Here is a 144,179-nt window from a genome sequence, read left to right on the forward strand (position 1 = left end):
TCACTAGCTGTAAGCCATAATTGTCAAAATTAAAAGAAAGAAATGCTTGAAACATATCACTCTGTGTGTAACGCACCTATATAAAAATATGAGTTTCACTTTTTGAATTGAATTACTGAAATAAATTAACTTTTTGAAAAGTGCTAATTTTAAAGGATAATATGCAAGTTATTGTCCTAAAAAGGGTTTGGGGACCTGGGTCCTGACCCAGGGGACATGTATCAATGCAAAAAAAAGTTTTAAAAACTGCATTTTTTTCGGGAGCAGTGATTTTAATGATGCTTAAAGTGAAAAAAAAAAGGTGAAATATTCCTTTAAATATCGTACCTGCTGGGTGTCTATAGTATGCCTGTGAAGTGGCATGTGTTTCCCGTGTTAAGAGCTGTTCCTGCACAAAATGACATTTCTATAGGAAAAAAGTCATTTAAAACTGCTTGCAGCTTTAATGTAATGTCTGGTCCTATGCAAAGGACACTAAATCAAAATACTGGAGGTCCCTGCCTGTATTTGTATGAGAACACCAGCAATTGTATTCAGGTAAGCTTTAGGACAGGACAAAGTACACTATGTGAAAATACTGCACCTAGCACAATCACCTGTCTGCCTGTCAGTATATTATGAAGAGAATAACAGGAACGCATCTAGCTAAACATAATACAGTGTATAAATATATATACAACACCTGGGATGCATATATATACTCTACACACTGTAACTGAAGCTAACTGACTCACCTGCCTGCTCTATCTAACTCAAATTAAATGACACTGTCTCTCTCCCTCTGTCTTTAGCCACTGCCGCAACACACTACACAAGGCAGCCTTATATAGTGTGGGGTGTGTACTAAATCCCCTGAGACATAATTGGCCAAAGCTGTGATTAGCCAAAGCATGCAGGTCATAGTGCATGCTTGGCCAATCATCAGCCAGCAATGCACTGTGATGCCGCAGTGAATTATGGGCCGTGACGTGCCACTCGAATTTGGTGCGAACGGCCCATAATGTTGGAAATTCAGCGAATGGTCGAACAGCCGATGTTCGAGTCGGAAATAGGTTTGACTCGAACTCAAAGCTCATCCCTAGTCAGAAGATCGTTTCTCCCCTCAATTCCTGGTCTCTCTGGCTTTGCTGGGGCACGGGGAGCCATTGGCTCCCAGTGCTGTCAATCAAAGCCAGTGATGATGGAGTGGGGGCGGGGACTCAGGTGCGAGCATTCATGAGTGCCCCCATAGGAAGCGGCTTCCCATGGGGGCACTAGGCAGAGAGGAGGGGCCAGGAGTGCCAACGGGGCACCCAAAAAGATACAGTTCCTTGCTGCTCTATGCTATTGCATTTCACAGAGTAGGTAAGTATAGACATGTTATTTTTTTATTTATTTTTTATTTACCTTTACAAACCCTTTAATTCATCAACTAAAATATTTTCGTTGACTAAATTAATACTATTTTAGTCAACTAAAATATGACTGAAACCTTAAACAATTGAGATTACTAAAATACCACTAAGCCCTGGTTCACACTGGGTACGATTTGGAACGATTTGAGATGCGATTTGACATGTCAAATCGCATCTCAAATCGGCGGCAATTGTCGGCAATGGCACTGTCCTAATCAGTGCGACGCCGCATCTGCGATTTCAAAAAGTAGTTCCTGTACTACTTTTTGCGATTTCGGGCCGCGATTTACATTAAATTGCGTCCGAAATCGCGGCAAAATCGCGGTAAAATCGCGCATTTTACCACGATTTTGAATTTGCAGCAGTGTGAACCTAGGCTAAAACAGCATTTTAGTCAAAAGACTAAAACTAAAATGGAAATTTGACATCAAAATTTACACTGCACTAACACATAGGAATATATAGGGGGCATATACTAAGCTACTAAAAGAAAAAGGCTTTTCTTATTTTTTTCTTGATATTTAATGTTGGTAATATATTCAGGTAATATGTGCAATGATACACAAAGTTCCTTAAAGGGGTTGTAAACCTTCCTGGTTTTTCACCTTAATGCATCCTATGAAAAAACATCCGATTAATACAGGCCAACCCAGCCCCCACAGTTTTCTTACCTGAGCCCTCGAACATCCCGCGTCAAGAACGCACTGGATCCCGGCCCAGTCTTCTCGGCTCTTCATTGGATAGATTGATAGCAGCGCAGCTATTGGCTCCCGCTGCTGTCAATCAAATCCAATGTTGTGGGCGCCGGGGGCAGGGCTGAGTTTGGCATTTGTGTCTATGGATGCAAATGCAGGACTCTGGAGCACGCCCGCAAGGTAACCCCCTTGGGAAAGCGCTTCCCAGAGGGGGTTAGCTGAGGTGCGGAGGAGCGAGACAGCCGCCGAGGGACCCCAGAAGATGAGGATCGGGGACACTCTGTGCAAAACAAGCTGCACAGTGGAGGTAAGTATGACATTTTTTTTTTTTTTTTTTAACCAATCACTTTAGGAGCTAAAACCTGTCAGCCGTATATGTGGGTATACCAACCCTGGAAGATATAAAGTAGGCTAAAACCCCATGCAGCTGCCAACCACTGGAGGGATGGATAACAAGAGACAAAAACAAAGAAGCAGCGCTCTATGGGTAAATCATTGATACTTGTAGTCCTTTAACTAAGTAAAAAGAAAATGTATTGCACTTTTATATGTCACAGTATTACTGTTCTTTTCAAATAACATTTTTTTATATTAGTATCTATATTAGCCATATGCTTCTATGACTGCCTTTACAACCTCTGCAAGATTTTATTATTAGCAGTTGCTTAAAAGTGCAATAAATTAACTTTTTACATAGTTAAAGGACTACAACTATCAATGCTTTACCCATCGAGCGCTGCTTCTTTGTTTTTGTCTATGTGTATGGACATTAGAGTCAACAGACCCCTGCCCTGCCCCACCCCTAAACATGCCCTCCTAAACTATCTCATGAAATGACACTGTTAAATTATAAGTTTAGTTACAAGAGTTAAGTTACAAAAATAAATATTAACAACAACTTTAACAAAATTAACATAAAGCATATCAGTACCCATCAGTTCAGCTTATCAGTGGCCATGATTGCCACCCCATCAGCGGCCATCATTGCTGCCTCATCATCAGTACCCATCAGTGCAGCCTCATCAGTACCCATTAGTGCAGCCTCATCAGTGCCCATCAGTTCAGCTTATCGGTGGCCATCATTGCTGCCCCATCAGTGCCTTCTCATCAGTACCCATCAGTGCAGCCTCATCAGTACCCATCAATGCAGCCTCATCAGTGAAGCCTTATTAGTGCCTATCAGTTCAGCTTATCAGTGCCCATCATTGCTGCCCCATCATTGCTGCCTCATCAGTGGCCATCAGTGCCTTCTCATCAGTACCCATCAGTGCAGCCTCATCAGTTCAGCTTATTAGTGGCCCACATTTCCACCCCATCAGTGGCCATCATTTCTGCCTCATCAATGGCCATCATTGCTGCCTCATCAGCGGCCATCAGTCCAAACTAGGTCCCGCCTCCTGGACAGGTGTGCTATCATAGGAGCTGGGACTTTGTTTGACAGTGGCCAGCGTTTCATATCCAAGCTGTGTCACAGTGGGAGATCCCTGCTCTGTGTGATCCAGCCGCCTCTCCTCCTGACAATTTCCTGGCTGATCACTTCTGGCAGAAGTGGTGCAGCTTTTTTTACAGGGCATTAGAGTGGTCCGGGGGGTGGGCATGGAGGGAATTGCCCCCTGGGCTGCTCTGATGACCTGTAAAAAAGGCCACACTGTCAGAAGCGATCAGCCAGAAAACTGTTGGCCCAGTCCACCCCTGCTCCACACTCACCCTCAGCTAATGTCCAATTGCCAAGTGTGGAAATTTTAAGGGCTAATGAAACATGTTCAGAAAAGTAGAGTAAGCTCTTAAAGTCTAAGTTTGGTTAAAAAAATATAAAATAATATCAGCACAATGGACAGTGCTTATGTTTACTTAAAGAGAAGTAAACCCTTGAAAAAATGAAAAAAAAAAAACCCTGCAAGACAAAGACATAGCATACTAGCTCAATATGTATTACTTACCTCAAATTGAAGCCCCTGCAGCGGTCCACGTCTCCCCCTCCGGCCGCCGCATTTCTCCCGGCGCTTACTTCCGGGTATCGACACTGTGATTGGTCGGAGCCACGATGACTGCCGGTAACGACACACGAACTGAAGCAACGGCACACAGGTGCCCTTGCTTCAGTTTTCCCCAGTGTGCATGTGCCAATGACATTAGCACATGCAGTGGACAGGGGATATCTCCTAAACCGTGCAGGTTTAGGAGATATCCTGGGTAGCTACAGGTAAGCCTTAATTTAGAATAAAGATATGGTGCAAGAAACCAGGCCTATAATGCACTTCCGGCGCCAGAGAACAAAGTATCAACGGATCCCAAGTGAAAAAACCTGTGTGTGGGTCTCAAAAGAGTGAAGAGGGAAATATCAATAAATAAATCACTAGGATTGATAGTAATCCCAAAAGCAGCTATTTAAATAAATGGGAACCCATTTAAAAGTATAAAACAAAGTATCAAATATTAAAAGAACCAAAGCTCAAATGATAAAACAGCGCTAAAATAGTGGTAAAAGGAAGCTCCAAAAAAGAGCTTAAAAAAGGAGTGTGAAATGATGTGTTGGATGATCATATAAAAGGTGTTAGTGCACCCCACACCAATCAAATAAGTGCACCCAAAAACTGTGGAATACTCCCCCCTCTGGGGTGCAGGCTTACCACAGACAGGAAAAATGAACAGCTATTAATCCTTTGGACACATCACTCACAATCCTCCAAATCACTGTCACGGTTGATCTCAAGGGGGACACATGAAATTAAAGCAAATAAACACAGACACAAATGATAGTGTAGTAGTCTAAATAAATAATCCCAAATGTGTCAGCAAGTAATCTCCATTAATAATGCCCGTACAGGAACAAACACTTGTGAATAAGCAAAAGAAAGCAAAGATATCACCGCTGTCACCGCCGTCTTTTGTACACCAGAGGCCGCAAGAGTATTGTGGAGCTTGGTATCGATGGTTAGATCCGGCTGGTTAGCTGTGGAACGCACTTCTGCTTCCTTGTTGCGCCGCTGTAGCCACGCCCTGACGCGTTTTGTCACTTCCGACTTCGACAGAGTCAGCTACTTGCTGACACATTTGGGGTTATTTATTTAGACTACTACACTATCATTTGTGTCTGTGTTTATTTGCTTTTATTTCATGTGTCCCCCCTTGAGATCAACCGTGACAGTGATTTGGAGGATTGTGAGTGATGTGTCCAAAGGATTAATAGCTGTTAATTTTTCCTGTCTGTGGTAAGCCTGCACCCCAGAGGGGGGAGTATTCCAGTTTTTGGGTGCACTCATTTGATTGGTGTGGGGTGCACTAACACCTTTTATATGATCATCCAACACATCATTTCACACTCCTTTTTTAAGCTCTTTTTTGGAGCTTCCTTTTACCACTATTTTAGCGCTTTTTTATCATTTGAACTTTGGTTCTTTTAATATTTGATACTTTGTTTTAAGCCTTAATTTAGGCTTACCTGTAGCATAAAGTGGTTGTAAAGGGTTTACAACCACTTTAAAGTTTCCACTGTGCTGGTTGTCATCCTCTTGAAGTCTTCTTCCACCTTCCATACCCCACAGTGGTAATATTCCTATGCTTTCACAAGCTGAGGGACCTGTCATATGCACTCATCAAGATTGCTGACTCTGCCCTTTCTTCTGTTCATACAAACACTACTATAGCATCCATCAGTGAAAAGACCTCACTCATCCGCCTGCCTTCCATTTATAGAGGTTATAGCACAGCATCTATGAATGGAGTAGGTACAAGGAAAGGACATAGGAAAATAGTATGAGAGCCGCTCAGGCTTTGAAGGGGCACCAGTTCTCAGTCCAGTGCTGTGAGTGCCAGCTGGGGAAGGAGCCTAATCTGAGGGGCAGAGCATAACGCGTTGGTGACATGGCCTGGTTAGAGCCCAGGCTGAGATTGCCATACACCATAACTAGTGGGTCTGCATTGATGTGCAGCTACAGGGACATCTACTCCACTACACATTGAAAGGATGGGCATAATTGGCATTCTTTGTGAGTGCATATGACAGGTACAGCAGCTCATATTAGGTCCAAAAGAACTGGAAGATTATGGCTGCAAGGTATGGGGGGGGGGGGGGGTGGGCGAGGATGTCCGCTATTTAGAATTTCAAGATTACCCTTACTACTCTTAATGCTGCCCACTCCTGATACCTAACGGAGTTCCTGCACTTTTTTCACAGCAGGAACACAGTTCCCTTTGCAGGACTAGAGCAGCCAAGAGCAGTCGAGCCGCCCGAGCCAATCCTTTACTAAGCGGCGATGCCCAGCTCGAGTCACTGTCAGAGGCAGGCGAACCTTAGTAATCCTTTATGTTACTGGCCGCTTCCTGTATATGGATTCATCAGGTAGTGTGCGGGTATTCCGTCCCTTCCTCAATGCCGCAATGTCTCCTGGGAGCTTTTGTCATTGTTCCCAGGAGACTTTGCGGAGATCTGCCACGAGTTATCAGGGGATTTAAAAAGAACTTGCTTTAAAAAAAAACATGTGTTTTAGTAATTATGCATATGAGGATATAATTTTTTATTATTTTTTGGTGGGGGAGTGGATCTTGGGTGGGAGTTCCCACACTTTTCTCCCCAGGACTTGACCCCTGCTATGCTTACTAACCTGTATAAAGTAAGAAAGATCTGTACAGTAAAACCTTGGTTTGCGAGCACAATTCGTTACAGAAACATGCTTGTAATCCAAAGCACTTTTATATCAAAGCATTTTTTTTACAAGGTATAAAAGAGAAGAGATGCACCTCTAAGGCCGCGTACACACGATCGGTCAAAACCGATAAAAACGGACTGAAGGACAGTTTTCATCGGTCCAAACAGATCGTGTGTGGGCCCCATCGGTCAGTTAACCTTTAACCTATGATGTGTAGGCACATCAGACCATCAGTCAGCTTCATCGGTTAACCGATGACAACGGTCCTTAGGACCGTTCTCATCGGATGGACTGATCGTGTGTACGCGGCCTAAGAGCCAGTTCACACAGGGGCGACCTGGGATACGACTTGAAGTTGCCCCAAGTCGTGTGGTTGGGAAAATCAATGGAAGTAAATGGAGCCCTCCGCCGATTCACACTGGTGCGACTCGTCAGGCGACTTAGCCGCCTTACAAGTCGCGTCCCATTCTATTCAATAGAACCGTTCTAATAGAAGCGACGCAAGTCGCTCCGACTTAGAAAAAGGTTCTTGTACGACTTTGGGGGCGACTTGCATTGACTTCTATACAGAAGTCATTTTGCAAGTCGCTTCTGAAGTCGTCTTCAGGACGCCCCCGAAGTTGTGCCGCCCCAGTGTGAACCGGCTCTTAATGTACACTACTGAAGTCGCTCCGACTTCAGAAAAGGTTCTTGTACTACTTCAATCCGACTTCTAGGCAACTTGTACCCATTGATTTCAATGGAAGTCGCCTCAGAAGTCGGATCACTGTCTTAACTGAAGCAACAATACAGGAAGATAACATACATTGCTCAGGCAAACCCCTCCCTCCCCCAGAGCTGATTGTTGTTTGATTGGCCACTGGAAAGCCTCCTGTCCTGAAGGCGACTTAAAGCGGTTCTCCACCCTAAAGTGGAGTCCCGCTGATCGGAAGCCTCCCCCCCTCCGGTGTCACATTTGACACCTTTCAGGGGGGAGGGGGGTGCAGATACCTGTCTAAAGACAGGTATTTGCACCCACTTCCGGCCCGGCATTCACAGGCAAAAGACGGGGCATTCCGTCATATCCCGTCGCCCCCCCGTTGTGTGCTGGGAACACTCGGCTCCCAGCACACAGCGGGAGCCAATCGGCGGGCGCGGCGCGACTCGCGCATGCGCCGTAGGGAACCGGGCAGTGAAGCCGCAGCGCTTCACTTCCTGGTTCCCTCAGCGTGGATGGCGGGGGGAGCAGCAGAGTGACGAGCGATCGCTCGTCATCTGCTGCGATCGGCGCTGGACTCCAGGACAGGTAAGTGTCCTAATATTAAAAGTCAGCAGCTGCAGTATTTGTAGCTGCTGGCTTTTAATATATTTTTCCGTGGCACATCCGCTTTAAAAGTTGCCTTGTAAGTTGCCTGATGATTCATACTCACGTCGTGTCCAAGTTGCCTCCCAAAGTCGTGCTGGAAGTCGTGTTTTCCCTGTGTGAACCGGCTCTAAGTGTAGCAATAAGTTGCTAAATTGTGTACCTTCATTAAATGTAACCATATTGCTACACTTAGAGGCTCCACTCTTCTGTTTTACACTTAGTTGTAACATGACGTTACTCTTATATCAAGACATCGCTTGTATATCAAGGCAAAATGTATTAAAACATTTTGCTTGTCTTGCAAAACGCTCTCAAACCAAGTTACTCGCAATTTTCAGGACGCTGCAATCATATGATCCGGCTTTCCTGTATGAATTAGTGAGGCTTCAAGTGAGAGAGGAAGAAACACTGACAACTGATGGGCCATTCAAGCATAAGACTCCATTCCCACTGAGGAGCTTTTCAGACACTTTAGCGCTAAAAATAGCGCCTCTGATGACTCCCCAGTGTGAAAGCCCGAGATAGGAAAAAAGTCCTGCAAGCAGCATCTTTGGGGTGCTTTGGCAGCACCACGATTTTAACCCCTTCTTTGGGGTAAAAGTGCCATGTGCAAAGCTCTTAGGCATGTGCATTTCGTTTCGTTCCGAATCGAAATTCGGACGAATTTTTCATTATTCGGACATTCGGATGCATACGAATTCCCGAATTGCAATATTAATGAATTTACCGAATCCGAACGAACGTTTTCGATTCCGAATCGAAAACCCGCGGACGACATTCGATCGGAATTCAAATTTTTTTTTTTTTGAAATTCCGATCGAATTTCGTCCGCGGGTTTTCGATTTGGAATTCGAAAAAAAAAAATTTTTTTTTTTTTTTTTTGGAATTCCGATCGAATTTCGTCCGCGGGTTTTCGATTTGGAATTCGAATTTTTTTTTTTTTTTTTTTTTTTTCGAATTCCGATCGAATTTCGAAATTATATTCGAAGAGAGAATTTTCGAATTCGACCGGATTTTTCGAAATTCGGTCGAAAACGAACGAGTTCCGAAAACGAATTTAACACATGTAACGAACCTAACTTAACGAAATTAATTAAATAACGAATTAAAACGAAACGAAACGAAACGAAATTTTCCCTTTTGCACATGCCTAAAAGCTCTGCAGAGAAGCTAAAGCGGGCGGCGCTTTACCGCAAGGCGGTCTAGGTGAGAAAAGGGGTCTAAAGCCTTTTGTTCACAGGGCATTGGCCGTGAACTTAGTATGCATACACACGGCAGGACTTTTTCAGCCAACAAACATGAACGTAGTGACGTAATAGATGTACTATGTGTTTTTTTTTTTGCTCTTTGCCACCCTTTGGGCAACTTCTGCTATTGCTGGTTGATCTTTTGCATTGGTTTTTGGCATGCCTGTTTGTACTTATGACTTAAGTCCGATGGATTTCTGTACACACGATCGGACTTTGCACCATTTTGTTGCCGAAAGGTTTGTCTGTTTGCAGAGCGAACATTTGGTCCGATGAAAACTGAAAAAGTTTGTCCGATGGAACGTACACACGGTCGGATTTTCTGAAAAACCAGCTAATTTTGAAGTCTGATCGTGTGTATGGGCCTTAAGGGTGACATCACCACTCCAGACTTTACTAGCCGTTGTGATTGCTCATTCTTCTCCCGTGTAGCCACTGCTGTCTGACGGAGGGGGGGGGGGGGGCATGTGACTGGACTGGTCCTCATTTCTCACTCCCTACTGTCAATGGCTTTGCTGAGGCAGTGGGAACCATTGGCTCCTGCGGCGGTCAATCAAAGCCAGTGACGAGAGGGGGGGTATAGTCCTAATGTCTGTGTTTATAGATGCGGGCAGGGTGGCTCGGGATCAAGCCTGCACAAGTGCCCCCAGAGGAAGTGGCTTTCTACGGGGCACACGCTGGAGAGGAGGAACCAGAAGCACAAAATTGCAGCTGCTATGTACAATTGCATCAAGTATAAACCCATTTGTTGATGTAAATGCAAACATACTTTTGTAGTGAGGGGCCCCTGCAGGTAAGTACCTATGTTCCCCCACAGATGTAGCATTGGAGTTCAGCAATTGTTTAGTCCAGGCACAGCTGATTAAATATGGAATAGATGCACCCTCTCCCCCCTGTTTAATGCTCTCGCCCATACACCTGCAGGGTACCTTGTCCCCCCTCAGCCCTGACTGAGCTGTGCACGTGTTGAAGCCACAAAGCCGACTGTGTGTGATGTCAGGTGACCCGGCTACAGGCAGGAAGGGCGCACTGGCGCGCTCTTTATAGGGGGGACTTTGTGCACAGAGCGCGGTGCTCCCCCCCCAGCCTGGACATGGAGCGGTCACTGTGAGATTTATCTGTAAGCCGACGCGGTAAAGCCCCCGGCGGCAGTCCCCTGTTCGGGCGCCGCTTGATGACGCGCTGTCTCCTCCTCCCGCGGCTGCCCTGGGCTCAATAGTCGGGCCGGGTGGCTGGCGGGGCGTTGCGCACGGTGAGAGCGCGTCGTTGGGTGTCGGTGTGAGCCATGTTCCGGAGCTGGTGTGCCGAGGCTGAGGTAATTCCCCCCCGCCATAAGAGGAGGAGTGTGCCGTGTGTGCTCTCTGCGCTCTTCCTTCACTGATGCGCCCCAGCGCGCTCGCCGTGCCTGGCCTTTCCTGGGTGCCATGTCTCAGGAGTACCCCCTGTGAGCCCCAGGCTCCTCTCCTGTGTGTGAGCCATAGAGGGGCTCCCCGCCCGCCTCACCTCCACTCACCCCGGTGCTCGGAGAGGTGCCCGCCAATGGTGGCACCATGGTGGATGTGGCACTTGTCAGGGAGCGGGGCCTCCAGGACGGCGCACGGCGCGGTGCTCGGTACTAGGCTGGGGCTGTGCTGTACACCGGGCACCGGCTGGGGCTGTACTGAGCCCGGGAGGATGTGCGGAGCTGTGTGCGCAATGTGCCGAGGGCTGCTGGGAGCGCATGAGCCGGGCTGTGTGTGTGTGTGCATGGCCAGCCAATGCTTCTCACATGTCTTTTGTTTACTCCTCACATACTCTCTATATTATGTGTATGGATATGATGGAGTCCCTGGGAATTCCTCCAGGGTCATCAGGCCACTCAGGACATATGATTGTCCCCCTTCACCTCCTACAGTCAGGGATTCAGATATCCAATGACAACCATATGTGTGGCTTAGATTTCTGTATTCTGCTTCAACACCCCCAGGGAGAACAAACCAAATTTAAGGACCACTTCACACCGGAAAGCATGCATCCCTGTGCACTCTGATTTTTGACAGCTCCTTCTATTAAAGCGGAGCTCCACACTAAAGTTGAACTCCCGCTAATCGGAACCCTCCCCCCTCCGGTGTCACATTTGACTACTTTCAGGGGGAGGCGGGGGTGCAAATACCTGTCTAAAGACAGGTATTTGCACCCACTTCCGGCCACACAGTCTCGGGCAGACTGTGGGCATGACATCACCTCCTGTCGCCCACCCCCCTGTTGTGTTCTGGGAACACTCGGCTCCCAGTACACAGCGGGAGCCAATTGTCAGGCGTAGAGCGACTCGCGCATGCGCCGTAGGGAACCAGGCAGTGAAGCCGGAGAGCTTCACTTCCTGGTTCCCTCACCGAGGATGGCGGGGGGAGCAGCAGAGTGACGAGCGATCGCTCGTCCTCTGCTGCGGACGGAGCTGGACTCCAGGACAGGTACGTGTCCTAATATTAAAAGTCAGCAGCTGCAGTATTTGTAGTTGCTGGCTTTTAATTTTTTTTCAGCGGACATCCGCTTTAAATGGGCTTCACTGCTTTTCCAGATTGCACAGCATCCTGTGCCATTTAGTTTTCACACGTGATGCATTTGGCCTGCTGTAAACAATTGATCGCAAAGGCAGCGCACTTTACGTGTGATACAGGAAATGCACATGGGACGCACCATTCCTGAACTGCGTTCTAGTGTGAACTGGTCCTGAGCCTATTGAAGGTGTGGATTTAGCTGGACTCGCACAATTTCAAACCTGCATTTCATTGCGAGTTCAGGGTTGATCTGAAAGACGTCTGTGGGATCACGCACAGATGTCTATTGAAATGGCCCCTGAAGTGCAGGAACTACTTTTGGAAGCCGGTGCAGTGATGCAATTGGGACGGTGCTGTTGCCCACCATGGGCTGCGATTTGGCTTGTCAAATTGCCCTGATGTGAACGGGGGCTTAGGGCTCGTTTGCACAGTCAGCTAGGGGCCTGCTCACCTGCCTGTGGGAATAAAGGCAGGTACTCGGGGCTTTACATATTCCATATGCCGCGGCTGCAATGCTAATCTGCTGCGCTGCTTACTTGAACTGCATGTCACAATGGCACTGAGTGCAACCCATTTAAAGCAGAACTAAACCCTCTTAAAGCAGAGTGCCACCCAAAAGGGAAGCTCCACTTGTCCCCTGCAGCTGTGACAGTTATTGGTCACAACACGCTTTAAATGTAATTGTTTCTGGAAACTGTTAAATCCATGTGTTTCGTTTCGCGTTAAGGCTCCGTTCACATTTCCGCAATTCAAATTCCCTGTCGGTCTCAATAGCACCCCAAACGCAGTGCGATTATTCGTCCGACACGCGCCAAGATGTGAATGGAGCCTAAAGCAGAGCTTAAAGCGGAGGTTCACCCATACCTTACACATTTTCCCCTTCGCTTTATGCTCGTTTTGTCTAGGCGAATTGGCTATTTGTATTAAAATATGATCCGTACTTACCCGTTTTCGAGATGCATCTTCTTCCGCCACTTCCGGGTATGGGCTGCGGGAATGGGCGTTCCTTCTTGATTGACAGTCTTCCGAGAGGCTTCCGACGGTCGCATCCATCGCGTCACGATTTTCCGAAAGAAGCCAAACGTCGGTGCGCAGTATAGAGCCGCACCGACGTTCGGCTTCTTTCGGCTACGAGTGACGCGATGGATGCGACCATCGGAAGACTGTCAATCAAGAAGGAACGCCCGCTCCCGAAGACCCATACCCGGAAGCGACGGAAGAAGATGCATCTCGAAAACGGGTAAGTACGGATCATATTTTAATACAAATAGCCGATTCCCCTAGACCGAACGAGCAGGAAGCTAAGGGAAAAAAAAAAAGGAATTGGTTGAACTCCCGCTTTAACCACTTGATAGAAAAATAATGTTCTTTAGCAAGAAACATGCATTCCACATTAATAATTATGCTACCAAAGCTAGTGTGTGTTTGAAATTGGCCCCGGTATGGTTCCTGTTTCTTCTTGCTTGAAGCTCCCATTTTTCTGAAGCTCGGAGCCCCTGAACAGCAGTAAACCATAAAGTGCAACTAAACCTGTCGGTTTAATGGTTTCAAAAAAGTTACATTCCTAGAATGCCAGGATCGCTAACTGTCACCTTTTGCTTCTGTCCTCAAACTGACAAACCATCAAATGGCTGGTGTTAAAACTGATCAGCACCATGGCAGTTGCAGATCAAACTGAAGCAGCATACGTACTTATTTTTTTTATATTTTAAATGGCTTTACATGCAAAAGAAGCCATCCTGAAGTTTATTTAGCAGAACTTAATTTTTTGACTTAAGTTCCAATTTAAAGAGTAAACAGTTTGAGTAAACGGTTTAGAAAAAAGTTAACAGAGGTTCACACTTGTGCAGTGTGGGACACCACATGCGATTTGGATAGGCATCAGATCCCTATTTAACTTGCATGCGATTCAAGCCCTTTCATTTTTGTATGAGCTCAACTCGCACTACACAAAGTACAGGCATCCTATTTTCATAACTGATCACATGTGCAGCACCATGGCAGTTGAAGATAAGAGGCCAGAATGGTAGCTTCTTTGGCTGAAAATAATAGGAAGGTTTAGTTCTGCTTTAAGTGCATAGAGCCACGCTTTAACCAGGTGCATTGCTTGTGGCAAGGTGGTTCAGCCTTTTAAAGCGGATGTGCCACTAAAAAACTATATTAAAAGCAAGCAGCTACAAATACTGCAGCTGCTGACTTTTAATATAAGGACACTTGCCTGTCCTGGAGTCCAGCGGTGATCGCAGCAGATGACGAGCCGATCGCTCGTCACCCTGCTGCTCCCCCCTCCATCCACGGTGAGGGAACCAGGAAGTGAAGCGCTCCGGCTTCACTGCCCGGTTCCCTACGGCGCATGCGCGAGTCGCGCTGCGCCCGCCGATTGGCTCCCGCTGTGTGCTGGGAGCCGAGTGTTCCCAGCATACAACGGGGGGGCGACGGGAAGCGGAGAAAAAACCCGTCCTTTGCCCGTATCGTAGGGCCGGAAGTGGGTGCAGATACCTGTCTGTAGACAGGTATCTGCACCCCCCTCCCCCCTGAAAGGTGTCAAATGTGACACCGGAGGGGGGGAGGGTTCCGATCAGCGGGACTCCACTTTAGAGTGGAGATCCGCTTTAAGGATTAATCCAGGAAGTGGGGCAACCCTATCTCCTGCTTGCCACTGGTCAAATTCCATCTGAAAATGTAGCCAAAATAGAGAATTGGTGCTAATTAGGCGATCATATTAATAGCTGTGCTCAGGTTTTGCGCTTCTGCTTGCATAAACTGGCATATGGGTAAAGCCAGGTGGCACAGGATATCTGCTACCCAAAACCACCCCCTCGCAAAGTGTCAAATGTGGCACCGGAGGGGGTGAGGAATCAGATGAGTGGAAGTTCCACTTTTGGGTGGAACTCTGCTTTAACCACTTGCTTACTGGGCACATAAACCCCCTTCGTGCCCAGGCAAAATTTCAGCTTCCGGCACTGCGTCGCTTTAACTGACATTTGCGCGGTCGTGCGACATGCCTCCCAAACAAAATTGACGTCCTTTTTTCCCCACAAATAGAGCTTTATTTTGGTGGTATTTGATCACCTCTGCGGTTATTATTTTTTGCGCTATAAACAAAAGAGCGACAATTTAAAAAAAAAATATATATTTTTTACTTGTTGCTATAATAAATATCCCAATTTTTTTTCTCAGTTAAGGCCGATACGTATTTTTCGACGTATTTTTGTAAAAAAAAAAAAAATCGCAATAAGCGACTGGTTTGCGCAAACGTTATAGCGCCTACAAAACAGATTTATGATGTTTTTTTTTTTTTGGGACTGCGATATTGCGGCGGACATATCGGACACTTTTGACACAAATTTGGGACCATTCACATTTATACAGCGATCAGTGCTATAAAATGCACTAATTACTGTATAAATGTGACTGTCAGGGAAGGGGTTAACACTAGGGGGTGAGGAAGGGGTTAAATGTGTATCCTGGGTGTATTCTAACTGTGTGGGGGGAGGGGGGTGACTGGGGGAGGTGACCGATGCTGCATCTCTATGTACAAGGGACACAGATCGGTCTCCTCTCCTCTGACAGCACGTGGAGCTCTGTGTTTACACACAGAGCTCCACGTCCCTGCTGTGTTCCCGCTGATCGCGTGTACCCGGCGAACATCGCGGTCGCCAGGTACACGCATCGGCTCTTCAGCGATGCGCCGGGACAGTGTTTACCCGCTGCGCGCCCCCCAGTGGCGCGCGCTGGTAATGCATTTTAAAAGACGTCCAAAGACGTCCACTTGGCACTTGAGAGCCGCGCTGTGGACGTCTTTTGTCTATAGCGCGGGTCTCAAGTGGTTAAACTGATACTTTGTTGAGGCACCTTTTTGATTTTTATTTCAGCACTCAGTCTTTTTGGGTATGAGTCTATCAGCATGGCACATCTTAACTTGGAAATATTTACCCACTCTTTGCAAAAACACTCCAAATCTGTCAGATTGCGAGGCCATATCCTGTGCACAGTGCTTTTCATATCGCCCCACAGATTTTCAATTGAGCATTCCAAAACGTTAATCTTCTGGAGAAGCCATTTGTTGATTTTTGGTTGTATGCTTTGGGTTGTTGTTGTCGTGCTTAAAGAAAAGGGTGGATAGAAATCAGATTTTTAATTTCTTTGTTTATTTTTTATTAAAATGTTTTTGGATTAGAATTCTAAAGATGTTTTTTTGTACTGAAGATGCATTCATTTGGTTTATTCAGCATGAAATGGAGCTTAGTTGTGTAGTATGAGACTGTATATTCTGCAATATTTAAATTTTTGGCAAACTCATTCAATGAATGAAAGATGAAATGCCATGCACTGCATTGATGCATTCACACAATGGCACAGTAACCATGAGATAAAGCAGAGTTCAGGAATATTCCTTTATCCTTTTTTGCAAATCTATGTGTACTACAAACTGAATGAATCTATTCTGATATCGTGGTTTTACTAACCTGGCTGCTTATTATTCTAAATGGGGAAACCTTAATTTTGTTTGCAAAGATTCTAACTACCAGCAATAAGTCCTTGCCTTTTTAAAGAGCACCTGTCATTTCAGATTTATCATGACAGAGCCTGCTAGCAGGCATCTATTCACCTGCTGCTATGTCCCTCACCTTGTGTCACTGCCACGTCACCAGCTGTCCCATTAAAGTGAATAGGACTGCCTGTGAGTCAGCAGCGGGTCAGAGGAGGAGCCGCTGCTGGATAAAGATTACAATTGTGTGAAATGTGTCACGGCCCAAAAAAAATTAATGGTGTCATGTATGTCTTTGGATAGGGAATCTGCTGCGGTCATAGAATTCCCACCAAGAGTATGGGGTAAGCAATATTGCAGTATAAAGGATAACTGCGTTGACCCTAAAATACATGTCTTGCCACATATCTCAAACAGTGAATATACACTGCTCAAAAAAATTAAAAGAATACTTTTGAATCGGAACTCCTGGGATATTGGTCTGGTCAGTTAAGTAGCAGAGGGGGAGGGGTGTATACAGAGGGGGTTGTTAATCAGTTTCAGCTGCTTTGCTGTTAATTGAAATTAACAGGTGCACTAGATAGGCAACAATGAGACGACCTCCAAAACAGGAATGTTTTTTCAGGTGGAGGTGTCTGACATTTTTTTTCCCCTACTCATCTTTTCTGACTGTTTTTTACTAGTTTTGCATTTGGCTAGGGTCAGTGTCACTACTGGTAGCACGAGGTGATACTTGGACCCTATAAAGGTTGCACAGGCAGTCCAACTCCTCCAGGATGGCACATCAATACTTGTCATTGCCAGAAGGTTTGCCGTGTCTCCCAGCACAGTCTCAAGAGCATGGAGGAGATTCCAGGAGACAGGCAGTTACTCTAGGAGAGCTGGACAGAGCCGTAGAAGGTCCTTAACCCAGGGCTCGACGAATCCCGGTCGCCATGACGACTAGGAATGGCGTCCTGGCGACTTGGCTTGGCAGGTGGGCAAAAAATAAAATACATTTTTTGTTCCATAGGACCGGCGCTCCGCGGACTAGGCCGAAGCCACGGCCTTTTCCCAGGATCGCTGCGGGCAGGATGTTTAAGGTGAGGCCGCGGCTTTGGCCTAGTCCGCGGGAGCGCCTTTTCCCCAGGATCGCGGCGGCCTAGGCCCCCACCTCCCCTGCTGCTCGATCGCGGGGGACCAGTGATGTCCGGTAATTGAGGCCGTGGCTTTGTGAAGTCCCCAGCTCTTCCTTGTGTGAGCTGGCGCCATCTGGTGGTGGCCGTTGGTATTACAAGTTAAGCATTACAAGTTAAGCAGCAATTCTAATGTAATTTTTCACTATTTTCACTGCCATCTTCTTCCCTCTAATTAGAACCCCCAAACATTATATATATTTTTTATCCTAACACCCTAGAGAATAAAATGGCGATCGTTGCAATACTTTCTGTCACGCCGTATTTGCGCAGCGGTTTTACTAGCGCACTTTTTTGGGAAAAAATTACTTTTTTTAATAAAAAAAATAAGACCACAGTAAAGTTATCCCCATTTTTTTTTTTAAATATTATGAAAGATAATGTTGCGCCGAGTAAATTCATACCCAACATGTCATGCTTCAAAATTGCGTCCGCTCGTGGAATGACGACAAACTTTTACCCTTTTTACCGTTTAAAAAAAATCTACAGGTTGCATGTTTTGAGTTACAGAGGAGGTCTAGGGCTAGAATTATTGCTCTCGCTCTACCAATTGCGGCGATGCCTCACATGTGTGGTTTGAACACCGTTTACATATGCGGGCGCTGCTCACGTATGTGTTCGCTTCTGCGTGCAAGCTCGGCAGGACGGGGTGCGTTTTCTGGCTCCTAACTTTTTTAGCTGGCTCCTAGATTCCAAGCAAATTTGTCAAACCCTGGGTCAACCCATCGACAGGACCGGTATCTGCTTATTTGTGCATGGAGGAACAGGATTGGCACTACCAGAGCCCTACAAAATGACCTCCAGTAGGCGACTGGTGTGAATGACTCTGACCAAACAATCGAACAGACTTCATGGGGGTGGCTTGAGGGCCCAACGACCTCTAGTGTGCTCTGTGTTCACTGCCAGACACTGTGGAGCTCGATTGGCATTTTCTATTGAACACCAGAATTGGCAGGTCCTCCACTGGTGCCCCATGCATTTCACAGATGGGAGCAGGTTCACCCTGAGCACATGTGACAGACGTGAAATGGTCTTGAGAAGCCGCGGAGAAATTTATGCTGCCTGTAACATCTTTCAGCATGACCGATTTGGTGGTGGGTCAGTGATGGTCTGGGGAGGCATATCTATGGAGGGACGCACAGACCTCTACAGGCTACACAATGGCACCCTGACTGCTATTAGGTATCGGGATGAAATCCTTGGACCCATTGTCGGACCCTACGAGAGCATACAGCCAGTTCCTGGAGGATGAAGAAATTGATACCATTGAATGCCCCCCACGCTCACCTGACCTAAATCCAAAAGAACACCTCTGGGACAATATGGGGGTTATTTACAAAAGGAAAATCCACTTTGCACTGCACTTGGAAGTGCAGTCACTGTAGATCCAAGGGGGACATGCAAGGAAAAAAAAAAAAACTTAATTTTTTGCTTGCACATGATTGAGGATAAAATCGTCAGAGCTTCCCCTCATTTCAGATCTACCCCTCCGATTTACAGCGACTACACTTCCAAGTGCACTTGTAGTGCAAAGTGGATTTGCCTTTCGTAAATAACCCCCTATGTTTCGGTCCATCCGGTGCCGCCAGGTTGCACCTCAGTCTGTTCAGGCGCTCAGTGATGCTCTGGTCCAGATCTGGGAGGAAATGCCCCAGGACACCATCCGTCTCAGGAGCATGCCGTGATGTTGTCAGGCATGCATACAAGCACTTGGAGGCCATACAAACTGAGGACCTTTTTTAGTTGTTGCAATGAAATTTCAGCAAAATGGACTAGCTTGCGGCATAATTTTTTCACTTTGATTTTCAGGGTGGCTTTGAATTTGGCCCTCTGTAGGTGGATAATTTTAATTTCCATCAGATAATGTGCCATCTTTTCATTCCTAACACATTACCCAGTCCATATCAGTATAGATATCCAGCATGAGATTTTTGCCCATTGAGATCTGATGTTTTCAAAGTGTTCCTTTAATTTTTTTGAGCAGTGTATATTCTTCAATGATCCATCAATAATTTAATATTAACCATGTATAACAGGTGCATGGTATACTGATATAGGGAAAATTGCATACGTGAAACAAATAGTAGTGTGTATTTTAGCAAAGAGAAGTCCCAGTATTTCTCTTCAGAATACAGTAAAACCTTGGTTTGAGAGCGTTTTGCAAGACAAGCAAAATGTTTTAATACATTTTGCCTTGATATACAAGCAATGTCTTGATATGGGTAGCGTCATCACACAACTATCAAAGAGAAGAGAGGAGGCTCTAAGGCCTAAAAATAGCGGCGCTATACCGTCGGAATTGCCGCTAGCGGTGCGGTATTAACCCCCGCTAGCGGCCGGTAAAGGGTTAATACGTTTATGGTCATTGAAGTGACCATAAGCTTATGGGAGAGGGAGAAAGGAGGTCCATACGCCGTACTGACTTGGCCACTTGCGGGCACTTCTGTATGTCCGTACGGACCTGGCAGCAAAAGGACATTACTACTATTTGTTTCACTTACCGTATTTATCGCGGTATAACGCGCTCTCGCGTATACCGCACACCCCTAATGTTGCCCCCGAAATTCCTGTAAAAATAAGTTATATGATTTTATTACTTACAGTTTTGGTGTCTTCCCAGCGTCCATCGTCCGGTCCCGCGTCCGTCTGCGGCCTCGATGGTGTCCTCCCGGCTTCTCCAGTGCGCGCCTCACGTCGAGTCACCGCACTCAGTTCGAACGCCTCCGCCGACATATACCGAGTGCAGTACACTCGGGTACATTCGGCAAGGCTCGGCGTCGCTCGCGCTCATGCTCTGTGACGTTTATGCGTGAGCACGAGCGAAGCCGAGCCTGGCCAAATGTACCCGAGTGTACTGCACTCGGTATATGTCGGCGCAGGATTTCAAACTAAGCGCGGGAAGCGGCTATCGGCGTATATCGCGCACCCACGATTTCCCCCGTATTTTAAGGGAAAAATAGTGCGCGATATACGCCGATAAATACGGTATGTAACTTTCCCTAAATTCTGAAGATAAATACTGTGACCTTTCTTTGCTAAAATAAACACTATTTAACTTATGCAATTTTCCCTATATCGGTACATGCACCTGTTATAATATATAGTTAATATTAATTATTGATGGCTCATTAAAGAATATATATTCACAGTTTAAGATGTGTGTGTGTGTGTGTGTGTGTGTGTTTTTTTTTTTTTGGGGGGGGGGGGGGGGGGTCAGTGCAGTTATCCTTTAATCCAGTGGTCCCCAACCTTTTTGGCCCCAGGGACCGGCTGCATGGAAGAAAATGTTGCCATGGGGAGGTTGCTCACACTCACCCTGTCACTGGTAGTGTTGTCATACTCTGGGCTCCCCCATTAACAGTACTGTCGTCTGCCCCATTTTATATCATAACCCCACATTACAGTCAGTCCCCCCTACACATTACAGTCCTCAGCCCCCCCCCCCCCCCACACATTAGTCCTCAGCCTCCCCCCTCCCCCACACATTACAGTCCTCAGCCTTCCCCCCCCCCCCACACATTAGTCCTCAGCCTCCCCCCCTCCACATATTACAGTCCTCAGTTCCGTCCCCCACACATTACAGTCCTCAGTTCCGCCCCCTACACTCAGACAGATCGGAGGGCGGCACAGCATGAGAAAATTTGCAGGGAGGGAGGCGGGACAGTTCTGGATGAAGGGCCGAGGTAGCAAACAGGTGATTGGCTGCTAGGATGAAGGACAGTCCTAGCAGCCAATCGCCTGTTTGATAACCTCGGGCAGCTCCGCCCTCCACCCGGAATTGTTCCGCCTCCCGCTGTCGGCTCTGAGGATTACAGAGCGACGCAGGAGGAAGAAAAGTCTCCTCGTGGTCCGAATGGCAGAGTGCTGCGGTCCGCATGTGGGGCTCTCTCATGCCGCCTGCTCGCGGCCCGGCTGCAGAAGTGCCGCGGCCCGGTAGTGGGCTGCGGACCGGCGGTTGACGACCCCTGCTTTAATCTGTAAAGATTACAGTTGCTCTTTGAAAATTATGATTTAAATCGAGTTGATTTAAATTAAGCCTTTTTGCTAGTGATTTTTAAATGAAATCCAATGCATTGTACAGTTTATAGGTCACGTTAAAGATGGGGGGGGGGAAGTTCTGAAATCATTTATCTTTCCCCAGTCGTCTTCCAAGTTCAGCCCTTGAGAGATGGAGGTCCTCCTTACAATCAAGAAACACATTGCCACTAATTTTCCTCCGTTTAGAGGCGGTCCCTCAGGTCCCTGGTCAGTCTTCGTGTTTCCTCCATCCGGAGGAGACATGTTGCCAGAGGACCTGGGAGGGCTCCATCTCTCAGAGGCTGGGCAGGGGTCCGGTCGGGATAGCCGTTTGTTGTGCATAGGCTGCAGGCGGCAGCAGCGCACAAGAGGATCGGTGGAGCTGCAGGGGGTCAGTGGACTCACCGGCGCTGTCGGATGCGGTGGAGGAGGTCTGTTTTTCATGGCTACGGGCAACCCACTGGTGGCAGGTGGCGTCCCGGGTTTGGATTATTCCCCTGTGTCCAGGCGTTGAGAGGCGGCGATGCAGCATCCCCTTGGTGGCTTCGGCGAGGGGGCGTGTACCCTTAGCTGAACGCCGCTTGACCGGGAAGATGTGCTGCATCACTTCCGGGGCGGGGTGACGTCATCGGCGTGCACCGGGGAAGCTGGTCCAATCCCCTTAAAGGCGCGGGAATTTCGAACGGCCGGCTGTTGCGATTACACACGTGGATGCGGCTGCAGGTGACAGCACAGGACGCCACAGTGTAACAGGATGCTGGAGGAGGATGTTATCCCGTCGGGCCAGGCTCCTGGAGGCAAGAGCACCAGCAGGATACAGGTAGGCACCAGTGGGTGACCTTTGTATTCATTTTAAGGGGGACAGCAGCTAGATGGTGGTCATTAGCTTAGCTGGGGCTTGCAGGGGTACTAGTGTCACTGGGTGTGCACTGTATGGTGGAGTGTGTTGTAGTCCCACCGCCATGGGGCCCCTGTGTTTTTTTTTTTTGGCAGGTGAAACCACCTAAAGAGCCAAAGCCCATTCCCAGAAAGCAGTGTGCAAAGTGTAATACCAAGATGCCTTTGGAATACACAGAGCTGCTATGCCAAATTTGCATTGACAAACTGGTGCAAAAACAGTCTGACGCAGTTTATGCAAAGATTTTTGGATCCGTGAGGGATGATATGGCTAACACCTTTAAGGATCTCAAACAGTTCAGTACAGAGGTTAAACTTCCAGCAGTTCCTTCTGGAAGTCCCTCTCCCATGGCCTCACCCAGATCGGAAGTCGCATGAGTCAGTGAGGGAGTGAGCAGGCATCGGTGCAGCTAGGGTTATGGCCAGCGATGACTCGGAACAGGAAGAGGGGAGAGAAGAAAAAAGAAAGGGACCCACTTACAAATTATCGATAGAGGATGTGGATGATTTGCTTGGGGCATTTATGAAACTTTGGAGATTGAACATGAAAAAGAACAACCTTCCAAACATGACCTAATTTACCAGGGTCTGAGGAAGAAGAATTCTAAGGTGTTCCCAGTTCATCAGGTGATGTCCGATACCGTGAAAAACAAATGGGACAGATCCAGAGAAGAAGCCATTTTTTTTGCGGCTAGTCACAAAAAGCGGTTTCCTTTTTAGTGACAATCCAAAGGAAGTGTGGAACAAAAATCCGAAATTGGATGCACCACTTTCCAAAATCTCCAAAAATTCTTCATTAGCGTTTGAAGACATGGGGCACTTAAGACGCCATGGATAAGAAGGGTGATATCCTAAAAAGAGCCTGGGAGACAAGTCTCACCAGCCTAAAGCCAGCACTAGCTACCACCTGTGTAGCAAGAAATCTGGAATTCTGGTTAACCCAGTTACAAGATCATATCAAAAATGGGACACCTAGAGAGGAGATTCTGAAGACTCTTCCAGTGCTCTCCAAAGCAGTAGGTTACATTGCGGATGCTTCCGCAGAGTCCGTTAAACTGGCAGCAAGGTCAGGTGGACTAGCTGTCGCAGCAAGACGTGTGATTTGGATGAAAACCTGGACAGGTGATGCTGCATTCAAAACAAGATTGTGCAATCTATCATTCACAGGATATTTGCTTTTTGGTTCTGGCCTAGACGAGGCCTTAGAGAGAACAGCAGATAAGACCTTTCCTGCTAAAAAACAAACATTTCCACAAAAAAGATTTTTTCGTGGACAAAGATCATCCCCAAGAGGGAAAGAAAGGGTACCCTAATAAAAACTGGACGGGGAAAAAAAGAAAACCAAAGAGTAATCCACTCTTTGGTGCTACTAACCAGGCCACCAAAAAGTGACAACCAAGTGCCAGTAGGGGGAAGATTGGCTACCTTCCTACCTCAGTGGCAGAAGACAACAGCCAATCAGTTTATTCTAGAAATAATTGCAAAGGGCTACTCTCTGGAATTCAATTGCCATCCTCCAGAGAGATTCCTATTAACGAAACTCCCCAGAGATTCAGAAAAAGCAAAAGCTCTTCCTCTGTTGCTAGGGGAGATGGTGGATCAAAATGTCCTTATCCCAGTTCCCGAGAAGGAAAAAAAAAGGGTTTTTACTCATGTATTCGTCATCAAGAAACCCTCCGGGAAGTTTCGATTGATACTGAATCTCAAGCCCTTGAATCAAACGATTCAATACAAAAAATTCTGCATGGAGTCCATTTTTTCAGTCAAGAACATTCTGCAACCAGAAACATTCATGGCGACCATGGATCTCAGGGACGCATATCTTCACATTCCCATCAGAGAAGAATCCCAGAGATACCTAAGGTTAGCGGAAGGAAAGGAATACCACTTCCAGAGCGGAGCTCTTCCGTTCGGGTTGTTCTCATCACCGAGGATATTTACCAAGGTGTTGGCAGAGGTTCTGGCCCCTCTAAGGTTGAAGATGACCGTATTACCATGTCTAGATGATCTACTGTTCGCAGCACCATCAGAAGTGCAGCTGGTAAGGGACCTCAACGAAGCGCAACTGTGGTTGAAATCACTGGGGTGGATCCTAAACTTAAAAAGATTAAAACTTTTGTCCCAACAATAACATTCAGTTCCTGGGGTATCTACTCGGCTCCAGGCAGCAGAAAACATCGCTTCCAGAGGATAAGATCCAAAATCTCATCAAGAGGGTGAGTTCTATACAGAACAACCTACCGATAACCATCAGAGAGCTGATGTTGGTTCTGGGTCTGATGACATCAATACCAGCAGTCCAGTGGGCAAAGTTTCATCTAAGGCCGCTTCAAGTTTTTCTCTTAAAAATCCAAAGAGGAGATCTGGACAAGTCGGTATTGCTCCCAACATCGGTAAAGAAGTCACTATGGTGGTGGAGGGTCCACACAAACCTAAATCGGGGTCTGGCTTGGTCATTTACGATCTCTCAGAAATTGACCAGATGCAAGCAGTTGGGGGAACTCGCCTAGCAGGGCAACCTGCTCAGGGGAGAGTGTCCCCGGAGGAAGCCAAAGCATCCTCAAACTGGAGAGAACTCATGGTGATGGCCAAAGCCATAGAATTTTTTCAGGACCAACTGAGAAGTCGTCACATCCTGGTACTCTCAGACAACGTCACAGCAGTGGCTTATGTAAACAAACAAGGGGGCACAAGAAGCCCATCTCTAAGCCACATCTCCAATCAGATATGCCGGTGGGCAGAAGAGAATCTGCTGTCACTAGGAGCAGTCCATCTAAAAGGAGAAGACAACCAAGTGGCATACTTTCTCAGCCACCAGGAGATCTCCCAAGAGGAATGGGTACTACACCCGGTGGTGTTCAAGGAAATTAAAGCATAGATCTGTTTGCCTCTCGGAAGAATGATCAGGTGAAGTGTTTCTTCTCGCTAAACCAACAAGGCCAACCATTTGGGATAGACGCTCTCCAGAACCCTTGGAACTTCAAAATGTGCTATGCCTTCCCTCCGGTTCATCTGATTCCACGGGTGGTAAAGAAGTTTCTACAGAAACAGACGAAACTCATACTAATCACACCATACTAGCCCAAGAGCCTGGTTCTCTCAACTCCTCAGTCTCTCGGCAGAAGAGCCGTGGCGTCTACCTCACAGGACAGACCTGATGTGTCAGGGTCCACTAACGGGCCTAAAACAGGAACATTTCAAATGGGCGGCCTTGTTACTGAGGAGGACCTCTTGAGATCAAAAGGACTCTCAGAGAAGGTAGTGGCAACGTTTCTGAGCGCCAGGAAGTCAAATACCGGAGCCATTTACAAAAAAATCTGAAAAAAATGTAACAGTTGGTGCACTGAAAACCAAAGACAGAAAATGGATACACCGACCATCCTTGAGTTTTCATTCTACAAGGGCTTCAGCAGCCTTCTGGGCAGAAAAGGCAGGAGCCACTCCAGAACAAATATGCAGGGCTGCAACCTGGTCAAGATTCTCGACCTTTGTTCAGCATTACAGACTGGATCTGATTTCCAGCCAGGACCAGGCTTTTGGTAGGAGAGTCCTCCAAGCCGTTGTCCCACCCTAGATCTGGTGAGTTCTTGGTTATCCTCTCAAGGGCTGACTTGGAAGACTGGGGAAAAAGCAGAGTTAGATTCTTACTGGTAACTCTGTTTCCAGTAGTCTTCCAAGGCAGCATGATCCCACCCTAAAATGTCTAACTTTGTGGGGTTCTGTTTGTGTATTCTATATCGTTTCAGATTCTGGCCTTCGGTTCTCGGGGATGACTGACCAGGGACCTGAGAGACCGCCTCTTAAAGTGGAAGTAAACCCACCTATCATTTTCAGCCAAGGAAGCTGCCATCTTGGCCTATGTTTTATCTTCAACTGCCATGGTGCTGCACAGGTGATCAGTTATGACACCAGCCATTGGATGGTTTGACAGTTTGGTTGAGAGCACAACCAATGGGACAGTTAGCAATCCTGGCATGCCGGAAATGTAACTGCTTTTTGAAACTGTTAAATCGATGGGTTTACTTCCGCTTTAAAGGGAGGAAAATTGGTGGCAATGTGTTTCCTGATTGTGAGGAGGTGGTCCATCTCTCAAGGGCTGCCTTGGAAGACTACTGGAAACAGAGTTGCTGGTAAGAATCTAACTCTGCGTGTGTGTGTGTGGGTTTTTTTTTTTTAACACAGAAACCTGACCTTTTTAACAGGGGGTGTGTAGAGACTTTTCATATCCACTGTATATAGCCATTTATTACACACGTATACAGCCCTGGGTAGGACAATGCGCTCAAAATTTACATTGTATAGCAAAAGCACCTGTGTGCATGAGCCCTTATGCTTCCCAGACTCGGTGATCTTGTGTTTTTAAATCTGTTTTTACATGCGTTCAGAGTATCTAATCTGCTCCTTGACACGGAATTTACTACAACTGGAGCGAACCGAATCGAACAGCTGTACGTGGTGACTATTCAGCTTAGATTAAAGCGGAGTTCCACCCATTTTTTTGGTTTAAGTCTGCAGCCTCAAAAAGTATACCTGCTGACTTTTAATAAACAGATACTCACCTGTCCAATGATGTGGCCACCTGGAGCCTCACTCCACTTTGCTGGCGCCATCATAGCAGCTATGGCCACCCGGCCGTGACAGCTTTTGGCTTCACGGCTGGGTGCGCACTGAGCATGTGAGAGTCACTCTGCCAGTGGCCAGGCAATCTTCTATTACCTGTGACGTGTCCCAGAAGATTGGAGGGGAGGGGTCATGTAGGGGGAGAGGAGGAAGTCGCCTAGACGACCAAGAGCAGGAAGGAGAAAGTGGGGGCAGGAAATCCCACTATAAACTACCCACTCCACCCCCCCAAAAAAATTTGCATGCCAAATGTGGCACGTCGGGAAGGGGGGGGGTATGGGGCGAGGAGTGCTTAAAGGAGTTCTCTGACCTAAAACTTTTAACCCCCGCTGTGCCCGGGCTGTAAAACTATACAAAATAAACTTTCACTTACCTGCCTACGATCCCCCCGTTGTTCCGATATCTCCGTCCCGTTCTCCGGTCCCGGTCTCTTCCGCTTCCTGCGTGTCGGTGACTCATAGTGCGCTCAGCCTATCAGCGGCCGCGACGGGACCGGAGAACGGGACGGAGATATCGGAACAACGGGGGATCGAAGGCAGGTAAGTGAAAGTTTATTTTGTATAGTTTTACAGCCCGGGCACAGCGGGGGTTAAAAGTTTTAGGTCAGAGAACTCCTTTAAGACCCCTTTCAGACGTACGGACGAACGGTCCGTTTATAACAAGTCCGTTTACGGACTTGTAATGAATCCCTATGGGATTGCAGACGTTGGCGGATGATGCATCCGCTAACGTCCGCAACCATCCACGTCCGCAAAGATCAGCTTTTGCGGACGGAAGAAAACCCTATTTTTCTTCCGTCCGGCGGAACGGATCGGACGAATACGGACACACGGTCCGTATTCATCCAATTCCCCATAGGGGAGAGCGGAGGAGACACAGGGCGGTCTCTGCACAGCGGGGATTACGGAGGAATCCCCGCTGAGCCAAATGGGCTAAAGGAGCGGATCAATTACGGACCCGCTCCGTGTGAAAGAGCCCTAAAGCAGAAGTTCCACTTTTTGGGTGGAACTCCACTTTAAGGGTTCATTTTACAAAGAAGGGCCTGCTACCATCCACCTGTAATAGAAATGTACAATTTGGGTACAAAAAAAGATTCCTCTATGGGACTTTGACAGGCAGAAACTCCTTAGTAATTGCACAGTATTGAAAACATTCATATTTTATTTGTAAAGTTAAAAACATGAAATGGAGCGTGATAAAATCAAAATTGAATGCATATACAGCTGTGGTGCAATATCAAAACATTATACAAACTACTGGATTCTTGGGCATTCTCTGTCTCATCTACATACCAACAGAATCCAGTGGTTGGTTGTATGTTTTGATATTGCACCGCAGCTGTATATGCATCCAATTTACAAATAAAATATGAATATGTTTTCAATACTGTGTAATTACTAAGGAGTTTCTGCCTCTCAAAGTCCCATAGAGGAATCCTTCCCCTTTTCCTTGTACTTTATCAAATTAGGGATGTGGGCAGCAACTCCCACTCTACAGATCTTTGGCACAACCGTAATATAATTTGGGTATAGTAGTCTTTTGGCTTGGCTGCTATTTCAGATTGCAGTGCATCAATTGTGGGGTCATTGCTTGGGTATTGAAGGCACCTGAGGCACCAAGAGTAGCATTGACACCAGTCCAAGAGCACGCACTGTATCCACAACCTGATGCCAGGATAGAACCTCCTTTTGGCAACTTGTAGGAACTTCAGATATGCAAACATTTTCTACAGCCATATACAGGTTATTGCTTAAATTTTTTATATATTTTTTTGCAAATCCCATGTACACTACAACTATGATTAAATCCGTTCTGATATCAGTGTTTTAATAACCTGACAGCTTATTATTCTAAATGGGGGAAACCTTAATTTTGTTTGAAAAATTCTAACTACCAGCAAGAATATGTCCTTGCATTCAAAGAGCACCTGTTAGCAGACATCCACTCACCTGCTGCTACGTCCCTTACCTTGTTCTCACTGCTGCATTGCCAGCTGTCCCATTACTAGGGGTGCAACGGATCAAAAAACTCACGGTTCGGATCGTTCCTCGGATCAGGAGTCACGGATCGGATCATTTTTCGGATCGGCAAAAAAAAACACTCCCCCACTGTAATATCCACATGTGCCCCCCCCCCCCCCACCAACTATAGTACCCCCTCAGTGCAGACACCCCCCCTCCTCTCAGTACAGTGACCCCCTCAGTGACCCCCCCCCTCCTCACAGTGACCCCCCCTCCGTACAGTGACCCCCCTCAGCTAGTACCGACAGGCACTCCCCGAGCGGTGTGTCCGAGTGCGGGCTCCTCCTCTGTGGGTGTAAACAGAGGAGGGCCGCCGCTGGGTGTACCAAGATGGCCGCGGCTCCGGAGCTAGGCCGAAGCCGCGGCCTTTCCTAGCGTTATGGTCGTGGCTCCGGAGGTAGGCCGAAGCCGCGGCCATAACATTAGGAAAGGCTGCGGCTTCGGCCTAGCTCCGGAGCCGCCGCCGTAACATTAGGAAAGGCCGCGGCTTCGGCCTAGCTCCGGAGCCGTGGCAATCCGCGGATCACAGTGTGATCCGAAGGGGGTGACCCGTTCGGATCACGGATCAACTGTGATCCGTTGCACCCCTACCCATTACAGTGAATGCAACTGTTGGTGAGTCAACAGCTGGTCAGAAGAGGAGCCGCTGTGGGACAGATGACAGTTGCTCTTTAAAATTTATTTAAATCGAGTTGCTTTAAATCAAATCGAAGCTGAAAGCGCTTACCGTATTTATCGGCGTATACCGTGCACTATTTTGCCCTGAAAATCAGGGCAAAATCGTGGGTGCGCGGTATACGCCGATACCCGCTTTCCCGCCACGAGTTTGAATACTGCCCCGGCATATACCGAGCGCAGTACACTCGTGTATCTTCGGGCAGTCTCGGCACTTCTCGCGCTGATGTCCTGAGCGTACAGGATGTCAGCGCGAGAGTTGGAAGCCACAGAAGGACCCGTACCCGACGAAGAGGACACCCGAAGCCACAGACGGACCCGACGATGGACGCCGCGCAAGACACCAAAACTGTAAGTACAAAAAAAACATTTTTTCCACAGGATTCGGGGCAACATTAGGGGTGCGCGGTATACGCGGGAGCGCGTTATACCGCGATAAATACGGTATTTTAAACGGCAATCTTTTAGGCCATATTTGTCCCATTATAAAGAATCACTAATTTGTAATTTGGCAGGACAAATTGGTATAAATTATTATGAATGTATGCATGGAGCCTTATAGAACTTTGCAGTTAGAGTGTTTTTAACCACTTGATGACCAGCGGTACATTGCTGTATTTTAAGTGGTTATAATGGTATAATAATTGCAGCTGCGGGCATCTTGCTGGTATATTTATTTTTATTTTTTTATCCCAACGGTTGTCTTTCTTTGTATGAGCAACTCTAGTGGCTATTTAGCACAGTGCAAGGCTACTATTTTAGTAGGCAGACATTTTTTATATGGACAACCTCTCTTAAATCTGGAGGGCTAGCTGGGGTGATCAAATTGTTAGTAGTCTGTGCCACATACAGTCTGAACTGTCATCTTCCAGGTGGTGCTGCAGCAACTTTCTGCTTTTACAGGCATATGAGCTTGTATTTCTCTGCACAAAAGCCTGAAGAAGCTTGTACTTTTTTTATTTTATTTTTTTAGCTTTTTTAATTGAGCTTAAAAGTGCCCATACCCCCCCCCCCCCCCAAATTATACTTGCCTAGGTGGATGCAGCATCTGGCGCCTCTACACTGAGAACCGAGCGATCGAACATCGCTGATGGCTTTCTCACAGCTCCCCGAGAAAAGAGCTTGCTGACTGTCAATCGGCATCTCTCCTCCACGCTCACTGGAGTGCTGAGCTGTGGAGGGGCTGGTTGGGGAGCGGGCCTCTCAGCGGATCACTGAGTGCCTAAAACTGGCATCAGTCTAGGCACCTGGTGGATCTTGACTTCTATTGTCACAATGACATGGTACCTGGACTGATCCATGTGACGTCAGCAGAGAGTGGACTTCAAGGATTCATAGGAGCCCAGCCAAATGAGCATAGGCTGGACTTCTCTTTTATTTATTTTTATAAAAAACAAATAAAAATTCTTGCAAGTTTTTTTGGGCACTTGGGTGTCTTTTCTGCTTGAAAACTCCTCCTAAATTTATATTTCTCTTATCGTCCATGGACGGACACAGCTCCTTAAATCTTGACAAGTGGGTTATGTTCCCTGTTTACAGGAGAGGACTAGGCAGAAACATGTTAAATAGTTAAATACATGTTACATTAACAGAGTTGAACAGCCCCGCCCAGGGGGCGGTCCCTCCAGACATAACCCTCCTCACTGCAGCTTGCAGCCTCAGTTTCGTTCTGCCTAGCAAAGGAGAAGGACGTATGGCTCCCTTTGGGCCCAGCGCCCTGAGGAGAAATTTTATTTTATTTTACTTTACTTTTTCTTGAAGAATCTTCTTTCAACTGTTGGCTGAGAGACAGGCTGGATAATATAGATCCTTGTAGTCTACTCAGTCCGACCAGCAAGCGTGGGCACACCTTTGCAAAGAGGCTTGGTCTGCCACGCCATACCTCATGACTCCTGAGGTGGCCGGTGAGCTTTGCTCCGAGGTCCACATATGACTGGGCTGTGGTGTTGTCTCACTCACAGTGGACCGGGCCGACAGCTACCTCCATTTCGGTTGTAGTTCTGTCAGGAATGCGTCGGCGAGTCCTCGCTTGGACGGGTAAGTACAGTCCCTCCTGCTTCGGTGGGTTGGTACGGCTGGGCATTCCTGGGGTTCGGGGGTCCCTTCCCCTTACTTCCCTGCTCCTTTCCTTTGCTGCATTGCTAACATTGCCGCTGTCAGGGGGGAGGGGGCCTTCCTGAGGGGACTGTGTTATCTGGCCTGTGTTTTTTCTTTTTTGTATTGGGCTTTCCTGTGAGGTAAAAAGCCCTGTGATGAGCACAGATGTTTATGATTATACTTCAGCAGACGCTGACTGATTGTTGACACTAGGGTTGTCCAGATACCGATACTAGTATCGGTATCGGGACCGATACCGAGTATTTGCGGGAGTACTCGTACTCGCGCAAATGCTCCCGATACCTAAATGGAATACTTTTTTTGTATTTATCAACATGTTCTATGAAAATTCTTTGAGTTTTTTACTACTGCGTGACAAGCAAATAAAACATTTTTATTCATTTTTACTCATTTTTATTCTTTTATAATGTCTTGAGTTAGAGTTCTTCATAATTCTAAAGAAAATATCCTTAGTCTGTATTGTGGTTTGAAAACTGTCACATGACATTTAAAAAAAGTATCGGTATTCGGTATCGGCGACTACATGAAAAAAAAGTATCGGTACTTGTACTCGGTCCTAAAAAAGTGGTATCGGGACAACCCTAGTTGACACCTGTAACGGTTTTGCTTTTTATGCTGTATCTGTGTCTTATCCTTAAATAAAACAGCCCAAGGAGGCTTTTCCTGTTTAAACACAGGTCCCTGCAAAAGTTACCTCACAGTTCTTTTCCTCACAGGCAGCGCTGGGCAGTCTCCTCCTGAGGGAGTCCCCTGGTTACCCCTGGTCAGCGCAGCAAATGGGTGAGAGGCCCTGAATAGGGCTCTAGGAGCTTTTGTCTATTTGTATGGACAGGTGTGCATATTATAATACACACTATATGTAAATATTGGAGTCAGTATCTGGGTCCTTCCCCACATGCTGGTGGTGGCAGCAGGTGTTGGCACCTGGGATTCCCACAGAGTTTTTATTGTTAGTCCTGGACACAGTTTGTGCCAGGGTGGGGGTGGACTGCGGGCGGGCGGTAAAAGAGTGCCCCCTTCCCCCGTTATCCCCTGGGGAATGCTCTGTTATGGAGCCATGGACTAGGTACCTAGTTTAAAAAAAAAAAAGGCAGAATAAGGCATTTATGGGTGCGCTTTTTACTGCTGCAAGGGACTCTCCTAAGCTGCATAGTGCAGCTGGGTTTCCGCCGAGGGCTCGGTCTTTTTTGGATCACACAAATCAGACCGCTGTGTAGGTTTTTTCCTTCTGTGCCCTTCTTTGATAATTTCTGAGATGCGGAATGAGAAAAGCCACTGAGGGCTTTTGTAGTCCCTCACCGCCGGGCGGGAACCCCCGCTTGTATGGAACTGACTGATAGAAGATCTGAAGTACTGACCCGTTCCATGTTTACCATGCTGGGGTCTGGCTTGCGGCCTATTGTGGCCACTACACTGGGGTCTCAGTGGTCGCTGGCGCTATTTTTTGGGAGGTTTTTCAATTACATTGAAAATTCCCATTGGCGCCCATTTTGTCGTAGCCACGCTATGGCGCAGCTTACATTGTGCTGGCCATTTTCCTGTGGCCGCGTTCTGAACGCTCGGCGGCCATCTTGGAGTAGTCCTGACCCCTAGTGCTGTATACAACTCACAGAGTGAGCATTTTGCACCAGACAGTGGAGGAGCACCGACTCTCTCCTGAGGTTATTAGCCTAGTGGACCAGCTGGTCCAGGGCCTCATATAGGTCTGTGATGCTTCATTGAATGCTGCGCCCTTGTTATCCAGGGCGTCTGTTTCAGAATGGTTTTATGCACACGGTGGTGTAGTGCTTAACTCCATTACTTGGCAGCAAAAGAGTCATTGGTTCGAATCTGCACACTGACGCCAATCTGCCTGGAGCTTGCATTGTCGCTCCCTGTGTCTGCGTGGGTTTCCACCGGGTACTCCCGTTTCCTCCAAAGATATGTGTGCATACACCTACATAATATACATACACACTATGTGTGTGTGTATTATTTAGGGGCAACCCTCCCAGGCCGTCAAAGGCCCAGCTGGGGGACTAATCTGTCCCTGGGTGCATAAGCCGATCACGCCGGCACCCAAATCCTGCCAATGTATATAGCCTTCCCTCCCTGTCTCTAGGTGGGAGGGGCGGCTTGCAGGTTCACAATTCAGTGAAACCTCCCTGCTCTCCGACTAGTGGGTCTGCGAGGTGGTCTCTTCGGAGTACTAGATAGGGTTTCCTCCTATCCACAGAACAAAGTTCTGTCCTTGTGTCTTCCCCTCCCGGCCCGTCGGTCTGCCTTGGGCAGTGTGGGATTTGCTAAGCTGCAAGGTAATTTTACCTTTCCTGCAGGACGAGAGTTTTGGGGTTTTCTATGGGCCTCAGGCCCTAAATACCTTTGAACGTCGGGTAGTTCCGCATGGAATCCATTTGTTCGGTGGTAGCTGCGCTTCATCCGGGGGATGTCCTGACGTCCTCGGACATCAGGGACGCATACATGCATGTCCCGTTTTGCACATGTCAGTGTTTTTTTCTGTGCTTCGTGATGAGAGAAGGGTCTCTGTCAGCCTGTGGCCCTCCCTTTTGATCTGGCGTCAGCACCATGGGTTTTCAGCTAGGAGCTCGCACTTATTTGAATTTTGTTGGGACAGCGAGGCTTTTCCTCATTCGCTACTTTGACGAGCTTCTGTCTCCGACCTAGTGGATGGGTTATTCCCATTCAGACCCTCCGAAGATTCGGGTGGATGTTAAACGTTTAGGCCAGAAAGTGTAGCTCAGTGGCAGCAAGCCTGCCCTCCAGGGTTCAAATTATGGGCATGCTAGGTTCCGACTCAGCGTTGGAGTATCTAGTGTTGATCCAGACTCCTCGGTGGCAAAGGTCCTTCTTCCCCTGGAGAAATTGCAGACTCTTCAGTCTGCGGAGAAGGTATTGGCATCACGCAATCGGTCTTCTCTCCGGGCGCCTGCTGGTTCGGGGTCTGTGGGTAGCCTCCTTCAAGGTGGTACTGTATGCCCAGTTCCACACCCTGGTTTTCCAGTGGAACTACTGTCCAGGTGGTAAAAATCTCTTGTCTCTGAAATCATTAGATTCCTGTGCGCCACCTAGTCAGTCTCTCTGAGTTGGTGACAGAGTTTCCCGACTCTTTGGTCCGGGAAGTTGTTCCTTCCTTCCAGTGGTCGGTGTTTACGACGCATGCCAGCTCACGGGTTGTGAACCTGGAGGTTCACAAAACTGGGGGGTCCAGTCGGCCCTGAGTCGCTAGACTTGCGTGGACCTATGACCACACCTCCTTGAATGTGTCTGGTCTCGGTAGCTACCCAGGGTCGGGCCTGGCTAGTGCCTGGTGGGAGACCGCCTGGGAATACCAGGTGCTGTCTACTGTTCATTGTCCTACTATTTTAGGCGATCAGGCTATGCTTCTCCTTGTGGTCGACCGATCTGGTTTCAGCCGGACAACGCCACGGCCGTGGCTTCAGTCTACCATCAGGTATGCCGGCAGGCGGACTACTGGAGTCGCCAGATGCTGGACCAGGGTGACTGGTCTTTGTGCTTGGGGTGTTTCGGCTCCCTTGCAGGAGGTGAGCCTCACATGGCATGGATCTCCTGGCAGCTTGTCTCCGCCGCAAGGGTGTCAGTTAGTGGCCAGGTCTAGTGATCTTGTACAGACGCGTCAGTCGCGCTGGTGGCCCTGTGTTGTCTGTATCGGTGATTTTTTGCCATTCCTCCATGGTAGTTGCTTCCTCGGCCGCTCCACAGAGTGGATGCTGAGGAGATCCCGATGATTCTAATCGCTCCAGATTAATCTCGGCGTCCTTGGTACGCTGATATCGGGCGCCTGGTAGCGGAGGCACCCTGGCGATTGCCAGGGCAGGAGGTTCCTGTCTCAAGGTCCCATACTTCCTCCTGTTGTACAGTCACTGACTTGCTTAACATGGTTATTGGAAGCCAGACTTTAGGTGACCAGGGTCTGTCTGACTCGGTCATCTCAACAGGGCACCGTAGTCTTCTTCCGGAGGATCTACCGTCGCACCTCTCTTGGTGCGAAGGGATGGAGTGACGTCCACGGGCGTACTCTCGGTGTCCAGGGTCCTGCTGTTTTTAAAGCTTGGATTGGATCTAAAAATTGCTTAAAGCACCGTTTGGGGGCAGATTTCAGCCTTGGCTGTGTTCTTTTAGTGGCCTTTTTGCGGCCTGTTCCCTGGTGGGTCCCCTTTTTTTTGTGTGCAAGGGGTTTGTCATATACTTTCCCCTCTTGGCCCATCTCTTCCCCCATGAGTTTTGACTCTGGTGCTCTCGGTTCTTCAGGAACCTTCCTTTTGGAAACATCAGAGAGATTTTCTCTTGACACTATCTCAGAAGGTGGCCCCTTTAGTGGCCTTTACCTCTGTTAGAGGGGTTTCTGAGTTGGCGGTCTTGTCTTGCAAGCCGCCATGCTTGATCCCCCATAAGGATTAGGTGATGGTGCGCCCGCGACCTTCCCTTCTTCCGAAGGAGGTTTCGGCCTTTCATACTTTAGGCGTGGTACGCGCTTTGCGGGTATACCAGCCTACTACGGCTCCATTTCGGAGCTTCTGACTCTCTTTTGTGTCGGTGTCTGGTCCACAAAAGGGCCTGGCGGTCTCGTCGACCACCATTTCTCGGTGGATCGGGCAGGCCGTCATACAGGCCTATGCTCCTAAGGGCGGGCCCCCCTTTCCGGTCACGGCACTTTCGACCAGGGCAATTGGTGCTTCCTGGGTTTTTTTTTTTTTTTTTTTTTCGACATCATGCGTCGGTCTCGCAGGTGTGCGAGGCGGCGATTTGCTCGTCCGTTCACGCCTTTTCCAGAATTTACATGGTTGCTGTGAGTGCATCTTATGATGTTTTTTTCAGCCGCTAGTTTTTGTCGGCGGCTGTTTAAAGTTGCACCTCCTCCGTTGAGGAGCTCTGCTTGTTTTGGGGTGAAGTTAAAATTGTTTTTACTGATATATTTCCCACCCCTTGTTTTTTGACACTGCTTGGGGACGTCCCACTTGTCAAGATTTAAGGAGCTGTGTCCGTCCATGGACGATAAGAGAAAATAGGATTTTTTGTACTCACCGTAAAATCCTTTTCTCTGAAGTCCATGGACGGACACAGCTCCCACCCCTCCTTTTTAGGTTTGTACTGCTTGTTACGAACTGAGGCTGCAAGCTGCAGTGAGGAGGGTTATGTCTGGAGGGACCGCCCCCTGGGCGGGGCTGTTCAACTCTGTTAATGTAACATGTATTTAACTATTTAACATGTTTCTGCCTAGTCCTCTCCTGTAAACAGGGAACATAACCCACTTGTCAAGATTTAAGGAGCTGTGTCCGTCCATGGACTTCAGAGAAAAGGATTTTACGGTGAGTACAAAAAATCCTATTTTTCTGCCTGCCTATAAACTATAAAAGCCATAGTGTGCATGGACACATTTGCTAACATGGAGGGGAGTTTCCAGACAGTAAAAATGAAAGCTCAAAGGCCTGTTGGAGAACCATTTAGGGTTTAAGCTGCTTTTACAGGCATTTGAGCTTTTATCTGGCAAGAAGCTTGTGCTTTTTCGCTTTGAGTATAAGTGTTTTTTTTTTCACAAACCCACCCCCTTCACCCACTGGGTGAAGACATGCTGACAGGTTACACACACATGCACACGGCAGTGTTCAAGGTGTGGATGGGGGTTTGAATTGCTAGGATTCTTCTTGAATGTGAATGAGATTTTATTTATTTAGCCTTTGGCCCTGTTCAAACTTTGTATCTGATGTGACACAATTCTGCACTTGATTTCAGATTGCACTAAAATCGCAGCAAAGCCCCTAGAGCAGTGATGGCGAACCTTGGTACCCCAGATGTTTTGGAACTACATTTTGCATGATGCTTGGGCACTCTGCAGTGTAGTTGAGCATTATAGGAAATGTAGTTCCAAAACATCTGGGATGCCGAGGTTCGCCATCGCTGCCCTAGAAAATAAAATGGCGGTGGTTGCAATATTTTATGTCACACTGCTTTGTGCAGCAGTCTTTCAAACGCAATTTTTGGGGGGGAGGGGGGGGGAAATACACTTCAATGATCAACAGCCACCAAAAACTCCATAAGGACAACCCTGATCACAAATGCATGCTCAGCAGCTTACAGAGCAAACCTCTGCAGTGTAGGCATTGACATATTAAATCTCCTGTCAATTGGCAAAATGTATCCCCTGCTTTCCTGCCCCACACCCTTGATTCTATCAAGGAGCCCCCTTTTTAGGAAGGTACAATTTTTACATGGGACTCTTTTGGGGGCTCCATGCGTAAGACGGAACTGTATGTTGTAGTGCGTATGTTGGAGTTTGTCCTTTTTGTAGTAGGAATGCTTTAAATGAGCTTTACCTTAATATGACAATTGTACTTCATTTTTATTTTATTTTTTATATGCACATTTCAAGATTTAACCACTTGCCGCCCGCCCTATTGCAAAATGACGGTGGCAAAGTGGTTTCAATATCATGCGTGGACGTCATATGACGTCCTCAGGATATTGAGCCGCTGCGTGCTCCCGGGGGAGCGCATTGCGGCGACCGTTGTTGACAGGGGTCAGTCTGACACCCCGCAACACCAATCTAGTCTCCGTCAGAGACTCTTTACCATGTGATCAGCTGATTACAATGTAAACAAGAGCAGCCGTGATCGGCTTTTCCTCACTCGCGTCTGTCAGATGCGGGTAGAGGAGAGCCGATCGGCTGCTCCTCTGACGGGGCGTTTGTGCTGATCGATTATCAGCGCAGCCCCCCCGAGGATACCCGCCCTAGACCACCAGGCATCACTGATTGGCAGGCCACCAGTACAAAATATTACAGTACATCCGTGCTTCCCATCTCTGCCCAACCATGAAGGATAAAACGTACTTATTTACAAAGTTTTGTAACGGAAACAAAAAAAAGCATTTGTTTTTCTACATTTTTGGTCTTTTTTATTTTTTTTTATTTTTTTTTGCAGAAAATAAAAATCCCAGAGGCGATCAAATGCCACCAAAAGAAAGCTATATTTGTGGGAACAAAATTATAAAAATTTAGTTTGGGTACAGTGTAGCAGGACCGCGTAATTGTCATTCAAAATGCAACAGCGCTGAAAGCTGAAAATTGGTCTGGGCAGGAAGGTGTATAAGTACCCAGTATGGAAGTGGTTAAAGTAATCGTACGAAAAACCCAAATGGTGTGTTTTCTATTCTTTAACTAAAAATCTTCTCTGGCAGAAATCTTGCTGCAACCCAAGTTACAATGGAACATCTTTTTGCAATCATTTTATAATAAGCCTCACATTTCTTCTTGCTTACTGCATAAAATATACTTTTCTCTTACAGTCTGTCGCAGCAAGTTTAATAATTCTCCCTTTGCCTTAAATTAAACCATGGGAAAAAATAACATTACTTCTCAGAAGATGCACTATTTGCGCAGAAAGGTATTCCACAAATTTATCCTTGTTTAACTGCATCCTTGCATGTTACTTGAAAAACGCATGTGTATTTGAGTTGTGCATTGTGCTGTGTTGGCAAAATTAAAAAAAAAAAAAAAAAGATTGCTTTATAGTTTCTAATGTAATGTTTTAATTTTACAGCAGAGCAGAAATGCAATGGATACAGAAGAAACTAGATTATCTCCTCAAAAAGTGACAGTGAGGGATAAGTATTGCCAGACTGATCATCGCCACCATGGCTGCTGTAATCAAGGTACCCTTTTTAATGTATGCATGCAATGATTTCATTAATTTGTAGAGTACTTTCACATGCCTGCCAAAAGACTGTGTGGTGTAATCTTGGCTCTCTGTTTTTGTGAGGGGGAGTTTGTTTTTAAAAACGTAGTTCCCCCCTCTTCTGATATTACCATTTTAAATAGAACCTAGTTGCATATGTGTGGATAATTTTATCACAAATTGGTAAAGTTAGAAATAAAGCTTAAAGGATCACTAAAGGAAAATATTTTTTTATCTAAATAGCTTCCTTTACCTTACTGCAGTACTGGTTTCATGTCCTCATTGTTCGTTTTTGCTTTGAAGTAGCTGTAATCTGCTCTGATCTCCACACTTCCTACTTGTCTGGCTCATTATGAAAAATCTCATGGCAGCTTCTCACTGTGGTCCAAGCTGTGTGTCTAAAACTCATCAGAACCAATCAGATTCATTTTAAAAACAAAACACTGCCCTGGATTTGTTTGTTTTTGTTCTGTGTCTCTCTCTCTACTTCACAGAAACATGAAACCAGTTTTAAAGTGAAAGTGAAACTAGAGGCACATTATATGATTGATTTGTATCTGTTTTTAATCATTTTTAAAAGGAATTGGGTAACCTTTATGTCTATACCCTGTAAACAGTCATTTCAGCAAAAAAAATTTTTTCCTTTAGTGACCCTTTAAGTTTCACAAGAAAATTATCTTTTTTTTTTGTTGTATGACCTGAAGCTGTGTCTTGGCTTATCAAGTGTTAATCATATTTGATGATATTGCTTGATTTTATTAGAGTGCAGAAAATGCAGGCTTTAAGATTTTTAGCATTTCCACTCCAAGTAGTTGATGTGTTATTTTAATCAGAGGACTTGTTTGATAGCCCATGGATTATACGCAGGCTACCTTGGTTGTAGACTTTTGTATGGCTCTACTCACTCTGTGAGACTCCTTGTTGGTGTCTTTAGGTGATGTACCAGCTCTATGCTCCTGAAGTATTTTGACTTCTAAACAATTTCCTTTTTTTTTTTTTTGTCAAGATGCTTATTACCCTGAGCCATTTGGCAGATTCCGAATCCGTACTCTTTGGTCTGTATATAGACCCAGCTGTGTGGTTCTGGCCTGTAATGTTCACTTTAGCCAGCGGATCCTGAATTAGGCGCTCATCTTGACACAAAGTGAAACTTGTGTAGTTGGCAGGCTGACTAACATTTCTATGGTTCCCAAAGATCCTTAGGACCCCCTCAGGGGATTATGCCCACTGTGACAGATGAAGCCTGGGCCTGTAGTAGGTCCAGCGTCATGGATGAGCGAAGTTTTCCTGTGTCATGACACCGTTCCTGGCATTTATTTAGATAAACTGGGCAGCTCACTGCAGTTTTGTAGGCAGAACAATTCACTTTGATGTGGTGTCCCATTATACTGATTTCTAAAATCTTTTCTCAGCAGGAGCAATTATAATTTTCTAGATATTACTCATATCTAGACTTCAGCACGCCTTCTGAAAGAAGCATTCCTGCCCAACTTTTGTGCCAAAAATGTAGACAATGCACTCCTGCTGCCATCTACTGCGAGACAGGAACACAGTTTCCCGGTTTTTTAGAGGCTCCTGTACCTGACATGCAAAACCCCATCCAGTTGACTGCTGTTTTGCGATTACCCCACTGGTGATAGCTTCACTTGGCAATGGTGGATCCCAGGTGCATGACAGCTGGGATAAAAGGGTCAATTAACATGTACAGGCAGCTTATAGTAAATTCAAAACACTGTTTTGGGCCACATCGGTCCCCTTTTCTTGGGGCAATATCTTATGACACCACTCCCCTGCTCTGACTCTAGCACTGTTTTTGGCATGCAGCCTTTCTGACAAAAGTAGTTTTACTTATGTGTGAGTTCTTGGAAAACTTACATTCATTTTTCCTAGAACCTTTGGTTTCCAGAGGCCAGAAACTCTACACCCCCTGTATTCCCCCTCCCCCACCCTGTTCAGAAATCTCATTGGAACCTTCTCCTTTTTTATGGAGGAACATTTTGGCGACCCTGAGATAAGAAAATACTTTGTTGCATACCAAAAACTTTATCAAGATACGCTTTCATGCAACTGTCCTAGAAGGAGGATGACTTTGGAGAGAGATGGTCCTCCCCCCTACAGGTAATATAAGCACAGAAGTTAAACACTCCCCTCCCAATACTGCCCTTCAGTTCTGCACTCATGCAGGCCCATGCACAGCAACTCTTTTTGTTGTGCTTTTTATTTATTTTTTGATTACCCTTTCATTCCTAGGAGGTGCAAGGGAATGCCTCTCCATACCTTTCTAGTGTCAACAGACGAGGTGACTTTATACCAAGAGTGGGGAGAGGATAGGGGAGGATCTTTCCACAGAGCTTTATGCTACATCCTTCCTTCCCAATTTTATGATCTTCTTTTCTCCTTATCCCCTACCTTTCCTGCTGAGGCTTACAGAGGGGGTGAGGGGATCCATCTGGGGAGCTCTGGTGGGTAGGTGAGGTGCCTTTACAGGGGCCCCTTGGAAAACACTGGTAGTATGTGAGGAGTCGCGCATGCCTACTGGGGTCCAAATGGTCTACTGGCGGAATGGGATGGACCACCCTTCCTTTGGTCCTCAGAGGTGCGCTGTTGGTGATGTCACTGGGGGCTGCCTTCCACTTCTTAAGGATGTTGTATTGCAGTCATTTTCTCCAGGTCCGACCTATCCCTCCAGGGTGGGAGAACCCAGCAAAGGTGGCAACTCTAGACACAAGCCTTTCTACGGTAAGACCTGGGGTAAGTCTGGAGTGTATAATAGGTCCAGCCCCTTAAGGATGTGTACTTCCACGTTATTGGAGATAGACATGTATGCAGCCCTCAAAATTTCCACTCGCCTGGTCGCATTTGGCGAGTAGATTAAAGCTGGGGGCGAGTGATGACAGGGCTGCATGACCAACAGTCCAATCTGTGCCTACACTTAGACCCCCCCTGCGATTGGCGGCCGAAGAGGAAAGACCGAGCAGTACACAAGTGCTCTCCTTACAATTCATGGGACATGACCTCTCTGAGCCTGCCCCCCGACCAATGTAGCTGGAGACTGAGAGCAGGAAGTAATGAGTGCACTGTGCAGGCAGGGGGGCGGGTGCAGTGCTACGATCTACATGAGTGAGGTGGAGGATTTCGATGATTATCACTCCGGCTGTCCCAGGTAGGCAGTGCTCACTGAACGTTGCCCAGACAAGAGAGGGGCAGCCTTCCAGTTTGTGCAGTTTTCTTCTCCTTGTGCTCTATGTAAGTGTTCAGCCTGAGCACTGCGAGCAGACTGGTCTCAATGTGTGCTGTGCGGTTTCAGTGTGCGCTGTGGATCTTGGCGCTGGATTGTACTCTTCCCCCCCGGTTCTAGTGCCCTGTCCCTCTGGTCTTTTCCCCCAGTGCCCTGTCCCTCTGGTCTTTTCCCCCAGTGCCCTGTCCCATTTTGTTAAAGTTGTAGATGCTAATATTTAATTGTGTAACTTGATTCTGCATAAAACATTCAACCGTGTCATTCCATGAGACAATCTATAAAGGCATGTTTAGGGGTGCAATTTGGTGCGGGGGATTGTATGGATTAGGTGGGGCAACTGGTGGCGAGTAACTCTTGAGGCCTGGCTAGTAGCTCAGGGCTTGAAATTTGAGCCCTGATGTATGTATCAAAAGAGGCCTAGATATTGTGCAAGGTGAGGGGATAACCCATGTGGTCAGGCAAGACTGCTAGTCCTAGTGGTAGGGTATCCGCATTGCTTAGCCAGCACTAGCCCTACCAGCTATGTTCAGGGGCAGGGTGACTCCCAATCTCTACACCTTGTGAGTATTGGAGGCCTTCCTTTTATTCAGTGAGACCATTTTTATATAAAAAAGTGTGCTGGATTGAGAAGAGGTCCCAGGTAGGAATAGAAGAATTGGGAGGGGGGGCTAGTGACCACTCCCAAACTGTCCAAATCCCCCCCCAAGGAGTCAAAACTCTCCACTTAACACCTGGAACTGGGAGCCATCTGATTTATCTCTACAACACTGGACATCCTTACTGCAAAGTCACCCAGTCATGGTAGAGTTGGATAGTGCCACATTCCTGCTCTCAAAAGAAAACCTAATTGCAATACAAGTGCGAGCTGGCCATCTGCATCAAAGCGATCCCTCTCTGGCTATTACATACACGCTATCTTGCAGATTGCCAACCTCTTATTTGCCGCAATGGCATATTCTTAAAGTGGTAAACTTCGGTACACAAATCCTCCAGCAATTGTAAGGCCACAAAGCTAAATATTTTCTTGCATGCCTCAATACTAGTTATCCCCATAGCATGTGGGTGTTTTTTTTTTTTTTTTCCCCTCCTGCTTTTGTTTCTTGTGTTCTGGCCGAAGCCAATGCCATATTTGCAGTGGCTTCCAATTCCATGTGGTGCTATGCATTAATAGTAATGGGTCCAAACTCTTGCAGGATGCTTGTGTAATGCCATGGGGCACTATGACCGAGGTACGTCCTACTTATAAGTCATTTCACAATGCTTTACATTGCACAGAGTAGGGTCAAGAGACACTACAACCACTTTAGGAGCATGGACAGTTAGTGCCAATATGGGACAGACACCGCACTGAATGTGAGCTACAGACCCTGATCCAGCAATGCATGTCCACAATGGGAGAGAGCACAAAGTTAAGTGAGTGAACAGCACCAATAGGTTAACCAAGCAGGTAACCAAGCATTTAAAAAAAAAATAAAAAATTGCCAAAATTAAACAAATACAGTGGGGAAAATAATAACTTAATCCCCTGCATATTTTGTAAGTTTGCCCACTTACTAAGAAGTGAAGAGTCTATAAAATTGTTATAGGTATTTGTTAAATGATCGAGACAGAATATCAACCAAAAATACAGGGGAAAAAAAAGAACCTGATGCAAATATTTTACTCACTGAACTGCAACTCAATTTATAAAACAAGTATTTGATCCCCCTACTAACCAACTATAATTGTGGCTACAGTATGTGCTTGTGTGGTACATAGATTAGTCCAATTTAGAAAGGTGCCCCTGACAACTCATGTGTTATAAAAAAAAAAAAAAAAATGTCCACAGGTTATCTTTCATTCTAACATCACTATCATGGGCAAGACCAAAGGGCTGTCAATGGATGTCGGAGAAAAGATTGTAGACCTACACAAGGCTGGAATGGGCTACAAGACCATCTTCAAGAAGCTTGAAGGAGACCACTTTTGGAGTGATTATTCTCAAATGGAAGAAATACAAAATAACCATCAACCTCGTTCTGGAACCCCATGCAAGATTTCGCCCCGTTGGGTAAATATGATCATGAGAAAGTGAGGGATGATCGCAGAACTACACGGGAGGAGCTTGTGAATGATCTCAAGGCAGTTGGGCCCACAGTCACCAGACAAACCTTTGGTAACACAATACGCTGCCATGGATTGAAATTCTGCAGTGCCCGCAAGGTTCTCCTCAAGCATGCACATGTACAGGTCTGTCTGAAGCTTGCCAAAGGACAACTAAATGATTCAAAGAAGGATTGTGAGAAAGTGTTGTGGTCAGATGAGATCAAAATTTAGGGCTTTGGCATTACTTTGACTCACCGTGTTTGGAGGAAGAAACGCTGACTAACCCCAAGAACACCAATTCTACAGTCAAGCATGGAGGTCGAAACATGAGTTGACGCTGTTTCTGGTAAAGGTACAGGCCAACATTGCCACATTGAGGGACCAATGGACAGGGCCATGTATTGTAAATTCTTGGTTCAGAACCTTCTTCCCTCAGCCAGAACACCGAATATGGGTAGTGGATGGGTCTTTCAGCATGGACATGACCCAAAGCAACAAAGGAGTAGCTCAAGAAGAGGCACATTAAGGTCATGAAGTGATCCAGACGTTGATCCTATAGAAAATTTATGGAGGTAGCTGAAACTTCGAGTTGCTAAGCGACCGCCAAGAAACCATGGCGCCCTCCCAGCACAGAGACCAGGGTCTCACCAAGAGCCCCATTTTAATGATCAGGAATCGGCGCGTCTGATTCTGTGTCACCTGATCGCTGTGAAAAGCCCACCCATGTGTCTTCTGTCTCTGTGAATGGACTAGACAGATGCAGTACATCTTTCTCTGTCCTCGCAGAGAGAAAAAAATTATAAAAAAATACTTGGATCAAGGCTTGATCTACGTCTGCCCCATGGTTAGTGTTTGGGTCAATGTCGGTAATTCCTCTTCTAAGTTGCAAAATTTGGCCATTAAGACTTGTTTACGCTTAAGCATGGGTTAAACATGGAACTCTGTTTGCCTATATTATAATTTTTTTTTTTTTTTTTTTTTTTTTTTTAACCTCCTGGGCGGTGTTCCCGAGTCTGACTCGGGGTGAGATTTTTGGGCTAGGATCGGTAACCCCGAGTCAGACTCGGGCTCGCCTCGCTGGATGTACAGGGAGTTTTACTTACCTTGTCCCTGGATCCAGCGATGCCACCGCGCTGTGTGAGCGAGCAGGTCCTCGCTCGATTCACACAGTGCCTCCGTGTGACGCCGATCTCCGTTCCCTGCGACGTTACGACGCACGGGGACGGAGAACGGCGCCAAATTCAAAAAAGTAAACAAACACTATACATACAGTATACTGTAATCTTATAGATTACAGTACTGTATGTAAAAAAAACACACCCCCCTTGTCCCTAGTGGTCTGTCCTGTGTCATGCATGTCATTTTGTATAATAAAAACGTTTCTTTCTCCCTGCAAACTGTAGATTGTCCATAGCAACCAAAAGTGTCCCTTTATGTCAAAAATAGTTTTAGATCAGCTAAAAACCAGCGATAATAAATTATAATCACTTGCAGAATTGTGCGATAGCGATTTGTAGGGAAATTCGTCATAAAAAAAAAAAAATAATGACAGCAACAATTCTGCAACTGAGCAAATTTCAGTGATTTTGATTTGATTACATTATTGAATATTTTTTATTATAATTATATTATTATTTGTTATAATTATTTATAATTATTTATTATATTATTTATAATTTTGTTTTTAAAAAAATGTCATACCCGGGATGCCTATTAGAAGCTTGTTTGGTCAGATTTAAGTGAGTTATTTCTAAAAATGACAGACCTACAATATAAAACGCCAAATTTCCTTGCAAATAATGGTACCGCTTTCAGCATGTTTTTTCTGAAAGAATCATACCGCCAGGGAGGTTAATATATTGAGCTAGCGTCTCCCCGCAAGGATGTAGTCCCAAGGGAGGGGGTGAGCATGCCGACTAACCCCCAGCTAGAACGGCTCGGATGATCGGGGGCAAGCTGAGAAGCAGGAAGTGAGAAATTCAAAGGGAAAGGCAAGTGAACCAACAATCCACCAGCTTAACCCCCTGAGCGATATTCCCGAGTCTGGCGCGGGGTGGAATTTCAGCACCAAAAGCGATAACCCCGAGCCAGACTCGGGATCACTCGCAGTGTGATCGAGCTGTGTCCTCGCTCGATTCATAATGCCCGTGTGCCACCGAGCTCCGTTCCCTGCGACGTTGCGACGCACGGGGGCGGAGATCGGCGCCAAATTCAAAAAAGTAAATGCACACAATACATACAGTAATCTTATAGATTACAGTACTGTATGAAATACACACCCCTTTGTCCCTAGTGGTCTGCCCAGTGTCCTACATGCACTTTTTTTTATAGTTTCTGCCTGGAAACTTGAGATTGTCCATAGCAACCAAAAAGTGTCCCTTTACATCAAAAGTGGTTTTAGACCAGTTAGAAAACAGTGATTAATAAATTGGAATCACTTGCAGAATTAAGCGATAGTGATTTGTGGGGAAATTTGTCAACAAACAAAAGTAATGACAGCGACAATTCTGTAAGGCCCCATTTACACGAGGCAGATCTCTGCTGAGCTGGCAGATGACAAGCTCTTCTCTGCTCACTCAGCGGGGAGGGGCTTGTGCAGCGGCGCTGATTCCTATGGAGCGATCTGATGAAAACTGACAGCATGTCCGTTTTCATCAGATCTCATCCGATCCGCCATGGATGGATATGGACGTATCGCCATGTGTCTGATTTTGGCGGATCGGATCAGGTCGGATGTCAGCGAACATGTCTCCGCTGACATCCGACGCTCCATAGGACTGCATTGAGCGGCCGTTCAGGTCCGCTGTCAACTGACAGGCGGACCTGAACGGTCCGTCTGTGTGAATGGGGCCTAACTGAGCAAATTTCAGTTTTTTTTTTTTTTTTTTTTATTATAATTACATTATTTGTTTATAGTTATTATATTTATGATTTTTGTTTTTCAAACTTTATCATACCCGGGATGTCTACTAGACTCTTGTTTGGACAGATTTAAGTGTGTTATTCCTAGGAATTGCAGACCTACAATATAAAACGCCAAATTTCCATGCAAAATAATGGTGCTGTTTCAGCACCTAATATCTGAAAGAATCATACCGCCAGGGAGGTTAAAGGAACCCATTTATAAAATAAAATGAACCTTTACAACCCCTTTAAATTCTGACCCCCTCCCTCTAATTATTCTGTTTAAAAAACAGCAGTGTAAATACCCAATGGCTGTATATTTGGGTGACATGACGGCTTTGGGAATTCACAGCTGTTGTGGCATGTATCTTTGCACAGGGTAGCGAGAGCTTACCACACTGATTAAAATTGGTATTTACACAGTTCTGTTCTCTGCAGGATAGGTAGAAGGAGGGAGGCAGCATTTTTAAGATGCGTTGTTCTTGGCCATTACTGTCACTTTACATACAGGGGTTGTTGTTTTTTTTTTTTTTTTTTTTCTCCCCATATTGCCGTATCAATCAGTCACTATAGTTGCTGTGCATTAAAAAGGAATATATTCCGAATTAAAGAACAAATAAGTAAATACTGTACCTTTCCAAAAAGACAGGGGACTTTAACCACTTCCCACCCGGTGAATAGTAAATTGACGTCCGGGAAGTGGTTCTGTAATCCTGACTGGACGTCTATTGACGTCCTGTAGGATTACATGCCGGCACGCGCGGCGATCGGTGATGCGGGGTGTCAGTCTGACACCCTGCATCTCCGATCTCTGTAAAGAGCCTCTGGCGGAGGCTCTTTACCACGTGATCAGCTGATCACTATATAAACAGGAAGAGCAGTTGATCGGCTCTTCCTCACTCGCGTCTGACAGACGCGAGTAGAGGGGAGCTGATCGGCGGCTCTTCTGACGGGGGGTTCGCGCTGATTATCAGCGCAGCCCCTCCTCGGATGCCCACACTGGACCACCAGGGAAGCCCACACTGGACCACCAGGGAAGGGGGCAATAACAAAAAAAATAGATGACTGGCAACATGGGCACTGACCGGCCATAATATGGGATTAAAAGTGATGCCCAGCAGTGCCCACCTATCAGTGCCCATCAGTGTCACCGATGAGTGCTTATCAGTGCCACCCATCGGTGCCCATCAGTGCTGCCATATCAGTGCCCGTAATCAAAGAAAAAAACATGCTTATTTTTAGTCGTAGCACAAAAAAAAAAAAAATCGCAGAGGTGATCAACTACCACCAAAATAAAGCTCTATTTGTGGGAACAAAATGATAAAAAAAATTGTTTGGGTACAGTGTAGCATGACCACGCAATTGTCATTCAAAATGTGACAACGCTGAAAGCTAAAAATTGGCTTGGGCAGGAAGGTGCGTAAGTGCCTGGTATGGAAGTGGTTAAAATGCATGACTTAATGTAATCTTTGTTTTTATGACAGTCACCACATAAAAAATACATAGAAGATCAAAACTTGTACAAATGCATAAATTAGATGTTAACATTTCCAGTTTGTCTGTGGTGACGCATTTAGCAGTCAAGAACTGTTTTATCAGGTGTGCCGCTGAAGCATCTGAAAGGTTAAACATTTTGACAGTACAAGAAAAGTATGTGTATCATTTTTTTATTTAGTTTTTAATTAAAGTATATAGTGTCACTATACAAATCACAGGGCTTACCACAGCATTTGTCACCTATATAGTATCAGCTGACTTTCCAAGGGATGCCACAACCAGGGTCTAAACGCCATACCTCAAAAAAAAAACGAAAGGGTTGGAGGGTGGGACACTGGACCACTCACAGGGCAGACACAGGCCACAGCCAAGCTGCAAGAAACAACCATGACATTCCTCTCGCTGTCAAAGAAACAGATTGAAGACCACGTTTGACCACCATAGGATCTGGATAGGAGCTGCAGGTGATTAATGCTGAGCCACTTCTAAAGAAAGAAACGATGTTCCGAGCATGTTTGACCCTTTTAGGGTCTATAAAGAAAGTGAGCTGCGATTTGAATCTGGTGAAGGGAGCACAAATCGGATTGGAATCTGTTGTGAGGCACATCTTTTACAGCGAAGTGTGGTGTGCACTGTTTAACAGGAAGACTTCTTCATATTTGTATATTTCTATATGGACTTTCCACGAATTTGTGTATAATAATCACATATGACTGGCACTTTTACTTATTGACACTTTTTTTTTTTTTGGCACAAATGGTATATTGGTCATAAGCAGCGCTTTAACATATCTTGAGCATTCCTCTCTGTGTATTTTATGCACAATCTAAACAATATCTAAGGGAGGAGGCCCAGCCACATATACATATGCACATACTCTTGCACACAAGCATGACCCCTCAAACCATCCTGCCTCCAAACTAGGGTTGTCCCGATACCACTTTTTTAAGACCGAGTATAAGTATGGATACCTTTTTTCAAGTACTCGCCGATACCGAATACCGATACTTTTTTTTTTTTTAATCTCATGTGACAGTGGCACACGTGTCAGTATTTTTTTTTCTTATCTTTAACAATTTGTTTTTAATTTTTTACAAATTTTTTTTAAGGGCGGTGTCAGTGTTTTTTTTTTTTTTCTTGATTTTTTTTTATTTTCTACAATGTTTTTTATTCTTTATTTTTTTATTTATTTTTTCAGCCCTGTTGGGGGCTTTGGTGAGATATCAGGGGTCTTAACAGACCTCTGACATCTCCCCTCTGAGGCAGAGAAAGGGACTAGGGACACATGTTCCCCAGTCCCTTTCTCAGCAGCATCAGCTGCGCTAAAAATGAAAGAAGACGGCGTCTTCTCTTCATTCATAAACTGAAACAATGTTTCAGTTGCGTGAATGGACAGTCAGTGATTACTGACTCTGTCCATTCGGAGCAGTAAGGAGCCGGATTTACCGGCTCCTACTCCGCTCTCCATCCTGACATTTCCAGGGGGTGGCGGAGGAGCACGGAAGGGGAGAGAAACATGGAGGGAGGGAGACTGCAGCAACACGGAGGGGGGCTGGAGGAAGGACACGGGACAGTCAGCGGTGATCGTGTGTGGGGGAGTTACAAGCACCGATCACCGCTGATTTTAAAACGGCTGAAAGCCGCTCAGGGGGGGGAGGGGTGTAGAGAGAAGCAGAGAAATTAATTTTAAATCTATACAGCGGTTATCGGTGCTTGTAACTTTTCCACGCACTGATCACCGCCGACAGTACAAGTATCGGGTGAAGCATTTGCCCGAGTACAAGTACTCGGGCAAATGCTTGGTATCGGTCCCAATACCGATACTAGTATTGGGACAACCCTACTCCAAACCAGTCACCACCCCTAGCAAATCTATTACACACACACTCTTCTGGAAGTGTTTTTTTTTATATATGGAACTCCTGGGGATGACCTCCCAGAAATGTAATAGTGTTCATTGGCAAAGACAGCAAGAAAGTATTTACCACTTTCTTTGACAGGAAGAGCTTACTTTGGGAACTTGCCACAGGGTTATTTTAGGGGTGCATGTAGGGGGCTTACTTGTCCAAGTCTTCTTCCTGGGAGTGTACTGAATACTCATTCTAAAAATGGTAATTACTTGACTTGTGTGTTTTTTTTCAGGTACAGTACTTTTTTTTTTTTTTTTTTTTTGTCAATTCACGCAGTGCTTTACATATGTGTTTTATACATTCACTCATTGCCCTTAAGGAGCTTACAATCGAAGGTCCCTAACAGTGCTGTGGAGTAGGAGGAGATTTTGGGTACCTGGAGTCGGAGTTGGCAAACAATGCTCCGACTCCTACTAAATTTAGATTGGAATTAAAAAAGCAAGTTTAAATTTCCCTATTCACAAAGTTATAATTAATGACTTCTCTACTGTAAGAATAAAGACCAATGCATGCAGTGCCTCACGTAACCGCAAAACGAACTCGTTAAGTGACCGTGAAGAAGCATGCTTTTCATGTGCTTCACTATATGGCACGCAACGCACAATTAGGAGCGGCAATACTTATACTTTCTATAGTGTTGTGTTCTGCTGTTACAGGGAACGCAGCGCCCATGGGTAACTTAGCCTCTCACTGATAAGGGATTAAGTAAATGTAAATGTTTTTTTGCAGGACTAGAGACACTTGTATAAGTGAAGGGAATGGAGGGTCAATAGTTCAAGACTGAAGCTGTAAACCATTGGAAAAACTGCTGTCATTCAGCTAAGGCTATAAAAACTCCTGTGGTAATGACATGTATGTTGCCTTTCTTTCCTTCAAGGAATGTATAAAATACATTTGCATATTAATACAGAGGAGTCGGAGTCTAAGTACAAAAAACTGAGGAGTCGGAACATTTATCTACCGACTCCACAGCCCTGGTCTCTAACTCGCATTAATGCATACTGGGGCCAATTTAGACACAAGCCAATTAATCTACCAGCATGCAAAATCCAAATGGACAGAAGAAGATTTTCTCCGCTCCAGGTGAGCCCTATAGACAATCAGGGACGGTCGGATTACCAAGGTGCTGGCAATGCACGTAGCAGTAGCAATAGGAGGAAGGAGATGGACAGCCGCACTCCGAAATAACTTTTCAAAAAAGTTGTCTTTTATTTTTCTTGCTAGTGCTTAATCATGGCTAATGATTATGAGCCATGATTAAGCACTAGCAAGAGTGCGAAACTAGTCGGCTGTCCTGGTTTATGGTTGTGGTGATTATGCATGTTCCTGCTTGAAAAATAAAAGACAACTTTTTTGAAAAGTTATTTCGTAGTGCGGCTGTCCATCTCCTTCCTCCTATTGCTAATCTACCAGCATATCTTTGGAGAGTGCAAGAAAACTGGAGTAACCAGAGGAAATTTACACATGTGCAGGGAGAACATTCAAACTCTATGCTGGTAGTGCTGTGGCTGGGATTTTTTTAACCCATGGCTTGAAACACTATGCAAATTAACCCTGATTTTTTCCAAAACTTTTTTTTATATTCAGTTTTGGAAAGGGAGGGTTTTGAAATGTAGTCTGTGTCCTAGAAAAAAATATTCCTCCTCACTTTTTCTGTTCTATGCAATGTATATTACTTGTACAGACAATGAGGGGCAGTTTCCTTATTGGGAGATACAGGCAGCAGAACAGTCTTAACCAATGTTTTAAACCTTTTTCACTTGACTAGTAGTTTTTTTTATTGTAGTCTTCTATTAGATACTTTCACCTCACTTACCTGTTCTGTCTGACCCATAGACCTGAAGTAGAATTATCCCAAACGGTAGCATAAGGTCTCTTGCACATGGCCACCAAGGGGACTACAGCATGCAAGAACCTACAGAACCTGTTGAAAATCATCCATTGGGATGGGCTGTGTGTACAGCTGACCATAGAACACAATAAAAGGATGCAGCTCAACACAGATATACAAAAGTACTGGCATAAATATGTATATGGCTGTACAACATTCTGGAGGTTATTTACGAAAGGCAAGTCCACTTTGCACTACAAGTGCACTTTCAAGTGCAGTCGCTGTAAATCTGAGGGGTAGATCTGAAGTCTAGCTATCTGTGGTTTGGTTTCAACAGAACCCCTAATTTTCCTCTTCTTGATTAGAGTTTGAACACTGCTGATTAGCATTCTCGATTCCTTGGATATTTATTAATTCCTTTCCTGTTATACAGTTCAACTACCTTTTCCCGCAGAACCCTTTGACAATTATTTTGCTTTCCCCATGACTCAGAATCGTCGGTGCAGCACTGGATGAAAGATGCAAGGGTCTATCAGGAGTCCAGAACCTCATTGACCTTTACACACACACACACACACACACACACACATCACAGGGGAGGATGGTTACCTTTTTTAATAGCCATTCAAACCCCTTTTGTGTTAACGTGTGTGCATGTTATCGGGCCAAAAATGTAAACTTTTGATCAACGTCCGTTTTGGGTAGTTTCTGTTGAGATTTATGATTTAAAAAGTAAACACAGTTGATAGTAATAAATGGCTTCATCCAAACACTAACCATGAGTGAAAATGTTTTTGTGTTATTCATATTCTCTGAAAACTGGCCAAGAAATCATAAACTGTGTGTGTGTGTGTGTGTGTGTGTGTGTGTGTGTGTGTGTGTGTATGTATGTATATATGTATGTATATATGTATATATATATATGTATATATATATATATATATATATATATATATATATATATATATATATTGCTTGGAATAAAAATCATGATTCTCGCGGTGTAACATCTTTTACATGATACAAAAAAAAATTGGCTATCTTTACTGTTTTTTTTTTTTTTATTCATTGAAGTGTATTTTTCCCCCCAATAAATTGCGTTTGAAAGCCCGCTGTGCAAATACAGTGATATAAAATGTTGCAACAACTGCCATTTTATTCTCTACGGTCTCTGCTAAAAAATGATTTAATACCTCGGATTGCTAGTATCGCGGTTAACGAGCGTTGTCTCACAAAACAAGCGGTATTCAAGCCTCTCGGTTGTGCAGTACCGCATTTGGCCAGGGGTGCAGGAGGGCGCTGGTGACACTCGGAGCCGCTCGGAAACACTCTGCTCCCGAGTGTCTCAGAGTGCATCTGAGTGGTCTCCGAGTGTTTCCGGCGCCCCCCCCCCCACACCTCTGGCCACATGCGCGATACTGTATATAATAGATGTCACTGTGTTATTTTTTTTTTCCAAAATTATTTTTTAAGTTTTTTCCAAGACGATACAATAAATATGACATAAAAAACAACATACAGACTAACAACATACATGGTCTCAGTAAGTACCTCTTACACTAAGAAGAAAAAAGAGAAGGAGACATCTTCTACCAATACTACTCCTGGATTTCTCCCTCCCATTTTGCCCACAGGACTAATTTTCCCTTTATATTTTCTATGGGAGACTTCAAGGGACAGGGCCATACTACCCATGATGGAGGGCAGACAAAGGGGGAGGGGGGGTAAGAGAGAGGAAAAAAAAGGGAAGTTGTGAAAAGACTGAAAAAATTATTCTGGGGGGAGTTAATTCCCCTTTTTATGTACTTAAGTGTGAGGGGGGAAAAAAAGGGAGAAAGTCGTAAAAAAGTGAAAAGACAGAAAAAATTATTCTGGGGGGAATTAATTCCCCTTGTTGTGTTTATACTAAGTGTGAGAGAAGAAGAGAGAAAAAAAAAAAAAGAAAGTCGTGAAAAAGACAGAAAAAATTATTCTGGGGGGAGTTGATTCCCCTTGTGTAAATACTTAAACCGGGGGTTCACCCTTAGAGGGCACTTTTCCCCCTTAGATTCCTGCTCGTTATTACTAGGGGAATCGGCTATTTATTTTAAAATATGTGCAGTACTTACCCGTTTACGAGACGCATCCTCTCCGTCGCTTCCGGGTATGGGCTTCGGGAATGGGCGTTCCTTCTTGATTGACAGGTTTCCGAGAGGCTTCCGACGGTCGCATCCATCGCGTCACGATTTTCCGAAAGAAGCCGAACGTCGGTGCGCAGGCGCAGTATAGAGCCGCACCGACGTTCGGCTTCTTTCGGCTACGAGTGACGCGATGGATGCGACCGTCGGAAGCCTCTCGGAAGAATGTCAATCAAGAAGGAACGCCCGCTCCCGAAGACCCATACCCGGAAGCGACGGAAGAAGATGCAGCTCGAAAACGGGTAAGTACTGCACATATTTTAATATAAATAGCCGATTCCCCTAGACCGAACGAGCAGGAAGCTAAGGGGAGATTTTTTTTTTTTTTTTTAAATGGGTGAACTCCCGCTTTAAGTGTGAAGAAAGAGAAAAAAATATATATATTTTTATAGGGGGAGAAGATCCCTCCTATAGTGTAGATACTACAGTGTTAATAAAAAAATAAGAATAAGGGGAATAAAAAGAAAAACAATTCCCCTATATTGTGGAAAATAACCGGAAAAAAATAATAATAAAAAAAATGACTACATGGGGGATAATTCCCCTTATTGTGTATATACTTAAAAAAAAAAAAAAGAGGGGAAACAAAAAAATAAAAAAGGAAAGGGGGGGGGAGCACACAGGAAGGAGTCCAGACTACCGATCTCCTCTATTCCCCTACATTCCCTCCCCCCTCATACGAAAGGACCATAGTTCCTCCATTTTTTATTTTATCAATTTCTTAAAAACCATTCCCCCATCGAGGGTACTTCTTTTTTTCCTCCAGTTCCTAGGTATTAGTGCCTTGGCTCCATTCAATAGGAACGGGACCAGGGAACCTCTATACTTTTTCCTAGATAAACTCGTAGTATGGAACATACATTCCCATGGATCATATTTTATCTCATATCCACTTATTTTTTTTAACAGCACCAATATCTCCCTCCAATATACCTGTATGGGGGGACACTGCCACTATATGTGGGCATGGGTACCTTCCATCCCACACTCTCTCCAGCATAGGGGGGGATGCCTCACTATTCATTCTATGTCATTTCATTGGGACATAATACCATTTAGTAAGTAGCTTATAGTTCGTTTCTTTTACTTTTGCATCCATCGATGTAGCCTGAACGTAGTCCAATACCTGTCTCTTCTTTTCATTGGATATAGTTTGATTGAGTTCTACTTCCCAGCTTTCTATTATTTTCCCTCCCCTATCTTAGTTGTCAACATTTTGTAAATACTTGATATTCCCTGTCTTCCCAGTCCCCCTTGGGTCATATATTTTCCCCATTGATTTAATTCATTCATAGCTCGCAGGGGTTTTGGCAAAGTGCTTACAAAATGTTGAACTTGTCTGTGCCTCCATCTGTCCCCTGGATACAGCCCATATTTTTCCTGGAGTTCTACCACCGAACATAGTTCACTACCCTTCATTACGTCCTTTAATTTCAGAGTGTCAGAGGTTGCCCATCTCAGGTACATACCCCCTCCCTTGCCCGGAGGGAAGAAGTCTGTCCCCGTAAGTGGCAATAGCGGACTATTATAAAGCCATTTTTTGTTCCTACAAACCTTATCCCATATTCTGAAAGTTTCTTTTGTTATTACAGGAATATCCCGAGGCATTCCTCTATATTGCCTCGGTACCCATATTGCATTTCCCAGCTCTTTTTTACTTAAACTTTCTTCAATTTCCACCCCCTTTTTTTTACTTCCTCCCTCACCCTGAATCCAGTCTATAGTCCTTAATACCGACGCCTCATAGTACCTTTTAAAGTCCGGCAACTGTACTCCTCCTTCCTCTTTAGGTCTAATCAGGGTCTCTGCTGCTATACGGGGCTTCCCCCCCCCCCATATAAAGCCCCCTATTATCCTTTCCAGGACCTTAAAGTACATTTCTGGAATTTTTATCGGAAGTGTTTGGAAAATATATAGAACTTTAGGCAAAATCATCATCTTTATAGTATTGATCCTTCCCCACCATGATACTCTATCTACATTATATCCTTTTAATTCTGATTATACTTTATTCAATAATAGTATGTAATTATCTTCATATAAGTATCTTTCTGTGCTGGACAAGAAAATACCTAGATATTTCATCCCCCTCTGCTTCCATTTAAATGGATAGAGGACCTCCAGTTCCCTACGGTCTTGTGGGCTTAACGATATGCTCAGTATCTCCGGTTTCTCTTTATTGATGTTAAGATTCGAGATCTCCCCATATTGTTCATATTCCGACATTATCTTAGGCAGTGTCACCCTAGGATTAGATACATATAGCATCATGTCATCCGCAAATGCAGATATCTTGTACTCCCTTCTCTCCAGTTTTATCCCTTCTATTTCCTGATTCATTCGTATTGTTTCCAATAATGGCTCCAATGATAGGACGAATAAGAGGGGCGATAGCGGACATCCTTGCCGGGTCCCATTAAAAAGTGAAAAGCTGTCTGACAGGGTGCCATTTACCCTTACCTGGGCCGAGGGGTTTGAATACAGAGCCCCTATCCACCTAAGCATACTTGGGCCAAGTCCTATATGGGATAGGTTTGCTAACATGAATTCCCAGTCCAGCATATCAAACGCCTTTTCGGCATCTAAGGACAGGAATAGATGTCACTGTGGAATGAATTATCTGAGTTTCCATTGACTCCTATGGGGGAAACTCGCTTTGATATACGAGTGTTTTGGATTAGAAGCATTCTTCTGGAACGAATTATGCTTGTAATCCAAGGTACCACTGTGTATATATGTTTGAAGGTTCTAAGTAATTTTCTAGCAAAAAAATACAGATTTTAACTTGTAAGCAACAAGTGTCAAAAAAAGGTTTAGCCTTTTAAGTGGTTAAACTGACCTCATTTACAGACCGAAGTTTATTCCTTTGATCTAAAAGAACTAAATGTTACTTTGTTTATAGTTTTTATAGTTCTCTCCCAGCACTGACAATGTTGATAATAAATCAAGTCAGCAAATGTTTAACAGCTCTGAGTGGTCCTGATCACTGCTCTACAATCCTGGAAGGTGCTCAGACATTCTCTGCCAATGATTACATAAAGAAGAGTGGACTCTTATAGGGTAATAAAGTTTTTTTTTAAAAAGTCCAATTTCCAATGCAGTGTGGGTGATGTTGCACCTGCTATCCCTGTTCAACGCATTTCATTGTAGGGGATGCCATTAGCGCATATGGCCTGATGACGTCTACTATGATGAAACATACGTTGGCTGTGACATCATCATGCACACCGTACCAGAAGTTGGAACAGAAGGAGAGTCTTTGCTGCGTGGATGTTAAGTGTCACCACTAGTGTTCACAAATCTTCAATAAAATAAACTTCCACCTGTGCTTGAATTCATGATCACCACTTCCAAAATGTGTGGTGAATCTCTCACCAGTCAAATTTGCCTCACATCAAAGTGACAAATTTCATCCAATGAACTTCCTCATGGAGCCTAACTGCACCTCTATGCTTGCCGATTTTATATAGGGCAATTTCCCGATCAATGTGCCAAACATAAATCAGCTGGTTTGTTACTATACATCCACTAATACAAGTCCTCATTTAACAGCATATAACATTAATCAAAAAATATTTCAATAAATGCCTAGAGTGACAAAAGCGCTATGTTGTACAGAACGGTCAGCGCATGAATTTAAACCTTCCAAGCACTGATGGTACAGAACTCCATCCAGGTTAAATTTTAATAACAAAATAAATCCACAATAAAAAATGTAAAACCCTTTGAAACTAAAAACAAAACTTACAAATGTGCACTGCCTAACTGGATATACTAATATAATTATAAACCCCTTACCACTGTAGACTATTAATCCACCATCAATTTAATATAAAAAATATATATAGAATCTAAATAGCACACACCATCTCCTTTTAACTCCTAGCTCATAGCAATTAAAGCTGAACTTCCGTATTTTTTTCATCTTTCCATCTATTAAATCTTCTGCCCTTGTTCTTTTAACTTTGGATAGTAAAACATTTTTTCTTCTGCCAGTAAATATCCTATACAGTAAAACCTTGGTTTGAGAGTGTTTTGCAAGACATTTTGACTTGATATACAAGTGATTTCTTGATATAAGAGTAGCGTCATGTCACAACTGAGTATAAAAGAGAAGAGAGGCGCCTGTAAGTGTAGCAATATGGTTACATTTAATGAAGATACAACATTTAGAAACATATGGTTGATGATTAAAACAGGCACATCTAAGTATGCAGGAATCCGGGGGAAAAGATGTCCACATAGACCATTCTCCTCACCGCCATTGATGTCGTCCCTTCCACGTTGTGCTCCACAAGTGGTTCAAGCCTCACTTTCAGATCGCTCTACTGCAGGGTAGTCTTCCTGATTGCAGACTGATAGTGATGAGAGCCTGCGGGGAGGACTGTCTTTGTGGATCGCTTTAACCCGGATGCCTGCATACTTGGATGTGCCTCTTTTAATCATCAACCATGTGATGGTGGCTTCACATGTGGACTCTCTGATCAGAAGTGCATTCTTTGATCAAAAGTGCGAGTTAAAAACCAGGAGTTTGAAACAGGAGGTAAGACAGGAGTCTTCATTATTTTTTTCAATCACTGATCCAGAACAAGCTTGCAGCTAATAAAGTTGGAACTCTTGCTATATAGATTCAGCGGTGCAGCAGACGCTCTCATCTTAGTCTGCTCACCCCAGGGATAGTGAGAGCAGGACGCTCTCAAACGAGTCGGCTCTCCCCAGGGATAGTGCAGCCAGGCAGGGTCCACCACACCCCCCTAGCCAATTGATCCAGGGTTGCACCGATCGCCGTTAAGGGGTCAGGAAGGAATTTTTTCCCCCGATCGCTGCAGATTGGCACAGCACGCCTGGGGTTTTTCGCCTTCCTCTGGACCAATCGGGGAGAGAAGACTCAACGAGTGACGGCTCACTTGGACAGTCTTCCACCCATCACGTCCGGCGGCTCTTCCCGCATCCGCGCCAGACCAGGCCTCATTCGCGGCTGCCGCAATTAGGAAAGACTGATGACAATGTGACTGGCGACAATGGCTAATCTGCGATACTCTGCGCACTCTATTCGGGGTCTGAGACAATTCGCAACAGCATTACCAGCCGTCACCAAAAAGGCCTTAAAAATAGAGCAACTTTTGAGATTCGATCGACGATCGACCATCAAAAATTTTAACTATTTAACCCAGCTCGAGCACATATCATGTGCTTTGATCAACACAAGATCGGCAGTAAAACACCGATTAGAAATCCACGATTTCTTACTACAAAACGATCTAGACTGCCTCTTTATTACAGAAAGCTGGCTCTCAGACGACTGCAACACCATTCTCGGAGAATTGGTGCCAGAAAACTATCGCATTATAACGGAAAACAGAATAGGGCAAAGAGGAGGAGGCCTGGCGGTGATCCACAAGAATCGCATTACAATCACTAAGCCAGCCCTTCAAAATCCTCTTCCATTCATGGAAACCCTTACTCTTCAACTTCAAACTTCCCCCCAGGAGACTGTTCACATTCTCCTCTGCTATAGGCCACCTGGGCCAAAATCGCAGTTTTTGCCATCATTAACGGAGTTTATATCCACTTATACCCTTAACAGCAAACACCTTTTGCTGCTCGGGGACTTTAATCTGTGGGCCAACTCCGCACAGGATCCCATTGCGGACGCCTGCATTGATCACCTGGAGGGATTAGGGCTACAGCAACTTATATGCGGGCCAACACATGCTTCAGGTCACACACTCGACCTAATTTTCAGACAAAATCTGAAAATAAGCATTTTAGAAAATGAACCATTGCCATGGACAGACCACCATGCAATTAATTTCATAATCTCCAAAATTCCCCCAGTGATAAAAGCACCCAAGCCGGTGACAATACACTGGGCTAGATCTCAGAAGAAGCTCCATTCGGAACTCTTCAAATCTACCTTTGGAAACAGAATCAAAACAATCCATCCACATCAAACAGCCGCAGATACACTGGATGCCATAAACGCAGCCCTGCTACAGTCAGCCGATTTAGTAGCACCGAAACGCAAAGCCTGCATCCGAAAAAGAAAGTCCGGCTGGTTCAACAACCAGCTGTCGCTTCTGAAGCAAGAGCGCAGAAGGGCGGAAGCCGCCTGGAAAAGAAGTCCTGCAGAGGATAACCTCATCATCTACAAGGCAATAACAACACGATATCATAAAGAAATCTTCAAAGCCAAGAAACATCATTTTTCTATGGCGATTAACAGCGCCCTAAACCGCCCCCGCGAACTCTTCAAGATGGTCACCCAGACCATGAACCCAGGATGTCTTGAAGTCCCCAACTCAGACACCCAAGAGTTCTGCAATGAACTATCGGATTTCTTCATCAACAAAATTGAAAGAATCCGGGAAAGCATCATGCAAAACAATACCCCCCTCAACCCCACCGTCAATCAACCACAAAACACCCACAGAAACGCTCTACAATCAACAAAGTTCACTCTGGAACCGATCTCCATCGATACCACAAAAAATATCATTGGTGCTTTGCGGAACAGCACATCGCCCAATGATATCATCCCCACCAAACTGCTGAAGGAATGTGCCGACATCCTGGCACCACCCATCACACAGCTTATAAACCAGTCATTTAAGGAAGGCACAGTGCCATCCCTGTTGAAAGAGGGCACAATCCAGCCCATCTTGAAAAAACCTAACCTGGATCCCAAGGACCCAACTCGCCGCCGTCCCATAACAGGCCTAAATGTTCTCTCCAAGATAATGGAGAAAGTAGTGGTACAACAGCTGCAACAGCATCTAGATACCCACAATCTACTGGATCCATTACAATCAGGCTTCCGTCCCGGACACGGGACAGAAACGGCCTTACTCAAAATATGGGACGATGCCCTCGAGGCCGCAGACGAAGGAGAATCTTGTCTCCTGGTTCTGCTGGACCTAAGCGCAGCCTTTGACACGGTAGACCACAAACTGTTACTGATGCGACTAGCCAAGGTAGCAGAAGTCGCAGAAGGTGATTTACCATGGTTTTCTTCCTTTCTTGAAAACCGATCACAAACAGTTAAATTGGGTTGTTTCACGTCGGAAAAGCGCACGGTGTCATGTGGAGTCCCCCAAGGATCCCCCCTGTCACCGGTGCTTTTCAACATCTATCTTCGCCCTCTCTTTGATATTATCAGTAGCCAAAAACTACTCTATCACTCTTATGCAGACGATACGCAACTGTATTTTCGCATCTGCAACAAAAAGGATCATCATCTCAGTTTAGAGAAATGTCTCTCTTTGATAGAAAACTGGATGACTAAGAGTTATCTTAAACTCAACAGTTCAAAAACAGAACTCCTTATGTTTCACGCCAGCCGAAAGAGTCAACTGGCAACAACCTGGACACCCCCGCCCATTCTGGGCCAAATCATCACCCCTAGCTCCAAAGTCAAAAGTCTCGGGGTCATCTTCGACACCTTCATGACAATGGACGCACAAATAGGGTCAGTAGTCAGCGGAGCGCACCATCTGTTGCGCCTACTATGCAGACTTATTCAATTTATCCCCAAAGAAGACGTAGCAGTCGTGGTGGGAACAATCGTGAATTCCAGACTGGACTATGCTAACGCCCTGTACCTCGGACTCCCAAATTACCAAATCTCCCGTCTGCAAGTCGTTCAGAATACGGCCGCCAGACTGGTCACTGGGAAAAAAAAATGGGAATCAATCTCACCTTCGTTGAGAACCCTTCACTGGCTGCCAGTAAAAGACAGAATTGCATTTAAAGCACTCTGCCTGACACATAAGTGCATCCATGGGAAGGCTCCGCAATATCTTTGCGACAAGATAGAACCTCACAATTCGAATCGCGTTCTGCGATCCACCGACCAAAATCTGGTCAGGGTACCAAAAACCAAATACAAGTCCAAAGGAGAAAGAAGGTTTGCTTTTCAGGGTCCTAGACTATGGAACGCTTTACCAACCAGCATTCGGTTGGAGGAAAACCACCTGACTTTCAGAAGACGAATCAAAACTCTGCTCTTTTGATGTCATGAGACACGAACAACTAGCGCCCAGAAGCGATTCAGTTCGCATGCGCCGCGCTTTATAAGTTTTTCATTCATTCATTCATTCATGTGAGTTGCTAAATGTTGTACCTTCATTAAATGTAACCATATTGCCACACTTGGAGGCGCCTCTCTTCTCTTTTTATACTCCTGTAGCTCTTTCTGGATTTTTCTTCTTATCCCCCTGTGGATTGACATTTTATGGTTACACAACTTATCACATTGCTATAATCTTTTTATATGGACTATAAACTGAAGGACCTATGAATAGATGGTTGTGGAACAAATCATTTGAGTTTCCATTATTTCTTATAGGAAAATTAACATTGATATACAAGTGCTTTGGATTACAATCATGCTTCCGGAACTAATTATGCTCGCAATCCAAGATTTTACTGTACAGTCCACTTGTTTTTCTTGTCTGATAAAAAGGCCTAGGTGTATGACATCATGCACAGCTCTCTCTCTCACTTTCGTGAGAGTTTGCCAGGAAGGGAGGGGGTGAGTCATAAAAAGGCCAATGAGAGCACAAGTAGAGAATCACAGTATACATAAAATAATATGCAAAGTGGTTGGAGGGAAGCTTCAGAAATTATTTGAGAAGACTGCAGTTCCTCTTTAAGTTCTTTAGCCAGGAATCAAACCAAGATCCACTGCTTAGAAGACTGCTAAACTTACCCCTACACCGGAGGAGGAGGAGAAGAGGATCTGCCATCAATTATGTAGTGCAAGGGCCTGCCTGATGCAGAGTGATTGGCTGTTTCCTCCTGTTATATAAATTGGTAAATCCTAAAGGAGTGCAATCAGATTGCACCTTATATGCCTAAAATTACTAGTTTCGCTTTCAGTGCCATTAATTGTTAACGGCACACCAAACACAGAGGCAAACAAACATTTTGACATGTGAACAACAAAAAAAAAAGAGTGGCAAATTCTGCAAAGTAAAAAATAAGCAACCCACAAAACTTCAAAATGTAGATTTAATGGAAAGCTTTGATATTGTGCAAAATAAGTACATTAATGCTATATTGGTATATGGGGGGGGGGGCTAGGGTTTAGAAGAAAAAAAAAACGTGAACAAAGATAAACATATCGTTTAAGGGATCATGCACACTGCATCTCTAATGCCGCGTACAGACGGTCGTTTTTTGTGATGAAAAATAAACGACGTTTTAAATCGTGAAATAAAACGACGTTTTTGAAACATCATTTTCAAAAACGACGTTGCCTACACACCATCGTTTTTTCACAATGCTCTAGCAAAGCGAGGTTACGTTTCACCACTTTTTTCCATTGAAACTAGCTTCTGGGCATGCGCGGGTTTAAAAACGTCGTTTTAAACGTCGTTTTTTGCTACACACGGTCAATTTCTGTGAAACAAAAAACGACGTTTTGAAAAACGAGACAATAAATTCAAGCATGTTCGAATTTTTTTTTGTCGTTTTTCAGAAGACATAAAACAACGTTTTCCCCCACACACGATCATTTTAAATGACGTTTTCAAAAACTTCATTTTTTTTCATCACAAAAAACGACCGTCTGTACGCGGCATTAGAAGCTTCTTCTACAGGCTTTTGAGCTTTTTTGAAGCTCTTCTTGTTTTCTGCCTAGAAACTCCCCTCCATGTTAGCCAATGTGTTCCTGCACGCTATGGCCTTTTCAGGTTTTTTCAGGCATATGCTCTTACAGGTTAAAAAAAAAGTCCCCCATCAAACTCGCGTTTTTGAGAGGAGCTTTCGAGCAGAAAAAAATAAACATGCAAGCTAAATAAAAAGGCACAAATTGGCACAAAAAAAAGCACAAGCTTCTTCAGGCTTTTAGGCAGACAAAATAAAAGCTCAAATGCCGTAAAAGCACCGTGCAGAGACCGACCTGTCAGAGCGCTGCTCTCCTCTATGGGGGATCGGATGAAGATGGACCGTAGAGTCCGTTTTCATCCGATCAGCCAGATGGATGGAAAATGGGGTTTCCATCCATCACACTTTTTGTCGGATGTCAACGGACATTTCACCGCTGACATCTGTCGTTCCATAGAGGTACACGAGGCGTCCGTTGAGGTCCGCCTAAAAAAAACTGACCGTGTGAAAGGGGCCTAAGGCCCCTTTCACATGTGCGGACCGTATGTCCGCATTTTCATCCATCCGTTTGCGGAGTAAAATGGGACATACATTGTTCCCCCGCCTCTGCAAAGATCCGATTTTGCGGACGAGAGAAAACCCTATTTTTTCTTCCATGTGCGGATCGGATGAACACGGACACACGGTACGTGTTCATCCGATCCCCCATAGGGGAGAGCAGAGAAAAGACAGGGTGGTCCCTGCACAGTGTGCGGGGACCGCCCTGTCAGCCGCCGGCTCAGCGGGGATATACGGAGCGATCCCCGCTGAGCTTGCCGACACACGGAAGGGGATCATTACTGATCCGCATCGTGTGAAAGGGCCCTAATAGTCTTCCAAACGTTGCTATAAGCTAGAGAAAAAGTTAAAAGGAGATAGTGTATGCTATGTATTGAAATTTCTATATCTTTTTTTTTTTTTTTTATTATTAAATTGGTGGTGGATTAATCTACAGTAGTAATGTGTATCAACAACTAGGACCGAAACAACTAATCAATTAATCGACAACTAATCGATTATTAAATTAATCGATTACAATTTTCATAATCGATTAATCGTCAGGAACATAATGGGGTTAAAAAAACTAAAATGAGCCCTTTTATAGTACAAAAAAAGCAAATCCCTACTGTAAATATTACTTTCCCTGTCGCACAGTAAAAAAAATGAACCCCTTACAGTAGCGATTATTTGCTCTTTTTGTACTTATGTTTGTTATTTTAACCCCTATTATGTTACTAAACGTCTCAGGCCTGGGTTCACACTAGGGATGCACCGATATATCGGTGCCGATACATATCGGCCGAAAACAGCTGTTATGCCGGATGGCTTCGGGCTCGGGAAAGCTCGTATCCGCTCGGCCGGGCGGCGTATGGACAGATACGTAATGGTGCCACCCGGCGCCATTTTTGAATAGCCGATTGAGTCAGGAGGGACACTTTGGCAGTGACACTCGCCATAGGCAGAGGCAGGAGCCGTGACAGCACAGCCCAGAGTCCAGCCCAGCTTCAAGGTAATAAAGAAGATGGTGGCAGGAGGTTGTGGGGCAGGAGGTGATGGTGGAACTGTGGCAGGAGGTTGTGGGACAGGAGGGTGATGGTGGCAGGAGGTGGGGGTGGTGTTTTAACATACAATTATAACAGAAAAGTAATTTTCGGTTTCGGACTGACATTTTTTTTTTATTTCGGTTTCGTTTCGGTTCTGAAATTTCCATTTTGGTGCACCTCTAGTTCACACCTAACTAGTTGTTTTTTGGTGCTTTTTGCAGAAACGCGCTACAGTTCATTTACATGTTTTCCTATGGGACACGTTCACATCCATGATTTTTTTTCAGCTGCTGCGTATTTGGAAAGGGCAAGGACTTTTTAATGCAAAACGGTGCAATTTTTTTTTTGTACAATATACTTCAATGGAGAAGCTGCAGAAAAGTATGTAATGTGTTTTTGCGGGAATTTGTGTTTTGTAATCTGCCCAACAACAAATTGGCCCAAAGAAAATTAAAAATGCAATTTTTTTTTTTTTTTTTAAGGCTATTATCTGATTGATCGAAACAATAATCGGCCAACTAATCGATTATGAAAATAATCGTTAGTTGCAGCCCAATCAACAACTATAGTTAACCAGTTTAAGGAGTGACACATCTGTTATTTTATTTTTAGTTTTTAATGTGGATTTTTTTATTAATTTGAATTTTAATTTATGATGTACAAATCTATGAATTGAGATTTTTATATGTGTGTGTGTGTCTGTGTCTGTGTGTGTGTGTGGGGGGGGGGGGGGGGGTTTGGTACAGTCAGTGTTTGGAGAGTTTAAATTTGCTGACCGTTCTGTACTTCATAGTTCTTTTGTCCCTCTATGCTTTTATTTAATTTTTTTTTCAGCCTGTGGATTCATTTTCATATTTTGTTATGAGGGCTTATATTAGTGCATGTATCGAATAATGCCCACCTGGATCTGCGTATGCGCTGCGCTTGCGCAGTACAGAGCCGCCGAAAGCTTCCGAACATCGGAATTTAGGATCAGCTGTAGATGGCGCCCGCGCACAATAGCCGACATTGTGCCACACGCTCCCGATGCTAGTGCAAGGGGCGGATTTCTTCGTGAGGGGCGTAATTTGTAATGATGGCCAGTGCTGTTAAGATGGGGGCATAATTTTTCCACGAAAGTCAAACACATGTCCTAAACAAATATATCTCTGCAATTCTTCCTAGACGTGTATGCAGGGCCTTTTTAGGACATGTGCCCACCATGAAGAAATCCGCCCTTAGCAAACTTGCACCAGCATCGGGAGCGTGTGGCACAATGTCGGCTATTGTGCACAGGTGATCGTAAATTCCGATGTTCGGAGGGCGGGCATTATTCAACGGGGTATTTCTCGACAAAACATCGGCACACTAATTGGTGGTCACTGCGATACTGCACTGCTGTGAGCTTTTCTTTTTCTTTTTTTTTTTTTTTTTTTTTTTTTTTGCACTACAAGCGCACTTGTAAGTGCAGTCGCTGTAGATCTAAGGGGAAACTTTGTAATTAGGTGAAGCTCTATTAATTTTATCATCCAATTATGTGAAAGCAAAAATGCTGTTTTTTTTATTTTACTTGCATGTCCCCCTCAGATCTACAGCGACTGAACCTTCCTTTCAATAGATTTTTATTTTTCCAAATATAGAATACAATTACAGTATGACCAAAGGCCGTGTCTACAACATCAAAACATTCAACAAATAAGGCAAAATGTCAGCAACAAGGCCTCAACCGACTTCATATTGCCCGATTGTAGGCTGATTAAAGGAAATATACGAGCTTGCTAACAGGGGAAGGGGAGGAAAAAAATGAATATAGTAGTCACTCGCTCAGGGGAGTCCTACCTGTCCCGGGCACCCCTAATGGGATCATTCTGTGCCCCGGCCAGGCCCCCCCCCCCAATCCACCCCCTCCAATAAAAGCATACGTAAGAAAATTAGTGGGTTCGAATTTGACTTCAGTGCACTTCTAGCTCGTACTTACGAATTCAATTAGGCCTATAGTGTTGCCAAATTGTTTTTTATAAAAAAACGAATATAAAACATTACCCTTAAGTCAAACAACTATCTTAAAAGGATAAGAGGTAGGAAAGAGAAAGAGAAGTGGGGGGAAGAGAAAAGGAAAGGGAAGGGAGCATGTGCCTAACTAGAGCTGGAGGATGCAGGTTGCCCAGGGTGTACCCCAGTATCTAGAGATAAACCACAGTGGGACGCCCATGGTTCCCATACAGCTTCAAATTTTTGTTTCGTGTTAGATAGGATGCTGGCCAGCTTTTCCTGCATCATGATCCACAAAATCTTGCGGTTTACCGCTTTAATGAAAACCCTGGGTTGTTTCCAAGCCCTAGCGATGGTAATTTTAGCCCCGAGGAGCATAAATCGGATCAGCTTCTGATTGGGCTTGGATATACCCGGAATCCGAGCGTTTAGGAGAGCAACAGATGCTGACCTGGGGACCGAGCATTTAGTGACTGTGTAGATGAGGTTAAAAATCTTCTTCCAGACTGGTCTAATTCGGGGGCATTCCCACCAGACATGCACCATCGAACCCAGGAGTTGGCATCCTCTAAAACAACTGGGATCTGATGATGGGTAGATGGCCGCAAGTCTGGCGGGAGTCATATACCACCTCATGAGAACTTTTAAGTTTGCTTCCATCAAGGAAGTATTTAAAATACCCTGAAATGAATCAAAGCAAGCCGCTTGCCAGGTCTCCAGGTCCCATTCAAGTTGGAGGTCGGCCTCCCATGCCATCATGTAGGAAGACTTCTCGGTCGGGCGAGTGAGAGAAGAGTAGATGACAGATATCCCTCCCCTTTGTCCCATGGCCTGCCCGCACCAGAGCTCGTAGTCTGTGAATTTGGGAGGTAGAGGTCTCTCCGTCCATAGAGTGTGTAGGAATTGTGATATCTGTCTGAATCTGAATTTTTCAGTGTCAGGGAGATCCAACTTGGTTAAACACTGGTCTAGGGTAAGAGGGCCCTTGGTTGTGAAATAGTGTCCTATGCGGTACAGGCCCTTGTCCAACCACCAACTGAAGGCCTTATTGTCCATTCCAGGTGGAAAATTTGGGTTTTGAAATATATTGGCTAGTGGTTGCGCTTTCGAAACCAGGGCTGGAAGGTGACGGATTCTATCCCAAAGGGCGTAAGATTGAGAGAGGGAGGGGGACAAAATGGGTGGTCTTCTCTTTTGGGGGCACCAAAGTAAGTAGTCTAGGGAAAGATGGGGGACAGCCTGTTTCTCTATGTGGACCCAGTCCGGTTTATCAAATTTGGAGTAAACTACTGATAGTTGAGCCAGCCTGGCGGCTAAGAAGTACTTATATAGATGCGGTAATCCCAGCCCCCCTCTTTTCCTATGGTTATATGGGGTGTTTTGGGGGATTCTGTAACCTGACTTGCCACAGATGAATTTGAGTATTTTGCTTTGTAAAGACTGCAACTGGTCTTTTCTGATGGGGATGGGAAGGGAGCGAAATAGATATAAGATTCTAGGAAGCAAGGTCATCTTTATAGAGTTAATTCTGCCTAGCCAGGAAAGTTCATATTTGGCCCAGTTATTCATGTCTGCTGTAAGTTTTCGGTATAGGGGAGGATAATTGTTTGTGTATAGGGATTCTGTACGCGCTGTTAAGGAAATCCCTAGATATTTGATGGATGAGGGACACCATTCAAATTTGAATGACTGTTGGAGGAGGGATACTGTGGAAGGTGGGAGGGACACATTCAAGGCTTGTGATTTGGCATAATTAACCTGAAGCCCAGAGATTTTAGAGAATTCTGAAATTTCCCTGTAGAGGTTTGGTAAGGAAGTAATGGGAGAGGTTAGAAATAATAGTAAATCATCGGCAAAGTGCCCACATTTATGAGTTTGATCTCCGCATGATACACCCAAAATGTCAGGGTTCTGTCGGATAGCTATTGCCAGGGTTTCAATTGCCATTGCAAAAATGATTGGGGAGAGAGGGCATCCCTGTCTGGTACCCCTAGCTATGTCTATTGGGGAAGAATAGTACCCTTGGATTCGGATTAGGGCCTTGGGGTTGGAATAGAGAGCTTGTATCACCCCCAGGAATCTCGGGCCAAAGCCCCATCGCTCTAGTAGGGGGAGGAGATATTGCCAGGACACAGAATCAAAGGCCTTCTGCAGATCAAGTGCTAGGAGAAAGCCTTGTTGTTTCGGACCTCTGTCCCAGTTGGATTGCAAGATTGAGACAATGTCTACTGCCCTTCTCACTTGATCTGGGCCTTGTCGACCTGGGATAAACCCAACTTGGTCCTTGTGAATATATTTACCAATGAAAGAGGAGATGCGGACAGCTAAAATTTTTTGTAAGAATTTTTAGGTCATTATTTATCAGGGATATGGGGCGGTAATTACAAACTTCTTCTAGATTTTTCTCCGGTTTTGGAATAACCGTAATGTATGCAGTATTCAGTTGTGTACCCAAGGGGGAGCCTTGAGTCTTGAAATTAAAAAAGTTTGTCATATGTGGGACTAGGGTATCTGCAAATGTTTTATAATAGGGGACTGATAGACCATCTGGGCCTGGGGCTGAACCCTTACGGAGGCCCTTGATTACTGTCGCCACCTCCTCAACGAAAAAGGTGCTTCCAACCTGTCTCTATGTTCTGTGTCTAAGGATGGGATGGATAGGCTGTCCAGGAAATCGTCGATCGAGTCCCTGGGAAGCTGTGGAGGAGCACTATACAGGTTAGAATAGAATGTTTGAAATGCTTCCAGAATCTTTTTTGGATTGGCCGTAGGTTCTTGACCCGCTATGCGTATCTTGGGCAAGGAATGAAACCTTGTTTTAGGGGACAATTTGGTCGCTAACATCTGACCTATCTTTTCTTTTTGGGTGTAAAACTTATTGCCACTCCAGCGGAGAGATCTCTCCGCTTTTGTTGTGAGAACTAAATTAAGTTCTAGTCTCAGCTTGTCAATATTCTCTAGTAAGGCTAAAGACGGTTTCTTTTTGTGTTGTGCCCTTAGGGTCCTGTATGACCTCTCCAATCGCACAACGTCCGCTTCGTGTTCTCTTTTGATTCGTGTGGAGATCTGAATAATTTTACCTCTAATACAAGCTTTATGGGCTGCCCATAGGGTCTCTGCGGAGATATCCTCAATATTGTTAATTGTGAAATATTCTTGAAGAGCTTTATTGATTTCTGTTGTTGTGGTTGGATTAGAGAGAATGGACTCGTTTAGCCGCCAATGTCCACTCTTTGCCATACCGGCTATAGTGCGTATGGACATGATGACCATGGAGTGGTCAGACAGGACCGTGTCTCTGATTTGGGCCTTGATCACTGCCGGAAGGACAAATGAAGGAATTAAAATATGGTCAATCCTGGCATAGGTATTATGCGGGTGAGAGTAATGGGTGTAGTCTCTCTTTGAAGCATTAGACTCCCGCCAGACATCCGTCATCCCCCCTGTCATGGAATAATTTGGCAATTTTCAGGCTGACCCTAGTGGGTCTAGTAAGTTGGGCAGATGGAGGTTTGGATTTGTCCAAACCTTGGTCAAAAGCCACATTGGAATCCCCCCCCCCAAATGACTGTGCCTTCCATAAGGGGGGTTACAGTATCCAAGATTAGTTGGAAAAACTTGTCTTGCCCTTTGTTGGGAGAATAGTATGAGACCAGGGAGTAAAGATGACCCTCAATTTTGCCCTTAACCAATATAAACCTTCCCTCTGGGTCTTTGAAGTCAGAGAGATATTCAAAGTTACAGGATTTGGAGAGAAAGATTGCAACCCCTTTAGTTTTATTCTCAGCATTAGCCAAATAGAAAAGGGGAAAATGAGAGTGGACTAATTTGGGACTGTACCGCCCAGGAAAGTGGGTCTCTTGTATCATGAGGATGTCAAGTCCGAGTGCTTTGTAACTATCAAATATCTTTCGCCTTTTGACGGGGGAGTTCAGGCCCTGAACATTATGTGTGGCTATTTTGAGGGAGCTCTGTACGTGATCAGCCATGGGGATCCGAAAAGTCACTGTGTCTGTCTCCACCTCCACTCACCCTTAGATGTCTTCCGCTCTCCCAAACCTGCCAGCTGTCAGGATGGACATCAGGCAGCCAGGTGAACACCCTTTGTTCGTAGGTAATGCAAGCTGTAAAATATTGAAAGGTTAGGCACATGTGGGAAAGGCAAGGAACAGAAAAGGAAAGAACAGAATCGAAAGAGAAAAAGAGATGAAAGGAAGGTCTCCCAATCCAACTAAAGGAGAATAGGTAAAAAAAGCGAAAATACATTCTCGGGGGGGGGGGGGGGGTTGTGAGACGCCCCTCGAGAACTTCTACCATTGTAGAATAAGTCAAGCTTGCTCCAGGAGGGAACAAGCGACCTCGCCCCCAGAGACCTTCTGGAGTCTGAGGGAAAGGCGGAGGTACATGGGGCCCACCCCAGCCAGGGCGCCCCTGAAAAAATGCATGAAACAATTTTCAAAAACAGTAACTGGAAGGAATCAAGTAAGTCAAGACCCAGTTCGGTCGGATCTAGGTCCGACCCGAAAGTCCCCCCGTCCTCCCCTCTGAGGGAATCGAGGAGGGAGGGACCCCAAAATCAAGGTGGGGACATCCCCCTGCAAAAAAAAAAAAAGGGGGGGCCGATCTTTTAAGGAAGTGAAGTAACGGTGTAATAGCAAGTGTCCAAGAAATTGTTAAGCTGATCAGAGAAAGTCTAATCCTCAGGCTTAGGTCCATCCGAGATCCTCCAAAGTTCAAGGTGAATATGACCAATGTGTCAACCAAGGTCAGATGGGTCCGCCGTCTCTAGCCTTCTTGGACTTTGACCTGGTCCAGAGTAGGGATTGAGGACTGGTGGGGGTCGGTCTCTTGGAAGTATTTGGAATACTATGAGAAGTATCCATGGCGGGTTCTTGCGAAATGAGCTTAAGGCGTAGAAGTAATCTTTCACCATCAGGGAAAGTGGAGAAGGAGTAATTCTTCCCTTTTTCTGAGAACTTGACCGCAAAGGGGAATGCCCATTTATATTTTATATCCTTTTGGGCCTGGACTAGAAGTAGCGGTTTCAATGACCGTCTTCGCTGCATTGTGGAGGGAGAAAGGTCTGCGTATATTTGGACGGGATGACCTTGACACAAAACATTGGGCACAGAACGTGCTAGTCTCATGACTTCATCCTTTACTGCGTAAAAGTGAGGTTTGGCGATGATGTCCCGCGGTAAGCCGTCCTTTCTGGGTGGCCCCAGTGCTCTGTGGGCTCTGTCAAGCTCTAGGCGGTTTTGCAGACCTCTGATCCGGATATTATACCTCCTGGATCTGTTCTCCAATTCGTCAATCCTGGAAAGGGCCACATCCAATTGCTCCTGTACTGTTTGGATATGCTCTGAGTTCTGGTTTGTTGCTGCCACAGTTTGATCAAGCTTGTTTTCTATAGCTTCAATTCTGGTGCCCAAATTCTGAAAATCTGCTTTTAATTCTCCTGTTATCTTGGTAGCAGTTTGAGAAAGTCCCCTATCCAGAAGTTCAGCCAGTGCCTGATATAAATCAGTCACTGAGAATGCAGAGGCTGCAGTCAGGGGGCTGACAGAGAATTGAGCAGCCTGATTTCCTATGTTAGGTCCCATGAGGGGAATTGCAAAGTCCTCCATATTACAGCCTACCAGGGGTTCTGCAGAATTTATTGAGGGGGGGTATATCTTGCTGATTATTCACTTGAACCAGGGGGTTAAAAAGTAGGGGAGCCGCTTCTGAAAGATTCCTTCCCTCAGGCATCTCCTCAGCTCTGCTCTTGTGAGGTGCAGCAGCAGCAGCCATCTTGGATTTCTGCCGTTTTTTGCAGTGTTTTTAAACAGCAAAATAACAGCTTTAATGTGTCCCTTTAATTAATCCAAGTATATAGAGGGGTGCCCTGGTGTCTGGGGGTGCTGTGTGTAGCGGTGGCACGACTTCCAGACTGTTTTTGGCTTACTTACAGGCACCGCTGGACTGGGGTGGTGAGGAGCTCCCGGCTCAAGCAGCCATCCTCTGGGCTCCTCACATGCGCCTCGAGCTTTTCTTTTTCATGGATTACTGAGAGATGGAAAGCTAGTAGTTGGTGCATGGTGATCGATTGAATACTTGGAGTTAACTACATTATTAAACCTATTTTTGATGTGGGGCATATTTTGTCTGGTAAGATTTATACTTTTTTAGGAGTGGTGATCACAAATTCAGGCACAAGTGAAAGTTATTTTATTGAAGATTTGCTAGTGGTGATCCTTTCTACACCTCTTTAAAGTGGTGGAATATACTATATTGGAACTGCTTGAAGCTTCATCTAGTTTATACAGATTTTGTGTATTTAGTCTGCATTTATATATGCGTGTGTGCATTGTTATACTCTTATTATGAGATGATGACTTTTCTAAGTTTGCACCACCTAAGGTCTGTATATCTGTATTGCTTCAGACACTAGTTTGGATACTATTGAATATGCACATTAAGTTTGAATTTCTTTACACATTGAATTTTCTGTAGCGCTGCACATTTTAGGTATAATAGAGTAGTAGTGATTTATTGAAATAATTTTCAGTCATTTCTGTGATAAAACTGGGGAGCAAACTGAACTACTTTTATTCAGCGTAGAATAAATGTGCACTGCCACAGGTACAGAGCATTTGGTGAGATAATTTAGCTGGAGCATTCAGTATTTCCAAGTAAGACGCCAGCACACACTTTAATATTCTGACTGTGATACTAGAGTCTGAAGCAACTTAACTTTTAATGAGGTCAGTTTCCCTGTACTTTCAAGGTATTAAGAGAAACATTTGCTCACCTCACTGAGGTGAAATCCAAAGCTTTTTTTTTTTTTTTTTTTTTTTTTTGACGGGTTTGGTGTTGGGCAGTTGTATGAAAGTGTAATAAAGTGCAGCTTAAAGCAGACCTTATAATTATTTTTTCAACTTTCCATTTATTAAAACTTCTGCCTTGTTGGTTTAACCCCTTACTTAGCGCCTACAAGCAGATATGGGGCAGCACAGTAGCTAAGTGTTTAGCGCTTCCGCCTGGCAGCACTAGGGTCGTTAGTTTGAATCCCAACCACGGCATTACCTTCCTGCAGTTTGCATGTTCTCCCTGTGCCTACTGGATTGGTTTTCCTCTGGATACTCTGGTTTTCTCCCACACTCCAAAGACATGCTTGTAGATTATTGGGCTCCTGTCTAAATTGGCCCTAGTATGTGTATGTATAAATGTGAGTTTGGGATCCCAAATTGTAGCTCTTTGAGAGCAGGGACTGATGTGAATGTATAATAAATATGTAAAGCGCTGTGTAAAATGACGGCACTATATAAGTACCTAAAATAAATAAAAGGCACAAATGAAGACAGCTCTTTAATCATTAAAAAAATCATGAAATATTTTTTTTTTTTTTTTTTTTTATAAATGCGAGCAGTGTACCAAAAGTTGAGTTGGTGTCAGCCTCTTGCAGTTTACTGTACAACAGAGCTAATGTTTAAGGGAGATGGGAGCAGCGTAAGGAGCAATGCTGAGAGCGAGCAGAGTGATAGATGAGCTAATTATTATTTTGCTTCGCATTCACTGTCCATTTTTTTCCACGCTAGCGTTTTTTTTATTTTTTTTAACGGATCAAAAATGTCCAAAAAATGACGGTGAGACACATTTTTGAGCGTTTATCAACGTTGGAGTGTTTTACAGCTGAAAATGTCTCTCAGAACTCACTAGTTTTTTTTTTACTGTTCAAAAACGCCACTGCCCAATACTGCTGATAACAGTCTGTGTGCATGGACACATAGGATAACATGATGGAGAGTTTAATGACTGTAGAAAAAAATGTCTACTGCCAAAAACGGCTGCTGTAAAAAATGTCCAGTGTGCATAAGGCCTTGAGGTTCATGCATATGGACGTTTGTAGGTATTTTAGATGCCTAGCAACCCCCCAGCATTTTACAGCACCTGGGGAGGGGGAGCTGGCAGTTACAGCTGTATTCTTGTTTGCATTGGTGTTTACCCATGCAGCTTCTGACACTTGAGTCCATGCACACTGGGCTTTAAAAAAAATACCAGTTCTCTTGGCAGAAAAACACTCATCTAGAAGCTTTTAGGAGAACAGAAAACTGCTTTCAAAAATACAAAGGAGGATTTTTTTTTTTTTTTTTTTTTTTTTTTTTTTTCTGCCTCTAAATCCTGAACTTAAAATATATACCTTTTTAACCACTTCACTTCAGCCCCAGAAGAATTTACCCCCTTCCTGACCAGAGCACTTTTTGCGATACGGCACTGCGTTGCTTTAACTGACAATTGCACGGTCCTGCGACGTTGCATCCAAACAAAATTGTTGTGCGTTGGTCGGCATGTGGTTAAGGGTTGATGCACACTGGCTTAAAAATCGCTGCTTCTACGGGAGTTTTCGTATTTTGACTGTAGAAGCAGCTCTATGTTATGTTGTGTGTCCATGCACATTAGGGCGATTTACAGGCATATTTTTCGAGCTCAACATTTAGAGGCAGGAAAAAAAAACTTCTGATTGAAGCTTTCTGGCAGAAAAAATGCAAAACTCTGTACAAAAAACGCACTATATGAGCTTTTTATTTTTGCCAGGGGAATGGTAGTTTTTATGCCCAGTGTGCATTGATCCCAAAGGCAGGATGGATTTGATTTAAATCAAGTCGATTTAAATCGCTAGTAAACTTGACTTTCACCAAGCATTTCAGCATTTCACACTGCTGCGAGGGCAAAGTCGTACGACTGTGACTTTGCCCTGTGACTTTTGTTCTGACTTGGCTGCTATTTAGAAGCCTGTACAAGGGCTGAAATTGCAACCAAGTCGGACCAAAGTAATGCAGGAAACGTTTCTAAAGTCGGGGTGACTTGTGTAGCATCTGTTAAGATGGCCTTCATAGGAAAACATTGAATTTGACATGTCATGCAACTTGGGTTCTCACAAGTCGGATCCCATGTCGCAGCAGTGCGAACCAAGCCTTACCACTGGTGAATAGATCACTGTCTGTCTTTTTCACTTGCAGTAAATTGTTGGTGAATGTTGGATGCAGTGCTTTATATTTATATGCCCCTTTTGTGTTTAGTCCTCTAGCAGAACAGCCAATGTAAGTAAAGTGTACAGTTTGATTATTTTACTTGTTTTGTGCAATTGATTTTTCCACACCTTAAAAAAAAATTAGGTGCTGGAATAGGAAACCAAAATGTGTATGCCACCATTGTCTCTTTTTTTCTCCTTTTTTTTTTTTTTTTTTTTTATATGTAAAAGGAGGTCATCTGTGGTTTGTTTAGAAGTCTATTTTTTTGCTTTCCTGTAACATCCCATGAGTGCTTGAACAGAAAATCATTGCTGATGTGTCATAGCATACAGGTGGTTTCCTGTTTTTTCATTTTCTTGAATAATCATCTAGTAAAAGAAAAATAGTCTCTCACGTATTTTTTGACTGCAATTTATTTATTCTATTGAAAACGGGTGTACTAAAAGCTTAAAGAGCAACTTTATGTAATTTGCTCAATTAATGAACTTGTAATAGAGTGTAAGAAACAATGCAGCTGTGCCAATTGACCTTTATTTCGGAAAGAGAATACCTAAATAGATAAAGATCCAGCTGTCTCCTAAAATTGTTTTAATTCAGGTTTAACCTTTCAGTCTTTTCAAGGCAACATCTTATAAGACTACATCTAGTTCCTCAGAAAGTAGAAGTCTTCAGTAACCTTTTGTATTCTATTAGCCACAGAACCACAAGCACACTGACTGGAAGTGCACGATGGAACTTCTGTTTCACTAATGCCTAAAAAGGCAGAGACCTGTTTGAAAACCCATTATAGTTTCCTCCACTGCTTGCCATTAAACTGGCATTTACTTTGTAACAGTAAATCAAGCCAGCATTGGTTATTCTTGTAAATAAAACTCTCCAGGATTTGTAGCATTGGTACCTGCCACTCCTGTATGGAGCACAATATCTAGGGCCCTTTAACAGCTCATTGGGAAAAGGGGGGCGCTAAAGTATGAACACGTTGGTTGCCAACCACACTCTTTAAGGGGTTGTTTTGTGGGGTGCGTAGTAAGTTTTGAACTTCTCTTTTAACAATCAAATGAAAATAAGTTAAGGCCATTTAGAAGCTCCATAGAGGGCTATACTGGCTTCCAACTGTGGGAAAATCTGTGCGTAGGTGTTTTTTCTTTTGTCCATTTAAAAAATAAAAAGGGACAAGAATTTCAACAGGAGCCTGCTGCATCCACATGTCAGACAAAGAGGGGAAAATCAATATTTAATGTGAGCAAAGAGAAGTCGCTTTCTATAGTCCTGCAATTTTGAAATCCAAAAACATGGAACAGTCAGGGGTAGAAAATGGAGGTTGTATTTTTCTGTTAACAAATAGACTTTTTTTATTTAATGTAATAAATATTTTATTAAAAGCTTTAATGGGAAACCTAAAGCTTACATATAATATCACTTATTTTTAAAATCCCTATAACGTGTACATATTCCAGTCACAAAGACTGTAGGTATCATGTGAATGTCTTTTGCTTGTTTTTAATTGTGCTTTACAGTGGTTATGCATGGTGCTTTTAAATGTGTAGATAAAAACTTTCAAATGTATTAAGTTTAGAGATGGCTTTAAAACTGCATACAAGGTGGTACATGACCTGCCATCAAAATCCATGCCTTCAGTCCAACTATCCCTGCTCATTGTTCCCGGTGTTGCCTAAACATAGGCAACACCGGACGTAACGTACGTACGTCCCCCTTCGTACGTTACGTCCCAGTGGGCGGAACTTCATCAGCATAGGGTGGGGAGAGCTCCACCCACCCTATGCTGATGAAGTCCCGCCCACTGGGACGTAGCGTACGAAGGGGGAGGAGTCACGTGACGTCACCCGCGCTCGCCGCCTCACACGCTGCCCTGTGAACGGATCGTGGATTCGGAAGCCTGGAGCTCTGATACATGTATTCATGCTTCACACTCGGCTTTGAGAGCCACTAATTGTGAGTTTGTTACCTGTTGTTTTTAATAAATACTTAGTTTACCATACAGAGAGCACTAGTCTGTCTCCTCTCTCATTTACATATACCCTCCTGCTGATCTGGAAATTGGCTAAGCTGTGTTGCTGTTAGCTGTCTGCCTATTGGGATTCAAGGTGTTTTGCTTATACCTGGGAGGTATAATATGCTATGTGACCTAGCCATGGTCGAATGGCTGAGGTGAGAGGCCATCTATCTATTTACATTGGTGGAGGATTCTTTACCTGTGGATCACAGATTCTCTGATTTACTGCACTCAGTCACTTTACATTGGAGCACCATTTGGATTTTTTCACTTGTGCACTTTATGGACTTTCTTTAATATTTAATTATTTTATTATTATTGTATTTGCGCTGCACTATTTTTTACACTATATGACTTTGGGACTTTTGATTTGAATTGATCCTTAGTGCTGGCTTGCAATTTTTGTTTTTGTTTATTATTCCAGCGCTGAATTTTTCTCTATATCACAGTATTATTCAGTAATAAATTAAACTATTGAAACGTTTATTGAATGAAGTATCACTTTGCAATAACCCTTTCAGGTGCTTAGTTTCTCTAGGATACACTCTCTTATCACACTTGGTTATTGAATGTTTTTGATTCTGGACAACTAGTAATACCTTGAATCTCTTTTCGATTTTGGTCACCTACAGGCTCTATTTGTGACAGTTTTTTGTTTTGTAGGAACTTTTGTATTCTATTTATATTACCATTGTATGGTGTTTCAATTTGATCCAAGTACTGTCTATTTGGCCTTTGTACTTAATGTGCTTTGATTCCAAGTCACCCTGTGTGATGATTCAAACAACACTTTGTAATGTCCATGACTGTAAATGCTGTATTCTTATATATTTTTTGTTTTTTGTTTTTACAGAATCGACAGTGGAACCTGGGGACCCACCATTGTTACAGCAACCTGTACAGACTTCCAAGTCTGGCATATTGCAAATTATTGAATGTTTTAGATCAGGTATGTCCCTTTTAACCTATAACATGGTGGATAGTGTATTACTAGTGGAAATACGTGTTCCTTTAGCTAATGGTTTCTTTATTCAAAGTAAAAAACTTTTACCTAAAAAGTAATGTGAATACAGAAATTCCATCTTAATTTTATAGTACAGAATGCAGGTAGAGTATTGATACACCATGGGTTATCGGCATACCTGGACAGGTTCCATATAACCCTACCCCACTCTGAGTCCTCAGTTTTGTGCTAGTATCTGAAGGTGATAGACGACTTCTTCATGGAGAATATCGCCCTTCGCTTACCTGGTTTATAATGATACTTTATTTTATGTTCAGATTTCTTCAATCTATCCTCACTGTCTTCTAATGCCAACATAGAAGTAGTGTATCTGGATCGGCTCAACCTCTGTAAAACCTTGGGAGCTGTTTCTGGACCCCACGCTATGGAGTTGATCTGTAATGTTGTTAGGGCACTGGATCCTGCATGGGCTAACCTAGGCACTAGATACAGATCCAGGGACATGGCCCATCTCTCTGGAAACCAGTCCCTGAAGATTCCTTTGGTGGTATGTCCACTATGATAAACGAAGCCTGGACTTTATACAGTCCAGCAACATGAACAGGTCTCTTGACGGTTACTGTAAAACAGTTTTGAAATGTGTGTTAAAAAAAAAAAAAACAAGCTTTAAACTTTTCAAACTTGGCACTAAAACCCAAACACTCAGATTAGTCTCAGGTGAATGACCAGTAGCGTGTTACATCACGCTACTGGTCATATACTTTACTGACTTCTGCCATCTTGTTGACCTGGAAAAAGTATGCAGCTTCTCTCCACTCTTATTCTGACCTTCTGGCTATGATGACTGCCTGTATACTATCCATGCTGATATGATGGGGCTCCTGAGGGATGAAGTAAAAGTGACATCCCAAGGGGTGCTGGAGTGAAATTGCACAAGGCCACAGCACTAAAGCTTTTTTTCTGCACTACATGGGGTAGGCCTTTCAGCCGAGACCAGGGCAGTTTTTGTTACCAGGCTGAAAGGCCTAGCTATTGTCCACAACGCTGGCACTTTTTCTCTTATCGTCCATGGACGGACACAGCTCCTTAAATCTTGACAAGTGGGTTATGTTCCCTGTTTACAGGAGAGGACTAGGCAGAAACATGTTAGATAATTAATTACATGTTACATTAACAGAGTTGAACAGCCCCACCCAGGGGGTGGTCCCTCCAGACATAACCCGCCTCACTGCAGCATGCAGCTTCAGTTTTGCCTAGCAAAGGAGATGGACGTATGGCTCCCTTTTGGGCCTAGCGCCCTGAGGAGAATTTTTTTTTTTATTTTGTTTTATTTTACCTTTTTCTTGAAGATTCTCCTTTCAACTGTCGGCTGAGACAGGCTGGATAATATAGATCATTGTAGTCTACTCAGTCCGACCAGCGAGCGTGGGCACACCTTTGTAAAGAGGCTGGGTCTGCCACGCCATACCCCATGGCTCCTGGGTTGGCCGGCGAGCTTTGCTCCGAGGTCCACATATGACTGGGCTGTGGTGTTGTCTCACTCACAGTGGACCGGGCCAACAGCTACCTCCATTGCGGTTGTAGTTCTGTCAGAAATGTGTCAGCGAGTCTTGCTCGGATGGGTAAGTACAGTCCCTCCCGCTTCGGTGGGTTGGTACGGCTGGGCATTCCTGGCGTTCAGGGGTCCTCTTCTCCTCCCTTCCTTGCTCCTTCCCCTCTGCTGCATTGCTAAAGCATGCTGTCCGGGGGGGGGGCTTCCTGAGGGGGCTGTGTTATCTGGCATTTTTTATTGTTTGTACTGGGTACTTTCCTGTGGGGGTTTTCATGGTAAAAGCTAGGGTTGTCCCGATACCGAGTTTTTTCGGCGGTACTCAGACGCCGATACCCTGTCCCGATACACAAATAGAATACTTAACCCCCCCGCCGCCGCCACCTGAGCCGCAAACCACCGCCGCGATCCGCCGCCGTTACGCCGCAAACCCCCCGCTACCGCTGACTGTGTAATACGGGCGGGAACATTACAGCTTTGAATAGCTGTAATGATTGGCGCCGCGCATAGACACTCCCCCTTGCTCGGGTGAACTGTCCAATCCCGAGCGAGGGGGAGTGTCTATACACGCAGCGCGGCTCCAATCATTAAAGCTATTCAAAGCTGTAATGTTCCTGGCCGTAGTACTGTACACAGTCGGCGGTAGCAGGTAAGCGGGCCATGGCTGCATATGGGGGGGAAACATGGCTGGATGGGGGGGAGACACAAGGCTGGATGGGGGGGAGACACATGGGGGGGAGACAGATGGCTGGATGGGGGGGAGACAGATGGCTGGATGGGGGGGAGACACATGGCTGGATGGGGGGGAGACACAAGGCTGGATGGGGGGAGACAGATGGCTGGATGGGGGGGAGACAGATGGCTGGATGGGGGGGAGACAGATGGCTGGATGGGGGGGAGACAGATGGCTGGATGGGGGGGGAGACAGATGGCTGGATGGGGGGGGAGACAGATGGCTGGATGGGGGGGGAGACACATGGCTGGATGGGGGGAGACACATGGCTGGATGGGGGGGGAGACACATGGCTGGATGGGGGGGGGAGACACATGGCTGGATGGGGGGGGAGACACATGGCTGGATGGGGGGGAGACACATGGCTGGATGGGGGGGAGACACATGGCTGGATGGGGGGGAGACACATGGCTGGATGGGGGGGAGACACATGGCTGGATGGGGGGGGAGACAGATGGCTGGATGGGGGGGAGACACATGGGGGGGAGACACATGGCTGGATGGGGGGGAGACACATGGCTGGATGGGGGGGAGACAGATGGCTGGATGGGGGGGAGACACATGGCTGGATGGGGGGGAGACACATGGCTGGATGGGGGGGAGACAGATGGCTGGATGGGGGGGAGACAGATGGCTGGATGGGGGGGAGACACAAGGCTGGATGGGGGGGAGACACAAGGCTGGATGGGGGGGAGACACATGGCTGGATGGGGGGAGACACAAGGCTGGATGGGGGGGAGACACAAGGCTGGATGGGGGGGAGACACAAGGCTGGATGGGGGGAGACACAAGGCTGGATGGGGGGGAGACACATGGCTGGATGGGGGGAGACACATGTCTGGATGGGGGGAGACACATGGCTGGATGGGGGGGAGACAGATGGCTGGATGGGGGGGAGACAGATGGCTGGATAATGGGGGGACATGGCTGGATATGGGGGGGGGGGGGACATGGCTGCATATGGGGGGGACATGGCTGCATCTGTGGGGGGACATGGCTGCATTTGGGGACACATTAAAAAAAAGTATCGGTATTCGGTATCGGCGACTACTTGAAAAAAAGTATCGGTACTTGTACTCAGTCCTAAAAAAGTGGTATCGGGACAACCCTAGTAAAAGCCCTAGGAGGCTTTCCCTGTTCAAATGCAGCGTTTTGCCTAATTTTTTGGGAGATTTTCAATTACATTGAAAACTCCCATTGGCGGCCATTTTGTCATAGCCGCACCATGCGCAGCTACATTGTGGTCGGCCATTTTCCTGTGGCCACGTTCTGAACGCTATGTCGGCCATCTTTTAGTCCTGACCCCTAGTGCTGTATCCTACGGCGCACACAGGTCCCTGCAGACGCCGCTCAGTTCCTTCACGGTTCTTTTCCTCTCCACACGCCGTGTGCTGAGAGCGGTCGGCAGCGCTGGGCAGTCTCCTCGAGGTGGGTACCCCTGGTCAGCACAGCAAGTGGCTAAGATGCCCTGAATAGGGCCAGTTTTTTGTAAAGACAGGTGTGCATACACTTACATCTATTACATACAGACTGTATGTAAATGTCTTTAATATTTGGAGTCAGTATCTGGTCCTTCCCCAACATGCTGGTGGTAGCAGCAGGTGTTAGCACCTGGGATTCCCTCAGTTAGCCCGGGACACTTTTGTGCCAGGGTGGGGGTGGGCTGCGGATGGGCGGGGTTTAAAAGAGTGCCCCATCCCCCTGTTATCCTAAGAGGAATGCTCTGTTATGGAGCCACGAACCAGGTACCTGGGTCGGTGCAGGATAAGCCATTTATGAGTGAGCTTCTCACTGCTGTAAGGGACTCTCTTAAGCTGGATAGTGCAGCTGGGTTTCCGTCGAGGGCTCGGTCTTTTTTTTTTTTTTGGATCACACAAATCGGACCGCTCTGTGTAGGTGTTTTCCTTCTGTGCCCTTCTTTGATAATTTCTAAGATGTGGAATGAGAAAAGCCGCTGAGGGCTTTTGTAGTCCCTCACCGCCTGGTGGTTCAGTGCCCCTTTGAGGAAAGCCCTTTCAAGAGGTGGGCTTCTTCTCCGGTGGTGGACCCTCCAAGTGTCATGTATAGGTGACCACCCTCCCTATTGCGGGAGTCCCCACTTGTATGGATCTGACTGTTAGAAGATCTGAAGTACTGGCCCTCTCCATGTTTACCATGCTGGGGTCTGACTTGCGGCCTATTGTAGCCACTACTCTGGGGTCTCAGTCACTCTCGGAGTGAGCATTTTGCACCAGACAGTGGAGGAGCACCAACTCTCCCGAAGTTATTAGGCTAGCGGACCTACTGGTCCAGGGCCTTGTACAGGTCTGTGATGCTTCATTGAATGCTGCGCCCTGGTTATTCAGGGCGTCTGTTTCTGGTTTTATGCACATGGTGGTGTAGTGGTTAACTCCATTACTTGGCAGCAAGAGAGTCATTGATTCGATTCCGGACACTGACACCAATCTGCCTGGAGTTTGCGTTGTCGCTCCCTGTGTCTGCGTGGGTTTCCTCCGGGTTCTCCGGTTTCCTCCCATCCTCCAAAGACGTGTGTATACACCTACATAATATACATACACACTATGTGTATGTATTATTAAAGGGCAACCCTCCCAGGCTGACAAAGGCTCAGCTGGGGGACTAATCCGTCCCTGGGTGCGTAAGCCGATCAGGCCGGCACCCAAATCCCGCCATGGTATGTAGCCTTCCCTCCCTGCTCTAGGTAGGGGGGGGGGCGACTTACAGGTTCAAAATTCAGTGAACCTTCCTGCTCTCTGACCAGTGGGTCTGCAAGGTGGTCTCTTCGGAGTACTAGATAGGGTTTACTTTTATCCACAGAACAGAGTTCTTTCCTCGTGTCTTCCTCTCCTGGCTTGTCGGTCTGCCTTGGGCAGTGTGAGACTTGCTAAGCTGCAGGACGGGAGGTTTGGGTTTTCTATGGGCCTCCGGCCCTGAATACCTTTGAACTATCGGTAGTTCCGCAGGGACGCATACATGCATGTCCCATTTTGCACATGTCACAGAATTTTCTTTGCTTTATGATGGGGGAGGGCTTCTGTCAGTCTGTGGCCCTCCCTTTTGATCTGGCTTTAGCACCAAGGGTTTTCACCTAGGAGCTCGCACTTATCCTAACTTTGTTGTGACAGTGAGGCTTTGCCTCGTGGGCTACTTGGACGACCTTCTTCTGAGAGCAGCTTCTGTTTCAGACCTAGTAGATGTGTTTATAGCCATTCAGACCCTCCGAAGATTCGGGTGGGTGCTAAACATTTGGGGCCGGTCCTGGTTCAGACTCTACGGTGGAGTATCTAGGGTTGATCCGGACTCCTCGGTGGCGAAGGTCCTTCTTCCCCTGGAGAAATTGCAGACTCTTCAGTCTGCGGTGAAGGTAAAGGTATTGGCATCACGCTATCGGTCTTCTCTCTGGGTACTTGCAGGTCCGGGGCCTGTGGTTAGCCTCCTTTGAGGCGGTACTGTATGCCTAGTTCCACACTCGGGCTTTCCAGGGGAAATACTGTCCAGGGGGTAAAAATCTCTGAAATCATCAGATTCAGGTGTGCCACCTAGTCAGAGTCTATCTGAATTGGTGACAGAGATCCCCGACTCTTTGCTCTGGGAAGTTGTTTCTTCCTTCCAGTGGTCGGCGTTTACGACGGACGCCAGCCTCACAGGTTGTGGGGGCACATGGGGGGTCCAGTCAGCCCTGAGTCACTGAACTTGCGTGGCCCTACGGCCACACCTCCCTGAAAGTGCCCGCTCTCATCTGATCTCGGTAGCTACCCAGGGTTGGGGCCTGGTTAGTACCTGGGTGGGAGGCCACCTGGATGCTGTGGACCCTGTCTACCGCTCATTTTCCTACTATTTGGGCGATCAGGCTATGCTTCTTCTCATGTTCAAGGAGGTTGCAAGGTCGTCCGATCTGGATTCAGCCGGACAACGCCACAGCCGTGGCTTCGGTCTACCATCAGGTATATCGACAGGCGGACTACCGGAGTTCCCAGATGCTAGACCAGGGCGACTGGCAGGAGAGATTATAGCTCAGCGGTAGACTGCCTGCCCTGCATGCATTTGACTTTGAGTTCAAGACCAGGAAGGTCTGCGTCGTCACGTGGCCAGGGCTCGCCGTGGGCCTCTCCACTCATGGATCTCCTGGCTGCTCGTGTCCTCCGCAAGGGTGTCGAAGTTAGTGGCCAGGTCTAGTGCTCTGGTACAGACGTGTCAGTTGCGCTGGTGGCCCATGTATCGGCGGCTTTATGCCGTTCCTCCATTGTTGTTGCTTCCTCGGCTGCTCCATAGAGTGGAGGCTGAGGGGATCCCGATGGTTCTAATCGCTCCAGATTGGCCTTGGCGTTCTTGTTACGGCTATTTCGGGTGCCTCGTAGCGGAGGTACCCTGGCGGTCACCAGGGCGGGAGGTCCTTCTGTCTCGAGGTCCCATACTTCCTCCTGTTGTACAGTCACTGACTTGCTCAACATGGCTATTGGAAGCCAGACTTTAAGAGACCGGGGTCTGTCTGACTCGGTCATCTCAACCTGAGGGGTGATGGGGTGACGTACTCGGTGTCCAGAGTCCTGCTGTTTTAACAGCTTGGACTGGATCTAAAAATTGCTTAAAGCACCGTTTGGGGGCAGATTTCAGCCTTGGCTGTGTTCTTTCAGTGGCCTTTTTGCGGCCCGTTCCCTGGTGGGTCCCTTTTTTGTGCAGGGGGTTTGTCATATACTTTCCTCCTTGGCCCATCTCTTCCCCCATGAGTTTTGACTCTGGTGCTCTCGGTTCTTCAGGAACCTTCCTTTTGGAAACATCGGAGAGATTTCCTCTTGACACTATCTCAGAAGGTGGCCCCTTTTAGTGGCCTTTACCTCTGTTAGAGGGGTTTCTGAGTTGGCGGTCTTGTCTTGCAAGCCGCCATGCTTGATCCTACATAAGGATTAGGTAGGTGGTGATGCACCCGCAAACTTCCCTTCTTCCGAAGGTGGTTTCGGCCTGTCGCCAAAATAAGGACATTGTTCTTCCATCCTTTTGTCCTTTGGCCGATGCATCCTACGGAGGTTGCCTTTCATACTTTAGGTGTGGTACACGCTTTGCGGGTGTACCAGCCTGCTACGGCCCCATTTCGGAGATCTGACTCTCTTTTGTGTCGGTGTCTGCTCCACAAAAGGGCCTGGCGGTCTCGTCGACCACCATTTCTCGGTGGATCAGGCAGGCTGTCATACAGGCCTATGCTCTTAAGGGGCGGGTCCCCCTTTTCCGGTCACGGCACTTTTGACCAGGGCAATTGGTGCTTCCTGGGTTTTTTTCCGACATCATGCGTCGGTCTCACAGATGTGCGAGGCGGCGACTTGCTTGTCCGTTCACGTTTTTTTCCAGAATTTATATGGTTGCTGTGAGTGCATCTTCTGATGCTTTCGGACGCTAGTTTTTGCAGGCGGCTGTTTAAAGTTGCACCTCTAAGGGGCTCTGCTTGTTATGGGGGTAAAGTTAAAATTGGTTTTACTGATTTATTTCCCACCCCTCGTTTTTTGACACTGCTTTTTTGTACTCACCGGAAAATCCTTTTCTCTGAGTCCATGGACGGACACAGCACCCACCCCCTCCTTTTTAGGTTTGTACTGCATGTTACGAACTGAAGCTGCATGCTGCAGTGAGGAGGGCTATGTCTGGAGGGACCGCTCTCACGTTTTGCCACTGCACTTTATATATGTGTCAACTTTCATTTTCCGAGCCTTAACAATGGGGAAGGCTTTTCTTCCGTATCACTGGAAAGTCATAACAAGCTCGGGAGAAGTGTTCAGTTCCTCGCAGTTCCAGGAACATTGGTCACTGGTGGAAGTTGAGCTCCCCATCAACATCCTGGAGTTCAGAGCAGTAAAGATGGCTCTTCAACACCCATTTCTTTTAGGACACCCAAACAGGATGTAATTATAAAATGTCATGGCTGTGGCCTACTTGCTCTGATCTCCACATTTCAGAAGTGGACAACCAGATGGCAGATTACCTGTGGTGTCACTGCCCAAACCAACAGGAAGTGGCCTTTAATGCTGTTAGGCCTGTTGGCAAAGTTCTGTTTGCCTGGTTGTTGCCCACCTTTCTCATTCATTACTTTGGATGTCCCAGGGTCTGTGAATAAAACCAGGTACTGCACTATTGGAGGTTGTTTTTCTGTTTGTTGCCTATAACCTAGTTTTGAGCTGAGTGGAGCCATCTTGGTGAGGGAATCCCATCGTTCTTAAAGGAACCTGAACACCAGAATTTGGTCCATCAGATCGATATGTGTACATGCTTTGTTGACCCTTTAGGGGTCTATAATGGAGGTGAGCTTGCACTTTACCTGGTGAAAGGCTTATGAGTGGAAATACCACAGTTGCATTGTGCTGTCATCTCTATAAAGCGCTGTGTCAGAGACTTTTTTGATTGCACAATTTATAAGAAGGTTTATTGTATTGGCTTTTTTGCATTATATGTTTATGGATTTAGTTTGCACTGCCACTTTTTTTTACATATTAAGACACGGGGGATCGTTAGTTCAAGTTGATAGATGCATTTTTTGTGCAGTGAGTCCATATCACACAGGCATTTATAGCTAAGGGCCTGGTAGCTCACGTTTAGGGGGGGGGGGGAAACATAAGTCCATTCAGGATTCCAACGCAGGGGTTTAACATTAGTAAATTCACACAATCAAAAATGCCAAGCCTCCTGGCTCCTAGGCTTACTTTGCCTTGTAGTTCCCTGCTGAACCGGCCTACTCCTGGCCTCAACAGGATTCTCTAGCCCCCTGGGTTTGCTCACTGTCCCCCAGACTTCAGGACTTCCTTCAGCCCCCTTGGACTTGCTAGTCGCCTTGGTTCTCCCAGGCTCTTGTAGCTGTCCTGGCCTTCCCAGTCCTTCAGACATGAATTCCCTCCTCACCAGGGATGTAGCCTCTCACACAGGGCAGACAGTTTTCCTGACAGGGGTCTGTCTTTCAACAGCGGCAACAAGCAGCTCACACTCCACCTTCCACCCAAGGCTCTTACCAGCCTTTCCTTATATCAGCTGTGTCTACCTAGGCACATATCCTGCTGACTGTCCACAACACCTGGACACAGGGTTGGAGAACCTGTCCCACCCAAGACTCTTGGGTATCTCCAAATTACAGAGCCCCATCTGGAAATGGCAAAATCCGGAGAAAGCTGCAAGAGCAAGCGGTAGGCGCTTAATAAAGAGTGATAGCTGTATATATCGCCATTCATCTAGTTTCATGGATTCTATCTTAGCTTTAATCTCGTGACGTGTCAAAATTTTACCTTTGTGAATTGCATCCCTGACCTGGGTTCTATTTCTAATCCAATTTCCTCCCGCCTCTTTAGTCCCCGGTGCGAAGTATTCATTATCTCTAAGATCCATCAGTGGGGAGTTAATTTGTTTGTGAAGTCTATCCCGTTTTCTCTGTTTTTAAAGCTATGCTCTGTAGCTCTGCTGTCCGCCGATATGCAGACTCTGTGTCCATTTTAAGGCCATTTTTCCATACATACACACACATATATTTATAATGGAGGTTGACCGATAACAGTTTTTCTCTGGCCTATGCCGATATTTAGAAATCACAGTGGCTGATATTTTAGGCTGATTTTTCTTTTTTTTTGGCACTGGTTGGTACTCGCAGGTGCCACTGGCAGGTTTCACACTGAGCCGATTATAGTGTAACTGTGTAAAACTGACATATATAACTGAATGCAGAGAGAGACCAGCTATCAATATTCAGCGGTAATGTCTCTTCAAAAATCTAGCCTATTTTACCAGTCCGCTCCAGTGCCAGCTGAGTATTGGTAAAGGTTGCATTGCCCCTGTTTTCAGCACCATCCTTAAATATTTGTTTCTCTCAACATATGGTCCATAGATGGCCCAGCACTTGCCTTCCTCTTTCACTCAGTTACATGACTGAAGATAACTGTTAGACATCACCCAGAGCATCTCTAATTCACCAATATTCACCAGTTAGGCACATTGTAGCCTCTAGACAGGGTGTTCCTCCATCCTGGGGGCATGCAGAGCGCTTTCCCTATGCTCTGAAATCTAGGGATTGGTTTTATGGGGAACCCCATTTCAGAACTTGTTTGCATTCCTTAACCTGCAACTTCTTTTGTTTAGCCTTGTACAGTATATCATCTTCTTAACCACTTAAGGACCCGCTCATGTACATATACGTCGGTACTTTAAAGATGGATATCTCGGTAACGGCAGCAGCCGCTGCCACAACTGAGATATCCATCTTTTCTTTGTGCGGTCCTGTAAACGTTAACTGTGGTCTCCGCGTGATCACCGTTATCGGCGGCGGGAGAGGGGCGCAATTTTGAAGCGTGACATGTTTGGTATCATTTTACTCTGTGTAAAAGTACCTCTGGGGCAAAGTACCCTGGAAACCTGTCCTTGTTTCTCTGGGTCTCTTCTTTTTGCTTTCTGTTGGAATGTCATTCTCCCCTCCCTATGTCTTGCCCTGAAGGCATGTCAAAACATTTACGATTCACCTTCTAGGTAAGGTCTGGCTTCCATCCACGTCTTACCTTGAAAACTGACCCCTCTTCTGTTTCCTTACAGAATGGTCCCTCTTTGGGATTCCACCTTCTTTTTCCACCTGGCCGGGTGGTTATTTTTTTTTTTTGTTTTTTCCCCACTTGGTGCAGAGTCACTACCAGTTTCTATGTTTAAGTTTTCAAAACCATTTTTTTTTTTTTACAACTGGCTGATTTGAGTCTGCTGATCCATGTTTCAACTGCAAAGTGGTTTTGCTATCAACTGTCTGTTCGGTCTATTGACCCTTCTTGTTGTTTTTGTGGGTCTGTGGCTGCTGTTTTGGCAATTTTGTTGCCCACCCCTGGATTTATTGCTTGGGGATGTTTCATGGTCTAAAAATCAATTCCTGTGTCCTGTACTGTACAATTTAATATAACAGGAATTTTGACTATATCTTGGAGTACAGTAAGGGATGAGTCCCTCCCCTCTTTTCTCTATGATCATCTTACTGCTTAATTAAAAAAAAAAACTGGAGCTTCAGAGTGGGCGATGTTATATGGGTACACTAGGGGGTGGTCCCAGCAAAGCTTTTTGCCATTGTACAATCACGTGAAGGTAGTGACATGTCACACGTTATCCTGTTTCACCTTTTAATACCTGTGATAGAAAAACTTATGTAGAGCGTTTATCAGCAACATTTTGAATTTAGAACAGCTATTTAGCCTTTCTGTATAGCGCTGTCTGAGTTTTCAATAAGAGGAAGCATGCATGAAAGGGGAATACTTATTCTGTCCTCACGTTGGTTAAACAACAGTTCTCTGGGAATCCTTTCTCATGTATAAAGTGTGTGTTTTATAGTAAATACACTATTTAAAAATGTAACCCAGCTTTATATTTTCTCATTTATTAGGTTAACCTAGTGCTATAAAACAAGAGTTTTGGGACCAATTCATTGCATTTTTTGTGATGTGTATCTTGAGAAATTAAGGCACTGTTGATATCTAATGCCTTTTGCATGTGGGCATCCGAGTCCATGCAACATAAATTCCAGCATTCCATGCACAATGTCGGTTATCTCTGCTTTTGCATTAACATGCCTCTGCTTTAGCACATGCATCAAGCACAAGCTATTTGTATACCTTTTTTTGCTTGGTGTCAATTAAAGGTTCTTGTAGCAAAGGCCAAGGAAGCTTGGCTATCTGTAGTGTATTAATAATTTTATTAAACAGAAAAGCTGCACGTACAACTGCAGAAAACACCACTCATAGCATGCACATATAACAAAATATGCCTACAACATTCACAAGCTATCTTCCAACAAATAAGCATATGCAATAAGTATACTTTACAGCTACTCAACTTGGGCTTTCCATTGATGGAGTCTTCATGTTTCTTTGCTCAACTGCTATCTCCAAAATCCTCAGATCAACTGTTGCCTCTTTGTCTTCAAGAACGACTCTGTCCTTTGCCTGCATGCTTATTCAAAAGTCCTAATTCCCTCCCCCATACTTCCTGTACATCATATCCTATCACTTGACTTAAACTAGTCCAACTGGTTCATTTGCATATTAATGGAGGAGGCTTAGCTTCTAAAGTAGCACATTTCTATGCTTTAAAATCACCCAGAAATATCCATGGCAACACAACGCTGTAGCTTGTATTCACTGTAAAGAAAATTCAAGCTCTTATGCATGTGTCGTGTATTTGCGTGTGTGCCGGAAGCATTAGGAAATAACACATATACTAGTTGTGTCATACATAGAATATCAGTAGAAGTGGAACCAAAAGAAAAGTCAGCCATAACCAAACCTTTTACAGTTGCAGCTAACCCAATGAGATCTGTTGCTCTACTGTATTTTAGGAAAGGCTGTATGCAAGTTTTAGTGACATCTGTTGCAACTAATTGACTAATGCATACTGTATGGGTATTTCTACATATATCATTTTTGTCACTTTGTTCTAAACTGTTCTTTTTTTTCTCCTTTCTAGGCACTAAACAACTTAGGCTGATGTTGTTAAGAGAGGTGGATACTATATTTGAATGCAAGTCATGTCGCAGCCTTTTTAGAGGATTACCTAATCTGATTACCCACAAGCAATTTTACTGTATATCCAAACATTTTGTGGATGAAGGTAAGTAACCATTTAGGGTATGTGGGGAGAGAAAATTCATAGGATGTGCAGTTGCCGCAATATCATACCTCCCAACTTTTTGAGATGAGAATGAGTGACACCTATCGGCAAAAGTATGCAGGCATAGAATACACCCCTTGTCACGCCCCCTTAAAGGAGAATTGTACAAAAAAAAAAAAAAAAAGATTGGTTAAACCCACAAGTGCTTTTTTTAACCACTACTATTCCTTTATAATGGCTTTTGGAATTTACAAATAAAGCAATTTAGAAATCAGATGAAAGGTTTAGTGCTGGAAAACACTTTTTGATAGATTAAAAGTGCATTATATATACATCTATATAGATCAGACTAAAATGAGGGACACATGAGGAGGAAAGAGGGACAACTGTCCCTGATTTGGAGCAATGTAATGTGTTTGTTTTTTTCTTCCTGCAAAGCAGGAGTAAAAAACAGCACATTGCTTAGTAAAATCAGCACACGCGGTAACGCATGTTAGGCACACATTTAACCCCTTGATTGCCCCTGATGTTAATCCCTTCCCTGCCTGTGTCATTAGTACAGTGACAGTGCATTATTTTTAGCATTGCTCACTGTATTGGTGTCACTGGTTGCAAAAAAGTGTCAGGTGTCCGATTTGTCCACCGTAATGTCGCAGTCCCGTTAGTCGCCGATTGCCTCCATTACTATTAAAAGATAAATAATTCCATAAATCTATCCCTTAGTTTGTAGATGCTATAACTTTTGAGCAAACCAATCAATACACGCTTATTGTGATTTTTTTTTTTTTTTTTTTTTTAACCAAAATATGTAGCAGAATAAATCTTGGCCTAAATTGATGAGGAAATTCGATTTTTTTTTTTCTTCTTTTTTTAATTGGATGTGTTTTATAGCAGAAAGTAAAACGTGTGTGTGTGTGTGTGATATATATATATATATATATATATATATATATATATATATATATATATATATATATTATATATATATTTTTTTTTTATAAGTTGCCCACCTTTTTTTTTTTCATAGCGCAAAAAATAAAAACAGCAGGGGTGATCAAATGCCACCAAAAGAAAGCTCTGTGGGGAAAAAGTTTTTATTTTTGGGTACAGCACCACATAACCACATAATTGTCAGTTCAGTGCAGCGCCATATCGCAAAAAAATGCCTGGTCATGAAGGGGGGTCCATCCGGAGCTGAAGTTGTTAAAAAAAAACTGTGTAAAAGTGAAAGCAACTCCGTGTCCCCATGCTCGCGTGCAAATTTGAATGCACACATTGGTCTCTCATGCATATGTAAATGGCAATTGCACCACACATGTGAGGTATTGCCACGGACGTCAAAGCGAGAGCAATAATTCTAGCACCAGACCTCCCATGTAACTATAAACTGGTAACCTGTAAAGGCTTTTAAAGCGCTGCCTATAGAGATTTCTAGGTACTGTTGTTTGGCGCTATTTCACAAGCGTGCACAATTTTAAAGTGTGACACGTTTTTAGTATCGATTTACTCTGCGTCATACCATATTTTACATTTTACCAAAAAATGTAAAAAAATAAATATGTTTTACTTTCTGCTATAAAACGTATCCAATAATTAATTTTTTTAAATCTAATTTCCTTATCAATTTAGGCCGAAATGTATTCTGCTACATATTTTTTGGTAAAAAAAATCCCAATAAGCGTATATTGATTGGTCTGCGCAAAAGTTATAGCGTCTACAAACTATGGGATAGATTTATGGAATTGTTGTTTCTTTTTTATATTGTGTTTGTGTGCATTAAAATTTAGGTGTAGTTTTCCCCTAAAAATTGTGTTTGCAAGCTTCTGGCTGGTCACAAGTAGTGTGAAGGATAGCAGGAACACAGGCCGGGGCTTTTTTTTTTCTACACAAAGTTATCCATTTATATATTTCTAACACAGAGCATGTACATAGCAAAAATTACACCCCAAAATACATTCTGCTACTCTTCCTGAGTATTGCGATACCACATATGTGAGACTTTTACACAGCCTGGCCATATACAGAGGCCTAACATGCAGGGAGCACCATCAGGTGTTCTAGGAGCATTAATTGCACATCTAATTTGGCTACCTATTACACTTTTGTAAGACACTAATGGGCACTGTAGTGGCAAGGATGAGTACGGATGTGGCACGGATGAGCCATGGCTGGGAAAGGAAGAGCAAGGCTGGGCATGTATGGGCACAGATTAGCATAGATGGGCATTGCTTGGGCACAGATGGGGATGACTGGGCACAGATGAGCATGGCTGGGTACAGATGAACATGGCTGGGCATGAATGAGCCATGAATGGAGCTTAGATGGGCAGAGATCGGCACTGTGGGCACTTCGGATCCAGCCCACAGCGCTGATGCCCCTGACTTCTTCCTCGCACACTGTACCAATCAATGAAAGGGGCGGAGCTGAATTGGACATGCTGCGGTCTGGTGACAATGGATTGTTCCGTCATTGGACAGAGCGATTTCTTGGTAAAGGGCCACTGTCATTGGCCCTTTACCCTGTTTTGTGACGCACAGGGTCCAGAGGCTCCGACGGTCACGGACATTCTTGGGTGTGCTTATGGAAGGATGACATATGACAGCCTTCCAGAGTTATCTGACCGTCATTCGGCTATGGCCTGGCCGGCAACTGGTTAAGAAGGACCCAATGCCAAAAAAAAAAAATGCCGTGAGACCCTACTCTGAGCATACAGGCCAGAAAGGCACCAAACCCAGAGATGTAATTCAGCAACAAGGTAGCTAAAGGATTGGACATGCATCTCTTGAGTCCCTGTTGCTAATGTAAACATGTGACGTCAGTGACCCCACCTCTTTATTTACTTTAGAGGCAGGGACCCAGAACTGACATCTGATCCCGTCACTTTCCTGGAGCAGAATGATATCTCTGGGTTCCTGCCACTAATGTCCATATTTGGCCAATTGCATCACCTGGGTGACCCCGTCTCTTTGTTTACTTCAGTGACAGGGATGTAGAGATGTCATTTGGCGCAAGGGACGTGTCTGGGAGAATATTGTTTTTACTTTCTTTTAGGCGAATCGATAGCCGTCGATCATCACGATTGACGTGGACTTGCATTGCTGGATGACGTGAATGATTTAATAAAGGACTTGTCAAACATTTGAATGTTTTTATTTCTAGGGTAAATTTGTTTTTGTGAATGAGTAGGCATGCAGTGTACCTCTTACTCATTCACATGAGGGGTGAGGACAGTATCTGGGGGCTCCTTTTTAAAGTGGTTGTATACCCCAAATGCGGAAGTTGTACCTATAGGTAAGCCTATAATAAGGCTTACCTGTAAATTTCTCCTAAACATGCACTGTTTAGGATGTTATCAAATCATGCGCTGTGAAGAAATGGCCCTCCTTGCTGTTTTCACTAGCAAGTGCCGTTACTGACGGCTCCCATGTGATTGTTCGATAGTGACGTCACGTGATTCCGGCCATTCACAGATACAGACTCTGCAGCCTCGGAAGGAAGAGGGGTGAAGATGGATGCGGCCACCAGTGGGGGCAGCATGGGCTTCGTTTGCAGGTAAGTGGCACATAATGGACTAGTATGCGAGGCATACTAACCCATTATGCTTTTACTTTTCAGGGAAAAAGAGAGGAAGCAAAACCCATCAGGGTTTACTTCCTCTTTAAAGATCCATACAACCACAGGGTACGGCCCTTGTCCTAATCAACATAGGGATAGGGTGCTTTGCTGAGGGCGTCCTGTCCCTGGTAAGGTATCCCCCCCTCACCATGGTGCTGGGGGTTCACGCTCATGTTTACCTTTCCTGGCCTACCAGGCCACATGCTTGGAATAAGGGTCTGGTAGGGCATTTTCAGTGCTGACAGCTGAAAGAGCAGAGCAGGGATGCGTGTGCGTGCCAGCTTCCTGACCAACCAGCATACCTAAGCTGTAACTGTCACATTTAGCCGAGGCAGGATTACTGCTGCTAAAAGGTACAACTCTTAATACATTTGGTAAATGGCAAGTGGCTAGGCTAGACCAAAAGATAATTACCTAATGTAAGTGTGTGTGTTTTTTTTTCTTTTCTTTTGTGAATTGACCTTTATGTAATATCGCATCTTTTTGTGATATTTACTGCAGTTAATTACTGTGTTTGCCGTATTTACGGGTAGTGGAGTGACATATTGCATAAGATATTTTGTAGAAAACACAGACTTCATGCGATAAGTGTTAGTGAACTGACCCCATAACTCTTCTATAAATAAGTTTTTATTGCTGCCTGTTTCACTGTTGTAGGGATCATTTGTGCATTCTGCGTGGTTACCAAAACAGAAAGTGGGGTGAAATTTTCCCAAGAAGAACACAGCAGTGAAAAATAGTTCTAACCCTTTTGCGCTCTAACAAAAAATGTACGTTTTTTCTTAAAAATTATATTCTGTGCAAACCTTTGGGAAAAGCAGCAAATTAGTCAAACATTATCAGCTGGAAATGGAACCAAACACTTTTGGGTTGACCTTATGACTATTCACAAAATGGATGCTAACTTTAGACAATTTTACCTGGCTGCGAATCAAGGTGCAATGTAATAATTAATGGCATTACTTTACATTTTTTTCTTTATATTTGTTTTGCCGTTGTATACATTTGAAAAACATTAATGTAAAGCTTTCCTTTAAAAACAACATGTCATAACTAGGTTGTCTTTAAGAGCTGGATGGTCAACAGGAAAAATGCCTGAGCAGACCGAGCCTGTTGACACCGATCATCCACCTCCACAACATTGTGCCCTCTGCAATATGAGTGAGTAAATAACTTGTATAGCGCAACAATTGCAAACTAAATCGCCTCAAGGCGCTTGGTATCCCTTTTCCTTCTGTTTATCCGTCAGAATAGGTGGGTCTTGAGTTTTTTTCTGAAGGCCAGGTGATCAATTTCCGTTCGAATGTTAGTTGGTAATGCGTTCCACAGTCGAGGTCCTTGGACTGCAAATCGACGTTCTCCTTTGGTCTTGTAGCGGGCTTTGGGGATTTTTAGTAATTTTTGGTTAGTTGATCGAAGAACTCGATTAGGGTTTTGTTGTTTTATTTTCTCACATAGGTATTGGGGAGAGCTTCCGTGTACGCATTTGTGCTTAGGGCCTTAAATGTTATTTGGTCTTTTACGGGCAAGCAATGGAGGGATCTCAGGGACGGGGTGATTGATTCCCAGGTTTTTTTTCCTGTTGCCAGTCGTGCTGCCGTGTTCTGGACGACTTGGAGATGGGCAAGCTGGTATTTTGGGAGTCTGAGGTAGAGGGAATTTGCATAATCTAACCTAGAGTTAATAATTGTCCCTACCACTACTGCTGTGTCTTCTTTGGGGATGAAGGGGGCAATTCTTCGTAGAAGATGGTGGGATTCACTAACTACCGATCCTATTTGTGCATCCATTGTCATATCGGAGTCAAAAATGACTTGACTTTGGTGCTTGGGGCGATGGTTTGTCCCAGGATGGGTGGTAGTGTCCAGTGAGTTCTGGCCAGTTTCTTTCGGTTTGCATGGAGTTGAAGGAGTTCTGTTTTTGCTCCATTGAGTTTGAGGTGACTTTCCATCATCCAGTTGTCTATCTGAGTGAGGCATTTTTCTAATACGGGGTATTGGTTCTTTTTGTCGCTGATACGAAAATAAAGTTGCGTGTCGTCCGCGTAGGAGTGATAGAGAAGGTCTTGATTACTAATTATTATTAGGAGTGGACGGAGGTAAATGTTGAATAGCACGGGCGATAGGGGTGATCCCTGGGGGACCCCGCAAGCCATGCTGCGTGATTCAGACGTGAAAGGTCCTAGTTTCACTATCTGGGAACAATTTTCCAGGAATGATGAAAACCATGGTAGACCCGAGTCTGCAACTCTAGCTACCTCTGTGAGGCAGGTTAACAGCAGTTTATGGTCTACTGTGTCAAAGGCAGCACTAAGGTCCAGCGGTATCGGGAGACCAGATTCTCCGTCGTCTGCTGCTTTGAGAGCGTCATCCCATATTTTAAGAAGTGCTGTTTCTGTACCATGTCCTGTCTAAATGGGGTTGTAGTTGTTGTACTACTGCTTTTTTCAATAACCTTGGAGAAGATATTGAGATAGTTTATAGGTCCCCAGTTGTTTGGGTCTAGGTTAGTTTTTTTTAGAAGGGGTTTAATTATGCCTTGCTTTAAGGAGGTCGGAACCAAGCCATCTTTAAACTATTGGTTTATAAGATGAGTGATCGCCGGTGCCAAAATATCGGCACATTCTTTCACCAATTTTGTGGGAATGATGTCATTGGGAGATGTACTATCTCGGAGACTTCCGATGATATTTTTTGTGGTATCGATGGAGATTGGCTCTGATAAAAATGTTATTGATTGAAAAGCATTTGTATTTTCTTTTTGATTAGTGGGGGTGAGGTTGGTTTTTTTTTTTTTTTTGCTGAATTTTCACTTTTTTTTTCGATTTTATTAATGAAAAAATCCGATGATTCGTTGCAAAAGTCTTGTGTTTCATTTTTTGGAGCCTCTAGGCAGGCTGGGTTCATGTTCTGAGCAACTAGATTGAAGAGCTCTCGCGGCTGATTCCGGGCTTTTGCGAGTATATTTGAAAAATGCTCTTTTTTTGCTTTGAAGATTTCCTTGTGATATTTTTTAGTGATTAATTTATAATTTGCGTGCTTTTCCTCTGTAGAGTTTCTTCTCCAGGCGCCTTCCGCTCTCCTGCATTCTTGCTTCAATGACATGAGTGTCTTTGAACCAGCTGGAGTTATTTTTACAGATAAGCGCTCTGAGTCTCGGGGCGATTATATCTGCGGTCTGGAGTAAAGCTTTGTTAATGGAGGGTTTCTGCCGCTGATTGAGTTTGCTTTATTGCTGTCATTTTATTTAATAGTGTAGTTTTGAAGTGTTCCGAGTGTAGTTTCTTCAGGGATCTAGTACAGTATGTCCTTGCCTGGTTTGCAGGTTTTTTTTTTTTGCGATGGTATTGGTGGTTATTGTGATCAATCGCATGATGATCTGTCCAGGGTAGAGGTCTGTTTTCTGAAATATTGACGTCCATATCATGTTTGAAGATCAGGTCGAGGATGTGACCTGAGGCATGCATTGGCATGCATATCAGTTGCTGCAGACCAAGTCCTTCTAGTTGGTCAATGCAAGCGTTGGCTATGGGGTCCTGTGCGGAGTTGGCCCAGAGGTTGAAATCCCTGAGTAGCAGGAGGTGTTTGGCTTTTATAGTGTAAGTATCGATGCACCTCCTCGCATCGCTGACAGAAGGTGTCTTTGGGCCTGGCGGTCTGTAGCATAATAGTATGTGGACCATGTCCTGGTGTGTTGTTTGGAGTTGTAGAGTGAGCGTTTCCATGAACAGCAATGAGCTCTGCAAGTCTGGTTTGGTGAGAGAGAGGTGAGACTTGTAGATTACTGCTAGGCCTCCTCCTCATTGCCCAATTCTGTTCTCGGTTAGGATACCATAATTCTATGGCAAGAGTTCTCCTAGGATGGTGTTACAATCTAATGTTAGCCAACTTTCGGTGATGAAGAGGCAGTCTATGTTGTGTTGGGTGATGAAGTTGTGGATTTCCAGTCTGTGCTTTACTGCGGATCTTGCGTTAATCAGGGCGCATGAAAGGTGGAGGATGGGGGCTCCACCTAATCTGCTCAGAGCAGGGAGATTCCTGGGGGAGATGGATTTGTGGGGGTGAAGTGATCGCTGGCTGGGTTGGCCTGCCGCTAGGCCGCAGCCATGGCCTTTCCTGGCAGTAGCCGCGGACTTCCATGGGGGGCGTTCACCTACCTTGGTGTATGCTCCAAGACCGGCTCCTGGTTCGGGCTGCTCTCCGGTGCCAACGGCGTCTGGTAGACCTGCGGGAGGAGGAAGGTAGGAGGGGAGGGAGGGGGGCCGGCGTGTGTTTAGGCCACAGCCGTGGTCTGTCCTACTGGCCTGGACTTGCCTGTCAGCTGCTCTGGGGCACGTAGGTAGCAGATTGTGGCTGAGGCTGGGTGCTGTTTGATTAGGGCGAGCTGGGGGAAGAGAAATTGCAGCTGGTGGGTCCTAGACCGGTAGTAATCCGTGGAAGTAGATGCTGGATGCTGAGAAACTGGGAAGCTGGAAGCCTGTCTGCCTGCCTGCCTGGAGCTATGAGCCACACGTCCTACTCCTAGGATCGTGTGCTGATTTGAGCTCCTGTTGCTATCCTCAGGAAGTCCTAGTGCCAGTGCTAGTCCACAAAAGTCCTTTTCAAGCACTGGTGGGGCAAACTGGCAGGAGATATGGCAGGAGACAGTGTGGTTGATGGAAAGTCTCTACTGTACTTGTCACACACTACCACACACTTGTGGCTCTTGGCCTCTAAAAGCATTTAAGACTCAAGTCTCGGAGCACACTTTGCCATATCCTAGAGAGTGAGAATGTCGCTCCTGGTTTCTTGTTTTAAATTATTATAGGATATCTGTCACATTAAAATAGCCTTAATGACATGACCGCACATAATAAAATGCATTGGTCATTGAAGGATTGTGTGATTTTGGGCACACTGTTTTTTATTTTCTTTATGATTTAATTACTTTTTCCTTTTATAAGATATGATATGGCATTCTTACTTTGCTTATATAGTGTATAAAGATCCATCTAGAAGGGGATCTGAGAGGAATTTCTATATAAAAAAAAAAAATTCTGGATTCTATTTCTTCCATTGTTTGAAGTGGCTAAGTTAGTCCTTTTTATGTAAAGCTGTCATCCAGACAGACAGCTAAATACACAGATGAAATTCATATAATGGAGCTGTTTTAGGATTTAGAATTTGTACTTCTGTACAGCTTGTCCTGAGATTTGCACAGCTCTGTCACACAGAACAGCCCTACCTGGTAAGGCATGAGATCTGTTTTTTTTTCTTCTGTGCTGCAGTAAAGAAACACTTTTCCCTTTCCCAACCTTTTACTGGACAGCAAAAAGAGAAGCAGCAGACAGATGATCTCATCTCTCTGTTACTCTGCTCTATCCTATCAGCATGTGCCTTGCCACCACATGAGCACTGTTGAATTGCTCCTTGTACAGCTTCTCCATCTCTCAGGCCTCGTACACACGACAGAGTTTCTCGGCAGAATTCACCGAGAAACTCGGTCAAAACCCGGATTCTGCCGAGAAACTCTGTCGTCTGTACAGTTTTGGCTCGATGGAGCCGCCGAGGAACTCGACGAGAAAATAGAGAACATGTTCTCTATTTTCTCGTTGTCCTCGTTCTTCTATGGGAGAAGCCGGCCCGCCGAGCTCCTCGGCGGCTTCATCCCAAAACTCGACGAGGAACTCGACGTGCCAAGCACGTCGAGTTCCTCTGTCGTGTGTACGGGGCCTCAGAGTCTGAGCTCTGCTGTACATAGACTGCAACAGGGTGATACCAGTACTGCTTGCAGTTGAGAGAACTAAAGTAATGATGTATTCATGAATACACAGCTGCATTCATTTGCATATTTTAAATCTGCCTGGACTTCCCTCTCATTTTCACTATTTTTAAAATTTTATTTCACAAACTTACTAAGCTAGTTTAAAAAACCATCTATTTTTTCTGGAAGCACAGAGGCCTGTAGTTTTAAAAGATAGTGTTGCTGACCTGTACATCCTATGTTATTTGTGCAAATGTGTGCATATATGCGGTGGCACGCAGTGGACTTAAAGCGGTGGTTCACCCTCCATAACAACATTTTAGCATAAAATTAGGCATAGTAGCGCGAGCTACAGTATGCCTGTATTTATTTTTTTAGCCCCGTACTCACTGTGCAATCGTATATTGAAGATTCCGACTCCCCGCGGGGAATGGGCGTTCCTATCCAGAGGGAAGGTGATTGGCGGCCGGCTCTGGTACGTCACGCTCCCCGAAGACAGCCGGAGTAGGTCTCGGCGCTATACGGCGCCTGCGCACAGACTATGCGCAGGCGCCGTGAAGAGCCAAGTCCTATTTCGGCTATTTCCGGAGAAGCGTGACGTGCCAGAGCCGGCCGTCAATCATCTTCCCTCTGGATAGGAACGCCCATTCCCCGCGGGGAGTCCGAATCTTCAATATACGATTTGCACAGTGAGTACGGGGCTAAAAAAATAAATACAGGCATACTGTAGCTCGCGCTACTATGCCTAATTTTATGCTAGAGGAAAAACATTTTTTTTTTTTTTTTTTTTTTTTATAGGGTGAACCCCCGCTTTAAGGTGTACAGCCAGGGTTGCTGTTTTGGGCTGGTAGCACATTTATTTGCAGATCCCAGAATCGCATTTATTCACAGTTCCCAGTCGCTGTTTTCATTGGGAGGCTGTGAGGTGGGCTCTCAATAATGGGACCATTGTAGATGCCAATCACAGTAGTCACAGGATTGGGAAGCCCACAAAACTCCTAAGAACCATGTAAATGGCCAGCGGTGGCTGGTGATAAGTGGTTAGGCTAAGAGCCCTGACACTGGCCACACACCTCTGGTTTGTGGTAATTCACATTCTTCAGTGCACTGAGTTGCAGTGTCCTCCCCGCTCGATCCCGCGCTGTGTTTGAACCACTCCGCCGACATATACCGAGCGAAATACACTCGGGTAAAGTTGGGCAGGCTCGGCTCCTCTCGCGTAAAGGACGTACAGGACGTGACCGCGAGAGGAGCCGAGCCTGCCCGACTATACCCGAGTGTACTGCGCTCGGTATATGTCGGCGCAGTGGTTCAAACACAGCGCGGGAAGCGGCGTATATCGCACACCCACGATTTTGCCCTTTTCAGGGCAAAAAAGTGCGCGGTATACGCCGATAAATACGGTAACTCTAATGTTCATGACAGTAAAATAGTTAAAAAGGAACTCCACTTTTGTGTAAAAATAAAGTAATGAATAAATAAATGTATTAATATACAATTTTTACACAAGCCATTTTGTAATGTTATTAAAAGTAACCTTTCCATTTCAAATTGCAGCCAGTATAATTCTCTAAAACTGTCAAATTCTGTTCTATATGGCAACCTGGGGGCATTCGAATAATAGTCACATTTTAGACATCCCCTGCAATAAGAATTAGTTATGGTGACATACTTCCCAAAAGTTAACTACTTTTAGGGCCAGTTCACACCAGACTCAGTTCCGTGTGCTTTTTTTCTGCACAAAATGCATTCGCAGTGTTTTCCATGTATTCCAATGGCTCTAGTTCACACCATGCAGTCAGTTTCCGGTGAGTTTCTGCACCGGAAACTGACCGGAAGCTGACTGCATGGTGTGAACTAGTGCCAAATAGAGCCTGGTATGAACTGGCCCTTAAGGAGATACTGACATTGCAGTTTTACTTATCAGAACACCAAGAATTCACCAGGTGGTTATATTGAACAAGACCACCACATTCAGGATTCAGTCTGGAAAGAAAATTGTGACACAAACAGCTGTTTCTTCAATACAGGAATTGTAGGAACCTGCAACAAAGTTTGTAAAATCCTTGCAATCTACATAGATGACCCAGATTTTTTTTTTCTTTTCGAGTTCACATTGTCCAGAATGTTTGGTTTTATTTATTTTTCTGGTAAGGGGTGATGCACTTAAAGAGGAAGTAATCTTCCATGTATTGTTTGTACCTATTGGTAAGCCTATAATAAGGCTTACCTATAAGTACTGTAAATATCTCCTAAACGTGGGCTGTTTGGAGATATTTACTGTATGTGCAGCCGATTACGTCAACGGCTCATGCCCACTGTAGGTACGGCTACCTGTGACCAGCGGCTCCTGCGCGGGAGTGACGTCACGCGACTCCGGCCAATCACACAGCCGGAGTCTGCAGACCCGGAAGACAAACGAGCAAAGATGGATGCAGCCTTCAGCGGTGACGACGAGGGCTTCAATTGCAGGCAAGTTTAACATAATGTGCTAGTATGCAGTGCTAGAACATTATGCCTTTACTTTTACAGGTGAATCCCACAGACATTGTAGGAAACCAATCCAAGCAGCTTCAGGTTACAAATTTGTTTTACACGTATTACAAACCTGAATTAAAGGAGTTGTAAAGGAAAATGTTTTTTCACCTTAATGCAACCTCTGTGCAAAACGAACTGCACAGTGGAGGTAAGTATGACCTGTTTGTTATTTAAAAAAAAATGTCCTTTACAAACCCTTTTAAGAGTTTTTTTTATTTTGATTTAACCAAAAAAAGCCAAATTTATTTACAGAAAAAGTGAAATTGTATATAAATGCACAGAGTGGTTATTAGAAGGGGAATCTAAATACAACACATTTTCAAATATTACTCTGGTCAGATAGGAAAATTACCCAGTCTTGCAACCGTTTAACAATTTTGGTGAAGAGAATGCTATAAAATTATCAATATTGGGAGATAAATAATAATATTTTTTTTTTTTTCCCTCTAGATCCTCCCATTGAAAATGCACAAAGTCAAGCTGTAAAAGACTTACTGGACACAGTATATCCAAGAACTAATCAACCAGAATATGCTGTACAATTAGAACCTATCCAAACAAACCAGAATGCAGTTTTCCAGACTGTTAAGCCCATTAGTGAAGTAAACCTTGATGTAATGATTACATCTGACTCCACTGACATTCAGAAGGAAGACACAACTTCAGCTGCTTCATCTGCCTTAACTTCAGAAAGTGTAGCATCAGCTTCATGTGAGAGTGTTAAAAAGGATACAGCTTCTAATTTTTTGAGTGCAGAACCTTCTGATACAGCGCAAAATGATAGCAAAAATGTTAAAAGAGCTTCTAACAGCAATCCTTTTTCATGTCGGATTTGCAAGAAGGATTTTAACTGTAGACGCAGTGTACGTAGACATATTAAGAAGGTGCATAAGAAAAAAATTGAGGATATAAAGAAATTCATTGAAATTCAGCGAAATGCACCCTTATCGTCCACAAAAGGTCATGTCAATTTGATCTATACAGGAGCAAGCAAAAGTTGTAACCTATGCCACAAATCATTTGCTACTAAAGCAAATACAAGGAGACACATTGATGAAGTTCACAGAGGAATGAGAAGAGACTATACCACTCAGGAAATCAATACCAAACCTGTTAAAAATGTGACTCCTGAGGCTGTAACTCCTAAAAAATTACCGAAGGCTGTTTCTCGCACACAGAAACTTCCAGCAAAGTCTGAGGTTAATCTCACTTCCTGTACATGCCCGTTTTGTAACAGACGTTACACCTCTCAGTTCCTACTCAAGAAACATGTAAAGATAGTACATAAAACAGCATCCCATGGAACCAATGTCAAGTCAGATAAAGGACAGAATCACATCAGTACTTCAGACAGTAAAATAAAAGCAGAAGACACAAATATGATAGACTCTTCATCAAATACTGTAAAAAGCCCACCCAAGGGTGAATCTAAAGGTCATAGCCATGCACAAGAAAAAAGGAGTACAGCTGTGCTGAAGGGTAAGTCAAAGTCTGATGGTGATTCCCCTAAACCTGGCAGTTCACCAAGTGATGACAAGAAGAAGCACAAAAAGCCTAAATTGTCAGCTGGTTTTGACTTCAAGCAACTTTACTGTAAACTGTGCAAACGGCAGTTTACATCTAAGCAGAATCTTGAAAAACATATAGAGTTACACACAGATGGGAACTGCATTTTTGTTAAGTTTTATAGATGTCCTCTTTGCTCCTATGAGACTCGGCGGAAACGTGATGTCCTACGTCACATAACAGTGGTACATAAAAAATCCCAGAGAGCACTGATTAAAATAACTGCAGGTTTAGAGAGCAGAGCCATTAAAAAGCCAATTGAAACAATTCTGGATAAGGTGTCAAAAAGAGGACCTCAAAAAGACATTAAAAAAACAGGTTCAAAACAGGATGGAGCATCTTCATCATCTACCAAAAAATCTGAAGGAGTAGATGCTGGCATTGAAGTTAAGTTGACCAAAAACTTTTCACTGCTTAAGTGTAATATGTGTGGTAAAGCATTTGCAAAAAAGAAGGATTTAGACCACCATAAAAAGAATCACAAAGCCAGCTCAAACAATTCACCTGTAGACATAAAATTCAAGAGACGAAATACCAGGTCTAAAATACCTGCAAGCTGAAAATAAATAATGTTTGTGACTGGTAGATATTTTATTCAAGAAATTATTTTTATAGTATGTTTTAGAAACTTTAAGCTGGCCAGGAGAACAACATATGACAACCTCTCACTGGGATTGTTTTAAGGCTCCACATTTTTGTCTCCAGCCTCTTTTAAATATTTTAATCTTCTGTATTCTACAAAAAGTAAACTGTTTATTATGTTAATTGGTCATGGACTGTAAAAAAAATTAAATAAGAAAATGTCAATTTTAAGGGCTGATTCACACAGGAAATCTGCAGTTCTGTGTTGTGCGATTTCAGCCCATTTATTTTAAATGGGTTGAAATCACACCGCATACAAAAGCACTGCACCAGATACTTCTGTACCATGCCATCCAGTTTGGGCACTGCATGTACAGCCCACGTTTTGGTGTGTCATTACCTTATTATTGACACCCACTGCAGATCACAACTGCTGTGCGTTTTGAACACAGTGTGGAAAATGCACACCAAATGCAGATTTCCTGCAGCATGTTCTGCTGTGAACCAGCCTTTAAGTAGAACCATTGTATATATCATCAACCTAACAGAAAATGTTCTTTTGTAAATACTGACCTATACATTTGCATGAGGGAAAACGACAATGAATGTCCTCTTGCACCAATAGATGAACTCTGTACCAGATTTTCCTGAAGATTATTTTTTAAAAGCTGAAATGAAGGAATCTTTTAATGTTTGATGGGAAGAACCCATGCAGTGCTTGAATTTCGGGTTATAATTATGATTGTTTTCTTCTAAAAAATGTATAATAATGAAATATTTTGTCTGTGTTACATTAGCTGTGAAAATAGTAAGTAAATTTGAGTGCTAAACAAGATGAACTTTGTTTCACAACTGCATATAAATGTGTATTTTAGATTTTAAATTATTAGCTTCCAAAGACCCTACTGATAGTTTTTGGGCATGATGAACAAAATCCATTTAAATAGAATATAATGTTATGAAATCTAACGCATATCAGGTAATTTTATGAACTATATAGTTCCTTGGCTTCTTTGTAATTTTGTCCTCACATTACCATGGTATAGACCTGGATAGGAAGCACATTGTCAAATTTAAGTAGTAGTAGTTTTATTTTAATGTAAAGCATGTGCTAACATTTTAACTGAAGAGTCATTTATTTGTCCTTCAAAAGCTTTAGTTTCTTGATTTAACCACTTCAGCCCTGGAAGAATTTACCCCCTTCATGACCAGGCCATTTTTTGAGAATGGCACTGCGTCGCGTTAACTGATAACTGTGTGGTTTTGCGACGCTGTACCCAAACAAAATTGACTTTCTTTTTTTTCCCCACAGAACAAGCTTTATTTTGGTGGTATTTGATCTCTGCATTTTTTTTTCCGCTATAAACAAAAAAAGCAACAATTAAATTTTTTTTTATTTTTTTACTTTTTGCAATATTAAATATCCCCAATTTAAAAGGGAAAACAAATGTCTTCCTCAGTTTAGGCCGTTTATATATTATACATATTTTTGGTTAAAATCACAATAAGCGTAGATTGATTGGTTTGCGCAAAAGTTATAGCATCTACAAAATAGGGGATAGATTTATGGCGTTTTTATTATTATTATTTTTAGTAATGGCGGCGATCTGCAGTTTTTTTTTTATTTATTGGTGCTGCGACTTTACGGCAGACAGATCGGACACTTTTTTGGGACCACAAACATTTATACAGCGATCAGTGTTATAAATAACCACTGATTACTGTATAAATGTCACTGGCAGGGAAGGGGTTAAATGTGTTCCCTCAGCATGTTCTAACTGTAAGGGGGTGGGACTGCCTGGGGGAGTAGACCGATGGGTGTTCCTATATACTAGCAACACACAATCTGTCTCCTCTCCCCTGCCAGAACATGGATGTGTGTGTGTGTGTGTGTGTGTGTATATATATATATATATATATATATATATATATATATATATATATATATATAATCACACACTTGTTCTGGCTCTGTCTGGAGCGATCGCGCGTGCCTGGTGGACATAGTGGCCGCTGGGCATAGGTATCGGCTCCTTAGTACCATGGCGGTCCCCCCTATACCCCTTTAAAGCGGCCGCCGTACAGCGATTCGTTCAAGGGAGCCAGCTATGGCGGGGGTTCGGCAAGCGGTTAACTTTTATCAAATGTAAAAGAAAATCTCAAATTTTGGATTGACATCAGAACACTGATTAAGGAGGAGAGCTTGCAATCAGGACACTAGTTCTGTTGACAGGGATTCCCTCATTTGGAGGGATTTCCTCGCACTTCTTGTTTTCGCTATGGGACATAAAGGGGAAGGAAAATCTCCCAAATGGGACACAGATGGCAAAAAAACTGAGGGGGGTTATAACCCTCTCCTACTCTAAAAAGGTTTTGGCTTTATTTACAGTTTAACATAGTTGCTTAATTTGAAAAAAAGACACCAGTTCAAAAATGTCAACCAATAGAAATATAAAGAGCCCACAGTTGCAGAACGCTAAACTCAGTTGATCCAGAGGAAGGAAAAATACAACACTTTTATAAATCATTTTCCAATTTGCTCCTAACAAAGGGAAAATAATCCTTCCTGATCCCCCTAAAGCAATCAATTCCCTGCACCTGTGGTGGTGTTTTTGTATAAGTTTTAATAGCCAGTTATAGTTTGTATATTCAAAAACACATCACTTCCGACAGGGAAGCTGGTCAGAGTAGATGGGAAGATGGATGGTACCAAATACAGAGCAATCTTAGAAGAAAACCTGTTAGAGTCTGCAAACGACTTGAGACTGGGGAGGAGGTTCACCTTCCAGCAGAACAACCACCCTAAACATACAGCCAGAGCTACAATGGAATGGTTTAGATCAAAGTATATATTAATATGTTAGCATGGTCCAGTTAAAGTCCAGACCTCAATCCATGGCAAGATTTGAAAATTGCTGTTCACAGGCACTCTCCATCCATTCTGACAGAGTTTGAGCTATTTTGTAAAGAAAAATGGGCAAAAATGTCACTCCAGATGTGCAAAGCAAAAAGACTTGCAGCTGTAATTGCAGCGAAAGGTGGTGCTACAAAGTATTGATTCAGGGCGGCTGAATACAAATGCACGCCACACTTTTCACATATTTATTTGTTAAAAATTTTGAAAACCATTTATCATTTTCCTTCCACTTCACAATTATGTGCCACTTTGTGTTGGTCTATCACATAAAATCCCAATAAAATACATTTACTTTTTTGGTTGTAACATGACAAAATGTGGAAAACTTCAAAAGGTATGACTACTTTTTCAAGGCACTGTGAAAAAGCCTTTCCAGATGTGTTAAAACTCTTTTCTTCCAGGCTCAGAGTGCACACGTTCATGCAATGACTCTAAAATGAACTTTGCACATAGCTTACTATAAGGACCATTTATTTTTACAAGGTGATCATATGCACCCTTAAAGAGGATGTCCGCTGAAAAAAAAATATTAAAAGCCAGCAGCTACAAATAATGCCCCGGCCATCCTCAGGGAGGGAACCAGAAAGTGAAGCGCTCCGGCTTCACTGCCCGGTTCCCTACGGCGCATGTGCGAGTCACGCTACGCCTGCCGATTTGGCTCCCGCTGTGTACTGGGAGCCGAGTGTTCCCAGAACACAACGGGGGGGGGGGGTGACGTCATGCCCGCAGTTTACCCGAGACTGTGTGGCCGGAAGTGGGTGCAAATACCTGTCTTTAATCAGGTATATGCACCCCCCTCCCCCTGAAAGGTGTCAAATGTGACACCGGAGGGGGGAGGGTTCCGATCAGCGGGAGTTCCACTTTAGGGTGGAGCTCCGCTTTTAAATGAAAAAAAGGAGAAGAAATTAAGTTCACAAAGCTAAGCTCCTCAATGGCTCCTTTTCGTTTATTTGGCCTTCTGTGCACCCTCATAAGTTCTACAGCATCCTTTTTTCTTTTCTTTTTTGTGGACATACCTAAAGCTGAACTGCATATTTCAGGTGAGATAGAGGCAAGATTATCGGGCTAATTTACTAAAGACAAATAAACTGTTAACTTTGCAAGGGAAGTTGCCTTTGCCAGGGAATTTACTCCAAAGCTTAGTGAATAAGGTAACGCTCTGTTGATATCTATAATCCAGTCATGCGCAGTCAAAAAAAGTGCAGCTTGGCATTGCATACAGTTAAGCATGATCTACCCGAACAATGAGATTCTACTTGATATTTAAATGATATATGGTGCATGCAAGTTTTTAGCCTCCAAGTGCATATCTTTACATTTTATCAACATTTCCCATATAGTCACCCAAACAAACAGTGTATTCAGGTCTGCATGAGGCATTTTGTAGATATTATTCCACTACATAGCTTGGTGTCCTCTTACCCTAACTTTTATATCATTTTATACATATATTAAAAAGTTAGGCTCCAAACACTGAACCTTGGGGATATACTACTTCATCTACACACCACTGAGCTAAACTGACATTGCAGCTATCCAGATCAGCTAAATCTCAGAGCCTTCTTTGAGGCTGTACCCTGACCCCGTTGGATTGAAGACTGTAGAATTAACGTGGAATGTTACCCCCAAGCACTGAGCTCTGCCAGTGTCAGTTGCAGAGCACTTTCCATTTACAGAGCCATGGCACAGTCTTTTTGCTGAAGATGAATGGCAAGGGGCTACTACACTTTGGTATCCACTTTGCCTCTATTTCAGCAGTCGCTGCCTAAAGTGTTAATGTTCTATCCTGGTTGGTTCTTGTTGCCACCTACAGTGACCTTAATGGCCAAAAAAATCCATCTGTTTGCGTAGCTGGATGTGAGTAAACCAAAGTGTGTTTTTTTTTTTACCTGGTGTCGACTATTCATTTCCCCTCTGGAAGGTTTACACCCTTCCTGACCAGGCAATTTTGTTTTGCATTGCGGCACTGCGTTACTTTAACTGACAATTGCACGATCGTGCGTCACTGTACCCAAATACATAAAAAATATTTTTTTATATTCTGCTCTAAAACACAATTTAAATTTATTTGTGGAAGATATGGATCTGTGTTTCTGCTTTACATAAACACATGACCCATGCCTTCTGTACTGACAGAATGGTAATCTGCCTTGTGTACCGAACGATCACCTGGTGATCCCGCTATGTAAAATTGCAGCACTTGTCCCCATTTCACGGAAGCGTAGGGTCACGTATATAAACTTAAATCTGCTATGGGGCTGTCGGCAAGTGGTTAAGTTGTTCCTATTTAACCACTTGCCGACCGTGCTGAAGCCGAATCACAGCTTCAGCATGGCCGGACAGTTCTGGGAGGGCGTTGTATGACATCCTCCCACAGATCAGGGTAAAGAGCCAATCGACTGCTCTTTACCACATGATCAGCTGTGTCCAATCACAGATGATTACAGTAAACACAGGCAGGTTACATCTACACTGACAATCGGGGCACTAATTATCAGTCTCCTGAATATCGCTGGACTCCCAAAAGTGCCACTTCATCAGTGTCCATCAGTACAGCCTCATTAGCGCACATCAGTGAAGGAGAAACATGACCTATTTTGCCAATTATTATAACAAAATTACCTGTTTTAAAAAAATTATAACAAACTTTGAAATGTTTTTATTTTAACATTTTCAGTCTTTCTTCGTTTGTTTAGCAACAAAATAAAAAATCCAGCAGTGATTAAATACCACCAAAAGAATTCTCCATTTGTGAGAAAAAAATCATAAAAAATGTAATTTGGGTACAGTGTTGCATGACTGCGTAATTGTCATTCAAAGTTTGAGAGCTCTGAAAGCTGAATATTGGCTTGGGCAAGATGGAGGTTTAAATGCCCAGTAAGCAAGTGGTTACATTTTTATATATTTTTTTCACACAGCTAGAGCTTTCTATTTGTGGTATTTAATCGAATCTGGGTTTTTTATTTTTTTGCTAAATAAATGAAAAAAGACAGAAAATGTAAAAAAACAAAACATTTTCATATTTTTCTCCACTGATGTGCGCTGATGAGGCGACACCTATAGGCTGCACTGATAAGGCAGCACTGGTGAGGTGGCACTGCATAGCAACAGTGGCTCTCCATGATCGGGACCGATATCCCTCTGTCGAAAGCCGCTAATCGCCTTTTTTTTCCCTCTACGCTGTCAGCGTGAAGGAAAAACTGGTCGATTACGATCCTCTGTTTACATCATGTGATCAGCTTTCAGTGGCTGATTACGTGGTAAGGAGCTGGGGTCGGCCCCTTACTCTGATCTGTGATCAGCCGAGTCTCATTGACTCACTGATCAGAGCGTGCTCCGCAGGCGGCGCGTTTCTGTGAGAACAATTAAGGCCCGCGCTGTAGCTGTCTTTCAGTTATCGTGTGGACGGAAGGAGGTTAATGTGGTTTGCATGACCGCGCAATTGTCATTCAAAGTGTGACAGCGCTGAAAGCTTAACATTGGCCTGAGCAGGAAGGGGGTAAAATGCCCAGTAGGCAAGTGGTTAAACAGTGCAATATATCTGATCCCAAGCATGAAGGGAGTGTTCCCACTGCATTGTCTCCAGCTAAGGAGCCACTGACAGTTTCTGGGTGGCTTGCAGTGTCCCTCCTAAAGGACCTACAGCCTGGATCCTTGTTGGTCAAGGTTTTTCAAAGCTCTGTTTGGTGTGCCCCCCTCCTTTTTATCCAAGAGGTGTTCTAATATGAGTTTCTAAAATGATTGCTTACTTGAAATGCAGAGGTTGTAAGTGTGCTTAGATGTCTTCCCCTTCACACTCACTTTAGAGACCATATCGGCTTTTATTACTATTAATAACTGTATGAGTCACATTTCCAGGTAAGCCAGGCAATTCAACTAGTACTCTTACCAGTTTTGTCTCTTTTAAAGGCCCTAAACCTTTCAAAGTTTTTCTGATTTTACACCATTCATCAAACTGTTCTCTATGGTGACTGGGAAAATCCTGACATTTTTTCCTTCCAAATGTTTTGGCAACCAATATCAGTTTAGTGGGGATTTTTTATTTAAAGACGTTGGCCCAGATTCACGTCCAGCGGCGGATCTTTGCGGCGGCGTAACGTATCCGATTTACGTTACGCCGCTGCAACTTAGAAGGGCAAGTGCTGTATTCTCAAAGCACTTGCTCCGTAAGTTGCCACGGCGTAGCGTAAATCGGCCGGTGTAAGCCCGCCTAATTCAAATTTGTATCAGGGGGGCGTGTTTTATGTAAAACTACTGTGACCCGACGTGATTGACGTTTTTGCGGAACGGCGCATGCGCCGTCCGTGGAATTTCCCAGTGTGCATTGCTCCAAAGTATGCCGCAAGGACGTCATTGGTTTCGACGTGAACGTAAATGACGTCCAACCCCATTCACGGACGACTTACGCAAACTACGTAACTTTTTCAAATTTCGACGCTGGAACGACGGCCATACTTAACATTGGCTGCGCCTCATATAGCAGGGGCAACTTTACGCTGGGAAAAGCCTAACGTAAACATCGTAACTTTACTGCGTCGGCCGCGCGTACGTTCGGGAATTCGTGTATCTAGCTAATTTGCATACTCAACGCGGAATTCGACGAAAGCGCCACCTAGCGGTCAAAAAAAATGCAGTGAAGATCCGACGGCGTAAGACTTACGCCTGTCGGATCTAATGGATATCTATGCGTAACTGATTCTAAGAATCAGGCGCATAGATACGACGGGTCGGATTTGGACTTACAACGGCGTACATGGCGCTACGCCGTCGTAAGTCCTCTGAGAATCCGGGCCGTTGTCTGTACCCATTCTGGATCTGACAACTTCTTGCTTTAACCATTTGACCCCCTGAATGTTTGACCCCCTTTATGACCAGGCCATTTTTGCTATTCAGCACTGCGCTACTTTAACCACTTCAGCCCCGGAAGAATTTGCCCCCTTAATGACCAGGCCATTTTTTTGTGATATTGCACTGTCGCTTTAACTAACAATTGCGCGGTCATGCGCCCCTGTACCCAAACAAAATTGATGTCCTTTTCCCACAAATAGCTTTCTTTTGGTGGCATTTGATCACTTTTTTTTTTCGTGCTATAAACAAAGAGCAACAATTTTGAGATTGAGATAAATATATATATATATATATATGTGTGTGTGTGTGTGTGTGTATATATATATATATATATATATATATATATATATATATATATATATATATATATATATAGATATATATATATAGATCAATTTTACTTTTTGCTATAATACATATATAAAAATATATATATATATGTGTGTGTGTGTGTGTGTGTGTGTGTGTGTGTATATATTTATACTAATTTATTCATCGGTTTAGGCTGATATTCTTTCTACATATTTTTGGTAAAAAAAAAACACAATAGAGCATTCATTGATTGGTTGCGCAAAAGTTATCACGTCTACAAACTATGCGATAGTTATTTTTTATTGTTTTTGCTGGTAATAGGGGTGATCTGCGATTTTTAGCGGGACTGCAACATTGCAGCAGACAAATCGGACCCCAAATTACACTTTTTGGGGACCAGTGACATTGATCAGTGCTATAAAAATGCTCTCATCAATGTAAAAATGACACTGGCAGGGAAGGGGTCAACATTGTTCCCTGGGTGTGTTCTAACTGTAGGGGGAGTGGGCTGGCAGGGACATGACAGAGATCACTGTTTGCAATCACTGGAAACAGTAGATCTCTGACATGTCCCCTTTCAGAATGGGGATCCGCCTTGTTCACAAAGGCAGATACCCATTCTGCCTCTGTACAAAGGCGATCGCGGGTCACCGGTGGACCTCGAGTCCACCTAACCCATGGGCACGCTCCCACAGCATGCAGCGAAAGCCTGTCTGCTATCGCACCTGCGCGAGCTGACGTACAGCTACGCCGATTTGCACAGGAGAGCCAACCTGCCATGTATAACGACGGCGGCGGGTAGTTGTTAACTGGCAATTGGCACGGTCATGCAATTTGATTTTTAGAGCTTTCTTTTGGTGATAATTCATCACCACTGGGTTTTCATTTTTTTTTTTTGCAATATAACAAAAAAACAATAGAACATTTTTTAAATAAAAGAAACTGATATCTCTTCGGGATTTGGAAGGGAACCCCAAGCCAAAATGTAAAAAAAACTGGGTCCTTCCTCAATATTCATACCAGACCCTTATCTGGGGAGTCCAGGGGATTAAAAGGCACTTTCTGAGCCTCTGATTAACTCACCTGCAATACCATTAATACTTGGTGACTTATTGTTCGATAAGATTTAATAGCTGCTAAGGCGTCTTCCTTTAGAATATCTGGTTTGTCTTTGTTATCCATACTCCTTTTTTTATGTATATACATTTTTGGTATAAACTTTTCATCTTTTTTTAATGTTCTCTGGATCGTTCAGTATGAGTCCATTTAGAGTCTTTAAGCATCCCCAATATAGGTTGGATTTTCTGCCACAATCAATGTCCTGAAAAGCTAGTCTACTTTTTCTTTTTATGTGCTCAGCTTCAATTTTCTAACAAATATATTTTTATTTATCTTTCGATTTATATACCTTTTACACTATCAACAGAAATTTTGGCTTGCCTTATTTGTATTGCCGCTTTTCTAGTTAAATCTGAAATCAAAGGTGACTTGTTTGCTTTTTTTCACCTGTAATGTGTCCCCCCAGCTTGCTTGTGCTCTCCCGTCCCTCTGGGAGACCTGAGCGACCAACTGGCTTGTCCACCTACTGGTCAGAAAGCCGCTTAAAGCCAAGAACAGCTTTGATTGGCTCTCCACTATGGTAACCCACAAGCGATGATCTGACATCACTTCCTATTTACCTGGATGTCAACGGCACTAAAACCATTAGAAAATGCTGATGTTGGTGCAGAAGAGGGATTTGGGGTCAGAGGTGACACTTTGGGCCCAATTTGGACATTTTCACTTAGGGCTATACTCACTTTTGTTTCCAGCGATTTAGACATTAATGACTGTGTTGGGTTATTTTGAGGGGACTGGAAATGTACCCTGTTATACAAGCTGTACACTCACTACTTTGTAGAAAATGGTAATTTCTTCAGTGTTGTCATAACAAAATATTTACAAAAATGTCAGGGGTGTACTCCCTTTTGTGAGATAATGTATGTACTGTGTTAGCTGCAAAGTTTCAAAGCAGTGATATTGCTTTTGGTGCAGCCCAGTGCCTGATGACTCCCTGTGATGATATTCTGGTAAGGACTCATGTTGGACATTTTTTTTAACTGCCCCTGAACTCTCCTCTGTTATCTTATCTGTCCATGTACACAGGGTCGTTTGCAGTAGTTTCCAGACAGTTTAGTTTAGAGGCATTTTTTGTAATGCCAAAAAATGCATTCAGAAGCTGAGTTTACAGGCATTTCTAACGCTAAACGCGGTAATTCGCGTTTATCCTTGTTTTGTTTACAGGCGTTCTTTTTTGTATTTGGGGGGGGGGGGGAAAGCAAATGTGGCTAAACGCGGCAAAACTGAAATTTGACACGTCCGTTACTATCTGTCAAGTTAAATCGTTCAGGAAAGGTTGTAAAATTGTCCCGTGTACATTCATGAAGCCGTAGGGGCATTTTAGCACTGAGGTCTGCAGTGTGGGCTTTTCCAGACCTGTGCTCTTCACAATCAGAGCTGTGGTATAGCCTCTGAGGTACCCAGTCTCTGATGTCTCAAAAGTTTAAGCAAGCCTCTAGATCAGGGGTGTCCAAACTTTTTTTTAAAGAGGGACAGATTTCATGAAGTGGACATGCACGAGGGCCGACCTTTTTGCCTGACTTTCTTTTTTTGTGTTTTTATAGATTCTTTCTGGCCCCCACTTGCAATCTGCCCCCAGGCTCAGATCAGGGCAAGGATAAGCTTGTTTTATAAATATATTGTTATATAATATATTATTTCCATGTGTGTGTTAATTACACTTATTCTATCCCCGAGCGTCTCTCACTGCAGGGATCAACTCGCACGCTGCAGCCAATCACTGCTGCTGTTCACCGCCGCCAATCACAGGCACCGGCACATGCACAGGCATGACTCAGTGTCTGCTATTGGCACCGCGCACTGTCAGCTTCCCGGCGCGGTTTGGAACCCCAGCTTGTCAGTGAGAGGCGCTCAGGGATAAAAGTCGCAGCCAATCACCGCCGCCTATCACAGGCACTGGCACAGACACAGGCGTGTCTGCTATTGGCACCGCGCACTGTCAGCTCCCCGGCGGCATTTTAAACAAGCCCCAGCAACACGGCCCAGCTTGTCAGTGATTGGATTACATGGGGATTAGAGAACATTTTTTTTTTCTTCTGAAAGCCCAGCTCGCCCCTATTCTGTTCGGAGCCTGGGGGGCCACAAGGGTGACAAAATGCCAACTCAGATTGGGGCCGTATAAAACCGGTCCACGGGCCGCACTTTGGACATGACTGCTCTAGATAGACCCCAAATAATATGAAGAGATTATTAGTATGAGTTTTGCATTGTGACACTTTCTATGCTTTGTGTACTGTTCACCTGATGTCCAGTCCCCCAGTCTAGAGCAGTGACAATGTCGTCTCTGTACACCTTCCTTGTGTGAACCTCCTGAATATTCTGATATGAGCTCATTAGTTGATCTTTAGGAAATTGGCTCTATATTGTGGCGCTTTCCAAACTTGTGTGTATGGTGTCCATTAGTAACAGACTACACTCAAGTTATTGAGATTGGCACAGCCCTTTTGTGACCCTGTCCCTGTAGGCTCTCTTTCTATGAGTAAGTCTGTTTGCAATTAACGTATCTTGGTAACCTTTTCGAACTGAACTATTTTCCTTTTTATCACTTGCGCACTGTATTAATATCTTGTTTTAGAGCTTTGGTACAGTCTGTTGCTGTCTCCTATTCCATCTAAGGTGAAAGCTGATGCAGCAAAGAACAGAGTCACAATTATAACTGTTGTGTGCCATTTTTCTCTTGAAAATTTCTACCCTTTTTACCGAGGTATCTATTCAGCCTGAGGAAACTTGGCTTCATCTGCTTGTTCCTTTATTGCCCTTCGGCTTAAATTAAATATCTTCCTGCTGCTACTGTTGTTTCTAGAGCATCCTGGATCATCTGGTTTCTGATTTTGCTCTCTGGATCATCTGGTTTCTGATTTTGCTCTGCTGTTTGCCTTCAGTGTATTGATTACTGCCAGCTACCTTGTAAATGGTCTGGGTTCTACCTTTTTTTTTTTTGCATGTAATTGCTTACTGCTTTTTGGTGCAATATGTATGTTAAAAGAAGCTCAGAGGACAGTTCCTTTGTCTATAGATCCTCAGGATGATGAGCAGGGGCCTCAGTTATTCTCATGTTTACCAACCCCTTGAATGAACACAGGAATGCTCATTACAGTGCACGCTGGTTCATTTACAGGTGATGACATAGTAAACCTCAGTCCAATGTTTACTATGCCTTTTGTTTGTGAATGAGCACAGAATTCTCTGTGTAGAATATTCCTGTTTTGTTACAGAGTTCAGATTTGCAGAGGAGGAGATTGAGGACTGTGTCCTTAGTCATAGTTAATATTCCAATCACACACCTTCTTGGAAAAACAGCCAATAAGAGCAAAAATGGGTGCTGAAGCGATCGCCAGCTGGGAACTGGAACAACAAATCATACAAACATAATCGCCAGCACACCGCGGATCATACAAAACGTCCAAAAGTTTAATGCAGTGAAAACATCACAAGGATTGCAACGTTTCGAGGCCGCGCAGGACCTCTTCGTCAGGCAAGTGATACAAAATCAGTGCAACACCAATAAAGATATAAAGAACAGCCACCAATAGGAACATGTGGAAAATACCATAAACAAACACACCCTCCTCCTCCCCTCCCTCCACGTGACATAATACAGCGTCAGCAACAAAAAATGAGTGGATCAAATAACACTCACCCATGAGCAATCAGTGCATCCACAATGGCACTTGTCCGTATGGGCTCCGTGTGGATGCGGTGGTGTGGGTTATTGTAAAATAAACTCCGCCATAACAAAATAAATTCCTGATTGCCCCTGCTGTCTTGTTGCATTGACACAATGGAGCCGCCTCCGGCCAATCACGCTATGCCACGTGTCCCGCGCATGCGCTCGGGACACCGCAGGGGATCGTGGAAGACGCCAGCGCGCGTGCCGCCGTCGTCACGGCAACCAGTGACGTACAGGTGCCGCATTCGGCGAATCAATGGGCATGAGGAAACGTGTCAGCGAGGCTTGGAAAGCAAGCTGCTACACAGGAAGAGGAGATGAGATTAAAAACAAAAGACAGAACTAATGTGAAGCGAGGCTATCTCAGAAAAAAAGAACAAAGACGAAAAGAAAACATACCAAAAGAGAGAAGGAAAAGAGAAAAAGAAATATATATAAAGAAAAAAAAGTTAAGACAAAAGAATCAAAAAAGGAAAAATAAAGATAAAATGATAAGAAAAAAATCTTCACAGACAGTATATCACAGGGGACAGGTAGAGTGCTGGTGTAATGGGCAGAGATTCACTTATATATTTCTCTAACTATAGCAAGAAGCAGGTAACCCAGCCCTAAACAATTGTACTGCACAGACAGTATATGACAGGGGACAGGTAGAGTGTGCTGGTGAAATGGGCAGAGATTCACCTATATATTTCTCTACGTATAGCAAGAAGCAGGTAACCCAGCCCTAAACAATTGTACTGCAGACAGTATATGACAGGGGACAGGTAGAGTGTTGGTGAAATGGGCAGATATTCACCTATATATTTCTCTAACTATAGCAAGAAGCAGGTAACCCAGCCCTAAACAATTGTACTGCACAGACAGTATATGACAGGGGACAGGTAGAGTGTGCTGGTGAAATGGGCAGAGATTCACCTATATATTTCTCTACGTATAGCAAGAAGCAGGTAACCCAGCCCTAAACAATTGTACTGCACAGACAGTATATGACAGGGGACAGGTAGAGTGCTGGTGAAATGGGCAGAGATTCACCTATATATTTCTCTACGTATAGCAAGAAGCAGGTAACCCAGCCCTAAACAATTATACTGCACAAACAGTATATGACAGGGGACAGGTAGAGTGCTGGTGAAATGGGCAGAGATTCACCTATATATTTCTCTACGTATAGCAAGAAGCAGGTAACCCAGCCCTAAACAATTGTACTGCACAGACAGTATATGACAGGGGACAGGTAGAGTGTGCTGGTGAAATGGGCAGAGATTCACCTATATATTTCTGTAACTATAGCAAGAAGCAGGTAACCCAGCCCTAAACAATGTACTATATGAAGCAGATGTCACAGAAATCAAGAGTGCTGGTTTAGATTTCTGAAGCAGTATATACCTCACTGACACTGTCCCCAAAATCCGGAGCCTGTCCCTACCATAGCTACACCAGACTGACGAGCGGCCCATAAACCATAAGATTATAATGATGTCAAATAAATAAATAGTGCTTGGTTAGATTTCTGAAGCAGGATGAAACCTCACTGACACTGTCCCTAAGAATCAGTCAGCAGCCTTTCTCTATCATAACTAGAGCAGAGTTCAATGAATAAAGAATGCTTGTTTAGATGTATGAAGCCGGATAAACCTCACTGACACTGTCCCTAAGCAGCAGCAGCAGCAGCCTTTCCCTATCATAACTGAAGCAGAGTGACGATCTGTGCTGTGTCCCTCTATCTAATATAGAGGGTGGTCACATGCTGCACTGGCCAATCACAGCCATGCCATAAGTAGGCATGACTGTGATCAGTTCCCAGTCACAGTAGTAAAACGAATGGCGATTGGCTGCCGTGCAGAGCGCCAAAACATACCCGAACCCGGACTTTTTCCAATTATTTTACAGTTCGGGTTCGCTCAACCCTATTAATTACCCTTTGAGTGAAGGCGTACTTTTGTTCATACACTTAAACGTGGCATGCCCAAGCCTCCTGGTTCTTGCTCTGGACACCCGCGTTGATGCATGAGATCTGTTGACATGTAAAGTACCCCAATGTTCAGCTAGCACAGCTGTAATATCTTGTAGACAATCATAGTCTGTCTCTCCTATAAACCACAGATCTCAAAACCATAATCCTTATGTTTAGTAATATCTCTCCTAATTTTATAAGGGCTTACTGTGTCCTGTTGAGTCTCTTAAAAGTTTCTTCAATTTAGCTCGAATGATCAAGCTTTCAGTCTGTAGCTTCTACTTTAGATTATGTAATCCGATGCAATTGCTTTTTTTTTCATCTCTGTACATAATCCCAAATTAGTTAGGCTTTACACACCCTAGGACTTATGTTGCCCTGTGTTCCCTAAAGTTTGTCTTGAGGTATACTACCCCTATTTTCTCACCCCACTTCCTTTCTGCATTGCATGGTAATATCCTAATATTATGATCAATACATCCCTTGTGGTGCTCATCTCTCCTAAGTCCTAAAGTGAACCTCTAAATTGAAGTGTACCCTCCATGGGATAACATATTGACTCTCACATCTGATCAATGCACTTTCAATTGACTACTGTTGCCTATGGCAAATCCACTAAAATAGTGTCAAAACATGCTGGGTAATCTTATTGAGACACTTTTGTAATTCTATTGATGGGATCTCTTGCAAGAGAGGATTTAAGAGGAATAGAGGCAATGTGAATTATGGGTGGAGGAAAGGCTAAGAAGAAAGAAGATTTTAGAAAGCCCAAGAGATAAAGAAAAACAAGAATCAATAAAGTTAAGAGGATTTTGAGGGAAAGATGAGGAATAAATTGACGGGTGTACTGTGAAATAGAATAGGAGATTGACAGAGAGAAACATATTTAAACAGATACTGCTGATAAAGGAGAAAAGGCTGCACTGCTCTCCATGATAGGATAACACTTCATGGTTAGTAAGTACAGATAAAAGAAAGACACAGAGACCAATAATGGAGATACAGTATATCAATAAAACATAATGAATGTTAAAAGTATTAAATAAATAATGGTTATATTTTAATACTCAGTGGGCGGGTTACTATATGCATACTTTATCACTGACCAGTGCATCTTTCTAGTGCTCCTTGGCTTCCCAGCTTTACCATAATGGAATGCTTAATAGATCCTTGCTAAAAATTTGTAGACGTCCTAGATTCTGACAGTTCTTGTTGTTCAAATGGTCATCTCCTCTCTACTCTGAGTATAGCAAATACTATCCCATTTACCACCCCCCCTTTTAGGATTCTGGAATCAATTGGAACTTCCTTTTCGTACTGTCACTCAGTACTATTTTGCCTCTTATCTTGTATGGCAAAATCCGATTTTTGTCTAGCATATACTTGGTGATATGTTATATACTACTTTCCTTCTTATATGTATCTATACCTATTGGCTGTGTACATTGCACTTATTTATAGACAACATCCCTGGTGCCTGTTCATTGTCCCACTTGGATTTCATTTCCAGCTTCTACACGCTCTCCCCACCTGGTCGGTGTTGTGCTGCTGGTGGCCTTTGGATGTTTGGGTGGCGCTGTGTTGCTTCATCGCTGTGGGGGCTGTGATGCGCTAGGTGGGTCCTCCCTCTCCTCCCCTTTCACTCTGTGTTCCGGAGTATTGGGGCGGACCTCCCCTTCGCCCATCGGCGTCACGCTCCTGATGTCGTGCATGTGATGTCATTCTTTGACATCATCACGCCGAAGTCTAGTGTCACTATTCCAGCGACCCCGTGGAGGATCATTCGCGCCTGTTGCTGAGTGCGGACTGAGATCAGGTGCAGTCTATTGCCTCCATTGGTTCACTTGTGGCGTTGGCAGCATATATCTACATTTCCCGTTTTGGAGCAAGCCATTTCCACGGCCAACCTCCTCTCGGGAATGTTGCACACCTGCTACATCGATCTGCTGGTGTAGCTTTAATGCGATTTTTGGTGAGTCCTTTCATTCCTTAGCCCACTTATTTTCTATCACACTTACACATTTCCTATTTAAATGGCCTTTTGCCATTTTTTCATCCCTTTATCGAATCTTTTTTAATACATCCTTAACTGAGAAAATACACTGGGTTCACTATTAATTACTAATATGTACAACATATTACTGTTATACAATTTACACATATTTAATATACTATTTTGTTCCCAGACATTCCCACCTTAAGAATCTCGTATTACCTTGTCACATTGAGACCCTGTTATCAATTCTTGCACTACCGGACTCTCTCTATTATCGCATCTTCATATATGCTGCCTCAGCCCCGTGGCAATGTCTTGCTCACAGCCCACCTTGCACCATTTGCTGCACGCTGCACTCATTGTCTAGGTTGGTGAGTGTGTTTGGCTGATTATCCATGATTTATCTAATATCTATTATTTTGATTTATTTATATTGGCTTACTATATAATAACATTAAAACCCTCTAATATTCCCTAGGAATTCTGCTGCATCTGCTCCTGACGAGTGGACATATCCGCGAAACGCGTAGAGATATATCTGATGCTACAGTTACACCTCATATGGAATTCCACTTGCCTACTTCGTATTGCTATATATTTTTCAGTGGATCTACCTAGGTTCATATGCGGGTGCCGAGCATGTTGCCTTTGGCATCTTATTGCCATACTATTTTCTACAATTATCTTTTATTTACCCAATATTGCAATCATATGCTGCTATGTATATATCTTTCCATCATGTGAAGGTTTAGTGCATGTAAATTATGTATATACGAAATATATTATTTACTGTCCTTAGACTCATGTTACTATATTTATTTATTTTATTTTTACCTCCACTATTCTATTGCTTCATTTAAAGTCCCAATTACCCTCTCGATTGTACCCAATACCGGGATGGAGGCACTTAACTGTGCTTCATCTAAAGTGCCAACCTCCCCCCTTTTTTGGTTACAAAAATCTATATTACAAAAAAATATATCCACTTAAGACCCAGACCATTATGCAGGTTAAGGCCCATGCCCCTTTTTGCGATTCGGCACTGCGTCGCTTTAACTGACAATTGCGCGGTCGTGCGATGTGGCTCCCAAACAAAATTGGGTCCTTTTTTTCCCCACAAATGGAGCTTTCTTTTGGTGGTATTTGATCACCTCTGCGGTTTTTATTTTTTGCGCTATAAACAATAATAGAGCGACAATTTTGAAAAAAAATCTATTTTTTACTTTTTGCTATAATAAATATCCCCAAAAAAGATATAAAAAACTATTTTTTTTCTCAGTTTAGGCCGATACGTATTCTTTTACCTATTTTTGGTAAAAAAATCGCAATAAGCGTTTATCGATTGGTTTGTGCAAAATTTATAGCGTTTACAAAATAGGGGATAGTTTTATGGCATTTTTATAAAAAAAATGTACTACTAATGGCGGCGATCAGCGATTTTTTTTTTTTTTTTTCGTGACTGCGACATTATGGCGGACACATCGGACAATTTTGACACATTTTTGGGACCATTGTCCTTTCTATAAAAATGCACTGTTTACTGTGAAAATGCCAATGCAGTGAAGTAGTTAACCACTAGGGGGCGCTGTAGGGGTTAAGTGTGACCTCATATGTGTTTCTAACTATACAACTCCCTATATCAGGAAACAGACGATCACTGACATTGCCACAATGAAGAACGGGGAAGGTGTGTTTACACACACCTCTCCCCGTTCTTCAGCTCCTGTGACCGATCACAGGACACCTGTGGCGATCGGGTCCCGCGGGCGTGGTCACGGAGCTTTGGACCCCACGGCTGGACTCTTAAAGAGGACATACAGGTAGGTGCTTGTGCCCAGCCGTGCCCTTCTGCCGACGTATATCGGCGTGAATGGGGTCCTTAAGTGGACCGCCGCCTGTATATTTGTGTCGGCAGAATGGCATTGCACTTCACAGATGATGTAAATTCAAACAAACAGTGGTAATGGCTTGTCTGTAGCAATCTCCACGTTGGTATAGGAAATAAAAAGGGTACTCTTACCAGCTGTGGTGGACTTGCGTGCTAATACTAGCGCCAAGTCAGGTAAAGCGTGGTGGTCACAGCGGACCCTGGGTTTTGTGCAGATGGATAGCTCTGTTGGATGGTTCAGATGGTCGCTCCACTCAGGATATTGGAACCGATCTGGTCAGACGCTCTCTCCAAGGCAGAAACCCCAATGGGTGAGGCCAAATGATGGAAAAGGCCACACTCGTGGAACACAGCATATGTGAGGAATAAATGAAAAAAATGCTCCAATGGTGCAGGTCAAACAAGCAAAAACCGTGAAGGCTTTATTTTGTTAAAAAATGTAGCAGTAAAATCACGTGAAATTGGGATCATAAAAAGCAGTATGGGGTACTCAGCATGTTACCCGACGCGTTTCGGCTCAAAGCCATCAACAGAGGCATGTGTCTGTACCCCCACACTGCTAAACTTATATAACAAATGCTCTGTAACTCCTCCCCAGGAAAGGGCGGGGACAGGAAATGGAAAACAATGACAGAAAACAAATGCATTTTAAAACATGATGTATCATATCAACATTCCCCATGATGGCTTCAAAATACTGTTTAACGTAGAAGTATAAACACAACTTTAAAAACCAATGACATATGAAAAGTAATCATAAACCTATAATGAATGCATGTATGTATACATGCGCCCATATAGGCAACCATTGACCTTAGCATGCTGTGGAGCATATCCGTGCAGATAAGAAATCAAAAAAGGAAGAAATGAAGAGGGGGGGTCTTGGGAGGGGGCAGGCCGCCAGCCATAGCGCAATACCATCTACTCTAAGACCCGCCATGCCTGTCACATTGTCACCACCAAAAAGATTGCACTAATAGGCTGTAAAAGATGTACCACTTAATAAGCGTCACCCTGGGCTAAGATCTGTATAAACCCTACATGGTGAGCATGTGACCGCAAACACTGCCAATCGGGACGGTCCAATTCCCAGAGGAACCGACCACTCAGATTGAGGACAGCAAAATGCGGTGACAAAAAAACAATGAATAATAAAGAGTGACCTGTAAAAAAAGAATCAATAAAAAAGACTCAATCTCAGGGGGCACACGTGCGGGAAAAGAATAACCTTTCCCGCACACGTGCGGGAAAAGATTAACTTATAATGTAATGACAAAAAATGCTTGTATAAACATTAATGTCATTACGATGGGGGGTTCCCAATATAGACAGAGGAAACCCATTCAAGCTGATGTAAGCTGTGAAAGTGTATACCAATATAAATGACTCTAACAAAAAATCACATAGCGGTCTGCATAAAGACAAATGAATTCCAAACGCCCAAAGAATAACTTTTCCCGCACACGTGCGGGAAAAGATTAACTTATAATGTAATGACAAAAAAAATGCTTATATAAACATTAATGTCATTACGATGGGGGGTTCCCAATATAGACAGAGGAAACCCATTCAAGCTGAGAAAGTGTATACCAATATAAATGACTCTAACAGAAAATCACATAGCGGCCTGCATAAAGACAAATGAATTCCAAACGCCCAAAAATTGGAACAAATATCATATGAAGGTCCGCCATTAATGAATGGAGGAATTTAATATATTAAACCAATAGAGGAAGGGGTATTATAGACCCAATGGAAAAATCGGGTCAACTGTATACACAAAAGTAGGAGAACCACTCGCTGTATATAGAGATGATGGGAAAAAATATATATATATATATATATATATATATATATATATATATATATATATATATATATATACTTAAAAAAAATGAACAATAAGAATATCGATCTCAAGAGCTCACGCCCGATTGATAAAACAATTGACGTCCCAGTCAACATTCATACCATGGGGCGTGTAGCTCTTGAGCTCGTGTATCCAGAAGGTCTCCAATCGGGAGACCCCCCTAACACAGGAGTCGCCTCGCCAGTGTGGTACGAATTTGTCAATGACTTGAAAAGAGGTACCCCTGGGGTCTTTAGCATGACATTCCAAATAGTGCCTAGAAACGGTATGTTTGGGGCACCCCTTCCTAATTTTCCCCAGGTGTTCATTCACTCTGATAGCAAAATTGCGGATAGTGCGACCCACATACTGCAATTTGCATGGGCAGGTGATGAGATACACGATGTAACTGGAAAAGCATGTAGTAAACTGTTTCATCTGATACGTGCGGTTGGTGACCGTAGAGACAAAGGAGTCAGTCCTCCGTCGTCCTAGTACATTGATAATGCATGTGTTACACCTGCGGCAAGGGTGATAGCCCTTAGTTTCAGGAAAGAAAGCGACTCTTTTTGGTGGATCAATGACATTAGGTGCAATTTCATTCTGCACGGATCTTGCACCCCTGAAAATCAGACCAGCCCTTTCAGGTAGACAAGGTCCCAAGATCTTATCACTGAGGAGCACCTTCCAGTGTCTGTTCAGTATTTTTTTGATGTCATTATGTTGGACAGAATAATCCGTAAAAAAGGACCATTTAAACTTATCATCCCTGTCTTTTTTGGTTTATCCACAAGCAAGGAGGACCTATCCATCTTGGACACAGTGTCAATAGCCCTATCCAAATCTCCAGTTCTATATCCTTTGTCCAAGAATCGCTCCTTCAGAGTCTGGCACTGAGAATCGAAGTCCTCCATTTTGGTGCAATTCCTCTTCATACGAAGGAATTGACCCTGAGGAACCGATCTCAGCCATTGTTGGTGGTGACAGCTATCGACCGGAATGTAACCATTCCGGTCGGTTGGCTTGAAGAAGGTCTTGAACTCGAAATGGCCATTAGTTGCCTGAATCTCCAGATCCAAAAAATGGATCGAAGTGGAGCTGGCTTCATATGACAAAACGATACCACGATCGTTGTCATTCAGGAAGGACATGAAGGAGTCAAGAGACTCCCTCGTGCCCTTCCAGAGGAGGAGGATGTCATCGATGTAGCGTGCCCAGAGAACCAATTCAGGTCTCTGTGTAGCATCGACGACATCCTCCTCCCACTGGGCCATGAAAAGATTGGCGAGGCTGGGGGCATACTTAGCCCCCATCGCCACGCCTTTGACTTGAGAAAAAAACTGGTTTTGGAACCAAAAGTAATTGTGTTTGGTGGCAAATTCTAATAGTTCCATGATGAAATTCCTCTGAATAATAGAGAGGGATAGATTCCGTGTAAGGAACAGTTTCACAGCGGCCAAGCCCAGATGGTGTGAAATGCATGTATATAAGGCAGAAACATCTGCCGTCACCATGAGTATCTCTCCTTCAAACTGGACAGCCTCGAGTAACCGAATGGTGTCCTTAGTGTCCCTCAGGTAGGATGGGACTAATTTCACAAGGGGCTGGAGATAAAAATCGATGTATCTGCCGATACGGGAAGTCACAGAGTCAATCCCGCTGACGATTGGTCGTCCAGGGGGATTGACAATATCCTTATGGACCTTCGGCAGATAATAAATAACTGGAATGCGGGGCGCCAAAGGCACAAGATAATCCGCTTCCTTTTTATTTAAAATATTAAGGGCAGAACCCTCTTTAATTAGAGCCGTGAGGGCTTTTTTGTATTTGGAGGTGGGAGGTGTATATGGAATTTCATGAACTCTCCCCACAGATCATTGAACTTTGATTGCTTTTTTGCATTCATCCAGTGTTTTCCACTAGCTTGATCGCTAGACACATATACTTTGGCTCTCATGAGCTAACTTCCCATTTACCATTCACTACACAAGTGTTTCTTCAATTGTTTATGTTTATATAACATTTTTTTCACATTGTTTTTTAGGGCTGCACTTTTTTGTATTTATTTGCCTGGACTTTGTTTGTTTGTGTGCTGGCTGCTTTTTGGGTCATACCTCTTATCACTAATTTTTCTAGTTAGCGCAATTTTTCCCCCACATATCCGGCAGAATGGCATTGACAGGCATAGGTACGTACAGGTACGTCCCCTTTAAGATGCCGCCGTGTGGTCGCGCACGCCGCTGGCGGAACGCTCACGACACTGCCGCCTTCTCTGGGAGTCTGACCGCGGGTCCCTGCGGACTCGATCGCCGCGGGGATACCCATGGTCGTCTCACGGATGTAAACAAGCATCTCCCCGCTCTGCCTTGTGACAAGGATAGTGATCACTGTGATGACTGTCTTGTCATACACAGCCCATTCCCCCTACAGTTAGAAGCACTCATCAGGGCACACTTAACCCCTACAGCGCCACCTAGTGGTTAACCCCCTCACTGCCAGTATCATTTTCACAGTAATCAGTGCATTTTTATAGCACTGATTGCTGTAAAAATGACAATGGTCCCAAAAAAGTGTCTGATGTGTCAGCCATAATGTCGCAGTCACAATAAAAATTGCTGATCGCCGCCATTACTAGTAAAAAAAAAAATATCAATAAAAATGCCATAAAACTATCCCTTATTTTGTAGACACTGTAACTTTTGTGCAAACCGATCAATAAATGCTTATTGTGTTTTTTTACCAAAAATATGTAGAAGAATACGTATCGGCCTAAACTGAGGAAGAAAAAAATGTTATATATTCTTTTGGGGGGATATTTATTATAGCAAAAAGTAAAAAATATTGCATTTTTTTCAACATTGTCGCTCTATTTTTGTTTATAGCGCAAAAAATAAAAAACACAGAGGTGATCAAATACCACCAAAATAAAGCTCTATTTGTGGAAAAAAAAAAGACGTTAATGTTGTTTGGGAGCCACGTCGCAATTGTCAGTTAAAGCGACGCAGTGTCGAATCGCAAAAAGTGACCTGGTATTTGATCAGCGAAATGGTCCGTGGCTGAAGTGGTTAAAGGGAATGTAAAATCTTTAAAATAAAAAAGTAAATAACAAACATGTTATACTCGCCTCCACTATGCAGTTGGTTTTGCAAGGAGCAGCCTGGATCCTCCTCTTTTTCGGGTCCTTCTTTGCTGCTCCTGGCCCCTCCCTCCTGTCAAGTGCCCCCACAGAAAGCAGCTTGCTATGTGGCATCCAAGCCGAGTCACCGCTCCGTGTGTCCATTTAGACACTGAGCCCCAACCCAGCCCCGTCCCTGATTTGGTTAATTGACTTTGACAGCCGCAGGATGGCCAATTACACCGCTGCTGTGTCTCAGCCAATCAGGAGGAGAGACCTGGAGTCCATGCATTCCTTTGCAAGGAGTTCCATCCATATCAATTGTGATGCAGTGGCTGCATGGACACAGCCACTGTTCTCAACTTAACATCTATGTGGGTGCATGTCCCTGACGTCACTCTGTCATTCTGTCTGTGTTTGAGGCCATGCACCTACACCCGCACACATGTTAGATCTGTCTTTGCAGCCGCTGTGTCCCAAATAGGACTGCCTGCACAGAACACCTATTCATCCCCATGCAGGTAAACATGCCATTTTAGTATACCCCATGCCTTAGTAGGCATTTAGCAAGAGTCCTGTAAGTTATGCTGTGTTTGTGTGCAAATAGGAATTGGATTTTTTTTTTTTGCAAAAATAGCGATTTGATAAACATTTGCGCAAATATTGCATGGCCTTAAACAGTAGCACCTTCTTTTTATTCTACCGGTCATGTTTTAGAAAATATATGGTTTAAAAACTCTGAAAGCTGTAAGGTTCAAGCATCTCCCACCTGTTTTTTTTTTCCTTATGGTGGTAGGTTCATTTTTCTCAACATTCCTGTTGAAATTCATTATTCTTTTAGGTAGCAAGCATTGTGTTACCTACCCTACTTTGTAACGCTAGATTCTTTCCTGGTGCCTTTCTTGTTACTAACATTTACATTTTTTCTCCTCCCTTTTTCATCTCACCATGCTCAAAGATTGATTCCTTTGGATATTTTTGTAAGATTTCCATATCTGTTGGATCTCTCAGAGGCTGTTGTTTATCTAAGATTTTCTAAAATTCATGTGTCTGTTGCACTTGCCTTTAAAATCTTGTTCTTGGTCCAAGGGACTCGCATTTCACCCCCTGTGCTTATTGGCTCTTTGTACTTTTTGCTCAGAAAACTGAAGCATAACATTTAGGGACAGGCTGGCCTTCGATTTTTTTTGCCAGTGTTCATTTCCTGTAGGCAACTGTATTTAACTAAATTCCTGTATCCCTCAATAGACTTTAAAAAAAAAGATTTTATGAGAACTCCAAAATCGTATTTTTCTTCAGTAGAGAAGGGGGGGACATGGGTCCCACCCAAATTACTTTTCCACAGTTGCCAGGCCTGTTTCCTGTGTTGGAGGTTTTCAGTTCTTATGAGTCTACTTATTGTGAACTGATAGCCTACTCCTGAGGCTGGCTTTGCAGAAGTTTATAGCGGACAGGAGGAGCCTCCTGCTGACTTGGGTGGCAAGGGACATGTGGGTACAGGCAGCCGTTGTGAAAAAATGCTGTAAATAATGAAATGCTTTCAGAAATAGAAGTGTTAATCGTTCATTTATTTTCCATTTTGTGGAAGAGAAATTGAAATCAAAACAATATTTAGTTTGACCATTCTTTGCAAGTGTACCTAGAAGAATTGATGCTGCTTTGAAGGAACGTGGCAGGTAGGTTGATCCAAACATCTTGGATAACTAACCACAGATCTTGTGGCTGTAGGCTGCCTCAAATCCTTCTGTTATTCACCTAAAATAACCCCCCTCCTCGCCACTGCCTCTCTACCTCATATATGCTGCTTCCTTCCCTCCTGCACTGCCTAAAAAATGCCTGCGCTGTCCCCTCCTCTCCTCTGCCTTCACCATCTATCCCACCCAACACAAATCCTCACCCCCCCTCCCCATATCGGAACAGCATCCTCCCTCCGCCAACATGGACGTCCGTGGATCCAATTTGATACCCTGTGTCAGTTTGTGAATGAATGTGAGTCTCTATACAGATTACTATCGCATTCATTACAGTGCAGACCAGGTTGCTGTCTTCAGAGCCTCAAAAATCAGTAGCACCTTCTGTTTTTTTTTTACTGTTCATGTGGTTTCCGAAAATATATGGTTTGGGGGGTCTTTTACAAACTTAAAGCTGTAAAGGAAAAACAAAGCACTGAGGTCCAGCCAGCTGAGTTTAAAAGTGGAGCGCAAGGTCTGGTAGCGAAAAGGTTATTGACATTGGCTGTGTTAGGGGTCACTGTCCTGTTGCAATACATTTTTTGCCAATTGCACGCCCCGCTGATGGTATGGCATGATGGATAGGTATCTGCCTGTATTTCTCAGCATTAAGGATAATATTGATCCTGACAATCTCTAACTCCGTTTGCAGAAATGTAGCCCCAAACTTGTAAGGAACTTCTGCCATGCTTCATTGTTGCCTGCAGATGCTCATTATTGTACAGCTCTCTGTCTCCTGCTACAGCCAAATATTAAAAATTTTGACTCATCAGTCTAGAGCAGTGATGGCAAACCTTGGCACCCCAGATGTTTTGGAACTACATTTCCCATGATGCTCATGTACTCTGCAGTGTAGTGTAGCATCATGGGAAATGTAGTTCCAAAACATCTGGAGTGCCAAGGTTCGCCATCACTGGTCTAGAGTATCTACTGCCATTTTTTACACCCCAGTTCCCATGCTTTCGTGCATAGTTGAGTCGCTCAGCCTTGTTTCCACGTTGAAAGTATGACTTTTGGCCACAACGCTTCATGAAGACTGTAAATATCTTGCTAGAAGCAGTCTTTAGATGGGTGTACCTGGGCCCCACTTGTTTCTGCAAGTCCTGTGCTGATGGCACTGCTGGATATCTTCCAATGTCGAAGGGAAGTAACCACAATGTGTCTTTCTCTTGCTGCATTAAAGTGGTTCTGAAGCCTAAACATTTCTTACCTTCTTGCATTGCTTGCGTTTTAAGGTGCATGTTTAGGCATTGTTTTTGGCCCCTCACCCCCCCTTATACCTGATCCCTCATTTGATCCAGCACTGTGCACGTCTGAAGCTCTTCTCTCCCCTCATTTCCGTGCCTCATTGGCTTTGCTGCGGCACCGGGAGCCATTGGCTCTCTGTGCCGTCAATCACAGCTAGTGATAAGGGGGTGGGGCAGAGTCTCACTGTTTGTCAATTATCGCAGAAGCAGGGCTTGGGAGCGAGCACGCATGCGTGCCCCTATGGCAAGTAGCTTCCTGTGGGTGCACTGGACAGAGAGAAAGAGCCAGGAGCGTTTGGGGCCGATCTGTGCAGATGTTTATTAAAAAAAATTCCTTTACGGTCATTTTACATTTCCTTGGCCATCCACTGCATCTTTGGTGCTCAGTGTTTCCTGTTTCTTTGTGCTTCTTCAAAGGAGCTTAAACAGCATATTTTGAAATCCCCAGTCTGCTTTGAAATGTTTGCCTGGGAGAGACCTGCAGATGCAAGAGACCTTGTGTCTTGTTGCTATATTCTGTCTTGCCTCCGTGTATGACCCATGACATGAAACTGTCTTCCACAACCCTACCTTAGTTTGGCTATTCCTTACCCGGTTTAAGCCTCCTACACAGCTGTTTGTTTCAGTTAATGATGGTTTCAACCTACATATAAAATAAATGATCATTCGCACCTGCTTGGTAAACGAACACCTGACTCTATTCCTATAATATCCCTGACTTAAGTCAGGTGTAAAATTTGATGCTGGTTTGAAGCCAAAGGGTAGTCACACTAAATATTTGTTTGATTTAGCTTTTTCTTTTGTTCGCTCACTTTGCATTTTGTATATTGATATTCACAGTAATGTATGTGGGGCTTTTTTTTATGTAAAGGTGGACTCTGAATAAGGTTTTTGATATGAAAAGGGCGATTTATGCCTACCTCACCTTTACTTTCTTTCTTTCTCTCCCTCTCTCTCATTCTGACCCTTGAACTTACTCCTCCTGAACCTTGCACTCTATGACCCAGATTCTCAAAGGACTTACGACGGCGTATCGACACGTACGCCGTCGTAAGTCCAAATGAGAGCCGTCGTATCTATGCGCCTGATTCTTAGAATCAGTTACGCATAAATTCGGCTTAGATACGAGCGGCGTAAGTCTCTTACGCCGTTGTTAGTTATCAGTTTAAACGTACCAAACATGTTATACTTACCTGCTCTGTGCAGTGTTTGTGCATAAAGCAGCCCAGATCATTCTCTTATTGTGTCCCTCACTGGTGCTTCTAGCCACTCCCTGCTGCCAAGTTCCCCCACAGCCAGCAGCTTGCTATGGGGGCACCCGACCCGCTGCTCTGTGTGTCTATTCAGACACAGAGGCTCGGCCCTGCCCCCTCTCTAGCCTCATTGGCTCACATATTTTGATTGACAGCAGTGGGTGCCATTGGCTCAGCAAATCAGGAGGGAGAGTCCCGGACAGCTGAGCCTCTCGGGCAATATTCCTGGATCGAGATGGGGTTTAAGTAAGTGTTAGGGAGGCTGAGGAGTACTGCTGCACACTGAAGATTTTTTGCATTAAAAAACATTCTGCCTTTAGAAACACTTTAAGGTAGGCTCAGTCAAAGTGATAGCTTTTTTGTACAGAAAAGTATATGTAATGGAAAAGTTTTAATTTGTTTTTTAAGTGATCCTTTTGTTCCAAGATTTATGTGTATCAATAATACTGTCACCTGTGGCTCAATATATGAGTATTTTGTCAGTATATACAGGTGCATCTAATAAAATTTGAATATCATAAAAATGTTTATTTTAGTAATTCAATTTAAAAAGTGAAACTCATGTTATATAGACTCATTACACACAGAGCAATATATTTCAAGCATTTATTTCTTTAACCACTTGCTTACTTGGTACATATACCCCCTTCCTGCCCAGGCGAAATTTCAGCTTTCGGCACTGTCACGCTTTGAATGACAATTGCGTAATCGTGCGACGTGGCTCCCAAACAAAATTAACGTCCTTTTTTTCTCACAAATAGAGCTTTCTTTTGGTGGTATTTGATCACCTGTGCGGTTTTTATTTTTTCCGTTATAAACAAAAATAGAGCGACAATTTTGAAAAAAACACAATATTTTTTAGTTTTTGCTATATTAAATATCCCATTTAAAAAAAAAATGTTTTTTTAGTTTAGTCCGATACGTATTCTTCTACATATTTTTGGTAAATCACAATAAGCATATAGTGATTGGTTTGCGCAAACGTTAGAACGCCTACAAAATAGGGGATAGAATTAATACTTTTTTTTTTTTTTTACTAGTAATGGCAGCGATCTGCGATTTTTGTCACGACTGCGATATTACGGCAGACACATTGGACACTTTTGACACATTTTTGGGACCATTCACATTTATACAGCGAACAGTGCTATACAAATGCACTGGTTACTGTATAAATGTGACTGGCAGGGAAGGGGATAACACTAGGGGGCATCAAGGGGTTAAATATGCACCCTGGGAGTGATTCTTACTGTGGGGGGAGGGGGACTGACTGGGGGATGTGACCGATGGTTGTCCTCAAAATTCAGTATCCATGGAAATATGAATAATACATAAGACCAATAAACAGGATTTTTGATACAGAAAGGTTACCTTACTGAAACGTATGTCCATGTACACAGGGTTGCTAATAGGGGAGGAGGGGCACCGGTCCTCCTGTAGGGGGCCCAGGAAGCAGGAGGATCGGTGGCGCAGAGAACAAAGGATGACAGCACCTCTTATCCAGCAACTCAAAGCCGGTTTCTCCCCCTCTCCCTCCCGCTGGCTTTCAGACTGGGTGAGAGACACAGAGGGCCAGGGGGTGCTGAGGTGGGTTGTGCCCACCACGATTTCAGTTCTGCCCCCATAGCTGTCTGCCACTGAGCTCCTTACCCTGCCCCTGTCCCAACTCACAGCCAGGACAAGGAGAAGGCCGTTCCACTCTCTCCTCCTGTCAGAAGAGAGCTGGTCTTTACAGTACATGGGCCCGGATCACTCTTATAAGCCATAATCATCAAAATTAAAAGAAAGAAATGCTTGAAATATATTACTTTGTGTAATTAATTTATATAATATGAGTTTCACTTTGTAAATTTAAATTACTGAAATAAATTGACTTTTTGATTATATTCTCTTTTTTTGAGATGCACCTATACATATACAGTGTGCGCAGTGAATAGGCACATGTTCTGTTTAAGTGTCCCTATTTAAGCCACTCCCACTGTTAGAGCCGGTTCACACTGGGGCGACCTGGTATCCGACTTCAAGTCGCCCCAAGTCACGCGGTCGAGAAAATGAATGGAAGTGAATGGGAGCCGTCTTAATGTACACTACTGAAGTCGCTCCGACTTCAGAAAAGGTTCCTGTACTACTTCAATCCGACTTGTAGGCAACTTGTACCCCATAGATTTCAATGGAAGTCGCCTCAAAAGTCGGATCACTGTCTTAACTGAAGCAACAATACAGGAAGATAACATACATTGCTCAGGCAAACCCCTTCCTCCCCCCTCCCTCAGAGCTGATTGTTGTTTGATTGGCCACTGGAAAGCCTCCTGTCCTAGAGGCGACTTGAAGTTGCCTTGTAAGTTGCCTGATGATTCATACTCAAGTCATGTCCAAGTTGCCTGCCAAAGTCAAGCTAGAATTCGTGTTGCCCCTGTGTGAATGGACTCTTAAGTCAATTCTGTCATGTCTGTGGTGTACAGCACAGTGGTGTAGTGGATAGCACTTTCACCTAGCAGCAAAAGGGTCGCTGGTTCGAATCCTGACCACGACACCATCTGCCTGGAGTTTGCATGTTCTCCCTGTGTCTGCGTGGGTTTCCTCCGGGTACTCCGGTTTCCTCCCACACTCCAAAGACATGCTGGTAGGTAAATTGGATCTTGTCCAAATTGGCCCAGTATATATATATGTGTGTGTCCCTAGCATGTTGAGATCCTAAGGAATAAAATGACCGCACCAGCCAAGCAGACAATGGCTGGAAAAAGCGCCTAGAGGCGATTCAGTTTGCATGTGTAGCGCTATACAAGCCACTCATTCATTCATTATAAGCTACAGCACACTAAGCCTGCATCAGAATTACATTTTTCATTGTAACCCGGGGTTCACCAAGTCCTTACCTTAGTAAGGTGCACGCTGTGAAGCATCCTCTTGGATAATAGCCATTTATAATGGTCCATGTACACTGGTTTTAAAATCGCTGCTTACAGTTTTGTGTTTTGCCTGTAGAAGCAGCTCAATGTTATCCTATATGTCCATTCACATTAGGACATTTTAGAGGCATATTTTAAGTTCAGCATTTAGAGGCATTTGATTAGAGTGTTTTTGATTTGAGCTTTCTGGCAGAAAAAAAGCTAAACGCTCCTAAACGTGTACACAAAAGGGAACTGGTGCTTTTTTTTTTTTTTTACCTTTCAATCGATTTTGATTAAGAAAGGTACAGAACAAAAAGAGTAAAAGTTTTTACAACATTGAAAAGTAATGGCTTAACCACTTAAGGACCGCCTCCTGCACATATACGTCGGCAGAATGGCACGGCTGGGCACAGGCACGTACCTGTACGTCGCCTTTAAGAGCCCAGTCGTGGATCGCGCCTGCCCCCCAGTCCGAAGCTCCGTGGCCACACCCGCGGACCCGATCGCCGCCGGTGTCCCACGATCGGTCACAGTAGCTGAAGAACAGAGAGAGGTGTGTGTGTGTAAATCATATCAGGGATCAGACGATCAGTGATGTCTCGCCTACAGCCACACCCCCCTACAGTAAGAATCACTCCTTTAGGGCACACTTAACCCCTTAGCGCCACCTAGTGGTTAACCCCTTCACTGCCATTGTAATTTTCACAGTAATCGGTGCATTTTTATAGCATTTTCGCTGTGAAAATGACAATGGTCCCAAAAATGTGTCCGATGTGTCCACTATAATGTCGCCGTCACAAAAAAAAATCGCTGATCGCCGCCATTACAAGTAAAAAAAAAATATTAATAATAATTCCATAAAACTATCCCCTATTTTCTAAACGCTATAACTTTTGCGCAAACCAATCAATAAACGATTATTGCGATTTATTTTTTTTACCAAAAAAAATGAGAAGAATACGTATCGGCCTAAACTGAGGAAATTTTTTTTTTTTTTTTAGATATTTTTGGGGGATATTTATTATAGCAAAAAGTTAAAAATATTGCATTTTTTTCAAAATTTTCGCTCTATTTTTGTTTATAGCGCAAAAAATAAAAACCGCAGAGGTGATCAAATACCACCAAAAGAAAGCTCTATTTGTGGGGAAAAAGGACACCAATTTTGTTTGGGAGCCACGTCGCACGACCACGCAATTGTCTGTTAAAGCGACGCAGTGCCGAATTGTAAAAACCCCTTGGGTCATTTAGCAGCATATTGGTCCGGTCCTTAAGTAGTTAAGTATGGCCGTCGTTCCCGCGTCAAAATTTGAAAATGTTACGTTGTTTGCGCAAGTCGTCCGTGAATAGGACTGGACGTAATTTACGTCCACGTCGAAACCAATACGTCCTTGCGGCGTACTTTACCGCAATGCACACTGGGATATGTACACGGACGGCACATGCGCAGTTCGTAAAAAAACGTCAATCACGTCAGGTCACCCCCCATTTACATAAAACACGCTTCCAGAGGCCTACTTTGAATTAGGCGCGCTTACGCCGGCCCCATTTACGCTACGCCGCCGTAACTTAGCAGGCAAGTACTTTGTGAATACAGTACTTGCCTAGCTAACTTACGGCGGCGTAGTGTAAATACGATACGCTACGCCGCCGCAAAGATGCGGCAAGGTACATGAATCTGGCTACATGTCTCTAGGTAATGAAAATTATGAATTTCATCGCTGGTGAAAGACTGCCTTTTTAAAAGGTGTATTGTTTGTTGCAACATATGATTTTGGATGTAGAACCTTTTAAATTTTCAGGTACAGTAAATATACAAGAATAGCCCATTTCAAGCAAAGCCAGGTTAAGATCTCAGTAAGTATTGCTGAAAAAGTTCAACAATATAGCTAATCTTGAAGGAAAGGGTTGTGCTTAAAACCATTTTTCTGTGGATGTTGGAAATAGAAAAATGGACCAAAAAGAATAAGATATCTATAGAAAAGAGTGACATAAATAGTGAAGGAAAAATCCAGTATTGAAAAAATTATACATAAGTGATGGTGAATGAAATCTCAATGAGTGGCACAAGTATCATGAACAGATTAAGTTGGTATCACAGGAAGGGAGAGCTGCTGTTTGTACAAGCTCTTCAGTGTGTGGGGTCCTAAGACAACATTGTTAGAAATAGAAATAGGTAAAATCATATTGCTGTTATGTTACTCTAAACACCCTGCCTTTACATTTTATGTAAACTTTTCAAACTTAGTGCTAACATTCTCTCACTTAGAGTAGTGGGGTAGTGGGGGCCAGATGTAGCCCTTTTCCTTCCTTTATCTGGCCCTTGGGGCACGCTTCCCACTGATACGGGACACTATTCTGCCAACTGACCTCAGCAATGGGTCACCATTTCTCGAACCGACATCAACAATGGGACACTTAATGTTACCAACTATTCCTTCCCCTAAACCCAAGTGAGGGATGTTTAATCCCACTGCTGCCAGGAAAATGTACACTCCCTCTGGCCACAGTTCGGCCCCTGTAAAATCTAAAGGACAATTAACTGACCCTTTGTTTAGAAAGTTTGGAGACCCCTGACTAAAAGCTTAGTCTTAGGTGGATGAGCATGTGTTAGTGGTTGCACACTTTACTGCCACTTCCGCCTAGAGCCCTTATGAGATAGTCAGGCACTTCCTCCTGCCCTTTCACTATAAGGACTTGTTACAGGATGGTTTACACCTCAGAGTCTACATACTTCTTCCTGACACACTATACAATGTATATACTGTATGTATTATAATATGTGGAAGCCCGAAAACACCAGTCAGCCGACATGGTAAAAGAAAACAGTCCTTTAGTTTTAAAGCAGGCAAAAAAAAACAGCTTAATCTTAGCAGGAGGCTAGGCAGTTCTCTGCTGATCAAAAACCTACAATCTTCTCATACTTCCTGTTCCACACTACACATCAGACACCTGCTGCCAGTTCCCTGTTTCTTTTCTTGACTCCTGGAGCCAGGTTGACCCTTTTGGGACCAAAGTCCCAGTTGTAAGTGTTGGAAGTTCTTTCTTTTTTTTTTTGTTCTCCCTAAACCTCTGAATTGTGGGTCCCAAATGAGGATTTATCAATCCTGAGAGAACTTCAGTCCTCTCCTCTCCAAATGGACAACCCTGTAACCCATTACCCTGCATAAGTGGGAAGCCCTGAATACTCTGGCCCATATTCTCAAAGGGCTTACGATGGCACAGCGCCATGTACGCCGTCGTAAGTCCTAATCTGGGCCGTCGTATCTATGCGACTGATTCTTAGAATCAGTTACGCATAGATATCCATTCGATCCGACAGGCGTAAGTCTCTTACACCGTCGGATCGTAACTGCAATTTTTTTTCCCCCGTTAGGTGGCGCTTCTGTAGTTTTCCGCGTTGAGTATGCAAATTAGCTAGATACGCGAATTCCCGAATGTATGCGTGGCCGACGCAGTAAAGTTACGACGTTTACGTTGGGCTTTTCCCGGCATATAGTTGCCCCTGCTATATGAGGCGCAGCCAATGTTAAGTATGGCCGTCGTTCCCGCGTTGAAAATTTATAAAATTACGTCGTTTGCGTAAGTTGTCCGTGAATGGTGCTGGACGTAATTTACGTCCACGTCAAAACCAATGACGTCCTTGCGACGTCATTTAGCGCAATGCACGCCGGGAAATTTTAGCGACGGAGCATGCGCAGTTCGTTCGGCGCAGGGACACGCTTCATTTAAATGAAACACGCCCCCTACCCGCCGAATTTGAATTCCACCGGGTGTTTTACGCTACGCCGCCGCAACTTTACGGGCAAGTGCTTTGTGAATAAAGCACTTGCCTGAAAAACTTGCGGCGGCGTAACGTAAATGAGATACGTTACGCCTGCCCATTTTTGCACCATTCTACGAGAATCTGCCCCTTAGTCTCTTGAGCTCTCACTTAAACAAACCACAACCCAAAAAGTGGGAAATATATCTCTCATCCAGGACCCATCTCCTGTGTCCTGTAATAGGATCCACACAGCACTGTACCTCTGAGCAATGATGCTTCCCATACACCAGAGCAGGAAATGCATTTAACACTGTTCTGCACATTACACATTAATTCCATTGTAGCTCTATCTTAACCTCCCTGGCGGTATGATTCTGTCTGGAATTACGCAAAAGCGGTACAATTATTTGCAAGGAAATTTGGTGATTTGTACTGTAGGCCTTTAATTCTTAGGAATAACTCACTTAAATCTGACCAAACAAGAATCTAATAGGCATCCCGGGTATGACATTTTTTTAAAAACAAAATTATAAATTATAATATAATAAATAATTATAAATAATTATAACAAATAATATAATTCTAATAAAAATTATTCAATAATGTAATCAAATCAAAATCACTGAAATTTTCTCAGTTGCAAAATTGTCGCTGTCATTATTTTTTTTTTTTTTTATGACGATGTTCCCCACAAATCGCTATCGCACAATTCTGCAAGTGATTATAATTTATTATCGCTGTTTTTTAGCTGATCTAAAACCATTTTTGACATAAAGGGACACTTTTGGTTGCTATGGACAATCTACAGTTTGCAGGGAGAAAGAAAGGTTTTTATTATATAAAATGACATGTAGGACACTGGGCAGACCACTAGGGACAAGGGGGGTGTGTTTTTTTTTACATACAGTACTGTAATCTATAAGATTACAGTATACTGTATGTATAGTGTTTGTTTACCTTTTTGAATTTGGCGCCGATCTCCGCTCCCGTGCGTCGTAATGTCGCAGGGAACGGAGATCGGCGGCACAGGAGGACGCTGTGTGAATCGAGCGAGGTCCCGCTCGCTCAAACAGCGCGGTGACATCGCTGGATCCAGGACAAGGTAAGTCGGCGCACGCTGCAGGCTCTGCATATCTACCCCGAGCGTGACTCGGGGATACCGATTATAGCACAAAAAAATCAACCCCGAATCACGCTCGGGGATACCGCCAGGGGGGTTAAGCACACAAATGGCCTACTTGACAAAAAAAAATATTTTCTCCATCTGTCCCAATTTCTTGGACAATAAATTGCCCTAATACAGCCATCTTTGTCCAGGGCTACAAAACGTCATTTTTTCTCCAATTCCTCCTCCACGTGTCCTGCAAAACATGTTAAAACATTCCCCGTTCACAAACAAATAGAATGGGCAGTCTATGATGATTGGCTCACTCCCAAAAAAATCCTTGCCAAACTATATCCGGTGGGAAAACATTGTTTCCTTTCTCAGAACTCGGGTCATATAGATTACAGGTTATCTAGAAAACCTTCTCCTGGTGGGCTCACCTCCCTTACAGTTGATCACCTAGGCCTTCGGGTAGGTGATTCGTTTCCAAAAATCTGCTCTCCAGCCTGTATTTCGCTTGGCCCCCCATCGACGTCCTGGAGCTCAGCAATACAAATGGCTTTGCAACACTGGACACCCCTCCTGCACAGATATCAGGGTGTAATCAGACATTGCCACAGCTGTGGCATGCATCAGCTGTCAAGAGAGCACCAGGAGTCATGCAACCTTGAAGGAAGCAAGCCAGATAATCTCATGAATGCAAACTCACTGTCCATGTAGACATCCTTGCCTCCCAGATTCAACAACAAACTGGCTTCAGATTCCTTGATAATTCCCTGGTCTCAGTTAGGAATATTCTATTCTATAAAATATTATGCTGCACAGCTACCCAACACTGCCCATAACCTGTTACTAGAGTCAACTAATACCACAAAGCATGTTACATATACTTAAATATTAATTTATGTAATAAAAAAGTGTAGCGTTCCACTTCTTATAGTGATGAAATCAAATGTGATTATATATGAACCCAAAAAATAAATAATAAATCTTTCAACTAATATTTTTTACATCAAATCTCTATAACATCCGTGTTCCAAAATTAGTGGTAAAAAACTCATTAAAGTGTGCACAGAAATCATTGCTTGACGACATCCTCAGGCCTATAAATACCTTTTACCTTTGTTCTGTACTATACAATTAAGAGAAGAGGAATTTTACTAAATTGCATATTTTGGAGTAGAGTACAGCACACCCTACAGCTGGTTGGTTATTTTGCATTGCT

General features: G+C 44.2%; 1 protein-coding gene across 2 annotated transcripts; it reads left to right on the forward strand.

The window, feature by feature from the left end:
* The first annotated feature begins 10,445 nt into the window (after positions 1–10,445).
* On the forward strand, positions 10,446–108,258 carry ZNF800 (zinc finger protein 800). 2 transcript variants are annotated; one of them, XM_040343689.1, is made up of 6 exons: positions 10,446–10,645; positions 39,185–39,282; positions 39,439–39,550; positions 80,260–80,355; positions 93,108–93,251; positions 105,597–108,258. In XM_040343689.1, the coding sequence occupies exons 2-6, from the start codon at positions 39,232–39,234 to the stop codon at positions 107,270–107,272; spliced, it is 2,079 nt and encodes a 692-aa protein (XP_040199623.1). In that variant the 5' UTR covers positions 10,446–10,645; positions 39,185–39,231; the 3' UTR covers positions 107,273–108,258. The 2 variants fall into 2 exon arrangements, with proteins under 2 accessions (XP_040199623.1, XP_040199624.1); XM_040343690.1 differs by lacking the exon at positions 39,185–39,282.
* Positions 108,259–144,179: the final 35,921 nt, after the last annotated feature.

This window comes from Rana temporaria, chromosome 3 (genome assembly GCF_905171775.1).
Source record: "Rana temporaria chromosome 3, aRanTem1.1, whole genome shotgun sequence".
Taxonomy (NCBI): Eukaryota; Metazoa; Chordata; class Amphibia; order Anura; family Ranidae; genus Rana; species Rana temporaria.

Bases quoted from the DNA above. Each gene is read 5' to 3' on its own strand.
- ZNF800 (XM_040343689.1), top strand. From the start codon at position 39,232: ATGGGAAAAAATAACATTACTTCTCAGAAGATGCACTATTTGCGCAGA. The intron at 39,283-39,438 runs GTATTCCACAAA...TTAATTTTACAG, and splicing joins TGCACTATTTGCGCAGAAAG to CAGAGCAGAAATGCAATGGA. The intron at 93,252-105,596 runs GTAAGTAACCAT...TTTTCCCTCTAG, and splicing joins CAAACATTTTGTGGATGAAG to ATCCTCCCATTGAAAATGCA.